Raw genomic sequence first — 144,179 nt, forward strand, 5'->3', positions numbered from 1 at the left:
CTAACGCCAATGGTGAACATACCCTAATGATGCGCTGCGTCATATTATGGGAAATATTGGACATATTTTGCACCTCACGTGTTTTTTCACCATAGATCATTTATTTCACTGTTTGCAAAGTTTACTATTAAAAACTGCTAAACCTACAGAGCGAAGAAGCAGCAAAATATCCTGTCCTAAGATATTAACGCAAATATAAAATGAAGGAAATAAAAAATGCCAGATAGGGAATACATAGAAAATATTAGAAAACTTTATTGAAAAACCATTAAAAAAAGGAATAAGAGACCCAAGCAGACAAAAAAATAAAACTAAACAGAAAGGATGGTATAGATGGCAATAATGGCTGCAATGATCCATGACTGCATATACAGGAGCTTCTCACAAAATTATAATATCATCAAAAAGTTCATTTATTTCAGTTCCTCAGTACAAAAAGTTAAACTCATATATTATATAGAGTCATTACAAACAGAATGATCTATTTCATGTGTTTATTTCTGTTAGTGTTGATGATTATGGCTTACAGCCAATGAAAACCCAAAAGTCATTATCTCAGTAAATTAGAATACTTTATAACACCAGCTTGAAAAATGATTTTAAAATCAAAAATGTTGGCCTACTGAAATGTATGTTCAGTAAATGCACTCAATACTTGGTCGGGGCTCCTTTTGCATCAATTACTGCATCAATGCGGCGTGGCATGGAAGCGATCAGCCTGTGGCACCGCTGAGGGGTTATGGAAGCCCAGGTTGCTTTGATAGCAGTACCAATACCTGGTTTATAAACAACAGTATCACTGTGCTTGGTTGGCCAGCAAACTCGCCTGACCTATGGGGTATTATCAAGAGGAAGATGAGAGACACCAGACCCAACAATGCAGATGAGCTGAAGGCTGCTATCAAAGCAACCTGGGCTTCCATAACACCTCAGCAGTGCCACAGGCTGATCACATCCATACCACGCCGCATTATTTATGACTTGTGTTTTGAAACTGTTAAGCTGCAAAGCGCTGCGGAATATGTTGACGCTATATAAATAAAGATTATTATTGTTATTGATGCAGTAATTGATGCCACAGGAGCCCCGACCAAGTATTCAGTGCATGTAGTATACATACAGTACATTTCAGTAGGCCAACATTTTGGATTTTAAAATAATTTTTTGAAGCTGGTGTTATAAAGTATTCTAATTTACTGAGATAATGACTTTTGGGTTTTCATTGGCTGAAAGCCATCATCATCAACATTAACAGAAATAAACACGTGAAATAGATCACTCTGTGTGTAATGACTCTATATAATATATGAGTTTCACTTTTTGTATTGAAGAACTGAAATAAATTAACTTTTTGATGATATTCTAATTTTGTGAGATGCACCTGTAAAGTAATAGATCAAGGGACATCGCCAAATTGATTTTGAATAAAGTGTATCACAAAGATCATTATACATGAAGCTCTATGGGCAGGAGCAAGTAACTTGTACATAGTTGGTAAAAGCCAAGTTAGCTGAAAGATGTGAGAAATATATAGGCAAATGGAATAAGATATCAGAAAGAAAAGGAGTCCACTGGCGCCAATACTCAAATGAATAGTGGTGTTAAGCAGCCTGCTGGGAGGACAGTAACCACCTATTGTGTAGTTACAATACACGTACAGAGATCTTTGGAAATATCCCCACGCGGTAACTCAATTTGTTTGCCGATATTTGATCACAGCAGCCATGAATCTGTTTTTATTCATGATTCAATCAAAATTTCTGGATTTTATCTCCTGGAGCTGGACCTTTCTTTTCTTTTCTGGACTTCCATATACGTCTTGGCAGAGACGTGTCCGTGCTCGGAGCTTTCAATCAGTTCTCATGAACTTACTAAAGGTGAGCTGAAATTTATCCTTCACAGTACTTACGCTCTGCCAATGTGACATGGCACCCTCAAACCATTCCAGCAAAATCTGAACTCCAATATGGCGCTTCTTCCCTTCTGAGCTTTGCACTGTGCCTCAAACATAGTATTCCCCCCCATTTGGGGTACGGGCGTACTCAGGAGCAATTACACAACAAATTGTATGGTGCAATCTCTCCTGTTACCCTTATGAAAATGCTAAATTTGTGGCCAAAATAACATTTTTGTGGGGAAAATGTGATTTTTTTTATTTTCATGGCTCAAGGTTATTAGCTTCTGTGAAGTACCTGGTCTTCAATATGCTCACCACACAGCTAAATACATTCCTTGAGGGGTCTACTTTCCAAAATGTGGTCAATTGTTGGGGGTTTCCACTGTTTAGGCACATCAGGGGCTTTCTAAATGAAACATGACGTCTGTTGATTCCAAGAATTTTTACTTTCAAAAAGTCAAATGACGCTCCTTCCCTTCCGATCTCTGCCATGCACGCAGAGAGTAGTTTTCTCCCTCATATGGGGTATCAGCATGTTCAGGAGGAATTACACAACAAATGTTGGGGTCCAGTTTTTCCTGCTACCCTTGTAAAAATAAAAAAGTTTCAAGCAATTTTTTTGTGAAAAAAGTTAAATGTTCATTTTTTTTCCACATTCCACAAATTCCTGTGAAGCATCTGAAGGGTTAATAAACTTCTTGAATGTGGCTTTAAGCACATTGAGGTATACAGTTTTTAGAATGATGTCACTTTTGGGTATCTTCTATCGTATAGACCCCTAAAGGGACTCCAAATGTGATGTGGTCCCTAAAAAAATGGTTTTGCAAATTTTGCTGTAAAAATGAGAAATCGCTGGTCAACTTTTAACCCTTATAACTTCTTAAGATAAAATTTTTTTGGCTCCAATATTGTGCTGATGTAAAGTAGACATGTGGGAAATGTTATCCGCTAACTATTTTGTGTGATATATCTCTGTGATCTAAGGGCATTAAAATTCAAAGTTTGAAAATTGCATTCTATAATGCTGTAGATAAGCCCCCGGTCCGACCTGCAAGATAAGAAAAATAAGTTTTATTATACTTACAGTGGGTCTGTCCGATGCGGTCTGGTCTTATGGGTGTCGCAGTCCGGGTCCGGCGCCTCCCATCTTCTTGTGACGCCGCCCTCCTGCTTGATTCTTAGCTCCCCGGCATTGAGCTCCAGCACAGGCATACTTCTCTGCCCTGCTAAGGGCAGAGCAAAGTACTGCAGTGCACAGGCACCGGGAAAGGTCAGAGAGGCCCAGCGCCTGCGCACTGCAGTACTTTGCTCTGCCCTCAACAGGGCAGAGAGTTACACCTGCGCAGGAGTGCGACACAAAGCAAGCAGGAGGACGACATCGCATGAAGATGGGAGGTGCCGGACCTAGACCTGCGACACCCATTAGACCGGCCTGCAACGGACCGCCTCCCCGGATGAGTATAGTAAAACTTATTTTTCTTATCTTTCAGGTCGGACTGAGAGCTTATCTACAGCATTATAGAATACTGTAGATAAGGCTAGGTTCACATTGCGTTAGGGCATCCATTTAACAAATCCGTTAAACGGATGCGCTAATGCTTATGTCATTTTTGGAATCTTTAGCGCCATAGCGCTAACTGTATGCATTAACGCATGGTAACGCTCCGGTACCTAGCGCTACCATGCGTTAGCCCATACATTCCTATGCACAGTGAAAGGGTCCATTCGCTGTGTGTTAATGCCAACGCACCCAAAAACGCTGCAAGCAGCGTTCGAGGGTGCGTTAGGAAATAACGCATACTTGCTAATGCAGGCCGATTTCGGCATGCGTTAGTATGCGTTATTAACATTGCGGTCAATGGCTGTGCTAACGGATGCGTTAGATAGTGTTTGCGACGCTAACGGAAAGCGCTAGCGGATTGACCCTAACGCAATGTGAACCCAGCCTAAGCCCTGAATGGCGGTGGCCACATTTTTATAGAGGCAAAAAGAGGTGACAGGTTCCCTTTAATTATCAAATCATAATAATTTTGTCTAAGGAGGTAATCACTATAAAATTAAAATGGCTGCCATCCTCTTAAACTGACAGAAACCTGTCCTAGAATGTGAGGACAGGTACCTGCGTGCATGTGCAGCAGGACGCTGCGCCCTCCTTCATGTATAGGAAGATGTGCTCCACTAATACTACTGGAGATCCCAGAGGTGCTGCGGTAAGAAAAGGCCACTAAAACTTGTGTGTGTCCTATCTATGTGATCTTACACTGGAGATACCAGGGTTCATTCAGAAAGAGGAGACTGCTCACACTGCTGTCCACCATGTCTATCTGATCTAATACTAGAGATACCGGAGTGCTAAGGTCAGAAGAGGCTGTCTATGGATTTAAATTTGACACAATCCAACATATCAATGAACATAATACTTTTTTCTATCTAGAAAAAAGAACGTTCAAGAATGGCTAAATAAGGAGGCAACTCCCATGGAAGTATATGAACCTATATAGAAATGGAGTGTAACGCCAAAAAATTCAAAAAGGCAGTTATATTATAGTATCAAAAATATTAACTCTTTATTAGTACAATAGCAAAACAAGTACATTAAAAAGTACAATCAAAAATGATCAGGGAAAGTGAATGACACAGAGGAATGGAATCGCCGCACATATATGGTGAGTACAATGGTACAAAGAATTGTCCAAAAACTGCCTAAAGACCCATGCCCATGCCGCAAAGTCTCACATATGGCCATCTATTAAAGCAAAGTTACTACCAAAAGGCATAGGGAATTCATACAGAGGCTTCCATCAACATGCTGTGTGCAAGGAAAATGGACAGAGAAAAAGTTAGTCACCAAACTTACCCATAAGGGAGGTATGTGTGCGGGGTGTCCAGTCCCCAGAGCCCCTACGCACGTTTCGCACTGGGCTTCATCGGGGGGCATATGTGGTGCTGTTGCGTGTGCGGGGGATAAAATATGTATGGCACAGGTGTCCGGAATTAGCATCGCCGCGGGAGGATGTGAGCGCATGAGAGGCCGGCCCCAATCGCGGAACGTCACTTCCGGCCGTCATAATCTGTGGGAGGGACAAGGAGAGGTGCCACTCTCCTGACGTCATTGTCCCAGCCCAGATATACTGACGCCTTCCAGGACGCCCGCTCAAGACAGGACAAGCCGCGCATGCGCAACCCCGCGGCGGCCATCTCTGATATTGGCAGAGGGAAGGGCAGAATAGAATAACACGGCCTACAAGGAGGCACAAAAGGGAAAAGGAAGGGAAACAGGAGAGAGGGAAGGAAGGAAAAAAGGAGGAGAGTTCAACACTGATACCAATGGCCATACAAAACCACAATCTTCCACAAACAAAATTAACGTGATTCACCGAACCCACGTAAAATATGTTTAACAGCCATTGTGATTTACGAAAGAAAAAAACAACAAAACAATATTAAACATATGACAGAAAAGTCTAGATATATGCAATTATAACTATTAATATAAAAAGCACCATACATTGATATCCAAATGTGACCAAAGCACATATTTACTCATAAATAGTATAACATCAATTAGGGCATAGCCCATAATCAATTTCATTACTGATCTTTATATCAAAAGAGTGCAACATGTCATCTCATCTAATCAAGATACCATTTAATATGCTATATATCCAAACATTAAATTAAAACACAAAAAATAATAAAGAACACACAAATGGCTCTGCAAGGTCTGCATGGAAAAAGGTCAGTATAAAACCTGAGAGAACTTTCTTCCCTCTTCTTAAACTCCATATCCAGCATACAAAAGGGTTCCACATAAGAGTTTCTCCACCCTCCACTCCACGATTCCGATTCGTGCACCCAGGATAAACCCCGCAATACGTACAAGGATTCATATTAATTGTACACTAAAAAAATTAAAATAAAAACAGCAATTAAAAACAAGAACGAAAAACACCTTATATATACATATATAAAAAGCCAGAAAGACATATTAACACTACAAAAAGGGGGCAAAGGATAATTTCTCATTGAGTCCATGAGGTGTCATGGACCCTAAAGTGACTATCCACCGACACTCCAGCTGGGCTAAGATCTTCTTATAATCTCCACCCCTAGTCCCAATATGTACTTTGTCAATCCCTTTCACTTTAAATGTCCGTGGATCGCAATTATGGACTTGCTTAAAGTGCCGAGGGATAGTCTTCAATATTGCAATATCTGAGATCTCCTTTGCCACCCTTATGTCCCTTACATGCTCCCTAACCCTCATGCGAAGCTCCCTAGAGGTGAGTCCCACATAGATCAAGTCACATGCACATGTGGCATAATATACCACATGTGTGGTACTGCAAGAGATATAATTTGTGATATGGTATTCCATACCACCATCGGCCGCCTTAAAGGTGGTTGCCCTAACAATATTTTGGCAGGCCAGACATGAGCCACATGGATAACATCCCCACCTCTGGGGCCTGGCACAAAAAGGGTTAGTGGATTTAGCCACATAGTGACTTCTCACGAGATGGTCTTTTAAATTTCTTCCCCTTCTAGAAGTCAAAAGGGGTCTATCAGGTAGGATTCCCTTTAGTGTAATGGATTTAATAGCATAAATTGATCCCATGGGATATTCTACCAAACGGGCAGGTGACAGGCATTCATAAGGATGGGTCTGTAGGTCTTATGGTAAGATTTTATCAATAGTATTTTTTCCATTTGAATAGTGACAGTATATCTAAAAAAAACTTTCTGATAACTATATGTTTATGTAAATTGTAGTTAAAATTAATTTGTATTAAAACTAATAATTTCTTAAATGAATCTTACAATCTCGACCATATAAAAAATATATGTATAAAACGTTCCCAGAGGGGCAGATTTGCACCAAGTCAGCGACCCCAATACAGTAGTGTTCAAAATAATAGCAGTGTGTTCAAAAACATGAGTTATGCACAAAATCTTCATACTAGTTTTTATTTCCAGCATAGGGAATATTGCACACTGTTTTCGAATTTAAAACATGAAGAGAAATGTAGATAATTTTAACAACTTTACTGAAAATAGCAAAAAAATGAACATTGTGCTGTTCTAAAAAATAGCAGCGTCTGCAATTGTCTTTACAAAGTCACAATATGTATTGTTTTTGTGGATTTAGCATTCCTGTGAATCAGTAACCTAATATTTAGTTGTATACTCACACTTTTATACACCTGCTTCACATCTATGTTGCATAGAGTCAACCAACTTCTGGCCCCTGACAGCTGTTATTCCAGCCCAGGATGCTTGGACTACGTCCCACAATTTTTTGGTATTTGTTGGCTTTGCCTCAGAAACGGCATTTTTGATGTCGCCCCACAAATGTTCTATCAGATTAAGGTCTGGGAATTGGGCTGGCCGCTCCAAAACCTCAATTTTGTTGGACTGGAACCAAGATTTTGCTTGTTTACTGGTGTGTTTACCGTCGTTGTCCTGGAAACATAATTGCCGGTAGGTCTAATACCTATTTTCCAGGACGTCCCTCCTGACAGCACCATGGAGAATACCAAAGTACCTCCTCAGGGTGGGATTACTGCCTGGAGAACTTTTCTCCCAAAAGCAGTCTGTTAGCTAGATAACATGTCTAATTTGTAATGACTGCAAAATGTATTAAGCCTAGCCCAGGTTGAAGCCTTAAAAATTTGGTCTACTGATGCCCCCAACCCTCTTGGCCCAGGAGGTTGATACCACTCTAGCCGAGTGGGCTCTTAAAGGGAACCTGTCACCCCCCCAGGCGTTTTTAAGTAAAAGAGCCACCTTGTGCAGCACTAATGCTGCATTATGTCAAGGTGGCTCTTTTATTTAGCATCCCTTCCACCGCCAAAATAAGAGTTTTTAAAATTAGTCAGACATACCAGAATTTTGACCAGGGGGCAGGTCTTTCCCCCTCTGACACCGATGCCTCGCATCCATCATTCATTTCCTCCTTATGTCTTTGCTCCGCCTCCTCTGTGTTAAATTCAAATGCTGGCGCCTGCGCTGTAATATATTTTCTTGGGCATGCGCAGTTAGCGCTGCCTGTTCTCTCACATCACTTCATGGCCTGGCTATCGCACCTGAGGTGGACGTGCTGCCAGAGATCCCGCCCCACAGTCGCTTATGATTTATTTACACTGCGGGGCTGAGTATCTTGGGCATGGGAGCCGCAGAGAACTACTGCACATGCCCAGTTTTTCTTCTCTCTATTCTTTCCCCCAAACAAGAGGAACAAGTTATAGTCCTGCCTCCAACTACAAGTGGCTTCTATGTAATCCTTTCATTTAATGGTACAATCTCTGCTCCTGCTACATTCCCTGTTTGCTGTCATCTAGTGCAACCTTTCATTTAATGGTATCTAACAGTGCCTACTGAATGTTTGCTAAATTCATTTGTTGCATTGAACTCAATACTTACTGCTGTCCAGCCATGTTGGGGCCAGTAGAGATGTTATCAGGTGTAAGGTGTTACTAGCATATGGATGTAGCCAGGCCCTGTGCCTTTGATTCTCACTCTCCCACCTGATCCTCTACTCAGTCCTATATATTCAGATGCCGCCTAGGGGGGCATGTGTGCGGGTCAGGCATGTGTGTCTCCCTGGAGCATAAGTATCTGAACATGCAGTTATTACTACGGCAGCTATTCTCGGCAGGAGTCAGGACCCCACACTACCTGTCCCTTTTGGGTATGTCTGCTGAGTAAGCCCTTCTTATTACTTGGACTTAGCTTTTCTTAACCTATCTTATTTCATCACCATGTTTACATATGCCCTCACATTGTTTGCTCCTTTAATCCTCACTCTCCTTCACTATCCCCAAACCCCAGCACCCTCTAACCAAATAATCATCTCCCCTTCCCTCTTCCCTCCCCACCTGACCTCCTCTGCTGAACTGCTACTCAATCTCAAATCTGTCTGAATGAAACATAAAACAAGCTGCCCACTCTCCTTCTCCCATCTGCTCTCCCTTTCTCTGCTTCTCCTCACTGCTGGTGACATATCTCCCAATCCTGGACCCCCACAGCTCATACCCCCCATTACTACCCCTTCCTATCACTCCCTATCTAATAAGAACTAACGCAATCTTTCCAACTTAAAACCTGTGCCATTGACACTCAACCCCCTGCTCCCTCTCTCGGGAGCACTTTGGAATGCCCGCTCCATCTGCAATAAGCTCCATGTGATTCATGACTTCTTTCTCTCTTGCAATCTTGCCTTCCTCGGCCTCACAGAAACATGGCTGACATCCTCTGACACCGCCTCCGCTGCTGCGCTGTGTTACGGCGGCCTCCACTTCACCCACACTCCTCGCCCTGCCAACAGACACGATGGAGGAGTGGGTCTTCTCCTTTCTTCCAACTGCACCTTCAACCCAATCCCACCTCTTCCCTCCCTAATCCTCCCCTCTTTTGAAGTCCACTCTGTCCGCATCTACTCTCCCTCCAACCTCCAAGTGACTGTCATATACCGACCTCCAGGCCCGACCACTGCCTTCATTGACCAATTCGCTACCTGGCTTCTTCATTTTCTTTCAACTGACACCCACACTATCATCATGGGTGACTTCAACATCCCCACTGATACCCTTCAGTCAGCAGCCTCCAAACTCCTGTCCCTTACTTCATCCTTTGGACTTACTAAGTGGTCCTTCTCAGCCACCCACACAGACGGACACACATTAGACCTGGTCTTCACCCATCTCTGCTCTCTTTCTAACTTCACCACCTCCCCTCTCCCTCTATCTGACCACCATCTTCTCACTTTCTCATCCCTGTCCTCCTCACCAGGCACCTAGGTCCAGCAACATGCGCACCCCCGCTGAAACCTTGCGCACCTAGATACCCACGTGCTGACTCTATTCTACCACTGGCATCTATATCCTCACTCCATGACACACAGTGCCACTGCTTTCTACAATGCCACTCTCGCATCAGCTATTGACGCGGTTGCCCCTCTCGTTCATGGCAGAATGCGACGTATCAACAGACAACCCTGGCATAACAACACCACTAAAAAGCTCCGGCAAGTGTCCAGGATTGCAGAGCGGCGCCGGAAGAAAACAAATTCGCAAGATGACTTCACCACATTCAAACAGGCAACACTCGATTTCAAATTTGCCCTCACCTCTGCTAAACAGGCCTACTTCACAACCCTCGTATCTTCCCTATCTTACAACCGCAAACAGCTATTCAAAACTTTTAACTCCCTCCTCCGCCCACCACTACCTCCTCCAACCTCCCTCATCTCTGCCGAGGACTTTGCCACACACTTCAAAAACAAGATTGACCAAACAAGGCAAGTCTTCATCACTCAACCACCACAACCCCTTTGTATACCAGACCAATGCCCAAACCCCATAACCTCACTCTCCAACATCACTGAACGGGAGCTTAGTCGTCTCTTCTCCAAATCGCACCTCACAACCTGTGCACTCGACCCCATCCCATCCCACCTCCTCTCCAACCTCACCACCACACTTATCCCATCCCTAACCCACCTCTTCAACCTATCACTAACGTCCGGTACCTTCCCTTCTGCTTTCAAACATGCCACAATCACGCATATCCTTAAAAAGCCAACCCTCGACCCAACCGCTATGTCCAGCTATCGCCCAATATCGTTGCTCCCATTCGCTTCCAAACTCCTGGAACAGCACGTCCATGCTGAACTTTCCTCCTACCTATCATCTAACTTGCTCTTTGACAATCTACAATCTGGTTTCCGCCCCCATCACTTCACTGAGACAGCCCTGACCAAAATTACTAACGAACTACTTACAGCCAAATCAAATGGACAATACTCTATACTCCTGCTTCTAGACCTGTCCTCTGCATTCGACACAGTTGACCACTGCCTCCTACTACAGATCCTCTCCTCCTTTGGCATCAAAGGCCTTTCCCTAAATCTGAACTCATCATCTTTCCTCCATCTCTCAGATCTTCCTTACCCGACCTAGCAATAAAAATTAATGACACCACACTTTCCCCAGTACCGGAAGTCCGCTGCCTCGGAGTAACCTTTGACTCTGCCCTGTCCTTCAAACCACACATCCAAGCTCTTTCTACCTCCTGTCGCCTCCAGCTCAAAAATATTTCCAGAATCTGTCCTTTCCTCAACCCTCAGTCTACTAAAATGCTTGTGCATGCCCTCATCATCTCCCTCCTCGACTACTGCAACATCCTTTTCTGTGGTCTCCCTGCTAACACCCTCGCACCTCTCCAGTCCATCCTTACCTCTGCCGCCCGACTAATTCATCTCTCTCCTCGCTACTCCTCCACTTCTCCCCTCTGCAAATCTCTTCACTGGCTCCCATTCCCTCAGCGTATCCAGTTCAAATTACGTATACTGACCTACAAGGCCATCTATAACCTGTCTCCCCCATATGTCTCTGAACTAATCTCCCAATACCTTCCCTCATGTAATCTCCGGTCCTCCAAAGACCTCCTTCTCTCCTCCACAGTTATTCGCTCCTCACCCAACTGCCTCCAAGACTTCTCCCGAATAGCCCCTATTTTCTGGAATTCTTTGCCCCAACAAATCCGACTATCAACCATATTTGGATCCTTCAGATGGAACCTGAAAACCCACCTCTTCAAGAAAGCCTACAGCCTGCAATGACCCCGCTACCTCCTTCTCTCTCACCACTACCGGTGATCTCACCTCAACCAACACCGAAACTGCTGCAATCCACCAACCTACTGTCTCCTTCCCCACCATCCTGTAGCATGTAAGCCCGAAAAGGCAGGGTCCTCTGTATCAGTCTATGATTGTTAGTTTGTTTACTGTAAGTGATATCTGTAATTTGTATGTAACCCCTTCTCATGTACAGCACCATGGAATCAATGGTGCTAAATAAATAAATAATAATGAAAAAAAAAATAATAATCAATGACAACCTGTTTGACATATAACTTGTGAAGGGCCGCTCCTTCTCATTTGAGGGGTTTTCGCAGAACGAGGGTAGAACAATTTCTTGGTAAATACAAAAGGCGCTCTAATTTTAGGATTATACGGTCATCCCAAATCTGAAGATATGGGTCCCGAATGGACAAGGCCTGAATCTCCCCTACATGTTTTCCTGTAGTACCAGCTACCAAAAATGCTGTTTTTATGGTATGCTGTGAAATGGACATCTTTTCCCCAGGGACATAAGGATTCGAACATGGGGACATAAGGACCAAATTAAGATCCCAGGAGAGAACTGACCACCTGATTGTGGGGCACAGACGCTGGATTGCCCTGACAAACCTTATTACCCATGGGTGAGTGGCCAGAGAGTAGGCAAAGAAAGTGCTTAAGGTCGGGGTCAGACTTGCGAGAAACTTGCATGAGTCTCACATCTCAATATCCGGCACTGCCACCAGTACTCGGGACCGGAGCACTCAGCTGCATGTATTTCCATGTAGCTGAGCACTCTGGTCCCACGTGCCGGTAGCAGTGTCGGGTATTGAGATGCGAGACTCGTGCGAGTTTCTCGCAAGTCTGACCCCGGCCTAACATCGCTATCTGGACTTTTAAAGTACTGGGTCTAAGCCCCTTATTAAAACGAGCCTGAAGGAAGTCTAAAACGCTTGGGATATCGGGCTTCCCCGCAATAAAGTCAGAACTGGCACTCTAAAAACAGATCTTCCAGATCTTATAATATATTGCAGAAGTAACTGGCTTTCTACTGGCCTGGATTGTGGTTATAACCTGGTCTGACAGCCTCCAAGCTCTCAGGATGTCCTGCTCAGGGTCCAAGCTGAAAAATGAAGCCTTTCCGGATCCTCATGGAAGACTGGGCTCTGATAGATGAGGTCTTTACTCCATGGAAGCAGAACCAAGTCTTCTAATGCCATAGTTAGCAGCAGCAAAAACCAACTTCTTTTTGGCCAGTACGTGGTGATCAGAAGTACCTTCGCCTGATCCTCCTGTATCTTCCGGAGGATGGCAGGAATGAGTGCTATGGGGGGGGGAAAGCGTAGGACAGGGACCGTCTCCATATCTGACTTAATGCGTCGACGGCTTCTGGATGGTATGATGAGTTCAGCGAGTATAATCCGTCTGTCTTTGCATTTTTCCTGGTCACGAACAGATCTATCTGAAGCCTTCCCCAGAGATGACAGAAGTACAGGAACACCTCGTTTAGCTCCCATTTCGTTGCCAGACCTTTCATCTGCTCAGGTAGTCCACCACAACATTTTGAGACCCCCTCGAGATGAACTGCTGTCGGACTGTCTTCTATGCCCATGAAAAAAATCTCTTTTGCCATATCCTGGAGCATTCAATGTCTGGGACCCCCTGGAGACACAGGAAGGACACCGCCGTCACATTGTCCGACAGAATCTTGACGTGCTGGCCCCTTAACAGTGCTCGATTAAATCTTAGGGATTCCGACACAGCGTAGAGTTCTCTGTAGTTGGAAGACCTGGAACGCATGTCCGATGGCCATTCTACCTGGAGAATACTTCCTACCAGGTGCTCTCCGCATCGCTACTTGCTGGAGTCCGTGGTAATTACCACCCATGAAGAGGCAATCCAATGAATTCCCACTTTTACGTTTCCTGGCTGAATCCACCAAAGTAGTGACCTCCTTTCTGCCGGGGATAAGGATGTTTTTCTGTCAAGGGTAGACTGTCGTCGATCCCAGGCTGACAAGACCTCTCTCTGCAGGGCACGAGTGAAACTGTGCCCAATGAACACAGGGGATACAAGCCATCATGAGGCCCAAAACTCTCATTGTGGATATGATGGAAACGTGACCTTTCAGGAGCTCTCTCATTCTGCTCCTCACCGATTTCTGTTTCTCTACTGGCAAGAAAGATGTTCTGTGACTGGAGTCCAGCAACACCCCTTAGAAAATCTTCCTTCTCTCTGGTGCGAAATCTGATTTCTGTCTTTTTCTGCGCAAAAGAGGGAACCAGTCAGGGGCTGTGATCAGAGGCAGCGGATTGCGCACAGCGCCCTTACCCCTTCCTGCTCAGTCCTGCCCGGATTCTCCATTGCACTGCTGTTATTCTGTCCCCCGCGAGATTCAGGGAAGGCACCACCTGTCTTGCCGAATTCCGTGTTCCTTTTTGGAACGCACACCGACCTTTTGCCCCGACGTCTTGCTCTGACGTCACTGGAATTGCGACGGCCTTCTCCACCGCGCAACTTCCGGTAGTAGCGATGACTTGCCGACCGGTATCGGAGCCGAGAGCCTCCCTGTGGGAGGAAGCGGCTCTTCTGAGGAGCCTCGTCCGCTCACTGATCTCCGAGGCTGAGGGACTCCCACCCAGGGAAGTGTCAGTCCCGGATTCCTTGACAGGGGGAAGGATTGGACAAGCTGCATGATCCCCCTGGGCCCATCCGGTAAGCAAACTTCCCCTTGTGCATTCCTCCATGCAGAGACAGGAAAAACACTGAGGGAATTGGGGTGAAGAGGGGCCTTTTATCCTCTTGTGTGCTTTCCTGTCCCTGTCAGGAGGAGGAAAACCTCCATGGTGCTGTCAGGAGGAACGTCCTGGAAAAGAACAATTTTACTTTCATCAGTCCATAAAATGTTTCTCCATTTCTCTTTAGGCCAATTGATGTGTTCTTTGGCAAACTGTATCCGCTTCAGTACATGTCTTTTTTAACAGTGGGACTTTGCAGAAACTTCTTGCTAAGATATTAGCTTCACTCAGGCGTCTTCTGTCACAGTGCTCACAGGTAACATGAGACTGTCTGTGATCATCTGGGAGTTGATCATTGGCTGAGTCTTTGCCTCCTAATAATAATAATAATAAATTTTATTTTTATAGCGCCGACATATTCCGCAGCACTTTACATTTCAGAGGGGATTTGTACAGACAATAGACATTACAGCATAACAATAATCACATACAGTAGATTATAACAAATACCAAGAGGAGTGAGGGCCCTGCTCGCAAGCTTACAGTCTATGAGGAAAGAGGTAGACACGAAAGGTGGGTGGTAACAGTTGCCCTGATTGTATGGACCAGCCATAATGTTAAGTGTGTAACAGTACAGACACAGAGGGCTAATGGATGCATAAAGCATGTGGGAACATGATGCTGGGAACCTGGTTATGGTAAAATTTTTGGCTCTGCCACACAGGGATAGGTTAGGTTAATGTGTTGAGGCGATAGGCCAGTCTGAATAAATGCGTTTTCAGGACACGCTTAAAATTGTGGGGACTGGGGACTAATCGTATTGACCTGGGAAGTGCATTCCAAAGAATTGGCGCGGCACGTGTAAAGTCTTGGAGACGGGAGTGGGAGGTTCTGACTATTGAGGATACTAACCTCAGGTCATCAGCAGAACGGAGGGCGCGGGTAGGGTGGTATACTGAAACAAGGGAGGAGATGTAGGGTGGTGCTGAGCCATGGAGGGCTTTGTGGGTGAGGGTAATAAGTTTATACTGAATTCTGGAGTGGATGGGTAGCCAGTGTAATGACTGGCACAAGGTAGAGGCATCGGTGTAACGATTGGTGAGGAATATGATCCTGGCTGCAGCATTCAAGACAGATTGGAGAGGGGAGAGTTTTGTAAGAGGGAGACCGATTAGAAGAGAGTTACAATAGTCGAGACGAGAATGAATAAGAGAAACAGTAAGAGTTTTTGCAGAGTCAAAAGTAAGAAAAGGTCGAATTCTAGAAATGTTTTTGAGGTGCAGATGACAAGAGCGAGCCAGTGATCGAATGTGGGGGGCAAAGGAAAGCTCGGAATCAAGTATGACCCCAAGACAGCGGGCATGTTGCTGGGGAGTAATAGTGGAACCACAGACGGAAATGGCAATGTCGGGTGTAGGTACATTAGTAGCGGGAGGAAACACAAGGAGTTCAGTCTTTGATAGGTTCAGTTTCAGATATAGTGAGGACATGATATTAGACACAGCGTTTAGACAATCGCCAGTGTTTTCTAGAAAGGCTGGCGTGATGTCAGGAGAAGAAGCGTATAATTGGGTGTCATCAGCATAGAGATGGTACTGGAAACCAAATCTACTGATTGTTTGACCAATAGGGGCAGTGTACAAGGAGAAGAGGAGGGGGCCTAGAACCGATCCTTGAGGAACCCCAACAGTAAGAGGAAGGTGAGAGGAGGAGGAACCGGCAAAAGAAACAGTAAAGGAGCGGTCGGAGAGATAGGAGGAGAACCAGGAGAGAACGGTGTCCTTGAGGCCAATGGAACGGAGCATAGTGAGGAGGAGCTGATGATCCACAGTGTCGAATGCTGCAGAGAGATCCAAGAGAATTAGCATGGAGTAATGACCATTTGATTTAGCTGTTAGCAGATCATTAGAGACTTTAGTGAGGGCAGTTTCAGTGGAGTGTAAAGAGCGGAAACCGGATTGGAGAGGGTCGAGAACAGAGTTTTCTGAGAGATAGCGGATAAGACGGGAGTGGACCAGGCGTTCCAGGAGTTTAGAGATGAAGGGAAGATTAGAGACAGGTCTATAGTTAGCGGCACAATTTTGGTCGAGGGATGGTTTTTTAAGTAGTGGATGTATGTTGGCATGCTTAAATGAGGAGGGAAAAATACCAGAAGAGAGAGAGAGGTTAAATATTTTAGTTAGGTGAGGGGTGACAGCAGGGGAAAGGGACTGGAGGAGATGTGACGGAAATGGGTCACTGGTGCAAGTAGTTGGGCGAGAAGATGCAAGGAGCCTGCTTACTTCTTCTTCTGTGACTGGTTCAAAATCAGAGAGTGAGTTAGATGCAGTGGGGGAGGGAGGACAGTGCATGGTATGAGGGGATTTGGAGATAATTTCCTGTCGGATCTGGTCAATTTTTTCTTTGAAGTAATTGGCCAGATCGTCAGCTCGGAGCTCAGTGGTTGGGGCCTGTACTCTTGGATTGAGTAGAGAATGAAAAGTGTCAAAGAGACGTTTCGGGTTATTGGACAGTGAGATGATGAGGGTGTTGAAATAGGTTTGTTTGGAGAGGTGAAGGGCAGTGTTGTATGTTCTAAGCATAAACTTAAAATGGATGAAATCTTCGTGTAGATTGGATTTTCTCCACAGACGTTCGGCGCACCTGGAGCACCGCTGCAGGAAACGTGTTTGCACCGTGTGCCAGGGTTGTCGCCGTCTGCGTTGTGGTGTTCTATTTATAGGGGGTGCAAATTCATCCAGGGCAGTTTGAAGTGTTTCATTGTAATGCTTCAAAGCAGAATCAGGACATGAGAGGGAGGAGATAGGGGCCAATGAAGACTGCAAGTTCTTCAGAAGTTTCTGGGTGTTAATGGCCTCCTGGCTTTTCTTCCGTTTCCTTTCACGTCTCTCTGGTTTGGCTTTCCATTTTAAAGCACTGGAGATCATTTTAGCTGAATGGCCTATTATTGCACTTTTTCATAAATTTAACCCTCTGCAATCAACTTATTAATCAAAGTATGCTGTTCTTCTGAGCAGTCCCATATTTCTTTGGCTTTCAAACAGAAATACATGTACAGTGCTGTGCAAATTAATTGGGACAAAGCATTTTTTTAAAGTAAAATCGTAAGTTGGCTACCAGTCAGTGATTCAAACCAGTTTTAACTGCTTTGAACTGGCACTCACACCTGCTCAAAGCAGTTAAAACTGGTTTGAATCACTGACTGGTAACCAACTTACGATTTTACTTAAAAAAATGCTTTGTCCCAATTAATTTTCACAGCACTGTACAACATGTCCTGGCTTGACCCTTAAATAAGGAAGAAAAGGGGGAAATAGGGGAAGGGGAGTTTTTAATAAAATTGTCCTTTATTATAAATCATAAATTAAAATTAAATTTAAATGAAATTATCATACATCATAAGATGTACATTGGATCATAGTATTTATTTTATAAGCACCACTATGATCACTAGTTCCCAAGTGACTGTCTCAGAATTATGATATGATATCCCAGCCACTGATCCTATAATAATAGGCTGGGTTTCAATTTAATATGGGCATTAAGAAGATCCAATGGCTTGATGTTGGATTGCCATCATTGATGTCACACCCTAAATGTTCCCGTTATTGTATTAAATTCAGAGGCTTGTATTATGCAGCACTTGGATAATTATTATTATGTATTACCTGCAGATACATAATTGTGGCACTGTAAAGCTGTGGGCAGAGAAGTACATCGGTGTCGGCTGGGGGTATCATCGGCACTGCAACTCAAACCACTCTGCTAGTTGCACAACTGCAAACTAAAGAAGATAGGCAATTGTGCCGCCGTCTGCCAATAGTGTAGTAAGTATGAATGCCGGTGATCCCCGATCCACCTGTCGGTGTTAACTACGGGGATCGTCTGCGCTGCAATTAAGATCGCTCTTCTTCATGTCTCGTGTCAGGAGACCATGTGAGGATTGATATCAGCCCGCCAGTCCCTAAATCTCATTACCCGTGTCTCAATCAGAGATCTGACGGGGAGTAGCGTGGCGGTGGATATACGAATAGTGCCTTCATTAGTCTGAGATAATATTCTACTTGGGATGAAGTCACTGACGTGCATTTCGCCGGGGTGGCCAGCTTTCTCTAAGGGCGGCGCTCATAGCAATACGGCAGTGACAATCATAGATATCTACCGGAGACCTATGGTAGTTATGCCAACCCATCGGTGACCCGCAATCACGTGACGAGGGTCACCGATAGGCGGATTTCCGGCTCGCTTGCCGAAAGTGCGTGTTAAATGCCGCTGTCAAGAGTTTGACAGTGGCATTTAACGGGTTAATAGCCGAGGGTGGATCGCGATTCCAACCGCGGCTGTTCTGGGCACATGTCAGCTGTTCAAAACAGCTGACGTGCTGGAAAAGAAGTGGGCTCACATCAAAAGGAGGTTGTCTGACATTGGCGTATTATTATGCCCAATGTCGGAAAGGGGTTAAGGACCAGGCAGATGTGCGGCAGCTTTGCACAACTCAGAGCCTGTGAGCACAAGCCTGGATTCGAATGCAGAAATTGTGTTCTCTCATTTCCAGATGGACAATTATAAGGATCTGTTGCAACTAAGACCGTTCTTTCTATTTCAACGGTAGCACCCTCTGGTCTGGGTGTCAGCTAGTTTGCCAACAGATCACAAGTTGGATTCATTTGATATATGTTCTATAGGAGTGTATAAAATCATGGGTATTCATCGTGTATATAGTCCAGCCTGATGAAGGGGCTAGACCGTCTCCGAAACACGAAGCAACGATGAAAGCTTTTATACAATGACCCCAGTGGTACATCACCTCATCATCCATGGCAGCACTGAACCAAACCCCGATTTTTCTCCCTTCCTTGGATTTCTGCCTGGATGTCAGAGTCCAGCAGGTGGAGCAACAGAAAATCAGAATCGCCTCATTATTCCTCAGCGCTGTGCCTGCTCTGACACAACAGGCTCAGGTAAAAAACAACCCAAACTCTGTTTTTTCTTACTACGATCTGCGCAAGGTACGCTTTCCTTTCTCTATCATGTACTCAGATGGACACTTCTATTATTTTTGCACCACCTCAGTTCTCTGCCCGTCATACATGTGACACTTACTGCGCAGGACAGAGTATTTTAGCTTTTTTGAATCTGACACTTGGAAACATTAAGAAACACTGAAATACACCAGTTTATAGAAGCATTTTTTAATTGACTCCCCTTTCCAAAATATAGTATAAAAAAAAACAAACAAAAATATTCTTTACAATTTGTCCTTCAGGTCACGTCTGCTTCATTGGCGCAGGGATATTGGCAGAGGCTTGCTCCAGGAATGCCAGAGGCCCTTGTGGCATTTCGCTTGGCTTCTTAGGCGGACCATTAATCTCCTCTAGGACTTGCTGCCAGCTCCGTAGCTTAGCCAGGTGCTTCTGAATGAGCGCTTCCTTCCTCTGCAGCTCGCTCCTCAGTTCTGTCACATCCTATCAGGAGCAAATGTAGAAAAAAAAAAAGGCAATTTATATTGTAGCAAGGGTTTGATGATGGCAAACAGCAAACAATGCTTCCTGGCAGGAGGAGGTTTGCTGTTATGTCTACCAGGGCTGTGGAGTCGGAGTCGTGGTCGGTGCTCATTTTGTTGGAGTCGGTATAAAATGGACCGACTCCGACTCCTAAAATATATAATAAATTGGGTACAGTAGTTCAATGCAGAATATTTTTTCATAGGAATTTGGGAAAGTTATGAAATGTCCTATAAATGGCTGTTCTATTCCTGATCTAAGGCTACATTCACACACAGCGTTTTTCCAGCGTTTTTTGAGGATACGTTTTTCAGTTGCAAAAGCAGATCAGCTTTTTAAAAAAACCGCATCACGAGCTCATAGATAATGTTTTCAATAGCAAAAGTAGATTAGAAATCTGCTCTATATATCCATTTATCCATATCACATCTGTACCAAAAAGAATGAACGCTGGATAGCACACAGACTAACACTCCTTTTTTTAGCACCAGTCAGGTACATCTCATAGCTGCCCAAAAGGACGCCCAGGACAGGCATTGCTCGTCTTCAGTAACATCAACTGATAGTTGGAATAAATAGACTGCATTTATCACCACATCTTCTTAAGATGCAGGCTTTATTTTCAAGTGTAGGGGTGTGAAGTATGAGGTTCTGCAGCAGCTGAGGTGTGCAGTATGAAATTCTGCGGAACAGTATGAGATTCTGCCTCCCCCGCTAGGTTTGATCCTGGCTACGCCCATAGTGTGAATGAAGCCTGAGGGTCTAGGGTTTCTCTTAGCCGAGATAAGTCATAGTGTGTGTGTTTATTATATACACACACACACAGTACAGGCCAAAAGTTTGGACACACCTTCTCAATCAAAGCGTTTTCTTTATTTTCATGACTATGAAAATTGTAGATTCACTCTGAAGGCATCAAAACTATGAATTAACACATGTGGAATTATATAATTAACAAAAGAGTGTGAAACTACTGAAAATACTGTATGTCTTATTTTCTAGGTTCTTCAAAGTAGCCACCTTTTGCTTTGATTTCTGCTTTGCACACTCTTGGCATTCTCTTGATGAGCTACAAGAGGTAGTTACTGGAAAAGGTTTTCACTTCCCAGGTGTGCCCTGTCAGGTTTAATAAGTTGGATTTCTTGCCTTATAAATGAGGTTGGGACCATCAGTTGTGTTGTGCAGAAGTCTGGTGGATACACAGCTGATAGTCCTACTGAATAGACTGCTAGAATTTGTATTATGGCAAGAAAAAAGCAGCTAAGTAAAGAAAAAGGAGTGGCCATCATTACTTTAAGAAATGAAGGTTAGCCAGTCTGAAAAATTTGGAAAACTTTGAAAGTGTCCCCAAGTGCATTGGCAAAAACCATTAAGCGCTACAAAGAAACTGGCTCACATGAGGACCGCCCCAGGAAAGGAAGACCAAGAGTCACCCCTGCTGCGGAGGATAAGTTCATCCGAGTCACCAGCCTCAGAAATCGCAGGTTAACAGCAGCTCAGATTAGAGACCAGGTCAATGCCACACAGAGTTCTAGCAGCAGACACATCTCTACAACAATTGTTAAGAGGAGACTTTGTGCAGCAGGCCTTCATGGTAAAATAGCTGCTAGGAAACCACTGCTAAGGACAGGCAACAAGCAGAAGAGACTTGTTTGGGCTAGAGAACACAAGGAATGGACATTAGACCAGTGGAAATCTGTGCTTTGGTCTGATGAGTCCAAATTTGAGATCTTTGGTTCCAACCACCGTGTCTTTGTGCGACGCAGAAAAGGTGAACGGATGGACTCTACATGCCTGGTTCCCACCGTGAAGCATGGAGGAGGAGGTGTGATGGTGTGGGGGTGCTTTGCTGGTGACACTCTTGGGGATTTATTCAAAATTGAAGGCATACTGAACCAGCATGGCTACCACAGCATCTTGCAGCGGCATGCTATTCCATCCAGTTTGTGTTTAGTTGGACCATCATTTATTTTTCAACAGGACAACGGCCTCAAACACACCTCCAGGCTGTGTAAGGGCTATTTGACCAAGAAGGAGAGTGATGGGGTGCTACACCAGATGACCTGGCCTCCACAGTCACCAGACCTGAACCCAATCGAGATGGTTTGGGGTGAGTGAAGGAAAAAGGGCCTACAAGTGCTAAGCATCTCTGGGAACTCCTTCAAGACTGTTGGAAGACCATTTCTGGTGACTACCACTTGAAGCTCATCAAGAGAATGCCAAGAGTGTGCAAAGCAGTAATCAAAGCAAAAGGTGGCTACTTTGAAGAATCTAGAATATAAGACATATTTTCAGTTCTTTCACACTTTATATAATTCCACATGTGTTAATTCATTGTTTTGATGCCTTCAGAATGAATCTACAATTTTCATAGTCATGAAAAGAAAACTCTGAATGAGGTGGTGTGTCCAAACGTTGGTCTGTACCGTATACATGTACATGTATACAGTGTATTACATATTTACAATTTATTACAGTTTTTTGTGTTCTAAAGTTGTATTCCAATAAATATTATGTTCTAAATATCTTGATTATTGGATCATAGAAATGATTAAATGTCTGATGTTCACATTGTACTACAATAAATTTTTCACTTAAATATAAGCAATATATGTGGGAGTCGGAGTCGTGGAGTTGGTGTAAGGGAAATTGAGGAGTCAGTCGCAGGTTTGGCTTACCGACTCCATAGCCCTGATGTCTACTATGGTTATATTTAAAGGGGTTTTCTAGGATCTAAAATACATGACTACTTTCTTCTAGAAAGTGTCATATCTGTCAGCCAGGAATGTCTGGTACTGCAGCTCAGCTTCGTGGAAATTAACGTGGACAGCTGTTTCTGGAATAAAGCAGCCATGGTTTTCTAATCCTTCTGGACAATCCCTGTAGGATATCTCCATGAATAGCAGATTTGCATTTGATTCTTCTGCATCTTATCAGTATGTAACATGAGCTGTTTTGCTGAGAAATTGAAAAAGATTTCAGACTATGCGTTGCAGAAAGTGAAATCTACAATTCCACAACACGGATTAACGCGTCAATTTCTGCACAAAAATGATCAGCAACGTACAGTTTGGTCCATATATATTTGGACAGAGACAACATTTTTCCAATTTTGGTTCTAGACATTACCACAATGAATTTTAAACAAAACAATTCAGCTGCAGTTGAAGTTCAGACTTTCAGCTTTCATTTGAGGGTATCCACATTAAAATTGGATGAAGGGTTTAGGAGTTTCAGCTCCTTAACATGTGCCACCCTGTTTTTAAAGGGACCAAAAGTAATTGGACAATTGACTCCAAGGCTATTTCATGGACATTTGTGGGCAATCCCTTCATTATGTCATTCTCAATTAATCAGATAAAAGGCCTGGAGTTGATTTGAGGTGTGGTGCTTGCATTTAGGATGTTTTGCTGTGAAGGAAACATGCGTCAAAGGAGCTCTCCATGCAGGTGAAACAAGCCATCCTTAAGCTGCAAAAACAGAAAAAACCCATCCGAGAAATTGCTACAACATTAGGAGTGGCAAAATCTACAGTTTGGTACATCCTGAGAAAGAAAGAAAGCACTGGTGAACTCATCAAAGCAAAAAGACCTGGGTGCCCACGGAAGACAACAGTGGTGGATGATCGCAGAATAGTCTCTATAGTGAAGAGAAACCCCTTCACAACGGCCAACCAAGTGACCAACACTCTCCAGGAGGTAGGCGTATCAATATCCAAATCTACCATAAAGAGAAGACTGCATGAAAGTAAATACAGAGGGTTCACTGCACGGTGCAAGCCACTCATAAGCATCAAGGATAAAAAGGCTAGACTGGACTTTGCTAAAAAAACATCTAAAAAAGCCAGCACAGTTCTGGAAGAACATTCTTTGGATAGATGAAACCAAGATCAACCTCTACCAGAATGATGGAAAGAGAAAAGTATGGCGAAGGCGTGGTACAGCTCATGATCCAAAGCATACCACATCATCTGTAAAACACGGCGGAGGCAGTGTGATGGCTTGGGCATGCATGGCTGCCAGTGGCACTGGGTCACTAGTGTTTATTGATGATGTGACACAGGACAGAAGCAGCCGAATGAATTCTGAGGTATTCAGAGCCATACTGTGTGCTCAGATCCAGCCAAATGCAGCCAAACTGATTGGTCGTCGTTTCATACTACAGATGGACAATGACCCAAAACATAAAGCCAAAGCAACCCAGGAGTTTATTAAAGCAAAGAAGTGGAATATTCTTGAATGTCCAAGTCAGTCACCTGATCTCAACCCAATTGAGCATGCATTTCACTTGTTAAAGACTAAACTTCAGACAGAAAGGCCCACAAACAAACAGCAACTGAAAACCACCGCAGTGAAGGCCTGGCAGAGCATCAAAGATGAAGAAACACAGCGTCTGGTGATGTCCATGAGTTCAAGACTTCAGGCAGTCATTGCCAACAAAGCGTTTTCAACCAAGTACTAGAAATGAACATTTTATTTACAATTATTTAATCTGTCCAATTACTTTTGGTCCCTTTAAAAACAGGGTGGCACATGTTAAGGAGCTGAAACTCCTAAACCCTTCATCCAATTTTAATGTGGATACCCTCAAATGAAAGCTGAAAGTCTGAACTTCAACTGCATCTGAATTGTTTTGTTTAAAATTCATTGTGGTAATGTCTAGAACCAAAATTAGAAAAATGTTGTCTCTGTCCAAATATATATGGACCTAACTGTATAAATGAGATTTATCATGTCAGTTAGCTGGTACTGTATTACGTTCTGGATTTCCACATGCAAATCCACACGGGACATCAGCCACAAACATGCAAAGTGTGGACATAACCTTTAGTTCCCCCACAGCGCTCCATCAGCCTTACAATGGATACTATTGCCACCTGAGCGACCATGTTGTCTTACAGTAAGGTCTGTTAGGGTACACAGGTAGATAGATAACCCTCCAGGTAAAGTGATATACGGTTTTATTTCTTGGGCAGGGCTGGATGGGGCCGCACATGTCTTATATAGCGTGTTATGCCTGTAAGGCTAAGTGCACACGTACCGGAACTCTCGTGGAAATTACCGCGAGAATTCCGGAATTCCAGTCCACGGGAAAATCGCATTTTAAATTCCCGCGATTTTCCCGCGGAAAAACTAGCATTTTGCAAGCGTAATTAGCTTGCAAAGTGCTAGCGTTCTCCAAGCGATCTGTAGCATCGCTTGGAGAACTGATTGACAGGTTGGGCACACTCATCAAACATAGTGTTTGACAAGTGTGACCAACTTTTTACTACTGAGGCCGCCTATGCAGCATCAGTAGTAAAAGATAAAATGTAAAAAAAAAAAATAAAAAATGGTGTTATTCTTACCCTCCGACGTCCCGCGCATCCGTTCCCAGTAATCCTTTGCGAAAATGCCCACGATGACGTCAGTTCTCGCGGGATCGTGACGTCTCGCGGTAATTCGCGATGACGTCGCGCGAATGACCGCGAGACTTCGCGATCCCGCGAGAGCGGACGCCATCGTGGGCATTTTCGCAAAGGATTACTGGGAACGAGAGCGTGAAGAGAAGCGGGAAGACTGCGCGGGACGCCGGAAGGTAAGAATAACAATATTTTTTATTTTTAAATTCTATTTTTTACAGGACAGTCTCCTCTCCTCTGGACCGTGGGTACCATCCGCAAATGCTCTGCTTACTTTCCGCATGGTGTGCACAGCCACATGCGGAAAGTAAACGGAACAATGCATTCCTATGGGTGCGGGATCGCCGCGATTCCGCAAATTAATGAGCATGCTGCGGTTTTTACCACGAAGCGATTCCGCCGCGGTAAAAACCGCAGCATTAGTACAGCATTGCGGAATCCCATAGGAATGCATGGGATGCTTATTTTTCGCGTTTTCGCGGCAAAATCGAGCGGTTAAAACCGCTGCGGAAACGCGAAAAAAACGCCACGTGTGAACTCAGACTTAGTGGCACAACTCCCTTATTGCAGCCCTGTACATACAAGTGTGGCCGTGAATGGGGCTGCAGCTTTGGCCCTTTCATAGCACTAATCAGTACGGGCCCCAAGGACAGGTCATGAATGTTTAAAGGGATTCTGTCAGCAGAGAATGACTATTCTGATGTGGCAAACAGTCCCGTGCAGTTTCCCACCTGCTTGTTTTCCCCCATCTTCACCCCCTCTATTTTGATTGACAGCTCTGGCTTTATAAAGTCAGTAAAAGGGCGCTGATAAAAGTGAAAACAAGTATGTGAAAAGGTGCACTGAACTGTTTGGCCACACCAATGGTGCACCAAGCGCCTGTTCATGGTTGGAACAGTCTTCAGCGCCAACAGTCTCTTTTTGAGCAATCATTCAGATGGCAGACATTCCAGCCGCCTCTCTCATACACAAGAGGCGCGCGTCCCGCGTTTTCTATGAGGGAGCCATCGCCTGGCACGTCTGGCTGCAGATTATCTCAGGGAGACAATGCGATCGGCAGGCCAAAAATCAGACCTTCCATTTCATTATGCCCCCCCCAACAAACTGTCAGAGGAATTCCAGACACAGACTGTGGGACAATCCTGGAGATATCAGTGGGCTCAGCTGACATTAATCAAATGTGTATGGGGTTTAAGTCCTGGAGACCTCTTTGAGATAAGCCAGTTTGCTATGGAGACATCATCCTTAGGAGTAGTGAGGAGATGACATGGTCCTCACAGTAGGATATTCACCTCCTTAATAACCTGCTCCGGCTTCTGGACAGACAGCTGCAATCTCTTCTGTAGGAAGAAACATTCTGTTTGTCTGGCCACATCCAGGAACTTCTGAATACACTGTTCAACACCTGAGGAGGAGAGAAGAAGACCGGGAACGTTTCAGACTGGTGCTACCACATAACAGACGCAGCATGGACCCCTGGGCTGGGGCTGTAGACAGACATTTGCAGTAAAGCGCTTTCAAAACATTTCAGCAGTAAGGGGACCGTCTGCTACGTCTCTGTGCCTATCTGGAATAACGGACACTTTCAGAAAAAAAAAAAAAAGTATAAATGGAGCTCACATGAGTTTATGGTGATTTATCTAAACTCTCTCACAAATGCAGTCACATTTCCACGCTCCTGGCATTTATTCCCTCCTTGTATTACGTCCAGTACGCTGTAATCTCCCCACCATCGAGTACAGGCCGTCACACATCATAAACCTCTCATTTCCACTGATCCCACATCTCTCCTCAGCCTCCATGTCTCTTAATGGATTGTGTTTCTCAAGCTGGGCAGCAGACTGAACAGTTTCAGTACCGGAGCTGTGTTATGTGAGTAATTACTTTTTAACTATAAGAAATGTCTGTGTGGTGGAAGAGGAATCATTGGATCTGTAGTTCTTCACATACAGTGAGGGAAAAAAAGTATTTAGTCAGCCACCAATTGTGCAAGTTCTCCCACTTAAAAAGATGAGAGAGGCCTGTAATTGACATCATAGGTAGACCACAACTATGAGAGTCAAAATGAGAAAACAAATCCAATTACGATTTCAGTAAGTCTTCACAAGGTTGGCGACACTGTTGGTGGTATGTTGGCCCATTCCTCCATGCAGATCTCCTCTAGAGCAGTGATGTTTTGGGCCTGTTGCTTGGCAACACAGACTTTCAAATCCCTCCAAAAGTTTTCTATGAGGTTGAGACCTGGATACTGACTAGGCCACTCCAGGACCTTCATGTGCTTCTTACGAAGCCACACCTTCGTTGCCCTGGTGGTGTGTGTTGGGATCATTATGCTGAAAGACCCATCCACGTTTCATCTGCAATGCCCTTGCTGATGGTAGGAGATTTGCACTCAAAGTCTCACGATACATGGGCCCCATTCATTCTTTCGTGTACACGGATCAGTCGTCCTGGTCCCTTGGCAGAGAAACAGCCCCAAAGCATGATGTTGCCATCCCCATGCTTCACAGTAGGTATGGTGTTCTTTGTATGCAACTCCGCATTCTGTCTCCTCCAAACACGACGAGTTTTGTTTCTACCAAACAGTTCTACTTTGGTTTCATCAGACCATATGACATTCTCCCAATACTCTTCTGGATAAACCAAATGCTCTTTAACAAACTTCAGACGGCCCCGGACATGTACTGGCTTAAGCAGGGGGACATGTCTGGCACTGGAGGATCTCAGTCCCTGGCGGTATAGTGCGTTACTGAAAGTAGCCTTTGTTACGGCAGTCCCATTTCTATGCAGGTCATTCACTAGGTCCCCCCTTGTGGTTCTGGGTTTTTGCTCACCGTTCTTGTGATCATTTTGACCCCATGGTGTGACATCTTGCGTGGAGCCCCAGATCGAGGGAGATCATCAGTGGTCTTTTATGACTTCCATTTTCTTATTATTGCTCCCACAGTTAATTTCATCACACCAAGCTGCTTGCCTATTGCAGATTCAGTCTTCCCAGCCTGGTGCAGGGCTACAATTGTGTTTCTGGTGTCCTTCGACAGCTCTTTGGTCTTCACCATAGTGGAGTTTGGAGTGTGACTGTTTGAGGTTGTGGACAGGTGACTTTTATACTGATAAGTTCAAACAGGTGCCATTACTACAGGTAATGAGTTGAGGACAGAGGAGCCTCTTAAAGAAGAAGTTACAGGTCTATGAGAGCCAGAAATCTTGCATGTTTTTAGATGACCAAATACTTATTTTCCTCCTTAATTTGAAAAATAATTCTTGCCAAATCAGACAAAGTGATTTTCTGGATTTGTTTTCTCATTTTGACTCTCATAGTTGTGGTCTACCTATTATGTCAATTACAGGCCTCTCATCATTTTAAGTGGGAGAACTTGAACAATTGGTGGCTGACTAAATACTTTTTTCCCCACTATGTAATTTAGACAACAAAAGCCAAAGCAGCATCAAAAAAGGTAATAATGAGTAATAACGACCTCTGAGCTATGGTGCCATCACCTGGTTTGTATGGAGAGCTATTTGGATAAATTTGGTAAAAGAAGTAAAATCCCTATAAACGACAGAGACTCAGCATCTCGGCGTATGTTACCTGTGCGGATCTCCTCCTGGTCTGTGCCGTTCACATAGTCCTGGCTCACGAGAGAAGCAAAGCAAGCCTGTAATAGAGAGGAAAACGAATTACATCTACAATGGATTATACCATTTCTGAGGCGGCCATGTTACAGCGTTGCCCCGACTAGAAGTCCTTCTCTGTGGAGCAAGTGTGAGTGACAGCTGCCATCTCCAACAAGCTGCGGAAAACCATGAAACTGACAGTGGGCAGGAACATGGCTGCCCTGCAAGCACCCAGAAGAGGACGGGACATGTCTGATCTCCATGCACGGCCGGGCAGTCAGGGAAGGATTGGGGTGAAACACCCCTAAAGTAGAAACATTGTAGTAAGGGATGCTGTGTATAGCTCAGGGCGCACAGACCAGACGTTGTCCCAATGCGCCGAGTACTGGAAACACTAACAATTTCTTCCGTATTTCAGTGATTTCCAGCTGTTACAAAACTACAACTCCCAGCACGCCCTAACACATTATTAATATACATTTATATAGCACCATTTATTCCAAGGCACTTTACATGTGAAATGAGAAATATAGACAAGTATAATAAACATTTGTAAGACAAGGGACACACAAGTACATAAGGAGAGGGGACCCTGCCCGCGATGGCTCACAGTCTACAGGGATGGGTGAGGATACAGTAGGAGAGGGTAGAGCAGGTCGTGCTGGTTGTGTGTCGGAACAGGTGGATCTTCAGGTTCTTCTTGAAGGTTTCCGTTATTGGTGAGAGTCTGATGTGTTGCGGCAGAGCGTTACAGAGTATGGGGGAAGCACAGGAGAAGTCTTGTATGTGGTTGTGGTGGGAAAAAGATACCGGGGGAGTAGAGGAGGAGATCTTGAGATGATCGAAGGTTGCGTGCGATTAGGTACCGGGAGACCATGTGACAGATGTATGGGGGAGACAGGTTGTGGGTGGCTTTGTATGTTATGGTTAAGGTTTTGAACTGGAGCCTCTGGGCAATAGGAAGCTATTGAAGGGCCTGGCATAGGGGGGAGGCTGGGGAATAACGGGGAGACAGGTGGATTAGTCGGGCAGCAGAGTGCAGGATGGATTGGAGTGGTGCCAGAGTGCTGGAGGGGAGGCCAGAGAGTAGGGGGTTGCAGTAGTCGAGGCAGGAGATAAGGGCATGCACTAGTGTTTTTGTGGTTTCATGGTTGAGGAATGCGCGGATCCGGGAAATAATTGAGTTTGAGGCGGCATGAGGAGGTAAGGGCTTAGATATGTGGTTTGAAAGAGAGGGCAGAGTTGAGGAAGACCCCAAGGCACAGAGCATGCGGGACTGGGGAAAGTGAGCAGCCATTGACAATGATGGATAGGTCTGGTGTAGGAGTAGAGTGAGATGGGGGAAAGATGATGAATTCTGTTTTGTCCATGTTCACTTTGAGAAAGCGAGCAGAAAAGAAGGCTGAAACAGCAGACAGACATTGTGGGATTTTGGTCAGTAAGGAGGTGAGGTCAGGTCCAGATAGGTAGATCTGCGTGTCATTGGCGTACAGGTGATACTGCAAACCGTGGGATTCTATGAGCTGTCCCAGGCTGAAGGTGTAGATGGAGAAGAGTAGGGGTCCTAGAACTGAGCCTTGAACACCAACAGACAGGGGGCGCGGTGAGGAGGTGGTGTGTGAGAGGGAGACACTAAATGTTCGGTCTGTTAGGTATGATGAGATCCAGGATAGGGCCAAGCCTGTGATGCCAAGAGATGAGAGAATTTGTAGCAGGAGAGAGTGGTCCACGGTGTCAAAGGAGAAAGACAGGTCCGGGAGAAGGAGGACAGAGTAGTGTCGCTTGCTCTTGGCGGTTAGTAGGTCCTTGGTGACTTTAGTTAGGGCAGTTTCAGTTGAGTGATGTGGTCGGAAGCCAGATTGTAACCGATCACATAGGGAACAGGAGGAGAGGTGGGAGGACAGTTCAAGATATACATGCTGTTCCAGTAGTTTTGAGGCATAAGGGAGAAGAGATATCGGGCGATAGTTAGACACAGAGGATGGGTCGAGGGAGGGCTTTTTGAGGATGGGTGTGATTGAGGCATGTTTAAAGGATAATAATCTTTATTTTTATATAGCGCTAACATATTACGCAGCGCTTTACAGTTTGTACACATTAAGAGGGAAAGACACCATTTGTAAGTGAAAGGTTGAAGAGGTGTGTTAGAGTTGGGATGAAGACTGTGGCAAGGTTAGGGATGAGGTGGGACGGGAGTGGGTCAAGCGTACAAGTGGTGAGGTGTGATCTTGACCAGGGGCGGACACTGACAGCTTGGGGCCCCTGTGCAAAAAATGTGTCTGGGCCCCCCTCCTTTTATGGCGTCAAAGCTACGTGTGTATATAGCCACACACACATACATGTATATATATTACATAATCTCCTTTATTATGTATATTGCTGTCCCTTACAGTGTGCCCTCTCGTTTATGTACAGTACGGTCCCTTGCATTTTGAATTATATAGAGCCCTGTTTTTTATTACTTACCGTCCTGTCTTGTTAGCTGTATAATGCAATGATGGCTGATGGAGCATGGGAAAGCTTCTTTTCTAATGGAGGAGCTGATGGACTGGTAGCCTGGTCACCGGCTCCTCGATCAGCAGTCATTTTATATCTAAAAAGAGAGGGGACTATGTAATAAAAGAGGGCAAGAATACACTATGTAAGAGACAGCACTGTACATAACAGCAGAGGAAGGTATATAATAAGGGACGGCACCATATATAACTAGAGAGGATGGTACGTAATAAGGGACGGTGTTATACATAATAAAAGAGGAAACTATGTAACTAAGGATGATGTTATACAGAATTAGTGAGTACACTATATAATTAGGGACTGTGTTAGACATAGTAAGTAATAATAATAATGTCTTCCTCCACCTCCCCCTGTTCCTAAGGCAATTATAAGTCCCCCTTCCTCCCATCCCAATCCCCCACACGCCTCATTGTTCTCCTCCCCTCACATCTCATTATTGTCCTCTCCCCCAAGCCATCATTGCCCTCTTCACCACCTCCATCATTTTCTTCTCCCCCACCACTATTTTGGCTTTCTCCCCCACCACTCCCATCATTGCCCATTCCACCACCTCCACCTCCCCCATTCATTGCCCTTTCCACCACCATCATTGCATTCTCCCCCACCACCCCATCATCATTTCATTTTTCCCCACCATCCCATAATTGCCCTCTCCCCATCACGGCCTTCTCCCCATCACCCCATCATATCATTGCCCCTCGGGCCCGGAGAAACCGGCCAAATTGCCCTCCTCATTAGCCGCCTTGCAGGGCCCCCTGGAGGCTCTGGGCCCCTGTGCAGTTGCACAGGTTGAACCGGCAGTATGTCCGCCCATGATTTTGACAGGAGGGTGGAGAGCTGATCTTCACATGCAGAGAGTTGTGATTTCCTAACAGGTTAGACACCATAGATGTAAATTGGCTGCACTTACATGTAAGTGCCCTGTTTCTCCTCCTGGAGAGCGACATGCCAGGGTAAGGAGGCTTATAGGCCATACAATGCTCCTCTGGGAAATTAAATATGCAAATTGTCTCTTCAGAGAGTAAGAGGACTTGAACTCTAGCGCCATCTACTGGAAGTAGCGATCCTAAAATTAAGTATCGACCCTTTAACGAGCCTTGCCATATGACTTTGGATAAAAGTCAAACCAAAATCTCAACTTGCAGACGTGTTTTGAGATATTACCCCTCCTCAGTGCAAAGCATGAGATCTAATTTTGCTGTATGGAGAGGCCTCTGACTGAGGTCTAAAGGGTGGCATCTCTCTTTGTGGAGAGTGACATACCTCCCAGGAGCATTGTATGGCCTTTAAGTCTCCTTACACTGGCATTCTAGACATGTCACTCTAAACATGGAGATTGTTACCCCGTAGACCCAAGTCAGATGCCTCTCATACACCAAATCAGATCTCATGCTTTGCACTGAGGAGGAGTTACACCTTCCAAACATGTGTCAGCAAACAGATTCTGGTTTGGCTTTTATCCTAAGTCAGTAACCGATCTCAGACTGCGCCAACTTGTGTGATGGAAAAAGTTTCTGTGTGGCCGCACCCAGCATCACCCTAACAAACCACTGGAAACCATTAGGACACGTTCACACAATACTTTCTTGAGTGGAAACAAGTCCAACAACTATGTTTTCAGAGAAATCTGATTTCTTCTCCTCCTGGACTGATCACTTTAAAAATAATCAATTCTTGGTTAAAATCGGAATTCATTGTTACATTAATGAGACGGAAGACAGTTGGTGCCGATAAGATTCTATGTAGATGAGGGAGGAGGAGCTAAAGGCAGAGCTCCTCCCCCTCCTCTCTACAGTGAACTGTCTTCTCCTGTCTCAGTAATGGGATTTTGAGAATAAGAAAGAAGCAGATTTCTCTGATGTATTACAACGTGTCTAATCTTCATGTGTCCTATCAATTCATGACATAGAAATGAAAACAGCAGCTACTCTAAAAGGAAAACCCTCATCATATGAACAGCACAGAGGATTTCCCATAGAAATGAATAGGAAGTTTTCCAATTGTTTTTCACTCAGTGTGAACATACCTTAGGGTGCCTTCACATTGCGTCTATCCCCCCGGTCAGCGGCGCTGTCGATGGTTACTTCACCGTCCCCCACAAAACAGGATTCGGACATATTCGCCAACAGGGCCATAGACTACAATGGTGCTGACAGAGCGAGCATGGGCTCGAACGTCCATCATTTTCGGGCGTGTACACCTACTAGACACAGTCTCCTCTGTCCGAGCGGCCGCCTCCAGTAGTCACATACACCTGAAAATGACGCACGTCAGAGCCCACGCTCGCCCTGTCACCACCATTATAGTCTATGGCCCCGTCAGCTCATGGGTCCGAAACCCGTTTTTCGGGGAGGTTCGGACATAAGCCCCAACAGGGACAAGGAACGGTGACAGAGCGAAATGTGAGCACACCCTTAGAACAGAGGGAATGCTGGTTATTGTGGTGCATAGACCCCGGTGTTCCCGACATGGCGGCATGCAGACCCCTCCATCTAACTCCCCGGTAATACACCGGAGCCGCCGTTACAGAAGTCAGCGGGGTCTGCCATAGAGGAGGCAAAATACAAATCATCTCTTCCCTCAGACCAAGATGTTAGGTATACAGCTCCAGAGCCGGGGGGGGCTGCAGTGCTCCAGAGCGGGGGGGGGGGGGGGGAGGCTGCAGTGCTCCAGAGCTGGGGGGAGGGGAGGCTGCAGTGCTCCAGAGCTGGGGGGAGGGGGGGAGGCTGCAGCAGAGCTCGGGGGGGGGGGGGGGGGGCTGCAGTGCTCCAGAGCTGGGGGGGGGGGGGGGGGGGGAGGCTGCAGTGCTCCAGAGCTGGGGGGAGGGGAGGCTGCAGTGCTCCAGAGCTGGGGGGAGGGGAGGCTGCAGTGCTCCAGAGCTGGGGGGAGGGGGGGAGGCTGCAGCAGAGCTCGGGGGGGGGGGGGGGGGGGGGCTGCAGTGCTCCAGAGCTGGGGGGGGGGGGGGGGAGGCTGCAGTGCTCCAGAGCTGGGGGGAGGGGAGGCTGCAGTGCTCCAGAGCTGGGGGGGGGGGGGGGGGCTGCAGTGCTCCAGAGCTGGGGGGGGGGCTGCAGTGCTCCAGAGCTGCTGGGGGGGGCTGCAGTGCTCCAGAGCTGGGGGGGGGGGGGGGGGGGGCTGTAGTGCTCCAGAGCTGGGGGGGGGGGGGGGGGGCTGCAGTGCTCCAGAGCTGCTGGGGGTGGGGGGGCTGCAGTGCTCCAGAGCTGGGGGAGAGAAGCACCAGTGTCCTGTGTGCATGCTGGGACTTGTAGTGAGGCTGCAGACTACTAATATACACCTGTCCCTCCTCCATCATCTGCAGTGCAGACTGTGCAGCTGCTGTGGAACTACAACTCCCAGCATGTTGACGTCATCAGGGAATGCTGGGAGTTGTAGTCGGACGGCCCCAGTTTCCAGTCTGCACGTTCCTACCTCGAACGAGGACTCCAGCTCGTCCACCAGGGTGCTGTTGGTGTTCTTCGCCCCGGGAGGAGTGGACATCAGGCCAGGCCCTGCTCCAGGCTGCATGGGCGGCGGAGGCCCGGGAGGCTGCCCGGAGAACATCCCGCTGAGAGAAGACGCCATGAGACAGAAGAACAGAACAGGGCTACTGACGTCACCGGACGTCTTCCTGCACAACCACTACTGGCATGCGCCCTACGCCGCCATCATTGATTTGGTAACTGATTTTTTTTAATGCTTTATTTTCGGAAGAGAATGTGCTTCCCAACAACAAAGTATGTCCGGAGCTGGGAATCGCCACACAGCGGCAAAGCGTGGAATAACAGCTACAGCCGTGTTTTTTTTCTAGCCACCAGATGGCGCCATAGCACAGGGAAACGAGAGCAGGGCCCGAGCGGCTCAGACTGGTGGGGAGTCATGGATACAGGGCTGGACCGTCCCGGCCTGCACTTGTGCGCATGAGCAGAAGATGACAGTCACTGCTCTACAGTCATAGATGTAACAGCCAGAACTTTTTTCCTTTCCTTTTTTTTAGGGGTCAAAGAACCAGGCTGGAGTCTATATTCTACAGTTGTGATAAGATACATATCACGTCGCCATTTTCCTGTAGAGTTCTCATTTTTCGGGGGCTGAGGGTTATTCTTTGCCCCCAGGGGTTTTTATTGATGCCACTTTCCGATGTTGCAGCGACCAAAAAACCCCATAATCCTGGCGGTTTGGTTCTTATCTCGTTCCGCTGCTTTCTGAGCGGATTAGTTTCTATTTTCATACATCGTATTTTTACGAATTATTATTATTTATATAGCACCATTGGTTCCATGGTGCTGTGCATGAGAAGGGCTGACATACAGATCACAGATGTCACTGACAGTAACAATGACGGACTGATCCAGAGGGAATGCAGCAATAGGGAGAAGTGGGGAGATCCGAACTTCTGTGGTTCCCCCATATTTTTACCCCCAAGGGTGGTTTGCTCGTTCATGACCGGCCAATATTTACAATTCTGACCACTGTCCCTTTATGAGGCCATAACTCTGGAACGCTTCCATGGATCCCGGTGATTCTGACATTGTTTTCTCGTGACATATTGTACTTCATGTCAGTGGTAAAATTTCAACGGAAATTTGGCAAAAATTTTGAAAATTTCACAATTTTCCAACTTTGAATTTTTATGCCCTTAAATCACAGAGACACAGCACACAAAAAACTTACTAAGTAACATTTCCCACGTGTTTACTTTACATCAGCACAATTTGGGAGCAGCAAATTTTTTTTGTTAGGAAGTTATAAGGGTTAAAAATTGACCAGCGATTTCTCCTTTTTACAACACCATTTTATTTTTACGGACCACATCACATATGAAGCCACTTTGAGGGGTCTATATGATAGAAAATACCCAAAAGTGACACCGTTCTAAAAACTGCACCCCTCACGGTGCTCAAAACCACATTCAAGAAGTTTATTAACCCTTCAGGTGCTTCACAGGAAGTTTTGGAATGTTCAAAAAAATGAACATTTAAATTTTTTCACAAAAAAATTACTTCAAATCCAATTTTTTTTTTTTACCAACGGTAAGACGAGAAACTGGACCCCAAAATGTGTTGTGCAATTTGTCCTGAGTACGGTGATACCTCATATGTGGGGGGGAACCACTGTTTTGGCGCATGGCAGAGCTCGGAAGGGAAGGAGCGCCGTTTTAGGCCATGTGCACACGGTGCGGATTCTGCTGCGGATCCGCAGCGTTTCTGGTCCTGTTGGTCCGCAGCAGATTTAGCTGCGTTGTACAGTACCATTGCTTTCAATGGTAAACTGGAAACCGCTGTGCACATGCTGCGGATTTTTCCGCGCGGTTTTGCTGCAGTTTACAATCCGCAGCATGTCAATTCTTTTCATCCATTATGAGGTGTAAAACCGCACATAAACCACAGGACTTTAATCCTGCAGATTTATCTGCAGTTTTCACTACAAAATCCGCAGAGGCAAAAAACTCCGTGTGCACATAGTCTTACTTTTCAATGCAAAGTTGGCTGGAATAGAGATCGGACGCCATGTCACGTTTAGAGAGCCCCTAATGTGCCTAAACAGTGGAAACCCCCACAAGTGACCCCATTTTGGAAACTAGACCCCTTACGGAACTTATCTAGATGTGGGGTGAGCACTCTGAACCCCCAAGTGCTTCACACACATTTATAACGTAGAGCCATAAAAATGTAAAAATCATTTTTTCCACAAAAATGATCTTTTCGACCCCAATTTTTTATTTTCCCAAGGGTAACAGAAGAATTTGGACCACAAGAATTATTGTGCAATGTGTCCTGAGTACGCTGATACCCCATATGTGGGGGTAAACCACTGTTTGGGCGCATGGCAGAGCTAAGAAGGGAAGCAGCGCCAGATTTTACTGTTATGGTTTGCAGGTGCCATGACTCACTGGGAGAGCCCATGAGGTGCCAAAACAGCAGAACCCCCCATAAGTGACCCCATTTTATGACTTACACCTCTCAGTGAATTCATCTAGGGGTGCAGTGATCATATTGACACCATGGGTATGTCACAGAATTTTATACCATTGGACAGCCATGCGAAGAGACTCAGGAGGAACGGAGCGCTATTTGCCTATTCAAGTGAATGGCTCTGTGCACATGTCAGTGTGTTCCACAGACCATGTGTCCATGGGCAAAACATGCTGACATGTCCGTTTTTCAATGTCGTCGCTGGCCACAAAACATCCATCACACGTGCATACGCATAACACACATGGATGTCATCCATGCGACACGCATCGGCGCCGGGGAAGAAGCATTACAGCAAGTGCTGTTCCCCGGCGCCGGGTGCTGATTATAGCTCTCATCAGTCTCCCCTTCTTGTGCTGATCGCCCGCAGAGCAGGGGAGAATGACAAGATCAGCATCCGGCGCCGGGGAACAGTGCTTACTGTAACGCTTCTTCCCTGGTGCCAGTCCATGTGGTACTGATGCTGCACACGCATGCCACACGTGTGCCATAAGTATTACACACATGGACACTGACATCTCCGGTACCGGAAATATCAGGAAGTGTGAAAGAGGCGTTATAGCGGGTTTTTATGTTTGGCAGCTGTCACACACTAAAAGACGCTTTTTATTGCAAAAAAATAATTTTTGCATCACCACATTTCGAGAGCTATGATTGTTCCATGTTTTGGCCCACAGAGTCATGTGGGGTCTTGTTTTTTGCGGGACCATTTTTTGGCACATGACGTTTTTTGAGAGACAGAATGAGCAAAAGCCAGCAATTCGTGAATTTCTTTTTTTTTTTTGGGGGGGGGGGGCGTTTACACCGTTCCACGTGTGGTAAAATTGATAAAGCAGTTTTATTCTTTGGGTCAGTGCGATTACAGCAATACCTCATTTATATCATTTTTTGTGTTTTGCTGCTTTTATACAATAAAAACTTTTATATAAAAAATTATTATTTTTGCATTGCTTTATTCTGAGAGCTATCACTTTTATTTTTCAGGTGATGGAGCTATATGGCGGCTTATTTTTTTTTGTGGGACAAGATGACGTTTTCAGCGGTACCATGTTTATTTATATCCGTCTTTTTGATCGCGTGTTATTACACTTTGTTTGGCAGTATGATGATAAAGCATTGTTTTTTGCTTATTTTTTTACTGGGTTCACTAAAGGGGTTAACTAGTGAGACAGTTTTATAGGAGAGGTCATTACAGACACAGCGATACCAAATATGTGTACTTTTATTGTTTAGATTTTTTTAATTCAAATATTTATTTAGTGATAGAATATTGATTTTTTTTTATTTTTTAAATATTTTTACAATTATAGAATATAGATTTTTTAAAAATATTTTTACAGTTATTTAAACTTTTTTTTTACTTCATTCTATCTCTTACATGTTGTCCCACCATGGGACAATCATTTTTTGCAGGCTGATCGCTTAGACTATAGCATGCAGATGAAGATCTGCATGCTATAGAAGCTGTCAGCGCTGCACTTTCTGCACACTGACCTGAGAGACTTCCTGATCATGCACTGCGCATGACAGGAAGTTTCTCAGCTCTGGTACCCGGGTGTTGTCGGATTGCCATAGCAGCGATCGTCACGCCGCGGGGGTCTCCGATCCAAAGGCAGAGGGGCTGTCAGCCCTCTGCTTGCTCCCAGGATGCTGTGATCGCATTCGATCACAGTATTCCGGGGGATAAAGTGCCGGGAGCGGTCTGTGACCAGTGGTGTGGGGGGGCCCACCAGCCCAGGGAAAATTGCCCCATTATAATCTGCCACCATAGCGCCACGCCCCCATGTATCAACCCTTTCCTCCCCCTCCCAGACCCACCGGCCACCGCAACGCCAGCCCCTCACTGATAAATCCCTGCTCTGTGCGCACACGACCTGTGATGAGGTCACAGGAGGGGAGGAGTCAGGGGTTTCAGTAGAGGCCCCTGATCATGTGACCCCTGACTCCTCCCCTCCTGTGACTTCATCACAGGTCCTGTGCACACAGCCATCATTGTATTGTATGCGGGACTCTGCTGTGCTGGTTGTCATGGTGCTGGATGAGGAAAGTATGTGTGGGGTCAGGAGGGGTTTACAGGATGGATGTAGCTGCGTGTGTGTGCGAGGTGTACGGAGCAGACCCGCGAATGTGCGAGGTGTACGGAGCGGAGCCGTGTGTGTACGAGGTGTACGGAGCGGAGCCGTGTGTGTACGAAGTGTACGGAGCGGAGACGTGTGTGTACGAAGTGTACGGAGCGGAGCCGTGTGTGTACGAGGTGTACGGAGCGGAGCCGTGTGTGTACGAAGTGTACGGAGCGGAGCCGTGTGTGTACGAGGTGTACGGAGCGGAGCCGTGTGTGTACGAGGTGTACGGAGCGGAGCCGTGTGTGTACGAAGTGTACGGAGCGGAGCCGTGTGTGTACGAAGTGTACGGAGCGGAGCCGTGTGTGTACGAGGTGTACGGAGTGGAGCCGTGTGTGTACGAAGTGTACGGAGCGGAGCCGTGTGTGTACGAAGTGTACGGAGCGGAGCCGTGTGTGTACGAAGTGTACGGAGCGGAGCCGTGTGTGTACGAAGTGTACGGAGCGGACACGTGTGTGTACGAGGTGTACGGAGCGGAGCCGTGTGTGTACGAGGTGTACGGAGCGGAGCCGTGTGTGTGCGAGGTGTACGGAGCGGAGCCGTGTGTGTACGAAGTGTACGGAGCGGAGCCGTGTGTGTACGAAGTGTACGGAGCGGAGCCGTGTGTGTGCGAGGTGTACGGAGCGGAGCCGTGTGTGTGCGAGGTGTACGGAGCGGAGCCGTGTGTGTGCGAGGTGTACGGAGCGGAGCCGTGTGTGTTCGAAGTGTACGGAGCGGAGCCGTGTGTGTACGAAGTGTACGGAGCGGAGCCGTGTGTGTACGAAGTGTACGGAGCGGAGCCGTGTGTGTACGAAGTGTACGGAGCGGAGCCGTGTGTGTACGAAGTGTACGGAGCGGAGCCGTGTGTGTACGAGGTGTGCGGAGCGGAGCCGCGCGCGATGTATGGAGCAGAGCTGCGCACGCGAGAGGTGTACGGAGGGGAGCCGCGCGTGTACGAGGCGTACAGAGCTGAGCCCTGTGTTTACAGAGCTGAGCTGCACGTGTGCAAGGTGTACGGAGCGGAGCCGCGTGTGTGTACGAGGTGTACGGAGCGGAGCCGCATGTGTGTACGAGGTGTACGGAACGGAGCCCTGTGTGTACAGAGCTGAGCTGCACGTGTGCGAGGTGTACGGAGCGGGGCTGCACGTGTGCGAGGTGTACGGAGCGGAGCCACGCGTGTACGGAGCGGAGCCGTGTGTGTGTACGAGGTGTACGGAGCGAAGCCGCATGTGTACCAGGTGTACGGAGAGGAGCCGCGTGTGTACGAGGTGTACGGAACGGATCCCTGTGTGTACAAAGTGTACAGACCTGAGCCATGTGTTTACGGAGCGGAGCCATGTGTGTATGAGGTGTATGGAGCAAAGCCGCATGTGTACAAGGTTTACAGAGCAGAGCCATGTGTGTACAAGGTGTACAGAGTGTGGCCGTGTGTGTATAAGGTGTACGGAGCAGAGCCGCATGTGCACGAGGTTTACGATGTGTGTACTGAATGGAGCTGTGTGTGCGAGGTGTACGGAGCGAAGCCTTGTGTACGAGGCATACAAAGCGGAACAGTGTGTGAATGAGGTGTGCGGAGCCATGTGTGTACAAGTTGTATGATGGGGAGCATTCATACCTCCCAACCGTACCAGATTTTGAGAGTCTGCCCCACTGCCCCGACCTGGAGCTTACTTTTCCCGTGGACACAGGAGTATATGGCGGAGCCCCAAGGAGCACTTGAAAACTCGCACATGACATTCTATCGGAAGTGACGTGATGGAAAATGACCAGAGGAGATTGTGACGGAACCATGGAGGCTCTTCAGGGAATGCTTCAGATCATCACCATGTCCTCCTTTGAGAGCGCGGACAGCGGGATCGCCTTGGACTCGGGGATGTCGGCCATGTGAGTGGATCTTGATATGTCCTGCACCAGGAGGCTCAGGTGGGCACTACAATGTGAGCTGGTATAGTATCTTTATAGAATCTTTCTTTCCCCTCTTTCCTTGTCTTTTTCTTTCTTTCTCTGTTCTTTCTTTCACTTTCTGTTCTTTCTTTCCCCTCTCTTTCTCCCTCTCTGTTCTTTCTTTCTTTTTTTCTCTCGTTATTCTTTCTTTCACCTTTCTCTTTCTTTCTTTCTCTCTTTGTTCCTTCTTTCCCCTCTTTCTTTCTCTCTCCCTCGCTGTTCTTTCTTTCCCCTCTTTCTTTCTCTTTCTTTTTTTCTCTCTGTTCTTTTTTTCTATCCCCTTTCTTTCTCTGTTCTTTTTTCCTTTCTCTCTGTTCTTTTTTTGTTTCTCTCTGTTCTTTCTTTCTCTTTTCCTCAGTACCAGTCAATGTGCCCACAGTACCAGCCACTGTGCCCTCAGTACCAGTCAGTGTGATCAGCAGTGCTAAATGGGTGTGGTTGGGGCATGGACATGGGTGTGACTAGTTGTGAAATGGGTGTGGTCGGGCGGCCGGTAGCCAATCATCATAGTGGAAGGCATCTGTTTCCATCAACTTTGTTATATGTGGGCAGTGGGCACCTCTAGTAAGGTGGGCACAAGATGGCGGGTTCTTGTCACCTGTGCCTCACACAAGTTACTATGAGATGTAAATGACCAGAGGAGATTGTGACGGAACCATGGAGGCTCTTCAGGGAATGCTTCAGATCATCACCATGTCCTCCTTTGAGAGCGCGGACAGCGGGATCGCCTTGGACTCGGGGATGTCGGCCATGTGAGTGGATCATGATATGTCCTGCACCAGGAGGCTCAGGTGGGCACTACAATGTGAGCTGGTATAGTATCTTTATAGAATCTTTCTTTCCCCTCTTTCCTTGTCTTTTTCTTTCTTTCTCTGTTCTTTCTTTCTTTCTTTCACTTTCTGTTCTTTCTTTCCCCTCTCTTTCTCCCTCTCTGTTCTTTCTTTCCCCTTTCTTTCTTTTTTTCTCTCGTTATTCTTTCTTTCACCTTTCTCTTTCTTTCTCTTTGTTCCTTCTTTCCCCTTTCTTTCTCTCTCCCTCGCTGTTCTTTCTTTCCCCTCTTTCTTTCTCTTTCTTTTTTTCTCTCTGTTCTTTTTTTCTATCCCCTCTTTCTTTCTCTGTTCTTTTTTCCTTTCTCTGTTCTTTTTTTGTTTCTCTGTTCTTTCTTTCTCTCTTTTCCTCAGTACCAGTCAATGTGCCCACAGTACCAGCCACTGTGCCCTCAGTACCAGTCAGTGTGATCAGCAGTGCTAAATGGGTGTGGTTGGGGCATGGACATGGGTGTGACTAGTTGTGAAATGGGTGTGGTCGGGCGGCCGGTAGCCAATCATCATAGTGGAAGGCATCTGTTTCCATCAACTTTGTTATATGTGGGCACCTCTAGTAAGGTGGGCACGAGATGGCGGGTTCTTGTCACCTGTGCCTCACACAAGTTACTATGAGATGTATTTTATTCCTGCTATATTTCTTGGCATACTGAAATGTTTTGACCAGTTGGAAGTTGTACAACCTGAGGATTGTGCATGTGTGCACTGCCCGCATGTAGTAATATGTGTCTGTGTGTATATATATATACTTACTCCGACCCCTATATAAACCCTGCCCCTCCAACCGCCGTCCACTTTCCCATGCTCCTGTTCCAATCCTGGGGTCTTTTTTGGTCCCCCTTGGTCCTCCACATGCTGAACATCTGGGACATGACTAACATTGCGCAATGTGCGCTTGTTCGTCGCCAGATGCAGCGTCGTGTTCAGTGTGTGAGGAGACGGCGACTTGTCTGTGGCGTTAACCCCTCTGCTGCCATGCTGGACACAGCCTGTGACGAGGAGCGTCTCTTCCTGTGTATCCGGCCACAGGCTGCACATCGGAGGCTGCTTCTTCTATCTGGGGAAGTTCATGAAGCAGAAGCCTCTGTGTGACTCATGTGAAGTAACTTGTCTGACAGGTCATGGGTCCAGGTCAGCAGGTGATTGCAGGCTATTAGCTGGTTTCGATGTTAGGTACAGGTGAGTCAGGACTAGATGTTGGGTGGAAGCCTTCCACTATTTGTAAGACCTCGTGCACACGCTGAGTATTTGGTGAGTTTTTCACTCAGTATTTGTAAGGCCTCATGGACACACTGAGCATTTGGGGTTTTTTACCTCAGTATTTGTGAGGCCTCGTGCACACGTTGCGTATTTGCAGAGTTTTTTTACCTCAGTATTTAACCCCTTCCCGCCACGTATGCGTCATGAAAACTAGTGACTTCCCGACCCCGTCACATGACCGGAGGGCCTATGGAGTCTGAACAGCCCGGGGCCCTGGCTACCCTTAATCCACCCCTGTGCATCAGCATTGCTGTGTGTAGCAGAGATCACAGTCTTCTATGAAAGCCAGCCATAAGCCGGTGCTCACAGTAGGATCGTAATGGCAGGTGCAGAGGTCTTCTGCCGACCCCCGGCTGTCACGACAATCCAATTGCGCCCCACGATCACGTGTCGGGTGCATTGATGGTCAAGATGCATGACGCACTTCTGGCCGGCACGTGTTAAATCCCACCGTTAGTAATGGACAGCGAGATGTAACCGGATAACAGCCACGGGCAGAGCACCACTACACTCAAGGCTGTTAAAGGCACATGGTGACTGATTAAATCTGCCATCATGTGCGGGGAAAAGTTGTGGGTCGGTGTGCAAGCCCGCATCAAAGACAGGCACAAACTTTGACGTAAATGTACGTCAAAGGTCATGAAGGGGTAAATGATCCAGCAGCTCTCAGGAGATTAATTTTCTCCCTATATCTGAATGTTCAATAAGGCGGACAGGGAACATTATATTGCTATTAAAGGGCAGATTATTCTTCTAGCACCATTACGTCCATGACACCTTACATGTTAAAAGAGTGTAAAAAAAAAAAAAGTACAATAATCATGAATACAAGTCATCGACTGGTACAGGAGGAGAGATAGGACCCTGCCCGTGAGGGATCACTGTTTACAAGGGATGTGTGAGGCTACAATAGGGAGGGTAGAGCTGTTTGTGCAGCAGTATGATGGAACAAGGGTTACTGCAGGTTGTCTGAAGAGGTGAGTCTTTAGGTTTCTTATGAAGGTTCCCATGGTGGGTGAGAATAGATGTTGGGAGACTAACTCACAGCTGTATGGAGGAGACAGGTTGTGGATGGCTTTGTATGCCATGATTGTGGTTTTGAACTGGAGTCTCTGGTCAATCAATGAGGAGCCAGTGAAGGGATTGACAGGGAGAAGAGGTGGGGGAATAGGTGTATTAGTCGGGCAGCAGAGTTTAGGATAGTATTGAGGGATGCAAGTGTGTTAGAAGGGAGGTCACAGAGCAGGAGATTGTAGTCTTTGAGATGGGAGATGATGGGGGCATGCACTATTGTTTTTGCAGATTCCTGAACCAAGAATGCATGAATCCAGGAAATATTTTTGAGTTGGAATTGGCAAGAAGTGGAAAGGGCTTGGATATGTTGTTTGAAAGAGAGATGAGAGTCAAGGATAACCCCAAGGCAGCGAGCAAGTGAGATTAGGGAGAGTGAACAGGCGTTGACTTTGATGGCCAGGTCGGTTGGGAGGCGGGTTGAGAGAGATGGGGGAAAGGTGACAAATTCTATTTTGTTCATGTTAAGTTTTAGAAATTTAGCTAAGAAGAAAGATGAAATAGACAGATGTTGGGATTCTGGTAAGCAAGAAGGTGACATCAGGTCCAAAGAGGTAGATCTGTGTGTCATCAGCATAGAGGTGATACTGAAAACCAAAGGTGTAGATTGAGAAGAGCAGGGGTCCTAGAACTGAACCTTTGGGGACATCTATAGATAGGGGGTGATGAGGTGGTGTGCAAAAGGGAGACAATGTCCGGTCTGTTAGGTATGACAAGATCCAAGATAGGGCCAAGTCTGTGATGCCAAGAGATGAGCGAATCTGTAGTAAGGGGGAGTGGTCCACTGTGTCGAAGGCAGAGGACAGGTCTAGGAGGAGGACAGTCGTGTCCCTTGGCTTAGGCAGTTAGTAGGTCATTGGTGACCTTAGTCAGGGCAGTTTCAGTGGAGTGATGCAGCTGGAAGCCAGATTATAAGTGGTCAAAGAGGGAGCAGGAAGAGAGGTGGGAGGACAGTTCAAGATGGACGTGTTGTTCCAGTAGTTTTGAGGCATAGGGGAGAAGTGATACGAGTCGATAGCTAGATACAGAGGATGGGTCAAGGGTGGGCGTGATCAAGGTACATATAAAGCATAAGGGGGAAGACCCCAGTTGTTAGTGAGAGGTTGAAGAGGTGGGATGAAGACTGGTGAGGTTTAGTATGAGGTGGGACAGGATCAGTCAAGTGCACAGGTGGCGAGATGTGATCTGGAGAGTAGAGAGGAAAGTTGGTCTTCTATAATGGCAGAGACACTGGTTTTGGAGGAGGAGGGCTGAGTTATGAGGAAGGGCTGTAGGCCTGAGCTTTCTCAGATGTTAATTTTCTGCTTGAAGAATTAAGCAAAGTCTGCAGCTGATATGAGAGGAGAGAGAGGGGGTGCTGGGGGATGGAAGAGACAACTGAAACTACTGAATAGCTGATTAGGGTTGCGAGACAGGGAGGATATAAGATATGAGAAGCAGATTTGTTTTGCTGCAGTGAGTGTGGACTTGAAGGTGGCGTTTTCCAAGGAGACAGGTCCCCATTAACTATACAAAAGGAATCTACTGAGAACAAATGCCAGGAAGATCCCTTCCACTAATATATTCAGTAAATCTACATCTACAGAGAAAACAGCATCCTGAGTGAGAAACTCCTCAACTGCTTTGTAGCGTGACCAGGAGCTGAGCAGATTGATATATAGAAGATTCAGGGAAACCCGTGACTTAATCATTTACACTTTGCGGCCCAGCTCCATACACATATGACTTGCACAGTACATGTACGGCAGATAGTAAAATATACCCAGCTCATGATAAATTGAACCCTTTAAGTCTTTCAACTTGTGGTTTTTGCTGACTTTGTTGCACTAGATTCATCAAAATGGCACATGAGACTCGAGTTTTGAGCATAACCTCAAGCTGTCTTTTTCCTAACTGGTTCTGCGAGTGCTTAAATGGGAAAAGTTGCAGCCAAATAACTGATATATTCACTCCAGGGAGGACTAGAAGAGTAGAATTGTGCCAAATTTTGCAACTTTTTTTTTTTTAAATAGTCGCATTTAATGAATCTGTTTAATTCATCTGGAAAGTCACACTGACATAAAAATCAGAAACCGCTTGGAGGAAAAAAAAAAAGTACAAATAGTTTGATTAATTTGTCACGTCCAAAATGCAATGATGAATCGTGCCTAAAGCGTTCAACACCTATAAAACAAATGTGTGAGATATGACTGGCAGATAAAATTTTTGATTTTTTCTTTATTTTCAGACATTTCTCCACTCAGCACGTAGATGTATTAAAATTGCAGAATCATCTGAAGATGGAGGCGCAGATTCTAGATTTGCTTTGGTCGTGTTAGTAAAAAAAATAAGTGCATAGCAAGGTCATTGCGCTTTAGTTCATTACGTCCACATAGGACGAAGCAGATCCGGTAACTGATGTCCGGATTATTTGGGCTTCTTGTCCTTACTCAGCCGATCGGCGAATTCTACCAGAGTCCTTGTGGGGCGGCCGGACATGCCCTTGCGCAGATAAGGGACCTCATCCTTGTTGGACATGACTCCGGCTATATCCAGGTGAGCCCAGTGCGGGGACGTGACAAACTCCTTCAAGAAAGCCGCGGCCGTACACGCACCCCCAGATCTGCGAGAAGAAAACCTTTCATTAGTTTCTGTGGAGCAAGATACATTACCTCATGTATACTACTGATGTGGAAATTGTAGGTTTATTTTTTAATAAAATCCACATAAAAAGGAAAAAAAAAAACCCAATAATAATAATAATATTCCCATGATAGAAATTGATGACATATCCTGTAGGGGTGCACCCATGTGGTTAGGATCTCACCAATCATTTCTATAGGAATTCCAACAGATGAGCAAATCTGGATCTCCGTTTTGGTGATGGATGGAGGTCTCAGAGGCGGGGGTCGCTCTATGAGATACTTTAGAAACCTACTACAACCACCATATTTACATCCATTACCTGCTGTACTTCCCGACATTATTAAGGTCTGCGAGGGCCGACTCAGTCACTTGTTTAGTGTAATGATCAAAGAGAGGCATTCTCCATACACGATCCCCAGTCACGACGCTGGCCTGGAAGGAACATGAAACATCAGCAGTAAATTCAGCAATGTGGAGGACATCCCACAGGTCTAGAATACATACTTGGTGCCTTCCCACAAAAGGTGCAGGTGTACGGAGTTCTCTCAGGAGCTGAGCCGCCCCCATACAGAACAGATGCTGGCAGTGTTACACAGCTGGCAACTGCCTCTAGTAGCAACAACTGGAGCTAGCTCAGATCGCTGTATGACAGCTGAAATAGTGCTGAATGGGAAGGTGCTGATGGTTTCGTTGGCAGCCAGACACCTTCTGAAGGCCCTCATTGCCTCCATCTTTGTGCTCCTACGCAGCCTTGCCCTATCTTAATAGGCGACTGGTAATTTTTACTATATATTGCTGCAGTATACAGAACAAGTTCAAGTAAAGAAAAACACACCCTGACAGTATGAATTGAATTCCTTTTCCTGATCTGAATCTATTTGGCATTGCTGCAAAATGAAGGAAAAACAATGAAAAATGTTAAGAATTACAATACTGGAAAAGTCAAAAAATAAAGTCAAACTGAACATTTTTTTGGTCAACATAACCTCCAAAAAATGCAGTGAAAAATCAAAACGTTGCATGGACCCCATAATTGGGTCAAGGAAAAGAAAGAGAAAAAAAAATCTCGCCATGTGAAAAACAAGCTCTTGCACAGCTATATGAATGGAAGAAATTTTTTTATTCTTTTTATTTATTACAAAAGTTCCAAATGTTTTCTTTAAGACCAAACAAAGGGGGGAGCCCAAACCTATGCAGCTTTGGCACTGTTGTAAATGCACTGACCTGAATAATTGTGTTCCAGGTCATTTACTGCACAATGAGCGCTATAAAAAAAAAAAATTAAAAAAAAAAAGACAAATATAGTACAAAAAGTGAATGGTGTCTTTCAAAACTAGAACACACCCTCCTCCCAACCCAAAAAAAAAAAAAAAAATCTCTCGTACAGTTATGTTAGTGGACAAATAAAGAGCTACTGGAATAAGGAAAGGGGGGGAATAAAGTGAAATGAACAATGATTCAGACAGAAGAGCATGTTATGACAAGAAGATAGAAAGTAAAATGTTTCCGACCTCTTGAAGGTGATTCCAAAGCCAAGAAGAATTGGTGAAGACTCCAGTGGCTGCAGATCCCAGGGCTACGTCCATTGCACCTACACAACAATTCCCGGTGAGCCGCGCTCCTCGTGAGAAGACACAGGCAGACATCTACATACAATAACTGCATACAGCTGCAGTACAATCCCACAAAGTGAAACGGATAAAGCCGGGCTCCATCTGCACCAATCACATCCTGGTAGCTGGTTGTGTCTACTGACACTTCTTCCACCATTCACATTCCACCCAATTGCAGCCGCCATAAAGCACAGACCACCAGACAGACAATGCAAAACTAATAAAATATACAGCTAAAGAAAAAACAAACATTATTTCTCTACGACATACATTATATTTTTTTGAAATCCAAATTAAAAGGGTTCTCCAGTTATTACCCATCCATAGGACTGGTGATTAGAGTTGAGCAAATTTGTTCGGGTTCCCTCTTATTCGGCAAGCTATAAGCGCTTACCAAATAAGCTGCAGAGGGAACCCGGCTTCCTGGATCACACCGGCTGAACGGCTCTGCAGCTGCATGTGTCGCGCCTGTGTCAGTCACAGCATGTGACATATGCAGCTGCGGCGGCGATCAGCTGATGGGCAGGCGTGATCCAGGAACCCGGGTTCCCTCTGCAAAGTCGCCCAAGTCTACTGGTGAAATCTTACTGATCGGTAACCGTATTGATCGGCAAAATTGGAACTTTTATCTCTGGTTAAATAGAGCGGCAATGCAGATACCTGACCGCTGCTCTGCTCATCCTATGGGGGGCTGCCCAGTGCTGCACTCGGCTTTTTCTGGCAGCCCTGTAAGAGGAGGTATGGAGCAGTAATCAAGTATCCAATCTGCCACTCAATTTTGTAACTTGAATTAAAAAAAAAAAAGCTCAATCAGGGACAGTTATTCCCTGGTCAGACCCTCACCGATCAGTAACGGATCATCTATTCTGAGCTGGTGAAGGGGGATGGGGCCTGGCTACACCCGCCCATTAAATTCATCAAAAGTGGGGGGTGATTCTTACTCTACAAGTGTTACTCCAGTCCTGTTTCTTGCGAGGTGCATGGATCCGCACAGCAGTGATAACGAGTTTGGGGCATCCTAAGTGGCGCGCGCCTCTCACGTTGAGACCCCACACTTAATGAATCGGAGCCCATGTGTACATTCTTCCAGCCCCTTCCATCATGTGTACGCAGCTCCCATACCTGTTAATGTCGCTGCATTTACGATCGCTCTTGCATTAAAGTTGTGTGCGTAACACAGAGCGTCCGCCAACAGCAGCCGTCCCTCCGCGTCAGTGTTATCTACCTGTGAGGAAACAGCAGCAGTCATGGATTTACTACTTTGCCATCTATAAAATAAAACAAACTAAATTGCTGTTCAGATCTGATCAGTACAGGGCAAGGGATCAATACTTATTAGAGGAGAACCCTTCATCTTGCGGTTAGATATCTGTATTCTATTGAATTATAGGACTCGCACTTTATCTATAATAGTCACAAAACTGGTGGCATTAGAGAACAATCCGGCTCTATCGTGGTCTATTCTAGAAAGATCCTGCACTGTAATAAATCTAAACCCTGAAGGACTGAATACAGCAATTTATCCACTATTGTGGGATGGGTTTATATTTTGCTTGTGTCCCCCTTCTGTGGAGGCTTCTTGCCTTGTCTTTTCAATTGTAATTTGTTTTTATATATCCATCGAAAAAGTCAATATTTTAATTATGAAGCTGGAATCTCTTCCTATCTGACAGCTACTGACTATTGCAGGAACAGATATAGGTGGTGTATTGAATAGTGAAGTGTCTACCATTATCCTCCTTGGATATATAGGATTAAGCAATACCAGTGTTGCTTTATATAGGAAAAAATCCCGCTCTCATTGGAGCACCACCATGACAGCCATAAGGAGTCTTCAGCAGACCCCCAGCTGTCATGACAACCCATTGTGAGACCGCGAGCACCTCGCATTGGAGCCAACAGCCAATTAGAACAGCGCGCTCCTCAGGACGTGAGCTGTGAATGCCGCTGTCAAAAGACTGGCAGCTAAGTTTAACAGGTTAACACCTGTGGACAGAGCTCCGCTCTACACGAGGATGTTAGAGGCAGATGATGGCTGAATAACACAGCCATCATCTGCTGGGAAAGATGCAATCTCAGTTCCTGAGCTCGCATCAAAGACAGGGTGCCGACAGATATCAGTAAGGGGTTAAAAAACAAAAACAATAATATGTTTGGGGGTTCAGTACTGGATTAGTGTAAGGGACTCTATACTAATACTACACAGCACAATGAAAACACTTGCCTTACCGGGGCCCCCAACACACGCTACGCCATTGACTATACATGACAAATGTATGGCCACTCCTCAGTGCCACTTTGAACTGGATAGCACTACTAACAATGGCTCAGGGTGGCGAGTTTTGAGCTGGTTCTCCATTGTTTGGTGGTGTTGGTACAGAACACTTTCCAGCTTCACACTGACCATGTACATCTAATGGTCCAACCCATCACAGGCCCCGCTACACATTGCCTTGGGTTACAATGAGATAAGAGCATAAACCCAGGGGCCAGATCTCCATTTATATCATGTTTACTAGGGAGCCAAAAGCTGAGGAAACCTAGGGCAAAGCTGATATTTGTATTCGTCACCCTACTAAACTCCTACTAGTCAGGATAATGGCCGTCACCACAGCCGGCAATGGGTGAAGATTACCTGGATGGTCTTCCCCGTTCTTGGCCTTCACCACATCCCCAGGCTTATTAGCTCTGCCGCTGGGCATATTTTCACACAGTGGAGCCAAACCTTACAGGACGAGATTAACACCATCATTAGTTTTACAGAAACATATTACATACAAGATAAAAAGTATCAGACAGGAGTAGAGATGCCATAGAAAACCTAGGACCAATGCTGAGTAACTACAATGGCCGCTGTTTGGGAGCCTCTTGGCAACAGGACCAAAGACTTGGCCGACTTCCTACTGTTCTGATAAGCCGCTGCGTGACGGGTGTTTTACTTTGTACCAAATTGATTTTTTTAAGTAATTTACTGCAGAATAATCAAATATAAAAAAAATGTCCTAAAAAGTGGTCCATGGGATGGGACAAGAAAGTAATCCATTATCGCATTTTGCCTGTTTTAAAGTTTATTTTTGTGTGTTTACGTGTCTATTTTTCTGTTTTTGCTGTCCCCGCCATTGTTGCCAGAGTTTGGGTGGTTTCGTGGAGTTTTTGTCCGATTCATCAATGGATTTAAAAAGAAAAAAATGCAGGTCAGCTATCTACTCCAATCTCCCTCTTCAGTTTTTTTTTTCTTTTAGAGAAACTTCACAAAAAAAAGTGCCACAATTCTGGGCAATTCTCCCCCCCTCCATGGAAGACAAAAAGCAATTTTAGAGAACTTTTTATATGTCACACTTAAACGCTTTAAGTTTTGATCAGTGAGGGTATGCGAGTTTAGCACCCCCCCACTGATCCATAAAACAAAAAGGTCAGGGGCACTATAATCAGAATTGTGCCCTTTTAGCTCATTTTTGGAGGGGCAGGGTTAGCATTGTATATGCTCACAAAAGTATATAAGTGGTCTGCGAAGGTTTCAGCACTCCGACACCATTAATCAAAACAGTTGATATGTCGGAAGTTACCGTACTTAAATTGGGAGGGGAAAACATTTACAGCCAGATTTTTAAAAATTGTTCCACTGCATTTAAAACAAAATTAATTTTCAAATATTCCACAAATTTGTGTACACAGCTCATACCACGGTATGTGGTTCAATTGGTGGCATAAAAGTAAAAGTGAATAAAACTGTCATTTTCATATAGCCTTTATATAACTAAAATTGAAAGATAAATACTGTATTATTTTGCACTACACTCTAGGTTTAGAGAGCACAAAATAGGAAAAACATTTTTCCTACTAACTAAAACTTCCCGGGTAAAATGGAGAGGTCATGATCACTAATTTTAATGCACTAGGGTAGAATAGGAATGTAATAGATCAATTGTTAATGTGTATTATACACACACAGATCTGCTACGTATAGACACAGCTCTGAAACATTTGCTCATTTATAGATGCACACAGCTCTGCTACATTTGCACATTTATAGATGCACACAGCTCTGCTACATTTCCACATTTATAGATGGAAAACAGCAAAAGAGCAAAAAGGTTTACCCGTACAGGCCTCCAGACAAATGCACCATCAGGATGCAGTGGACCCATACAATTAACCCCTTCATGACCCAGCCTATTTTGACCTTAGCGACCTGGCCATTTTTGACAATATTGACCAGTGTCCCTTTATGAGGTAATAACTCAGGAACGCTTCAACGGATCCTAGCGATTCTGAGAATGTTTTTTCGTGACATATTGGGCTTCATGTTAGTGGTAAACTTAGGTCGATAATGTTTGCATTTATTTGTGAAAAAAACGGAAATTTGGCGAAAACTTTGAAAATTTTGCAATTTTCACATTTTGAATTTTTATTCTGTTAAACCAGAGAGTTATGTGACACAAAATAGTTAATAAATAACATTTCCCACATGTCTACTTTACATCAGCACAATTTCGGAAACAAATTTTTTTTTTGTTGGGAAGTTATAAGGGTTAAAAGTTGACCAGCGATTTCTCATTTTTACAACAAAATTTACAAAACCATTTTTTTTAGGGACCACCTCACATTTGAAGTCACTTTGAGGGGTTTATATGGCAGAAAATACCCAAAAGTGACACCATTCTAAAAACTGCACCCCTCAAGCTACTCAAAACTACATTCAAGAAGATTATTAACCCTTCAGGTGCTTCACAGCAACTAAAGCAATGTGGAAGGAAAAAATGAACATTTTAATTTTTCCAACAAAAATTTTCTTTTAGCATCAATTTTTTCATTTTCACAAGGGCAACAGGATAAAATGGATCCTAAAATTTGTTGGGCAATTTCTCCTGAGTACACCGATACCTCATATGTGGTCATAAACCACTGTTTGGGCGCATGGCAGGGCTCATAAGGGAAGGAGCGCCATTTGACTTTTTGAATGGAAAATATACTGTAATATTTAGCGGTTGCCATGTCGCGTTTGGAGTGTCCCTGTGTGCCTAAACACTGGAGCTCCCCCACAAGTGACCCCATTTTGGAAACTAGACCCTCCAAGGAACTTATCTACAGTCATGGCCAAAAGTTTTGAGAATGACACAAATATTATATTTTCACATGATCTGCTGCCCTCTGGTTTTTATGTGTGTTTGTCAGATGTTTTTATCACATACAGAAATATAATTGCAGTCATATTATGAGTAGCAAAAGGTTATATTGACAGTTAGAATGAGTTAATGCAGCAAGTCAATATTTGCAGTGTTGACCCTTCTTCAGGACCTCAGCAATTCTCCCTGGCATGCTCTCAATCAACTTCTGGATCAAATCCTGACTGATAGCAGTCCATTCTTGCAAAATCAATGCTTTTATTTTGTCTGAATTTGAAGGTTTTTGTTTGTCCACCCGTCTCTTGATGATTGACCACAAGTTCTCAATGGGATTAAGATCTGGGGAGTTTCCAGGCCATGGTCCCAAAATCTCTATGTTTTGTTCTCTGAGTCATTTAGTTATCACCTTTGCTTTATGGCAAGGTACTCCATGTTGAAAAAGGCATTGTTGATCGCCAAACTGCTCTTGGACGGTTGGGAGAAGTTGCTCTTGGAGGACATTCTGGTACCATTCTTTATTCATGGCTGTGTTTTTAGGCAAGACTGAGAGAGAGCCCATTCCCTTGGCTGAGAAGCAACCCCACACATGAATGGTTTCAGGATGCTTGACAGTTGGCATGAGACAAGACTGGTGGTAGCGCTCACCTGGTCTTCTCCGAATAAGCCGTTTTCCAGACGTCCCAAACAATCGAAAAGGGGATTCATCAGAGAAAATGACTTTACCCCAGTCCTCAGCAGTCCACTCCCTGTACCTCTTATAAAGAAGCAACCGAAAAAACAGTGCATAAACATCCAAAATAGGTAGAAATAACATGAATCTTTATTAAGGACAAAGATAAAAATTGGCATGACAGAAGTGACACAAGCAGAACGCACAGAGGTACAGAGATTCCCTAAGGTATATCAATATGGTATAATGTATCTCCATTAGTGGTATATACAAGCCGACTAGTCATAGTGAAATAAAGGGTAAAATCCCCAGACCGTCAGGCAACCCCAAAGAAGGGGGTTATGAGAGATCAAAATACAAACATAATACTCATACCTAAGGGGGCACTGGACCACCGGCGCAAGGAAAACAGCCCAACGTACGTTTCGGAAGCTACACCGCTTCCTTCCTCAGGGGGTGTGTCATAAAAGGCCACCGGGTGTACTATAAATAGGGGTCCAAATAAACCTGAGCGCCAATCAGGGGAGCGACCAACCACCCACCCACCAACACGTCCGGGCTGGCGCTGACAATACACGGGGCCCCGTGACGTCAGACGCCAGACCACGGGCGGATGGGGGTGGAGTTAGGCGCGCGTCACCCGCGCATGCGCAGACGGCCACAAAATGGTCGCGGCCATCTTGACTGGGGGCATAATAGATGGCAAACAGAAAAATATGATATCTAACATAGTATTTGACCAAAAAAGAGCGCCAAATGTTTTACCAGTATCTAGTGCATCACATAGCGACTATATTAGGCACCATGGATAAGTATCCAATAGCATAGGTGGATAAGGTAACCGCACATGCGCAAATGACCATAAAAAATTTATATACGGCCATCAAAGATGGAAACACACCTAATAGTAAGCGTAAAAAATACCAATGTATTTATATGAAAATTTATAGATTGTTACAAAGCATCAAAAATGATTAAACACGAGGGTTATAAGGATATAGGGTAAACCAACGTATTCCAGTCCTATACAGGTTTATGACAACAATATATATACCCCATGCATTAGTTTAGTCAAAAATTATAGCCATAAAAATGTACATAGTCCTATTATAATCTAAATGGAATAAGTTAGCCCAAAAATAATGCCATTACAATGAAATATAAAGAATAATCTCTATCAGCCGCATTATTATGCATTGCCCCCATATATATAACTACATATGCTTGTAAATAGAGGTGTATACAGCCATATATCAATGATCACCACATAGAAGTCCACCCATAAAAAATGGAAAAAAAATGGGCAACAAAGAGAACACATCTTCATCTTCTTGTATAGGAGAATGTTGATATATTCATAGAAGAGACGATCATATTTATCCAAAGCCTCCAGAAGATATTTCGGACCCAGACAACCCAACCAAAAAGATGCCAAATCTAAAAGACTAAAATAAAACAAAGTTAAAAAAGTTAAAAAAGACACAACAAATGTCACTCCAGAAGTGTAACAGTACCACAACGGGGGAATAGGTGGAGGAGAAGAGGGAAAGATAAAAGGAAAACTCACAAAAATGGAACGAATGAAAGACATTCGTTAAGGCCATATGGATGGACTGTTTTCAATTTCCAAATCCATTTAGCTTCTAATTGACTCAATCTTTTAGAGAGACCCCCACCTCAAATATCAATTTTCAGGGCCTCAATGCCCCATACCATAAGTGAGGTGGAATCACAGCCATGGTGCTCCTTGAAATTTCTAGGTATAGTCCTCAGGGTGGAAGCATCCGTGTGGCCACGAGCCGCCTGAATCCCCAACACGTGCTCCCTGACTCGGACCTTGAATTGTCGCGTAGTAAGGCCTACATAAATAAGGCCACAGGGACACGTAGCATAGTATATGACATACCTAGTCGTACAGGTAATGCGTTGTCTAATACTGAAGACCTGATCTCCACTCGAATTGTTAAATTCAGTACACCGCATAATGTTGGGGCAGGCGACACAGTGGCCACACGGATAACAACCAACCCCGGGAATGTGACCATCCAGAAAGGTAGTTTTAGAGCCCACAGCGTAGTGGCTCATAACCAGATGATCCCTTAAGTTTCTAGACCGTCGGAACGCCATGGCTGGTCTCTCTGTTGTGATCCTGTTAATGACCGGGTCAATGCGGAGGATAGGCCATGCTTTATCAAGGGCAGAACGAACAGCCTCTGATCTAGAGCTAAAAGTAGTAATAAACCTAACAGTTTGGTTACCCCTAGATGTATTGGACATCCCTGATCTATATAATAAATCCTGCCTAGTAGCATGCTTAGCTCGATTGAAAGCAATTTTGATGGATCTCCGGCTATATCCACGTTCTAGAAATCGTTGACGAAGCTCATCCGCCCGATGAAAGAATGTCTCATCTGTAGAACAGATACGGCGCAGTCGTAAAAATTGACCGATGGGTACCGCCTTAATGACATGTCTCGGATGTGTGGATGAGGCGTGCAGCAAGGAATTTGTCGCGGTAATCTTTCTAAATATGTCTGTTTGCACCATCCCATAGGGGTCCCTCCTTACGGTAACGTCCAAAAAGTCCAATTCATTAGCATCAGATGTGAACGTAAGTATAATATTACGGTCATTGTTGTTCAATTTTGAGATAAGCTGCGCAAGGTCGACGGAGCTGCCTTGCCAGATGAAGAATATATCATCAATGTACCGCATCCAAAGGGGGACACGGCACATTGACGCATCCTCATCTGACAAAAAGAGGTCCCTCTCCTACAGCTCCAGGAATAGGCCAGCATAGGTGGGCGCAAAGGCCGCACCCATGGCGGTCCCCTGGAGCTGGAGGTAGACCTGTTATAGAAAATTGACCTATAACCCCCTCTCATACTTATCTCAGCTGGAAACAATTCTGAAAAGATCTCTACGGGATGGCGTTATCACCAAACCATTATTTTCAGCATTAATGGTTCCTGAACCCACGATCCCAACTCTGTATCTGCTCCCTAAGATACATAAGAGCTCCTCGGTGCCACCCGGACGACCTATAGTGTCGGGACGTGGCAACTTTCTGGAAAATATAAACAAATGGATAGATTACCACCTGCAACCTCTTGTTATGTGCCTCCCTTCCTTCCTCCGTGACACTGGGGATCTGCTGCGCAGGGTCAACAGACTCTGCCTTGAGGGTGACACTCTTCTAGTTTCAGCAGATGTGGAGTCCCTATATACTAACATCAGACATTCGGATGGCCTGAGAGCCGTGAAATTCTTTTTGGAGACTTCTCCTTTGGCTCCCAGGCTTAGGGACCTTCTGCTGGAACTATTAGAGTTCACCCTCACGCACAATTTTTTTGTGTTCAAGGGGTCCTTCTACCTCCAGCTCCAGGGGACCGCCATGGGTGCGGCCTTTGCGCCCACCTATGCTGGCCTATTCCTGGGGCTGTGGGAGAGGGACCTCTTTTTGTCAGATGAGGATGCGTCAATGTGCCGTGTCCCCCTTTGGACGCGGTACATTGATGATATATTCTTCATCTGGCAAGGCAGCTCCGTCGACCTTGCGCAGCTTATCTCAAAATTGAACAGCAATGACCGTAATATTATACTTACGTTCACATCTGATGCTAATGAATTGGACTTTTTGGACGTTACCGTAAGGAGGGACCCCTATGGGATGGTGCAAACAGACATATTTAGAAAGATTACCGCGACAAATTCCTTGCTGCACGCCTCATCCGCACATCCAAGACATGTCATTAAGGCGGTACCCATCGGTCAATTTTTACGACTGCGCCATATCTGTTCTACAGATGAGACATTCTTTCATCGGGCGGATGAGCTTCGTCAACGATTTCTAGAACGTGGATATAGCCGGAGATCCATCAAAATTGCTTTCAATCGAGCTAAGCATGCTACTAGGCAGGATTTATTATATAGATCAGGGATGTCCAATACATCTAGGGGTAACCAAACTGTTAGGTTTATTACTACTTTTAGCTCTAGATCAGAGGCTGTTCGTTCTGCCCTTGATAAAGCATGGCCTATCCTCCGCATTGACCCGGTCATTAACAGGATCACAACAGAGAGACCAGCCATGGCGTTCCGACGGTCTAGAAACTTAAGGGATCATCTGGTTATGAGCCACTACGCTGTGGGCTCTAAAACTACCTTTCTGGATGGTCACATTCCCGGGGTTGGTTGTTATCCGTGTGGCCACTGTGTCGCCTGCCCCAACATTATGCGGTGTACTGAATTTAACAATCCGAGTGGAGATCAGGTCTTCAGTATTAGACAACGCATTACCTGTACGACTAGGTATGTCGTATACTATGCTACGTGTCCCTGTGGCCTTATTTATGTAGGCCTTACTACGCGACAATTCAAGGTCCGAGTCAGGGAGCACGTGTTGGGGATTCAGGCGGCTCGTGGCCACACGGATGCTTCCACCCTGAGGACTATACCTAGACATTTCAAGGAGCACCATGGCTGTGATTCCACCTCACTTATGGTATGGGGCATTGAGGCCCTGAAAATTGATATTCGAGGTGGGGGTCTCTCTAAAAGATTGAGTCAATTAGAAGCTAAATGGATTTGGAAATTGAAAACAGTCCATCCATATGGCCTTAACGAATGTCTTTCATTCGTTCCATTTTTGTGAGTTTTCCATTTATCTTTCCCTCTTCTCCTCCACCTATTCCCCCGTTGTGGTACTGTTACACTTCTGGAGTGACATTTGTTGTGTCTTTTTTAACTTTGTTTTATTTTAGTCTTTTAGATTTGGCATCTTTTTGGTTGGGTTGTCTGGGTCCGAAATATCTTCTGGAGGCTTTGGATAAATATGATCGTCTCTTCTATGAATATATCAACATTCTCCTATACAAGAAGATGAAGATGTGTTCTCTTTGTTGCCCATTTTTTTTCCATTTTTTATGGGTGGACTTCTATGTGGTGATCATTGATATATGGCTGTATACACCTCTATTTACAAGCATATGTAGTTATATATATGGGGGCAATGCATAATAATGCGGCTGATAGAGATTATTCTTTATATTTCATTGTAATAGCATTATTTTTGGGCTAACTTATTCCATTTAGATTATAATAGGACTATGTACATTTTTATGGCTATAATTTTTGACTAAACTAATGCATGGGGTATATATATTGTTGTCATAAACCTGTATAGGACTGGAATACGTTGGGTTACCCTATATCCTTATAACCCTTGTGTTTAATCATTTTTTATGCTTTGTAACAATCTATAAATTTTCATATAAATACATTGGTATTTTTTACGCTTACTATTAGGTGTGTTTCCATCTTTGATGGCCGTATATAAATTTTTTATGGTCATTTGCGCATGTGCGGTTACCTTATCCACCTATGCTATTGGATACTTATCCATGGTGCCTAATATAGTCGCTATGTGATGCACTAGATACTGGTAAAACATTTGGCGCTCTTTTTTGGTCAAATACTATGTTAGATATCATATTTTTCTGTTTGCCATCTATTATGCCCCCAGTCAAGATGGCCATCTATTATGCCCCCTTTTGGAAACTAGACCCCCAAGGAGCTTATCTAGATGTGTAGTGAGCACTTTGAACCCCCAAGTGCTTCACAGAAGTTTATAAACGCAGAGCCATGAAAATAAAAAATCATTTTTTTTTCCTCAAAATGATTTTTTTAGCCCGATATTTTTTATTTTCACAAGGGTAACAGGATAAATTGGACCCCTAAAGTTGCTGTTCAGTTTGTCCTGAGTACGCTGGCACCCCATATGTGGGGGGGGGAACCACTGTTTGGGCGCACGGCAGGGCTCAGAAGGGAAGGAGCGCCATTTGACTTTTTGAATGGAAAATTAGCTCCAATCGTTAGCGGACACCATGTCGTGTTTGGAGAGGCCCTGTCTGCCTACACTTTGGAGCTCCCCCACAAATCACCCCATTTTGGAAACTAGACCCCCTAAGGAAGTTATCTAGATGCATAGTGAGCACTTTGAACCCCCCAGGTGCTTTACAGAAGTGTATAACGCAGAGCTGTGTAAATAAAAATATTTTTTTTTCCTCAAAAATTTTTTGATTTTTTGATTTGATTTTTTAGCCCGCTATTTTTTATTTTCACAATAGTAACAGGAGAAATTGGACACCAAAAGTTGTTGTCCGGTTTGTCCTGAGTACGCTGGTACCCAATATGTGGGGAGGGACCACTGTTTGGGCACATGTCGGGGCTTGGAAGGGAAGTAGTGACGTTTTGAAATACTGACTTGATGGAATAGTCTGCGGGCATCATGTTACGTTTGCAGAGCCTCTGATGTGCCTAAACAGTGGAAACCCCCCACAAGTGACCCCATTTTGGAAACTAGACCACCCAAGGAACTTATCTAGATGTGTGGTGAGCACTTTGAACCCCCAAATGCTTCACCGAAGTTTATAACTCAGAGCCGTGAAAATAAAAATCATTTTTTTAGCCCCCAATTTCTTATTTTCCCAAGGGTAACAGGAGAAATTAGACCCCGAAAGTTGTTGTGCAATTTTTCCTGAGTACGCTGATACCCATATGTGGGGGGTAAACAACTGTTTGGGCACACGTCGGGGCTCGGAATGGAGAGAGCGCTGTTTGACATTTTGAACGCAAAATTGGCTGGAATAAATCGTGGCGCCATGTCGCGTTCGGAGACCCCGTGATGTGCCTAAACAGTGGAAACCCCTCAATTCTAACTCCAACTCTAACCCCAACACACCCCTAACCCTAATCCCAACCATAACCCTAACCACAACCCTAACGCCAACACACCCCTAACCCTAATCCCAACTCTAACCCTAACTACAAGCCTAACCCTAATCCCAGCCCTAACCCTAATTCCAACCCTAATTTTAACCCTAATTCCAACCCTAACCCTAATTCTAGCCCTAACCATAACCCTAATTCCAACCCTAACCCTAATTCCAACCCTAACCCTAATTCTAACCCTAATTCTAGCCCTAACTATAACCCTAATTACAACCCTAACCCTAGTTCGAACCCTAAATGGAAAAAAAAAATATTTTTTTTATTTTATTATTTGCGCCTGGCTATGGGGGTGATAAAAGGGGGGTGTATTTACTTTTTTTTCATTTTGATCCCTGTGAGAGTGTATCACAGTGATCAAAATGAAAAATGAACGGGCAGCCGGCAAATTCATGGGCGCCGCCATCTTGAACAATGGCAGGCGCACTGCGCATGCGCCCACCATTTTCCAAGATGGCGGGCCGCTGGGAGCCACGGCGGGACACCGGGAGCACCATCGGAGGTCCCAGGGGGGATCGGAAGGTGGGAGGGAGCGATAGGAAGGGGAGGGGGAGCAGATGATGACGGCGGCGGCAACCGGTTGTTTCATCGGTATTCTTGCACCTGTGTTGCCATCTTAACCCCTTCACGACCCATGACGCCTACGTAGGCGTCATGAAAAGTCGTGCCCAAACGACCTATGACGCCTACGTAGGCGTCATGCTATAAATAGCCCCCCTGCGGGTCGGGTGACCGGGGTCAGTCGGTGTGGGGGGGGGTCGGGTGTCGGTGTCCAGCCATGTCCGATGCTATTGCAGCATCGGCCATGGCTGGATTGTAATATTTCACCAAATTTCATTGGTGAAATATTACAAATCGCTGATTGGCTGTTTCACTTTTAACAGCCAATCAGAGCGATCGTAGGCACGTGGGGGTTAAGCCACGCCCCCTGGGATTAACCGTAGAGTGTCCTCTGTGTGCGGGTCGGGTGACCTTTCAGTGACCCCGGTCACCCGACCCGCAGGGGGGCTATTTATAGCATGACGCATACGTAGGCGTCATAGGTCGTTTGGGCACGACTTTTCATGACGCCTACGTAGGCGTCATGGGTCGTGAAGGGGTTAAGATGGCAACACAGGTGCAAGAATACCGATGAAACAACCGGTTGCCGCCGCCGTCATCATCTGCTCCCCCTCCCCTTCCTATCGCTCCCTCCCACCTTCCGATCCCCCCTGGGACCTCCGATGGTGCTCCCGGTGTCCCGCCGTGGCTCCCAGCGGCCCGCCATCTTGGAAAATGGCGGGCGCATGCGCAGTGCGCCTGCCATTGTTCAAGATGGCGGCGCCCATGAATTTGCCGGCTGCCCGTTCATTTTTCATTTTGATCACTGTGATAAACTCTCACAGTGATCAAAATGAAAAAAAAGTAAATACACCCCCCTTTTATCACCCCCATAGCCAGGCGCAAATAATAAAATAAAAAAAATATTTTTTTTTTCCATTTAGGGTTCGAACTAGGGTTAGGGTTGTAATTAGGGTTATAGTTAGGGCTAGAATTAGGGTTAGAATTAGGGTTAGGGTTGGAATTAGGGTTAGGGTTGGAATTAGGGTTATGGTTAGGGCTAGAATTAGGGTTAGGGTTGGAATTAGGGTTAAAATTAGGGTTAGGGTTGGAATTAGGGTTAGGGCTGGGATTAGGGTTAGGCTTGTAGTTAGGGTTAGAGTTGGGATTAGGATTAGGGGTGTGTTGGCGTTAGGGTTGTGGTTAGGGTTATGGTTGGGATTAGGGTTAGGGGTGTGTTGGGGTTAGAGTTGGAGTTAGAATTGAGGGGTTTCCACTGTTTAGGCACATCACGGGGTCTCCGAACGACATGGCGCCACGATTTATTCCAGCCAATTTTGCGTTCAAAATGTCAAACAGCGCTCTCTCCATTCCGAGCCCCGACGTGTGCCCAAACAGTTGTTTACCCCCCACATATGGGTATCAGCGTACTCAGGAAAAATTGCACAACAACTTTCGGGGTCGTGAACGGGTTAAGATGGCAACACAGGTGCAAGAATACCGATGAAACAACCGCTCGCAGCCTACCAATACATGGAGGGGGCGGTTGCCTGGTATGTTAATGCACAACAAAACACTTGTATGCGGCGCTGTTCACACTATGGCCATGCACAGCATCCAGGCCAGCCTAGTAGAGACACCCTTCTATGAGCTCAGGCGGGCTGGCCCAGCGCTATCAAAATGCATGCCATGTGAACAGACACCGCAGTTTACAAGACCAAATGGGCCCAACTGCACCCTGAATAAAAAGTGCAAAAAACACATTAAAAAATGTGGAGCATTGGCTGACATTTTGGCCAAAATACGCAAGCCCGTAACCTGCGTCAAAAATCTCCACGTTTACGGGTACCCAACACTAAATCCTAAGCTGATATTTTGGCCATCTTAATTATATGGGTCCACTGCATCCTGACTGCATTTGTCTGGATGCCTGGACGGGTAAACCTTTTTGCTCTTTTGCTGTTTTCTATTATTGGTGGATTTTCAAGTCTGTGCCGTATCACATTTATAGATGCACACTGCTCGCTACATTTGCACATTTATAGTTGCACACAGCTCTGCTACATTTCCACATTTATAGTTGCACACAGCTCTGCTACATTTGCTCATTTATTGATGCACACAGCTCACTACATTTGCACATTTATAGTTGCACACAGTTCTGCTACATTTCCACATTTATAGATGCACACAGCTTGCTACATTTGCACATTTATAGTTGCACACAGCTCTGCTACATTTCCACATTTATAGTTGCACACAGCTCTGCTACATTTGCACATTTATAGATGCACACAGCTCACTACATTTGCACATTTATAGTTGCACACAGCTCTGCTACATTTCCACATTTATAGTTGCAGACAGCTCTGCTACATGGGCACATTTATAGATGCACACAGCTCTGCTACATTTGCACATTTATAGATGCACACAGCTCGGCTACATTTCCACATTTATAGATGCACACAGCTCTGCTACATTTCCACGTTTATAGATGCACACAGCTCTGCTACATTTGCACATTTATAGATGCACACTGCTCGCTACATTTGCACATTTATAGACACACAGTGATTGGAAAGGATGCGGTGTCTAGTAATGGGCAGTCTGACTCTTTCGGGTGACCTGGATAATTTGGCTTCGCTCAAAGAGAGCAGGCTCCTTTGGATCCCAATTAAATGTGAGATCACCCTAGAGGACACATACACACATTTAAAATGGACTTTATACTGCCGAAACCCCGCAAACGTGTAGCCAACCAATACAACTGCTGGCAGGGTTTCAGCCACCAAACACTGTAATTTTACCCCCCAGTGAGAGCCATTCAGAGACTTCAGGTGGCCCTCACTGGGATGCTGGCTCTCTTCGTTCACAGAGCCAGTTCTTTGTACGGGGTCGCTCGTGAACCACTAGAGTTTGCGTTCTCCTCCATCACAGGAAGCTTCCTCCGGAATTTAAGACACACACTTTTTAGTAGTAAGTTTTTCTTACTAAAAAGTGCATCTGATAATTTTTGGGGATAACCACACTTACTTACCAATGAGGTTAATGGGTAATTTGAGAGTCGCAGCAGTCAAGATGGCAGAACAGACCGTCGCTGCACCACCCATATCCGCTCTCATTGCATCCATTCCAGATGACGGCTTCAAGGAAATCCCACCACTTAGAAAAAGAGACATTTTGGGGTCAGTGGTACTTTCAACAAGGCACAAAATGCTCTGTAGTTTTAGTCTGCACATATTCATCAGGAGGATGTGCGCCCAGCTGATAGTTGCTGCCCGGGGCAGGGACTGTGCTAGTAGTAATACATTGCTTCCATCATCTAGGTACACACAAGTAAAAAAACCTCCATACTGTCCAATAGTAGTCAGCAAGTGTTTTCAAAGGTTGTGCAACCCAATGTCATACCGTACGTGATGTGTCTCTGACCTGTCAAAAGTAACTCCTTTCCCCACAAACACAAGAGGAGGCTCGTTAGGCTCACGGCTGCCAGTATAATGGATTTCCAGGAACACCGGCGGCTCATCAGATCCTTTGGCCACACTTAAAAACGCTCCCATTTGTTGCTCTTCTATCCAGGACTTTGATCTAGGAAACCAAAGTGGAAGCATATCACTGCATGGCATACAGTCGCTGTAACTATAGTCTACTGGTTAAAAAAAATGCAACATTGTATGTATTCAAATAACCAAAATTCAGTCCTAGTTACAAGAGTTCTAAATTGCACAAAAAAAGCCCAAAAAAGAAAAAACTCAAAACATGAAATACATACAAGAAAGGTATACTGCAGAGAATGATGGGGTGGTTGTATTAATACATTTAGAATATCCCCTGGAAGAAGCATTTCTTGCGAAACACTTCATCTCACATCTCATCCTTTCTGCAATATTTACAGAAGATATGTCCGCAGTCTTACCTAGTGAGCACCTTAACCCCGTCCCCCAATGCTCCAGTCTTCTGTTGAATTATCTCAGCAAACTTTGACGGAGTCACATAATTCGCTGGAGATTCCATCAAGTAACGAGCCAAGTTCTGCCCCTTCGCGTAGGAAACTCCTTTTTGCCAGGCATCTAGTTCTTCACTAAATAGAACAAATCATTCTGGGTAAACACACTGCAGGCTAGATACAAAGATGATTTTTTTTCCAACTTTATGGAAGCCGTCCACAGATTTTCTAATATGCAGCAAATACGCAAAAAAAGGGAAGAAAAAAAAAAAAGATACAATAACAAAAGATGTACCTGTGTAAGAGTAAGATTGCAACCGCATTCTCTACATCACCACTAATACTATACAACTGAAGTACTAATCTGCCACCAATATTTCCTTATTTTTACATTAGGACAATTTCCAATGTATACTTATTATATTGTTATCCCAATATTTGTGCCATATGTACAATAATGTGACAATTTTGCTGAATGTTATCACATTTGCGCACACACAAAAAACAAAAATACGGGAAAATAACCAAGGAGTATATACTTTTAGGCTATGTGCCCACGCTAGCGTTTTTAAACGCTCAGGAAAAGGATCCCCTTTCCCAGAAAACGCGCGTCTTTTTCCGCGATTTTTGACGCGTTTTTGACGTGTTTTTTGACACGCGATTTCTGGGATCATTGGGGATGGCTAAAAACGCTGAGCAATGCGGGAATTAATGAGCATGCTGCGTTTTTAGCCGCTAAGCGATTCCTGAGCGGTTAAAAACACATGCATTGGCACAAAAAGCCAAAAATGCATGCAAATGAATTAGAAGCATCTTGTAAGCATTTCTGCAGCGTCTGAGCCGGCACAAACACTGCGGAAACGCATACAAAAATGCAACGTGGGCACCCAGCCTTAAAATGTTTAATTATTATTATTATTATTATTATTAATGTTAAAATTGACACAACAAAAGAAGAACAAAGGAACTACTGGACAGTCAATAGTGGGGACGCTATAAAGTACCGGTGACATGAGGTAGTACGCTTATCATACAGTTAGGTCCATATATATTTGGACAGAGACAACATTTTTCTAGTTTTGGTTCTAGACATTACCACAATGAATTTTAAACAAAACAATTCAGATGCAGTTGAAGTTCAGACTTTCAGCTTTCATTTGAGGGTATCCACATTAAAATTGGATGAAGGGTTTAGGAGTTTCAGCTCCTTAACATGTGCCACCCTGTTTTCAAAGGGACCAAAAGTAATTGGACAATTGACTCCAAGGCTATTTCATGGACAGGTGTGGGTAATCCCTTCGTTATGTCATTCTCAATTAAGCAGATAAAAGGCCTGGAGTTGATTTGAGGTGTGGTGCTTGCATTTGGAAGGTTTTGCTGTGAAGGAAACAGCGGTCAAAGGAGCTCTCCATGCAGGTGAAACAAGCCATCCTTAAGCTGCAAAAACAGAAAAAACCCATCCGAGAAATTGCTACAACATTAGGAGTGGCAAAATCTACAGTTTGGTACATCCTGAAAGAAAGAAAGAAAGCACTGGTGAACTCATCAATGCAAAAAGACCTGGGCGCCATGGAAGACAACAGTGGTGGATGATCGCAGAATAATCTCCATGGTGAAGAGAAACCCCTTCACAACAGCCAACCAAGTGACCAACACTCTCCAGGAGGTAGGCGTATCAATATCCAAATCTACCATAAAGAGAAGACTGCATGAAAGTAAATACAGAGGGTTCACTGCACGGTGCAAGCCACTCATAAGCATCAAGAATAAAAAGGCTAGACTGGACTTTGCTAAAAAAACATCTAAAAAAGCCAGCACAGTTCTGGAAGAACATTCTTTGGACAGATGAAAACAAGATCAACCTCTACCAGAATGATGGAAAGAGAAAAGTATGGCGAAGGCGTGGTACAGCTCATGATCCAAAGCATGCCACATCATCTGTAAAACACGGCGGAGGCAGTGTGATGGCTTGGGCATGCATGGCTGCCAGTGGCACTGGGTCACTAGTGTTTATTGATGATGTGACACAGGACAGAAGCAGCCGAATGAATTCTGAGGTATTCAGAGCCATACTGTGTGCTCAGATCCAGCCAAATGCAGCCAAACTGATTGGTCGTCGTTTCATACTACAGATGGACAATGACCCAAAACATAAAGCCAAAGCAACCCAGGAGTTTATTAAAGCAAAGAAGTGGAATATTCTTGAATGGCCAAGTTAGTCACCTGATCTCAACCCAATTTCGCATGCATTTCACTTGTTAAAGACTAAACTTCAGACAGAAAGGCCCACAAACAAACAGCAACTGAAAACCACCGCAGTGAAGGCCTGGCAGAGCCTCAAAAAGGAGGAAACACAGCGTCTGGTGATGTCCATGAGTTCAAGACTTCAGGCAGTCATTGCCAACAAAGGGTTTTCAACCAAGTACTAGAAATGAACATTTTATTTACAATTATTTATTCTGTCCAATTACTTTTGGTCCCTTTAAAAACAGGGTGGCACATGTTAAGGAGCTGAAACTCCTAAACCCTTCATCCAATTTTAATGTGGATACCCTCAAATGAAAGCTGAAAGTCTGAACTTCAACTGCATCTGAATTGTTTTGTTTGAAATTCATTGTGGTAATGTCTAGAACCAAAATTAGAAAAATATTGTCTCTGTCCAAATATATATGGACCTAACTGTATCTTATAAAGCAGCATAGACAACGGTACAAGGGGCAAAACATCCAACAGTTCAAGCCAAATAGCTTACAGCATGGAAGCATTACTTACATAAAAGGTCCTACTTGTTAAAGCGTTCCCACCGCCCCAACGTACGTTTCATCCAGTACTTCATCAGGAGGCGTGTGAAGTACTAGATATCTTATTTATAAGATATGATAAGCATACTACCTCATAAAATCCCTGGTCTCTGCTGCAGATGTAATAGCGCTGTGAACCCTGAGCTGTGTATAATCCCACCCACATCCCTGACTGGCAACTTACTGTGTATAGGCAAAAAGCTGCCAATCAGTGGTGGAGATTACACAGATTAGCTGGACTGCCTGGCACGCTACATCCAGTCCCCCAATGATCATCTCTTTGCTGATAAAACAATGATTGTATTGAAACTACAGCAAGCAGCTGATCAAGTGACACATCGCCGGAATCAGTCCCTATAGTATGCTGCTCTCAGATTACATACCAAAGCCTGCTGATAGATTCCCTTTTAATACTGTGATAAATATATATAGATTTTCGACAATGCAGCTAATTCTGGAACACGTTTACTGCAAACGTCTTGTGAAACATTATGCAAAATGCTCTAAAAGTGTCATTCCATGTGGGGTACAGTTAATCCGGTGCTTTTCCTATAGCGGCACAGACGTTGCAGCACAATTATGATGTTCCTGCACTTGACTCGCAGTGTTGAGCGCCCAGAGAACATACAGTGCCTTGCGAAAGTATTCGACCCCCTGGAACTTTTCAGCCTTTTCCCACATATCATACTTCAAACATAAAGATACCAAATGTAAATTTTTGGTGAAGAAACAACAACAAGTGGGACACAATTGTGAAGTTGAATGAAATGTATTGGTTATTTTAAATTTTTGTGGAAATTCAAAAACTGAAAAGTGGGGCGTGCAATATTATTCGGCCCCTTTAATGTAACATTTTGTTGCGCCACCTTTTGCTGCGATTACAGCTGCAACTCGCTTGGGGTATGTCTCTATCAGTTTTATACATCGAAAGACTGAAATTCTTGCCCATTCTTCCTTGGCAAACAGCTCGAGCTCAGTGAGGTTTGATGGAGATCGTTTGTGAACAGCAGTTTTCAGCTCTTTCCACAGATTCTCGATTGGATTCAGGTCTGGACTGTGACTTGGCCATTCTAACACCTGGATACGATTATTTGTGAACCATTCCATTGTAGATTTTGCTTTATGTTTGGGATCATTGTCTTGTTGGAAGACAAATCTCCCATCCCAGTCTAAGGTCTTTTGCAGACTCAAACAGGTTTTCTTCAAGAATGGTCCTGTGTTTGGCTCCATCCATCTTCCCATCAATTTTAACCATCCTCCCTGTCCCTGCTGAAGAAAAGCAGGCCCAAACCATGATGCTGCCACCACTATGTTTGACAGTGGGGATGGTGTGTTCAGGGTGATGAGCTGTGTTGCCTTTACGCCAAACATATCGTTTGCCATTGTTGCAAAAAAGTTCGATTTTGGTTTCATCTGACCAGAGCACCTTCTTCCACATGTTTGGTGTGTCTCCCAGGTGGCTTGTTGCAAACTTTAAATGACACTCTTTATGGATATCTTTGATAAATGGCTTTCTTGCTACTCTTCCATAAAGGCCAGATTTATGCAGTGTACGACTGATTGTTGTCCTATGGACAGACTGTCCTACCTCAGCTGTAGATCTCTGCAGTTCATCCAGAGTGATCATGGGCCTCTTGGCTGCATCTCTGATCCGTCTTCTCCTTGTATGAGATGAAAGTCTAGAGAGACAGTCGGGTCTTGGTAGATTTGCAGTGGTATGATACTCCTTCCATTTCAATATGATCGCTTGCACAGGGCTCCTTGGGATGTTTAAAGTTTTTAAAATCATTTTGTATCCAAATCCGGCTTTAAACTTCTCCACAACAGTATCACGGACCTGCCTGTTGTGTTCCTTGGTCTTCATGATGCTCTCTGTGCTTCAAACAGAACCCTGAGACTATCACAGAGCAGGTGCATTTATACGGAGACTTGATTACACACAGGTGGATTATATTTATCATCATTAGTCATTTAGGACAACATTGGATCACTCAGAGATCCACAATGAACTTCTGGAGTGAGTTTGCTGCACTGAAAGTAAAGGGGCCGAATAATATTGCACGCCCCACTTTTCAGTTTTTGAATTTCCACAAATTCAAAATAACCAATAAATTTCATTCAACTTCATAATTGTGTTCCACTTGTTGTTGATTCTTCATCAAAAATTTACATTTGATATCTTTATGTTTGAAGCATGATATGTGGGAAAAGGTTGAAAAGTTCCAGGGGGCCGAATACTTTTGCAAGGCACTGTAGATGTGAAGAGCTTACTGAGCCTTTGCAGGAAAGGTTTCTGTGGCTCAGTGTGTAACACTTGCTTTGCAGCACTGGGGTCCTGGGTTGAATCCCGCCAATAACATCTGTAAGGAGCTTGCATGTTCTCCCAGTGTTTTTGTGGGTTTCCTCCCACACTCCAAAGACAGACTGATATGGAATCTAGATTGTGATCCCCATTGGGGACAGGGATGATGTCTGTAAAGTGCTGCGGAATTAATGGCGCTATATAGTGGAATAAAATAAACTCTACCTTCCATATGGCATTGTTGAGACTTTTTTCTTCTTTTTGGCCTTAAGCTCATCATATTCATATAACCCCAGAACGGCCCCTTCTGCCGCGGCCTGAGCGTCTCTGCAGGGGTCAACGTCAACATGTGCAATCTCCAAATCCTGCATGTGCCTACAGCCCGCTGGGTGGGAAAGCAACAAACAGTGAGAAGTCAGGGCAGGTAAAGCCCCCACACGCAATAGATGTCTGGCTGACTGCTAAGGCACCAGACCCCTCACTACATGGCCGAGTGTTCCTGTGTTCTCTATGGGGGGGCCGCTGTCGGACTCCTCCAGCGTCAGCTCATCTCCATGGAGAACAAAAGGGTTGATGCTTTTAAACAGGTGTCTGACCTGTCATAGACCCCCGTACACGGACTCACTGCTGACCTCTCACACATTGGCAGGGTCAGTCCACTTTATGCTGGTTTTACATTAGCATTTTTTGCGCAGCACAACGTGCGTGTCCATGGGCATGCCTACCTATGTTTAACATGGCGCGCGCATGGTCTTGCGTTTGCACGCGTTCATACGCATTTTTGTGCACACGCGTTTTTTCGCCGTGTGCGCCTAGGCGCGCCCGACGCAACCTGTTGCATTTTTTGGTCTGCCGAAAGGCGTAAAAACACGCATGCGCACAGAATGTGACAAAATAACGCATTACAGTCTATGGGAATGCAGGTGTGTGCATGGACATGCGTTCGTCTGTGTTTTCGTGCGCATGCGTTTTTGGGGTAAATATGTGTAGACACTGGTTTTAACCCCTAGAGAACGAATGCGCAAAAAAACCGCAAACGCATGCAAAAACACATCATGCGTTTTTTGTATGCGTTTGTATTGGGCACGATGCGCTGCACAAAAAAAACACTAAGGCCTCTTTCACACATCAGGTTTTCGCTGTCAGGCGCGATCCGGCGCTTTTGACAAAAACCGGATCCGGCGAAATGCAATGCCGGATCCGGTTTCCCCCATTGACTTGCATTTGCGCCGGATCGCGCCGGATGGCCATGCGTTTCATCCGGTTTTCGCCGGATTTGGCAATGTGTCTCAATCCGGCGTCTGGAAAAACGGCTACTGTAACGTTTTTTGTCTCCGGCGAAAAAGCCGGACACGCCGGATCCGGCGCGTCCGGCTTTTTCACACAATGAAAGCCTATGAGCGCCGCAATGCGCCGGATTCGGCGACAGCCGGATCCGGTGGCCGGATCCGTTTTTTTTGGTCTGAGCATGCTCAGTAGCTCTGCCCACAAGACAAATATATAAAAGCAAGACAGTGGGACCCTCAGCCACACCCAACATGCCACCCAAGACAGCAACCAGGCGCAGGAGAAGGCAGGAGACCACTGCAGCAGCACCATCAGCACCACCACCACGCCAAATGGAGCAGCAAATGGAACATGCTGAGGAGGGGAGTCCAGCAGCAGATGAGAGACGGTAATTATCAAATCCCCATTCCTCCAAACTAGGGCCATGGAATATCAAGATATTCATTGGCCCTTTGTTTCTCTTTATTCAACAGCCGCCCAAGAGATGCAGCAGCAGCACTGGCAGCAGCAACACCACCCACAGCCATGGAGTCTGGCCAGCAGGAAGACAGCACATCTTCTGGGAGCCCTCCCTCTCATCGTCAGCGTTTGACGGTAAGTTTTTATTTCCAAAATCCATCATCTCTGGAATATATGTGTATTCATTGCCTTTTATTTCAAAACAGGAATCACAAGCTGAAGAGGAGCTCCCAGAAGAAGAAGGAAGGGGTGGACAGACACCTGGAGTGGGCTCACAATTGGTAAGTTTTTGGCATCAAACGCAGAAACACAACATCACACTACACACAACACATAGAAAACAATGTTCTGCAGACCACACACAGCAAACAAATGCCTACATCCTAAGAAATAACATTTTTTGTTTTCTTCTCTAGTCTTCCCAATCTGGTGCTCGGTCAAGAGGTCCTCGCAGTGCCTCCCAGGGTCGTCGGCGACAGCAACGCGGCGGTCACCAGCGTGTAAGTATAAATATTTTTGCTTTGTTTTTTTGCACTTTTTATTTAATTTCTTTTGTGGAGGCCAATTATGTTATTTTTGTCTTTTTCTTTAACAGCCTTCACAGCGTGGTCCCGACTCTGACGGTGAGGATGGAGGAATCGATGTGGACCACCTCATCGATCTCGTCAGAGAAAGGGAGCCGCTCTGGAATATGGCTGACCGACGCCACGCTGACCTGATCGTTACCCGACGACTCTGGGAGGAAATCTGTTCGCTCCTTGTGGACCGCTGGGAGGACCTCGATGCTCGGGCCCAGATTAAAGAGCGTAAGTATATACAGTACCGGTTGCTTGATGTAAACCAGTGTTTCCCAAACAACAGTCCTCGTGGTCCCCACGGATCATGTGTTCAGGATTTCTATTTACTATGGAAATCCTGAAAACATGACCCCTGGGGACCATGAGGACTGGAGTTTGGGAAACATTGATGTTGTATACTAACCACTTTGTCCTTTCTCTTTTCAGGGGACAGAATTGTGAAGCGGTGGCGGTCTGTGAGGGATCGTTTCAAGAAGGAGTTCAATAAAGAGATGCGGGCCCCGAGTGGATCTGGAGGACGCAGGAGCAAGTACAAGTACGCACAAGCCCTGTCGTTCCTCCAGGATACAATGGTCACCAGAAGGTAAATATTACACACCACATGTGAAAAAAAAATGTTTAGATGTAACAATTTTTTTTCAGCCAGGGCCATACCATGTCACTATTTTAATTGTTTTTTTTTCTCTTTATTCCACAGCACGGTGAGCAGCACTCGGGAGCCTGCACGGTTGGACCCTTCTGAGGCGATCCCTGAGGAGACCGGCACCGAGGGATACTTCGACCGCCCCGGTACATCTGCACCTTCACAGCCTTCCAACACATTCGACCCCTCTGTCCCATCCACCAGCACAGGAGCATCGTGGCCGCCTACATTACATGAAGCTGCTGGTGAGGAGATCGCTTTCCCTTTACCCCACCCTTCTGCCCCTGCCACCTCTAGTACACCTGCGGGTACTGGGCGGCAGCGGCAGAGGGGTCAGGAAAAGACTTATGCGCCAGAGTTCTTGCATCTGAATGAATCTTTCCAGAACTGTCTAAAAGTCTTGTCAGAGCAAATCTCCTCAGGCTTTCAGCAGATCAACTCCAGCATTCTGGAGGTGAAGACACTTCTGCAAACCATGCATTCAGAAGCAAGATCTTCGCCAAACCACACCTTTTTCAGGTCTGTTGTGGAGCGCATGGAAACGCTATCTCCTACCCAGCAGATGCATGTAATGCATTCATGCCACGGTGCTCTCCAGCACGTTACCTCCCAACCTCCTCCTCCCACCCCAGTAGTTCCTCCACCTGCACCCCCTCCAGCCACTTTCCATCCTCCCCCTCCTATTACATACCATCCACCTCCCCAGTACCAGCAACCTCCCCAGTACCAGCAACCTCCCCACTTCCAGCAACCTGCCCCATACCAAACTCCTTCCCCATACAACTTGCCATCAACATCATCTGCTCCTACAGTCCCTGCCCAACCCTCCACTCCACCACCCACCACCTCTTCTGCCTCCCACATGTCCACCCATTCTGTAGCTTTTTCCACACCTTCACCTCTAACTGTTCCTTCCCCACCACGATCCCGGTCCTCTCTCCACACTCCCAGTGTCGAAGTGTCTCGCAGCCCCTCCAGCAGTATTTCCACCCCACACTACACAGATTTATATGTGTATTTTAATAAAAATGACCAGTTTTATGGTTTCAAAGCTTTATTAAAAAAGTTTATTAAAATTTAAAAACAGTTTACTATAAAAAACATTTTTCAATAAAAGTTAAATTATTTTACACTGGTTATCTGTCATTTCTTTCTGCGGCCAAAAAGGTTAAATACAGGGTATTTAAAAGGTAAAAAGGTATTCAAAACTAGGTATATAACTGTGGGTAAATTTTAGCTTTTTGCCACAGTTGTGTTCCTGGTTGTGTTTGAAGCAAAGTATTTCACCTAAAAAGTTGTGTTTATTGTTGGCGATTTCCTAACAATGTACACAACTTTTGTTAAAAGGTGAAATACTTTGCATAAAACACAACCAGGTACACACCTGTGGCCTAAAGCTAAAAATAGTAAGACCATGACAAGATAGCCAACTTTGGTTGGCAAAGGTATATACTGTTGGTACAGAAGGTACACAATTTTGGTTAAGGGCACAAATCTTTCACACTCTGTCATCCTGCCAGTGTACTCTGCCTTGAGGTGACATAAAGTATAGTGCAAAATTGTCTCTCATTACTGAAACCGTCACAGAACTTCTAGTGGTAATGTCATGGTAATCTTGCAAGGTGGTTTCTTCAGAGGTGTCCTCAATGGAAATGGGTTCCTTGCAGATAACAAAATTGTGGAGTACCACGCACGCTTTGATCACCTCGTCCACAGTTTCTGTCTTGAGGTTGATCGCAGTCAATAGGACCCGCCATTTGGCTGTCAGAATACCAAAGGTACATTCAACCATTCTTCTTGCTCTTGTTAGGCGGTAATTAAAAATGCGTTTTGTTCTTGACAATCCTCTGCTACCGTACGGTTTCAAAAGGTGTTCTTTCAGCTGGAAGGCTTCATCCCCTACACAGACAAATGGCATAGGTGGACCAGATGTTTGCGGCAGCGGTCTAGGGGGTGGGAACTGGAAGGTGTTTCCATACAGTTTACGCCTCATGGCAGACAGTTTGAAAACTTGAGAGTCATTGGAGCGGCCATAGGCCCCAATATCAACAGCAATAAATTTGTATTCCGCGTCAGCGATGGCCATGAGGACAATTGAAAAATATTTCTTGTAATTGAAATATTCCGATCCCGATCCGGCTGGCTTTACAATGCGGATATGTTTCCCGTCCACAGCGCCCAAGCAGTTGGGAAACTGACATATCTGTTGAAACTTTTCTGAAATTTCAATCCACCTCTCTGTTGTTGGCTCTGGTAAAAACTCTTCAGCTAAGGAGTCCCACAGTGCACGGCATGTGTACTTCACTATTCCAGATATGGTGGAAATCCCGAGTCTGTACTGGAAATGCAGTGACGAAAGGGATTCTCCAATTGCAAGAAATCTGTGGAGAATTAAAAAACAATCAATTAGTTTTAAATCACAGCATTACATACCAAAACTCAGCTATAACACTTGGAGATACAAACTACCACCAACAAGATTGCAGTGAAAGTGTGCTCTGATGCGATCACATCCAATAAATGTGGCTTACCTTAAAGTCACCATCAGACGCTCTGCGGGTGAAACAGAGAAGCGGCAATAGGTGTCTGCTTTTCTTATGAGGTGTGCAATGCGCTCCACCAAGTAATCAAAATTCTCCATTTTCATCCGAACATATCCAAAAAATTTATCCGGGTTTCGTCGAAGGTCCATGCAGAGTGTAGAATAGACCCCACGCGTCATTCTCTTGGCTGTGATGGGGTGGATCCACAAACGTCGTCTACGATGCCTGATGCGCTGCTGTCTCGCTCTCTCCTTCTCCAGAACAATCACCCTCAAACGATTCGCCTCCGCTATAAAATCCGCCAAATTCTTCAAAATATTTCCAATGACAACATCCATCTTCGCCAGTAACTTGCTCTTCTCTCCAACCTGCACTTTCTCCTCTACAACCTGTCAAAGAAGGGCTGTAGGAACACGCTATATATAGTTTTCCAGTATCCAATCCCGTTCGGAAGGCCACAAGGGGTGTTTTTAAAAACCGGATCCGGCGTAATCCGTCGAAAAACGGATCGAAAAACGGATGAACCGGATGAGACGGATCTGGTTTTGTCTGTCAAGAACAAGATGGATCCGGCAGAAAAACGGATCCGTCACATCCGGTTTTATGAAATATTTGCCGGATCCGGCGCTCCGGCACAACGCCGGATCGCGCCTGACGCCGAAAACCTGATGTGTGAAAGTAGCCTAATGTGAAATTAGCCTTAGAGTAATGTGTAATGGGGTTTTATTCACATTTGTAGTTATTTGCCATAATTAATCACAATAACACAGAAAAATAAAGCAGCAGGATGAGAAATGGGTCCATTTACAGCATCAACAATAGTCAATTCTGGCTGCTTACACCGGCAACAGATATAGGATTTTTTTTTTTTTGCTTAGAAACATGTATTTGGAGCAGAAAATAGGTATTAGACCTACCGGTAATGATGTTTCCAGGAGTCCATCCTGACAGCACTATGGAGGACGTCCTCCTCCTCCTTACAGGGACAGGAAAGCACACGAGAGGTTAAAAGGCCATGTCCCACCCCCTTTCCCTCAGTGATTTGACAAGTACCACAAGGTGGATGATGCTAGTAACGGTTTAATGAAACAGTCATATTACAGCATATGACATAACATAATACAACATAGTATAACATAACAGGGAGGGAACTACCCGTGCTGTCAGGATGGACTCCTGGAAACATCATTACCGGTAGGTCTAATACCTATTTTCCAGGACGTCCACCTGACAGCACTATGGAGAGTACCAAAGCACCTCCTCAGGGTGGGATTACTGCTTGGAGAACTTTTCTCCCGAATGCGGTTTGTTGGCCAGCTAACACATCTAGTTTGTAGTGTTTGCAGAATGTATTAAGACTAGCCCAGGTTGCCGCTCAACAAATTTGATCAACTGACGCCCCTGCCCGCTCGGCCCATGAGGCCAATACCGCCCTTGTAGAGTGGGCTTTTAAGGAATCAGGCGGGCTGGCGCCTTCAGCCTGGTAGGCGTCCGAGATTACTGAGGTAATCCAACGCGCTATGGACGCCTTAGAGGCCTTCTTCCCTTTATTCCTACCACCAAAGAGAACGAACAGGTTCGGGTTGATACGCCAACTATTGGTGGCCTCTAGGTATTCTATAACTGCGCGCCTCACGTCTAGCGAGTGGAGCCGCCGCTCCTTCTCATTTCGGGGATTATCACAGAAAGAGGGTAACACTACCTCCTGGTTCAGGTTTCTTGTGGAGGCTACCTTCGGGGTAAATGCCGGGTCTAACCTAAGGATTATACTATCCTCTCTTATCTGGAGGTATGGATCCTTAGTGGATAGGGCCTGGATCTCCCCTATTCTTTTGGCCGTGGTAATGGCTACTAGAAAGGCCGTTTTACGAGTGAGAGCACGGATGGGTATCTTCTCACTAAGGGCGAAAGTGTCCGAGCAGAGGAACCGAAGTACCAGGCCCAGGTCCCATGGCGGGGTGAGCTGCCTAATCGTGGGACGCAGGCGTTGTGTGGCTTTTATAAACCTTATCACCCACGGATGTGCAGCTAACTGATAATCAAAGAAGGCGCTCAAAGCTGAAACCTGGACTTTTAGAGTGCTGGGCTTGAGGCCTTTATTAAAGCCTGCCTGCAGGAACCCTAGTATGTTAGGGAGATCCGGGGTACCTGCCACGAGCTCGGACCTGCCACCCTCCAGACAGAATCTCCTCCATATCTTCCGATAGATTGCCGACGTCACCGGCTTCCTGCTGGCCTGTAGGGTGGATATGACCTGCTCCGACAATCCTTTTGCCTTCAGGATGTCCCTCTCAGGATCCAAGCCGATAGATGGAGTCTTGCTGGGTCCGGGTGGTGGATCGGGCCCTGGTGGATGATGTTCTTCCACAAGGGCAGCTCGACTGGATCTTCTACTGCCATGGCTCCCAGAAGGGAAAACCAGCTTCTCCTCGGCCAGTATGGCACTATCAATATCACTCTTGCGTGGTCCTCGCGTATCTTTCTGAGCACTGCCGGTATGAGGGCCAGTGGTGGGAACGCATAAGAGAGGGATTCTCCCCAAGTCTGACTCAGGGCGTCTACGCCCTCTGGATGGTCCATCGGATTTAAGGAGTAGAATCTGGGAACCTTCGCGTTCTTGCGGCTTGCGAAGAGATCTATACTGGGGTTCCCCCAGCGCTGACAAAGCTGGTTGAAGATCTCTATGTTCAGTTCCCACTCTGTCGGGTGGATCTGTTGTCTGCTCAGGTAGTCCGCCACTTCGTTTTGGGAACCTTCTAGATGTACCGCGGTCACGGATCGAACTGTCCGTTCTGCCCACGTGAATATCTTTTCCGCCAGTGCCTGAAGTGGTTGATGTCTGGTTCCTCCTTGGTGTTTCAGGAATGCCACTGTCGTCGTATTGTCGGATAAAATGCGGACATGACGACTCTTTAATACCGACCGGTTTCTCCGCAACGCTTCCCAGACCGCGAAGAGTTCCTTGAAATTGGAGGATCTGGCCTTGATGCTTGCTGGCCACTTCCCCTGGAAGATCTTCCCTTCTATGTGGGCTCCCCATCCCCACGCACTTGCGTCTGTGGTGACTACCACGTATGGAGAGGTTGTCCAATGCACGCCCACCTGAAGATTCCTGGCCTGTAACCACCAGCGAAGGGACTCCTTTACTCGTCCTGAGAGTCTTAGGGGTTTGTCTAGCGACGCCTGACTCCTGTCCCACCTCGCGAGAATTTCTCTTTGTAACAACCGCGAGTGGAATTGGGCCCAACGGACACACTGGATGCAGGCTGTCATAAGGCCCAGGACCTCCATTGCTTCCCTTATGGAGCATTGACGCTTCAACAGACCTCTGGTTCTGGCCTGAATGGACTTCTGCTTCTGCTCGGGTAGCCAGGATATTCTGTCGGCTGAGTCTAGGAGGACTCCCAGGAATACCTTTCTGGTGTTTGGAGTGAGGTCCGACTTCTCCCAGTTGATCACCCAGCCCAGGAACTCCAACACAGTAGTTGTTCGGATCCTGTCTCGGATGAGCGCTTCCTTGGATCTTGCCACCAGTAAGAAGTCGTCCAGGTACGGCACAATCACAATACCCTGATCTCTCAGGTAGGCCACCACCTCTACCACCAGCTTTGTAAAGATCCTGGGAGCTGAGGCCAGCCCGAATGGAAGACCCTGAAACTGAAAATGGCAGGACCGGGCTGGTGAACTGATCGCAAACCTTAGTAGGCTTTGGGATGAGGGATGAATAGGAACCTGATAATATGCCTTTTTTAGGTCTAGGGTGCACATAACTGCGTCCCTGTCTATCAGAGGAATTGCGGATCGGATTGACTCCATCCGGAACCTCCTGTATCTGACCCAAGCATTTAGTGGCTTCAGGTTTATGATGGTGCGGGCCTCTCCGGATTTTTTTGTAATTACAAACAGGGAAGAGTAGTGACCTTTCCCTCTTTCTGATGGTGAAACTGGTATTATGACCCCTGAGTCTAGCATGTCCTGAAGATCCGACCACATTGCGGAGTCCTCCTGGACGACAGTGGGGGCAATATATCTGTCGGGGGGAGGAGAATAGAGCTCTATCCTGTAACCCTCTCTGATGGTTCTGAGAACCCACTGATTGTTGGTGACTCGCGACCAGTTTGCTGCAAAGTGGCGAAGTCTCCCCCCAATGCCTATGGCGTCATTGTCTCCTCGACCTAGATGTCGATGCAAATGGGGGATCTCTGCTCTTCCCACTTTGGCTGAAGGAGCCTCTGTAGGAGCTTCTATTAGACCTCGCCCGGCCCCTAAACTCTGACTGTCCTCTGAAGAAGGAGCCTCTCCGAAAGGACTGGGACCGTCTGGGCTTTTCTTCCGGGAATCCCTTATTCTTATCAGACACCAGCTCAAGGATATTATCCAGGGCTGGACCAAACACCCTCAGACCCGAGAAAGGGATGGCACATAACTTGGCCTTAGAAGGGTTATCTCCCGACCAGGATCTAAGCCAGACTGCTCGCCGGGCCGCATTAGAGAGGGAGCTGTTTCTGGCCGCAAACCTAACTGATTCCGCCGACGTATCCGACAGGAACGCCGTGGCTGATTTCAAAAGAGGAGGAGATGCTAGAATCTCTGACCTCGGGGTCTTGTTGGTTAGGTTTTCCTCCAACTGCCCCAACCACAGGAACATAGACCTGGCCACCGAGGTGGCTGCTATGTTGGCTCTAATCAGGGCCGCCGACGTCTCCCATGTTCTTTTTAACAAGACGTCCGCCTTTCTATCCATTGGGTCTCGAAGACCGGACGAGTCCTCGGCTGGGATAGCCGATTTCTTCGTAACCTTGGCAACCGGGACGTCGATCTTAGGGACCTCTTCCCACGCCCGAGTTTCCTCGGGATCGAAGGGCAGTCTATTTTTAAAGTTTCGGGAGAGTGTCAACCGACGCTCTGCTTCCTTCCACTCCTCCTGGATCATTGCTTTGATGTGCTCGCTCACAGGGAACACCACCTGTTTGCGGGACACCAGTCCTCCAAACATTAAGTCCTGTCTGGACTGTGGCTTAGGGACTTCTTCCATCTGCATGGTATTTCTGACCGCGTGTACCAGCTCGTCCGTATCCTCCAGTCTGAACAGGTACTTTCTGTTCTGTTCCTGACTATCCCCCAGGATCTCGCCTCCTTCCTCCTGATCTGAGTTCCGGAAATCGGATTCCTCGCTAGGGCTCGCCTCTGATACTGGGACTGGTTCCCACCTCGGACGCTTGCGACCTGGCCCAGGGCTGGGGGATCGACGGGACGTAGAGGCCTGAATCTCTTCCCTTATCAGCGACCTCATTTCGGAAAGCAGAGATGGCTGTTCCTCGCCTATGACCCTGGAGGTACAGGGACCGCATAGGGTCTTGCTATAGGTGTCTGGCAGCTTTACTCTGCACACCGGACATCTGACTGATTTGGCGGTAGCTTTCGCCGGGTCCTTTCCCGAGGGGGACTCAGCCGGGGTTCCCTTTTCCTAATAATATAAGGGGCACCTCATCAGATCTGGGCTGTGGGGACGAGTGGGGAGGGTGGTCTGCGCTATGCGCACTTACCCCTCCACCAGATGCAGTGTTGCCTTCCATCCCCTGGCGTCCGATGCAGTCACACAGCCTGGAACCGCCTGTGACGACCCTGGAGAAGGCTTTGGTCCAGGAGCGCGCGCGCCCTGGATTTGAAACCGGCGTCTGACGTCACCGGATGTGACGCTGGTAAGCCGCGCCTCCACTTCCTGCCGGGCATCTGCGCGCGACCGCGCTCGGCGCGAGCCCCCGGCTTCCACTGCCCAGCGTCAGCGTCGTTCTGCGGGCTCGGCCCGCCGCCCCGCTTCTGTCGGTGCCCGCATGGCCAGCCGCCTGCGGGGAGCCGACCCGTCCTGGAGCCGAGAGCCCCCCCACCGGGAGGAACGGCTCCCTCCAGGAGCGCCGTCCTGCTCCTGGCCTTTGGAACCGAGGGACTCCCCACCGGGAAGTTTCGGCTCCGGGACCTCTTGACAGGGGAAGGATTGGACCGGCCGCACGATCCCCTGGGTCCCTCCGGTAAGCTCTCGCGTGTCCCTCCGTGCAGGGACAGGAAAAACACTGAGGGAAAGGGGGTGGGACATGGCCTTTTAACCTCTCGTGTGCTTTCCTGTCCCTGTAAGGAGGAGGAGGACGTCCTCCATAGTGCTGTCAGGTGGACGTCCTGGAAAATATAATTTTTTACATTGCGTTTTTTTAATTAAACATTGTGCACAGTTTAGCTTTTCCAGGCTCTTAGGTTTTCTCACATTTCGATGTGGTCTGTGGTTATAGATCAGATGAGTGAAACTCAGAAAAGTTACGAATTCATAGAATCATAGATTCGTAGTGTTGGAAGGGACCTCCTGGGCCATCTGGTCCAACCCCCTGCTCAAAGCAGGATTCGCTAAATCATCCGAGTCAGATGTCTGTCCAGCCTCTGTTTGAAGACTTCCATTGAAGGAGAACTCAGCACTTCTCGTGGCAGCCTGTTCCACTCATTGATCACTCTGTCAAAAAGTTTTTTCTAATATCTAATCTGTGTCTCCTCCCATTCAGTTTCATCCCATTGCTTCTAGTCTTTCCTTGTGCAAATGAGGATAAAGTTGATCCTTCTACAATGTGACAGCCCTTGAGATATTTGTAGACAGCTATTAAGTCTCCTCTCCGTCTTCTCTTTTGCAAACTAAACATTCCCAAATCCTGCAACCTTTCCTCATAAGACAGGGTTTGCAGACCGGTCACCATTCTGGTTGCTCTTTTCTGAACTTGCTCCAGTTTGTTGATGTCTTTTTTAAAATGTGGTGCCCAAAACTGGACACAATATTCCAGATTAGGTCTGACCAAAGAGGAGTAGAGGGCAATAATGACTTCACGTGATCTAGACTGTATGCTTCTGTTAATACATCCTAGAATTGCATTTGCCTTTTTTGCTGCTGCATCACACTGTTGACTCATATTCAGTCTGTGATCTATTAGTATACCCAAGTCTTTTTCACATGTGCAGTTGCTTAGCCCTATTCCTCCCATTCTGTATATGCTTTTTTCATTTTTATTGCCCAGATGTAGTACTTTGCATTTTTCCCTGTTAAAAACCATTCTGTTAGTTGCTGCCCACTGTTCCAGTTTATTTATATCTTTTTGAATCCTCTCTCTTCTCTAGTATTACCTATCCCTCCTAGCTTTGTGTCATCAGCAAATTTAATCAGTTTACCCTCAATTCCTTCATCTAAATCGTTGATAAAGATGTTGAACAATACAGGACCCAGGACAGAGCCCTGTGGTACCCCACTTGAGACATTCTTCCAACTGGATGTGCAGCCATTTACGACCACTCTTTGGGTCCGATCACTAAGCCAGTTATGAATCCACCTAACAGTTGCCTTGTCCATTCCATACTTAGTCATTTTTTCAATAAGGATTGTATGAGATACTTTGTCAAATGCTTTGCTGAAGTCAAGATATACTATATCTACAGCATTTCCTTGATCCACCCAATCAGTGATTCCATCATAGAAGGAAATTAAGTTAGTCTGACATGACTTATTAGTTACAAACCCATGCTGACTCTGTTTAATCACTTCATTCTTTTCCAGGTACTGACATACATGTTGTTTAATAATTTGTTCAAAGATCTTTCCTGGTATAGAAGTCAGACTCACCGGCCTATAGTTGCCTGGGTCCACCTTCTTCCCCTTTTTGAAGATAGGAACAACATTTGCTCTTCTCCAGTCTTCTGGGACTTCTCCTGTTCTCCAAGAATTTTCAAAGAATTCATTCAGACCAAGCTCACTGATAGATTCTCAGTTAACTCATCCGGCTGCAAGCAATAGGCCTTGCAACTCCGAGGCTTCAGAAGTCAAAGGGTGAAAAACTTTTAATGAAACCTATTTCAAAATGATTTTTTAGCCCCAGATATTTTCACGTGAGAGGGGAAAAAAAAGTTCCCAAAAGGTGAATAGCCCTTAATTAGAAAAGGAGGACCAAGCAGAATATTTGCTGGGTGTCAGATGTAACATAGTAATTAAGGTTGAAGGGAGACTTTAAGTCCATCTAGTTCAATCCATATCCTATCCTAACTTGCCCTAACATGTTGATCCAGAGGAAGGCAAAAAAACCCCATGTGGCAAACAGTGAGCTTCATATTGGGGAAAAAAATTCCTTCCCGACTCCACATACGGCAATCAGACTAGCTCCCTGGATCAACGCAACACTAAGGAAACTAGTGTATATACCCTGTAATATTATACTTTTCAAGAAAGGCATCCAGTCCCCTCTTAAATTTTAGTAGGGAATCACTCATTACAACATCATATGGCAGAGAGTTCCACAGTCTCACTGCTCGTACAGTAAAGAATCCGCGTCTGTGAGTATGCTTAAACCTTCTTTCCTCCAGACGTAGAGGATGCCCCCTTGTCCCCGTCACAGGTCTAAGAGTAAAAAGATCATTAGAAAGGTCTTTGTATTGTCCCCGCATATATTTATACATTGTAATAAGATCACCCCTAAGCCTTCGATTCTCCAAACTAAATAACCCCAAGTGTAATAACCTGTCTTGGTATTGCAGACCCCCCAGTTCCCTAATAACCTTGGTCGCTCTTCTCTGCACCCGCTCCAGTTCAGCTATGTCTTTCTTATACACCGGAGACCAGAACTGTACACAGTATTCTAAGTGTGGTCGCACTAGTGACTTATATAGAGGTACAATTATGTTCTCCTCATGAGCATCTATGCCTCTTTTAGTGCATCCCATTATTTTATTTGCCTTTGCAGCAGCTGCATGACACTGGCCACTAAATGTGAGTTTGTCGTCCACCCATACACCCAGGTCTTTTTCAGTGACTGTTTTACCCAGTGTTTTACAATTAAGCACATAATTATACATCTTGTTCGTTCTACCCAATTGCATGACCTTACATTAATCCCCATTAAAGCTCATTTGCCATTTATCAGCCCAAGCTTCTAGTTTACATAAATCCTCCTGTAATATAAAATTGTCCTCCTCTGTATTGATTACCCTGCAGAGTTTAGTGTCATCTGCAAATATTGAAATTCTACTCTCTATGCCCCTTACAAGGTCATTAATAAATATGTTAAAAAGAAGCGGGCCCAAAACTGACCCCTGTGGTACCCCACTGCTAACCGTGACCCAGTCCAAGTGTGCTCCATTAATAACCACCCTTTGTTTCCTATCCCTGAGCCAGCTCTTAACCCACCTACACATATTTTCCCCTATCCCCATTGTTCTCATTTTATGTATCAACCTTTTGTGTGGCACCGTATCAAAAGCTTTTGAAAAGTCCATGTACACCACGTCCACTGCATTCCCTTGGTCCAGTCCGGAACTTACCTCTTCATAAAAGCTTATCAGATTAGTCTGACAGGAACGGTCCCTTGTAAACCCATGTTGATATTGGGTCATAAGTTTATTCTTCTCCAGATACTCCAGTATATTATCTCTTAGAAAACCCTCCAGGATTTTACCCACAGTTGAGGTTAAACTTACTGGCCTATAATTTCCAAGTTCAGTTTTTGTCCCCTTTTTGAATATTGGCACCACATTTGCTATACGCCAGTCCTGTGGTACAGACCCTGTTATTATGGAATCTTTAAAGATTAAAAATAATGGTCTGTCTATGACTGTGCTTAATTCCTGCAGTACTGGTGTATGGTGTATCCCATCCGGGCCCAGGGATTTGTCAATTTTAGTGATTTTTAGACGCCGCCGTACTTCCTGCTGGGTTAAGCAGGTGACATTTAATGGAGAATTTTTATCCCTGATCATGTTATCCGTCATGGGATTTTCTTGTGTAAACACTGTCAAAAAAAAGTTATTTAGCATATTGGCTTTTTCCTCATCCTCCTCCACCATTTCACCCAGACTATTTTTAAGGGGACCAACACTATCATTTTTTAGCTTCTTACTATTTATGTAGTTAAAGAATATTTTGGGATTATTTATACTTTCTCTGGCAATGAGTCTCTCTGTCTCAATCTTTGCTGTTTTGATTTGCTTTTTACAGAATTTTTTTAATCTTCTGTATTTAGTTAATGCCTCATCACTACCTATTTGCTTTAATTCTTTAAATGCTTTATTTTTATCTCTTATTGCGCCCCTTACAGCTCTATTTAGCCATAGTGGTTTCCTCCTATTTCTAGCATGTTTATTCCCATACGGTATATATTGTGCACAGGTCCTATTCAGGATGCTAATAAACGTCTCCCATTTTCTTGGTGTATTTTTATGTCTCAGGATATCGTCCCAGTTAATTGCACCAAGATCATCTCTCATCCGTTGGAAATTTGCCTTCCTGAAGTTTAGTGTCCTTGTAACCCCTCTACTACACATCTTATTAAAGGATACATGAAAACTTATTAATTTGTGATCACTATTACCCAAGTGACCCCCAACCCTTACATTTGATATGCGGTCTGGCCTGTTGGATAATATTAGGTCTAGCAGTGCCCCCCCTCTTGTTGGGTCCTGAACCAGCTGTGAAAGGTAATTGTCTCTCATAGTTGTCAGAAACCTATTACCTTTGCCGGAACTGCAGGTTTCGGTTCCCCAATGTATTTCAGGGTAGTTGAAGTCCCCCATAATAATGACTTCTCCTTGAGTCGCAGCTTCATCTATTTGCTTTATGAGGATATTCTCTGTTGCTTCCATTATTTTTGGAGATTTATAACAAATCCCTATCAGTAATTTATTATTTTTCCCCCCTCCCCTTATCTCTACCCACAGGGACTCTACATTTTCATTAGATTCATATATATTATCACGCAGGATGGGTTTTAAGGATGATTTTACATATAAACACACGCCTCCCCCTCGTTTATTAGTACGGTCATTTCTGAACAGACTATAGCCCTGTACATTAACCGCCCAGTCATGGCTCTCGTCCAGCCATGTCTCAGATATCCCCACCATGTCATAATTATGCTCCAACAACATTAACTCCAATTCCTCCATCTTGTTGGCGAGGCTTCTGGCATTAGTATACATGCACTTTATGTATCTCTCTGTACCTCTATTCTTTCTTAAATTATTAACTGTTCTAACCCCACCCCCCATGCCACCCCCACCTTCATTATTTGTGCCCAGGTGTCTATCTGCACTGTCTTCCCCTCCTATAAAAGGAATACCCTCCCCCCCGTCCATAGTTTAAACACTCCTCCAACCTTCTAGCCATTTTCTCCCCCAGCACAGCTGCACCCTCCCCATTGAGGTGCAGCCCGTCCCTAGCATAGAACCTGTAGCCAACGGAGAAGTCGGCCCAGTTCTGCAGGAACCCAAACCCCTCCTTCCTACACCAATTCCTGAGCCACTTATTAACCTCCCTAATCTCCCGTTGCCTCTCTGGTGTGGCACGTGGTACAGGAAGTATTTCCGAAAATACCACCTTGGAGGTCCTTGCTTTAAGCTTACAGCCTAATTCCCTGAAATCATCTTTAAGGACCTTCCACCTACCTCTAACTTTGTCATTTGTGCCAATGTGCACCATGACCGCTGGATCCTCACCAGCCCCTCCCAGTAATCTGTCAACCCGATCAGCGATGTGTCGGACTCGAGCGCCAGGTAGGCAGCACACCGTTCGACGATCCCTGTCTTTGTGACAGATTGCCCTATCTGTTCCCCTAATAATTGAGTCTCCCACTACCAGAACCTGTCTGGCCTGCCCTGCTCTCCTATTTCCCCCCTTACTGGAGCAGACACTCCTCCGGCTTTCAGAGGACATGCCTTGCTGCAGCAGTGCTACTCCTGCACTAACACTCCCCTCATCTGCCAACTTAGCAAACTTATTGGGGTGTGCCAGATCAGGACTAGCCTCCCTGGTGCTCTTCCCTCTACCCCGCCTTCTAACTGTCACCCAGCTAGCTGCTTCATTGTCCTGCAGCTCCAACCTAGCATCCCCCCTCATCTATCCCATTGAGCGTCTGCTCAGTGAGCAGAAGACTCCTTTCCATATTGTCTATGGATCTCAGTGTTGCCAGCTGCACATTTAGATCCAGAATCTGGGCTTCCAAATGCACAACGTGCTCACATCTCGCACAGCAGTATGCACCCTCGACCGGCTGTTCAAGGATTTCATACATGCGGCAAGACGTGCACTGGATGGCATTGGCAATAGTGGAGCACATCCTAATGGGGATTGCAAAAGACAATACGATAAGCAAAAATAAATAAAAAGTATTAATAAAATATAACAGCAATTCAGTAATACCTCCCTTGGAAACTCCCTGAATCCAAAGTCACTGAATCTCAAGTCACACACTTACCACAGTTCGCACTTACGCTCATGTCACACTCAGCTCGTTCACACTCGCTCAGGCAGAAGATTTAAAAGAATTTTTTTTTTTCCCCCCTTTTACCAGAACACCACCTTGCTGCTCAATGTACTTCCAAAAGGAGTTAAGCCCCAACCAGCTGCCCCTTATAAACCCTTAATTACTGTATGAACTCCCACCCTTAATTAACCCCTTGTGAATATAGTTACACATCAAGATTTAAATTCAATATAGTTAACCCTTAAAAACACAGATAGTAAAATAAGAGATTAAAGATTAGAGAGAGAAAAAAAAAAAATAGGTTAAACAAGCCCCCAAGCCCCCCAAAAATTGGACAGGTAGAAAGCACTCAGCAACCTACAATTCAGCAACTCACACAGGTATTTGTTATAGGTTTTCCAAACACCTCTTCACTGAATCTCAAGTCACACACATACCACAGTTCGCACATATGCTCAGGTCACACTCTGCTCGTTCACACTCGCTCAGGCAGAAGATTTAAAAGATTTTTTTTTTTTTTTTTCCCCCTTTTACCAGCACACCACCTTGCTGCTCAATGCACTTCCAAAAAAAAAAAAAAACGTGTCAAGAATGTGACAAGACTAAGTCTAGCCATTCCCTTTAACTAATAAGCTGATGTACATTTTCCTTTTAGTTCACTACTGAAGTATTAAGAGAATCACTGCCAAAAATACAAAGGTCAGCGGTAACCACAGCCACGACCGGTCACACTAAGTTACCTGATACCGCAGCCCTAATGTTCTCCTTGCTTTCATTCCAGAGCTCCTGCTGGTGGACACCTGGCGACTGCTTCCCCAACCCCACCGTCACCACACTGGGGAAATCCTGCCATTGAAAGAGACCTGTTAATGACGGGGTGAAATTCTGTTCACAGCTCATGGGTACAATTGTACGTAGAAATAGGTCAGACCCATCAAATGCCGAGATAAAATGTGGTCAGGACACCGCCATAGTGTACATTCACTTAGGACAAACTGTGGCCGGCCTGTGGGTCACATGCAGCCCTTTGGCGGTTTCGTGTGGACTGGAACAGTCAAAGGCATGGAATCAGCGGAGTACCGCCCAGGAGTTGGGGGTGGCGGGGTGAGGGGCCTGGTATGGCATAGCATCACAAGTACAGTATAACACTATATGCATCCTCAGAGTGTAGATACTGCTGAACACAACGGTCGAACAGGCAAGAGTCAGCTCCCTCCTCCACCAGTCAGAATGAGACAGCGCAGCGGGCAAGATGACATTACTAGATGTCTGTTACTGAGCCTCAGTACTTACAGCAAAGCACATCGGAGAAACAAGGCGAGGCGAGTAGTCATTCACTTGTGAGTGAGGGAAGTCTGGGAGGCATCATACTTTGTGTGGGGGAGGGTTGGGGGATCCATCATGCTGTACTATGAGGAAGCCATCACTCGGTGTTTGGAGGACAGTGCTTTAGGGTCCCTCTCGCTGTGTGTTGAAAAGGTTTGTGGGATCCCCCATGCTGTGGGAGGGAGGGCTCCATCATGCTGTGTGAGGCCATCAAACTGCTTGTGGGGGGAAGGGCTGTGGGGTCCCATATGCTCTGCGTCGGGGAGAGCTATGAGGGGCACATCATACTGTGCGTGTTGGAGAGGGGCATGGTGGCGAGGGGCACATCATACTGAGCGTGTCGGGCATGGTGGCGAGGGGCACATCATACTGAGCGTCGTGGCGAGGGGCACATCATACTGAGCGTCGTGGCGAGGGGCACATCATACTGAGCGTCGTGGCGAGGGGCACATTATACTGAGCGTCGTGGCGAGGGGCACATCATACTGAGCGTCGTGGCGAGGGGCACATCATACTGAGCGTCGTGGCGAGGGGCACATCATACTGAGCGTCGTGGCGAGGGGCACATCATACTGAGCGTCGTGGCGAGGGGCACATCATACTGAGCGTCGTGGCGAGGGGCACATCATACTGAGCGTCGTGGCGAGGGGCACATCATACTGAGCGTCGTGGCGAGGGGCACATCATACTGAGCGTCGTGGCGAGGGGCACATCATACTGAGCGTCGTGGCGAGGGGCACATCATACTGAGCGTCGTGGCGAGGGGCACATCATACTGAGCGTCGTGGCGAGGGGCACATCATACTGAGCGTCGGGCATGGTGGCGAGGGGCACATCATACTGAGCGTCGGGCATGGTGGCGAGGGGCACATCATACTGAGCGTCGGGCATGGTGGCGAGGGGCACATCATACTGAGCGTCGGGCATGGTGGCGAGGGGCACATCATACTGAGCGTCGGGCATGGTGGCGAGGGGCACATCATACTGAGCGTCGGGCATGGTGGCGAGGGGCACATCATACTGAGCGTCGGGCATGGTGGCGAGGGGCACATCATACTGAGCGTCGGGCATGGTGGCGAGGGGCACATCATACTGAGCGTCGGGCATGGTGGCGAGGGGCACATCATACTGAGCGTCGGGCATGGTGGCGAGGGGCACATCATACTGAGCGTCGGGCATGGTGGCGAGGGGCACATCATACTGAGCGTTGGGCATGGTGGCGAGGGGCACATCATACTGAGCGTCGGGGGTTGCTATTGATCATGGCACAAAAGCTGAATCGGATATGTATGATTATAGAAAACAGTGATGTATATGGTTTTGATTAGTGGTTACTGATAAGCGTAAACCTTACAGTAATCCCAATCCTAACATGTAATAGCAGTAACAGCCAGACATACTTAATTCTGCTCAATATTAAATGATAAAATTAACAAAAATATATTAACATTGAACAGAATTAGTTTTAGTCTATTGGTTCGGCCCTACTCAGCCAGTCTCATGTCACCGCTTGGGATAAGTTACTCAACCCCAGGGTGGATAAAAATCAATGTTTTTTTAAAAAAAAAATTAAAAAAAATCAAAAAAAAAATCGGATTTTTTTTTTATTTAAATCGGATTTTTTTCAATAAACTGCTTTTTGAGGAAAATATTTTACCATCCAAAGGTTCTTCCATCATGAGATAAAGCTGAATTGTTTAACTCAGTAGAATAAAGGCTGTATATGTGTAACATTCACAATGCCATGCTCTTCCAGAGGTTTCTGTAGGATTAGTGGGCAGTTTCTCTCCTATATTATCACAGACGCTCGCTTTACTTACGCAGTTTTCAAAACTGAATTTGACTCCGCAGAGGTCCCAGCCTCTTCTTCACGGCAAAAATGTTACAACATGAACAGAGTTGAGAAAAAGACCTTAATCCTATTGTTCTACAAACCTATGAATACAGAATCAACCCCTTCAGTGCCAAGTCCAAGAAGTTAGACAATATGTTTCTGATTGTTTGGAGTGGAATAGATCTGCACAACACAAGAAGAATGTGAATCTAAGTGTGAGGAGGAGGAAGGGCAAGCAGACAAGAAAATGAAAGTGAAACTTTGAGCACAATACTGCAGCATAGCCACAGACAGACAAGTCTGGATCTGTTTGTGTGTACGATCTGAGGTTTATTACATTCTTTCCTTATAATGGCAGCAGGCCGTAAAAGAGACCCAGTTTGGGAATATTTTAATGAAGCTCCTTCGCCTATCGGTAAGGCAGGCATGCGTGCAAAATGCAAACGATGCAACAAAGAGATGCAAGGCCTGGTGGCGCGAATGAGGCAACATCATGAGAAGTGCGGTGATGAAGATGACCAAAGAAACACTTCTGAACAGGCAGGATCTTCAGGTTGGTAAACATTTTTATTGAATCCTATTTCTAAAGACTGAACTGTCATGTGTGAGAAAAATATTTCTTATTATTACTGCATGTTACTGTCATTTGGTACAGTTATGAAGAAAAACAAATATTCCTTTTGGGGCAGGGGCAGTGATGTGTTGTGTACAATAAGCAGAAATTGTATAAACAATAAAATAACAGCATTGACTTTTTTTGTTTAGGGGAATTCATGGATTCTGGAAACTATCCACCTCCAAGATCACCATCATCCTGTTCTACAGTTTCAGAGTTATCCATCCAGGATAGTGCTTCATTAGCAGCATCATCATCAGACACCCACAGCCACATATCACCATCACCCAAAAGGAAGACAAAACCTTTACCTCCTGGAACCACCATAGATAGGTTTGTGATAAGAACTAGCAGATTAGAAAAAGAGTTGAAAAAATTGTCCAGTTTATTTATGCAACGAACTCTTCTTTCCGTCTGACTGAGAACCCACATTTCATTAATATGGTTCAGTCACTGAGACCAGGATACAGTCCACCCAGCAGAGCTGATGTTGCAGGGAAACTGCTGGATCAAGTGCATGACAGAGAAATGGAGCAATGTGCAACAGCTCTGGAGGGTAAAATTGTTAACCTAAGTATTGATGGGTGGAGTAATGTCCACAATGATCCTATTGTATGTGCTTGTATAACAACAGAAGAAGGTAAAGTCTTCCTTGCACAAACAACTGATAAGTCAGGAAATGCACACACAGCAGAATACTTACACGAAGTGGCAGTAAAAGCTATAACGACATGTGAACAAAAATTCAAATGTCTAGTACGCAGTTTGGTCACTGACAATGCTGCAAACGTATCCAAGATGAGAAGAGATTTAGAAGAGCAGGGAGGGAATACAAAGCTGCTAATAACATATGGTTGCAGTGCTCATTTGCTGCACCTCTTAGCCAAAGACTTAAGTGTTGCAGAAATAAAGGCTAATGTTGTTGAAATTGCTAAATACTTCCGTAATAATCATTTTGCTGCAGCAGCTCTGAAAAGGATGGGTGGAACCAAGCTAACGCTCCCACAAGATGTTAGATGGAACTCTGTGGTGGACTGTTTTGAGCAGTATATCAAAAACTGGCCTATTCTGATGACACTTTGTGAAGAAAATCGAGATAAAATAGATGGCACTGTCACGGCCAAAATCCTCAACATTGGGCTTAAGAGAAATGTTGAACATATGCTGAGCTTCCTGAAACCCATCTCTCAAGCTTTAAACAAAATACAGAAAAATAGCTGTTTTATTGCGGATGCTGTTGAAATTTGGAAGGAACTGAGTGAACACTTAAAAACAGAACTACACATGGACAGAATTAAATTACAAGCAGTAAACAAACGAATGGGACAAGCACTGACTCCAGCTCATTTTTTGGCAAATATTGTCAATATCCAATATCAGGGTCAAAACCTAAGTGCTGAGGAAGAGGAGTTAGCTATGACATGGGTATCCAGCAATCATCCATCTTTAATGCCAACTATAATAAACTTCAGAGCTAAGGGGGAACCATTCAAGAAATATATGTTTGCTGAAGATATTTTAAGGAAGGTCACACCAGTAAACTGGTGGAAGTCACTTAAGCGCTTGGATTTAGAGACTGTTCAAGTAATGATTTCACTTTTAACAGCAGTAGCTTCTTCTGCAGGCGTTGAAAGAATATTCTCTTCCTTTGGACTCATTCATTCTAAATTGAGAAATCAGTTGGGACCCAATAAAGCAGGAAAGCTTGTTTTTCTTTTCCAGATTATGAATAGGAACAAAGAAGAAGATGATGATGAAGATGACGACAAGTGAGCTACAGAGGACAGCAGGGACAGTAGTATTTAAGTTTTTCATGTGTCGGCTGGGCTGACAGTCTAAGTTTCTTAAAATATATATATATTTTGTTTAGCCAAATTAGTTAACAAACATGGATGTTTGTGTAAGCAAATAACTTATGCTGTAATGTTGTTATTGTTTCAGTTGAATAAATCTATTTAAATTGTTATTAAGGTCAGGATTATTTTTCTCCTTCCTAAGTACAACAGAACAGTGGTGTCCAAATATGGATGATTAACCCATTAAACTGGGGAGAAAAAAGTAATATAAAAAGTGATTCTAAAAATCTTCATCTACTTGCATGTTAAAGTAGCAAGAACTAGTTTAGGTAGAAACTTTGATTTAAATCACTGATTTAAATCAAGCATTACTGACTAGTGATTTAAATCGTGATTTAAATCGTGATTTAAATCAGTTAGATTTAAATCAAATCCACCCTGCTCAACCCTGACATAGTAATGATACGGCAGAATGTAAACCCACATATAAGTGCTGTCTACACCCCGTCCTTCCCCTGACCTATATACAAAAAATGGCAGCAGATGGACAGGGGTAATACACAACTATAGGACAGGGTGTAGCCATGGCGACACATAGGGCTGCATAAAGGCTTTATACACAAAACAGCGGGACCCTCATAATACTCATTCATCTTTCCCGCTATATTACCAGATAATTACACATCACATAGTAATAATGAGAACGTGCCTCATGCAAACCATAAAACACTCGCGTCTTCCCCTTCTTCAGTGCAGGCCCGGACCTGTAAAGGAAGACCATGGATTACTATGGGGGCGATGGGGTGGGAACAGTCTGCGTTATACACGGATAACATTGGATTTCTACCTTGTCAGCTGAAGTCGCAGTTTTCCTGAAACAGCATTGTCGAACCTGTCTGCGGCCCGGCTCAGGGGGAGACTTTCATCCTCATTCTTATCATATACACCGAGAACAAGGCCCTAAAGCAGAAAGATGGAAATAGCTGAGGCCGCAGTACGGCTCCTCGATGTGTAATATGGCGCCATAATGGCCCCCATACCACTCCGAGGCTTCTTCATGCTCCCCCACCACCACGGCTTCTGGGAGGGAAAGGAAACATCTATATCACAGAGGTAACAAATGGTGGAAGGTGCGGTGGGCCATGCACACGGCTTCAGAACATGACGCTAGCAGCAAATCCGGGGAGCCAAAAATGTAACCAGTGTATTGGATCCAATTCTCAGCCATTTATGAGCCATGGGAAATAAATTCTGTTGCCATTATTACCTATGGTCGGGGGGCAGCCGAGAGGTTTTTCGTGTTTTTATAACAGACCCACGGTTGAGTTTGATCAGTCAGATCAAGAGGGCAAAAAAAAAAGCTGCCGGAAGTCGGAGCGCCCTAATACGCCAGCCGCAGCGCCATCCTCCACCATATACTGCACAGAGGAACAGCACAGATACAGCCAGGGCATGACACAGATGTGTGCAGACGTGAACAGGTTAAAGGAACCGATAGCAAGGGGCGAGATGAGGGCGGCTCGCGTTATAGCGGGGTTTTACCTTGCGCCCAGAGTTGTAGGAACGTGCAGACACGGAGAACGCTCTGCAGCAGCTTTTGTGCACACTGCTGTGGAGCGCCGCTCTGAGGGGCTGCAGCATGATCTCCGCTCTGGAGTGGCAGTAGCTGTCACTGAGGCTCAGCTGGTGCCCCGCACATGTGCACAGAGACCCAGGATGATGACGTCATCACACGGAGCCACGACGCCCGGCCTCCCTGCATTGACGTCAGCCACAGGCAGCAGAAACCTATCACAGCTCATGGGTGCCACCTTGTGGCGGTACATCATACTGCAAGGCTCTAAGAAGATCTACAAACTGTTCTGAGGTCTCAGTCTCACGTCTGTTTCCTTTCTCATATGTGAAGAATAAAAAACAATAAAAGCAGACCGCTCTCCATCACTGTACTGGGTCAGAGCTTACCCATCAATGTTAAGCCACCCTGCTGTTCAAATCTTGTTTTTGAGCATTTTCTTCCTCTTCGGCTACATGTCACCACTCTGAGGCGAATATCTTCTGGAATCCACTCCGAATTTTACACATCAAGTAAAACAGCTGAAAAAAAACATTTCATATTATAATATATATATATATACACACACTATACTGGATAATAAAAACCTCCCCAAAAAAGGAGTTTTTCCTGAAGCGGTTCCACTTGAAAAATTTGTTGTTTTTAACGTCCTTAAAAAGCTCCATCAGAATTTAGATTTGATGATATGTAAAAAACAAAAAAACTGGCAACTGGCGGTGTTGGAGCCCAGGATCAATCATGGAGTAGGCTGAGGCCTACTTGGAGCAAGTGTAAAATCTGATGTAGTGTGAATGTGGAGGGAGCAGGAGACATTGCCGGACACACAGCAGGGGAGCAGCTGGCGTTACTGAACCCCACTAACACTGGAGCGTGTGTTTTTCTCTGTGCAGACGGCACTTCTGAGCAGCAACTGGTGGTGTTGGAGCCCAGGGATTACAGTTCAGGTGGCAGAAATATGAACACAACAGCAGACCTGGATACTGTTGCCAACCAATTATTTATTCTGGAAGAGGACTGGCAAATTCCGGCGAGATCCAGGCCTTGTTCATTTTCAGAAAAGTAAGCCGGTCAATGTTATCGGAGGATAGTCGCGTGCGACGGTCTGTTAGTACACCACCTGCTGCACTAAAGACTAGAGTTGAGCGAAACGGGTCGAAAAAATTCAAAAGTCGCCGACTTTTGGCAAAGTCGGGTTTCATGAAACGAAACCCGACCCTAGGATGAGGTCGGCCACGAGGTCGGCGACTTACGCGCCAAAGTCGCGTTTCAAAAGTTTGTTTTGCGCTCTTTTTCAGCCAATCAGGATCCACGGACACTGTGGGTAACGTGATGACATAGGCACGGGTCACCACCATCTTTCAGAAGGGCATGCAAGTGATTGGCTTGCTTTGGTGGGCGTCACAGGGGGTATAAAAGGGCGTGCACACCGACCGCCATCTTACTTCTGCCGATCTTAGTATAGGGAGAGGTTGCTGCTGATTCTGTAGGGAGAGCGTTAGGCAGGGAAGAAGACAAAAAAACTGCTTCTGCTGCTAGCGATTTGGCCTGCACAACACACCAGTCACTGTGTGTGCAGTGCAAGGGGAGGCTATATAGTGGTGTATCAGTGGTGTTGGTTGTTGGGCTGCCTTTTAAGGTTTCCTGACAGGCTGGCATTGCTGTTTACCCACTGCTCCGCAAACTGCTTTTTTAAAAGCAATCCCAATTTTTTTTTTTGTCCTGCTGAGAAGAAAAAAAAACTGCTTCTGCTGCTAGCGATTTGGCCTGCACAACACACCAGTCACTGTGTGTGCAGTGCAAGGGGAGGCTATATAGTGGTGTATCAGTGGTGTTGGTTGTTGGGCTGCCTTCTAAGGCTTCCTGACATTCCTGCATTGCTGTTTACCCACTGCTCCGCAAACTGCTTTTTTAAAAGCAATCCAATCTCCCTTATCCTCTAGTCACTTTTGTCACAGCTGTGCCATCGAGCCTGTCACATAGCGCTCAGATATTCATTGGGCCTCACACAATCCAAAAGTGTCCAGTGTCCAAAAGTGTGTGCAGAGATTCAAAATCTCCCTTATCCTCTAGTCACTTTTGTCACAGCTGTGCCATCGAGCCTGTCACATAGCGCTCAGATATCAGTGGGCCTCACACAATCCAAAAGTGTCCACTGTCCACAAGTGTGTGCAGAAATTCAAAATCTCCCTTATCCTCTAGTCACTTTTGTCACAGCAGTGCCATCGAGCCTGTCACATAGCGCTCAGATATCAGTGGGCCTCACACAATCCAAAAGTGTCCAGTGTCCAAAAGTGTGTGCAGATATTCAAAATCTCCCTTATCCTCTAGTCACTTTTGTCACAGCAGTGCCATCGAGCCTGTCACATAGCGCTCAGATATCAGTGGGCCTCACACAATCCAAAAGTGTCCAGTGTCCAAAAGTGTGTGCAGATATTCAAAATCTCCCTTATCCTCTAGTCACTTTTGTCACAGCAGTGCCATCGAGCCTGTCACATAGCGCTCAGATATCAGTGGGCCTCACACAATCCAAAAGTGTCCACTGTCCACAAGTGTGTGCAGAAATTCAAAATCTCCCTTATCCTCTAGTCACTTTTGTCACAGCAGTGCCATCGAGCCTGTCACATAGCGCTCAGATATCAGTGGGCCTCACACAATCCAAAAGTGTCCAGTGTCCAAAAGTGTGTGCAGATATTCAAAATCTCCCTTATCCTCTAGTCACTTTTGTCACAGCAGTGCCTTCGAGCCTGTCACATAGCGCTCAGATATCAGTGGGCCTCACACAATCCAAAAGTGTCCACTGTCCACAAGTGTGTGCAGAAATTCAAAATCTCCCTTATCCTCTAGTCACTTTTGTCACAGCAGTGCCATCGAGCCTGTCACATAGCGCTCAGATATCAGTGGGCCTCACACAATCCAAAAGTGTCCAGTGTCCAAAAGTGTGTGCAGATATTCAAAATCTCCCTTATCATCTAGTCACTTTTGTCACAGCAGTGCCATCGAGCCTGTCACATAGCGCTCAGATATCAGTGGGCCTCACACAATCCAAAAGTGTCCAGTGTCCAAAAGTGTGTGCAGATATTCAAAATCTCCCTTATCCTCTAGTCACTTTTGTCACAGCAGTGCCATCGAGCCTGTCACATAGCGCTCAGATATCAGTGGGCCTCACACAATCCAAAAGTGTCCAGTGTCCAAAAGTGTGTGCAGATATTCAAAATCTCCCTTATCCTCTAGTCACTTTTGTCACAGCAGTGCCATCGAGCCTGTCACATAGCGCTCAGATATCAGTGGGCCTCACACAATCCAAAAGTGTCCAGTGTCCAAAAGTGTGTGCAGATATTCAAAATCTCCCTTATCCTCTAGTCACTTTTGTCACAGCAGTGCCATCGAGCCTGTCACATAGCGCTCAGATATCAGTGGGCCTCACACAATCCAAAAGTGTCCAGTGTCCAAAAGTGTGTGCAGATATTCAAAATCTCCCTTATCCTCTAGTCACTTTTGTCACAGCAGTGCCATCGAGCCTGTCACATAGCGCTCAGATATCAGTGGGCCTCATACAATCCAAAAGTGTCCAGTGTCCAAAAGTGTGTGCAGATATTCAAAATCTTCCTTATCCTCTAGTCACTTTTGTCACAGCAGTGCCATCGAGCCTGTCACATAGCGCTCAGATATCAGTGGGCCTCACACAATCCAAAAGTGTCCAGTGTCCAAAAGTGTGTGCAGATATTCAAAATCTCCCTTATCCTCTAGTCACTTTTGTCACAGCAGTGCCATCGAGCCTGTCACATAGCGCTCAGATATCAGTGGGCCTCACACAATCCAAAAGTGTCCAGTGTCCAAAAGTGTGTGCAGAGATTCAAAATCTCACTTATTCTCTAGTCACTTAGGTCACAGCTGTGCCATCGAGCTTGTCACATAGCGCTCAGATATTCATTGGGCCTCACACAATCCAAAAGTGTCCAGTGTCCAAAAGTGTGTGCAGAGATTCAAAATCTCACTTATTCTCTAGTCACTTAGGTCACAGCTGTGCCATCGAGCTTGTCACATAGCGCTCAGATATTCATTGGGCCTCACACAATCCAAAAGTGTCCAGTGTCCAAAAGTGTGTGCAGAGATTCAAACTCTCACTTATCCTCTAGTCACTTAGGTCACAGCTGTGCCATCGAGCTTGTCACATAGCACTCAGATATTCATTGGGCCTCACACAATCCAAAAGTGTCCAGTGTCCAAAAGTGTGTGCAGAGATTCAAACTCTCACTTATCCTCTAGTCACTTTGGTCACAGCTGTGCCATCGAGCTTGTCACATATCGCTCAGATATTCATTGGGCCTCACACAATCCAAAAGTGTCCAGTGTCCAAAAGTGTGTGCAGAGATTCAAAATCTCACTTATTCTCTAGTCACTTAGGTCACAGCTGTGCCATCGAGCCTGTCACATAGCGCTCAGATATCAGTGGGCCTCACACAATCCAAAAGTGTCCAGTGTCCAAAAGTGTGTGCAGAGATTCAAAATCTCACTTATTCTCTAGTCACTTAGGTCACAGCTGTGCCATCGAGCTTGTCACATAGCGCTCAGATATTCATTGGGCCTCACACAATCCAAAAGTGTCCAGTGTCCAAAAGTGTGTGCAGAGATTCAAAATCTCACTTATTCTCTAGTCACTTAGGTCACAGCTGTGCCATCGAGCTTGTCACATAGCGCTCAGATATTCATTGGGCCTCACACAATCCAAAAGTGTCCAGTGTCCAAAAGTGTGTGCAGAGATTCAAACTCTCACTTATCCTCTAGTCACTTAGGTCACAGCTGTGCCATCGAGCTTGTCACATAGCGCTCAGATATTCATTGGGCCTCACACAATCCAAAAGTGTCCAGTGTCCAAAAGTGTGTGCAGAGATTCAAACTCTCACTTATCCTCTAGTCACTTAGGTCACAGCTGTGCCATCGAGCTTGTCACATAGCGCTCAGATATTCATTGGGCCTCACACAATCCAAAAGTGTCCAGTGTCCAAAAGTGTGTGCAGAGATTCAAAATCTCACTTATTCTCTAGTCACTTAGGTCACAGCTGTGCCATCGAGCCTGTCACATAGCGCTCAGATATCAGTGGGCCTCACACAATCCAAAAGTGTCCAGTGTCCAAAAGTGTGTGCAGAGATTCAAAATCTCACTTATTCTCTAGTCACTTAGGTCACAGCTGTGCCATCGAGCCTGTCACATAGCGCTCAGATATCAGTGGGCCTCACACAATCCAAAAGTGTCCAGTGTCCAAAAGTGTGTGCAGAAATTCAAAATCTCCCCTGTCATATAGACACCTTGTTTTACATACTATATAGTTTGTTGGATTTTGTCTACATTTCTACCAAAAATGAGGAAGGCTGGTGGAAGAGGCCGTGGAATTGGGCGGGGGTTGGCAGCTGGTAATGATGGTGTTGGTGGTGGATCTGATGGTAGTGGCAAGAGCAAAATAGGACCGAATGCAGGAGGTGTTGAGCCTGCGTCATCGTCTGGCTACATAAGGCCTCGAACGCTTAGTTTTCTAGGAGTTGGCAAACCGCTTTTAAAGCCAGAGCATCAGGAAAAAGTTTTGTCTTACATTGCTGACTCAGCCTCCAGCTCTATCGCCTCCTCTTCTTCAGTTGTAAAAAGTAAAAGCACTGAGTCGTCATTGGAGGCTCATGTTCATGAACCACACCTTTCCTTGTGTCCTTCACCCCAACCAAGATTGAAGGATGACGCAGGCCATACTACTGATTACTCCATGGAGCTGTTTTCACATACCATGCCTGGATTATCAAGTGAAATGGTGAATTACCCAGGCCAAGATGAATCTGACATGGAGTGCACTGATGCACAGCCGCTGATGGATGATTCTGCTGGTACATTCACTCAGAGCACTACATTGTCCTCGCAGTGTACAGAGCCAGATTCTGACCCTGATGAGACTCAGGTGCCCCTTCCCGCACACTATACCACCATACACGGTGACACAGAGGAAGGTGCACATGACATAGAAGAGGAGGTGATGGATGACCCAGTAGTTGACCCAGATTGGCATCCATTGGGGGAAGAGGGTGCTGCTTCCAATAGCTCAGATGAGGAGCATCCACAGCAGACATCGACATCGCAACAGCTGTTATCTGGCAGGCCCGGAGCACTCCAAAGACAGGTTCCAAACATCAAAAGAGTTGCTGGACAGCTTGTCCAGAGGGTCAAAAGATCACAGCGTGCTAGGCCGCAAAATGTCTGCCAAAGTAGGAAGAGTGCAGTGTGGCACTTTTTTGAACAAAATCCTCATGATCAGGCCAAGGTTATCTGTAAGAAGTGCGCAAAGACCTTTAGCCGAGGGAAAAATCTGAAAAATTTGAATACCAGTTGCATGCTTAGACATTTAACCAGCATGCACTTGCAAGCGTGGACACAACAACAAACCTCAAGTGCCACATGTGCAACTGATCACAACGAAGGTAGTCAGCAACGCTACATTGTTTCCCCCACTGTAAGCCCACCGGTTAGCACAGCAGCAAATGTTGAGGTGTCGTTGCAAGGCCACAGCAGTCAGGGAATCCCACTGTTATATCAACGAAAGACTGATTCTAGGCCATCAGAAAGAACACCAACTCCATCACCATCATCAACCCTCTCTCAGTCCGCCCTGTCCACCGCTACTTCCACCATATGCAGCTCTCAAGTCCAGCTCACCCTCCCAGACACTATGAGTAGGTCAAGAAAGTACTCAGTCTCTCATCCGCGTACACTGGGTTTGAACGCCCACATTGCCAAACTAATCTCGTTTGAGATGATGCCCTTTCGGTTGGTGGAAAGCAGAGCTTTCCGCGAACTCATGGCCTATGCAGTACCACGCTATGACCTACCCAGTCGCCACTTCTTCTCTCGCAAAGCCATCCCAGCCCTCCACCATCATGTGAAAGACCGCATTGTCCATGCACTCAAGCAGTCAGTGAGCGGAAAGGTGCACCTCACAACTGATGCATGGTCCAGTCGGCATGGCCAGGGCCGTTACGTGTCCATCACTGCGCACTGGGTTAATGTGGTGGATGCAGGGTCCACAGGGGACAGCGGTGGTGGGACAGTGCTGCCTAGCCCACGGTATAGGAAACAGTTGGCTGTAGGCGTTCGACCCTCCTCCTCCTCCTCCTCCTCCAGAAGCGAAAGCTCGTCCACAGAGCGCAGTCGTACGAGCACTCCATCTGCAGCTGCCACTGTTGCACACGATGTGTCCCCCTATCGAGCAGCTAGTGGAAAGCGTCAGCAGGCTGTGTTGCAGATGATGTGTTTGGGCGACAGACACACCGCCGAGGTGCTGGCCGAGTACTTGAAGCGACAAACTGAGTCATGGCTGGGCAGTGTACATCTTGAGGCAGGCAAGGTAGTTAGTGATAACGGCCGTAATTTTGTGGCAGCCATAGCCCTTTCAAAACTCAGGCACATACCTTGCTTGGCTCACACCTTGAACCTGGTGGTGCAGTGCTTCCTCAAAAATTATCCAGAGTTAACAGCCCTGCTCCAGAAGGTGCGAAGACTGTGCGCGCACATCCGCCGGTCGCCTGTACACTCCGTTCGTATGCAGAAGCTGCAGCGATTGCTCCACCTTCCCAACCACCGCCTCATTATCGACATTGCAACAAGGTGGAACTCCACCCTGCACATGGTGGAGCGGCTGTGCGAGCAGAGGCAGGCCATAATGCATTTGTGGGAGGATACACAGCCAGGCACTTTGAGAGCAGACATGGAGTTGACAGGTGTGCAGTGGTCGAAGCTGAAAGACCTTTGTAAAGTCCTTCAGTGTTTTGAGGAATGCACACGGCTGGTAAGCGCAGACAACGCCATCCTAAGCATGAGCATCCCACTTATGCGTCTGCTCATGCAAACTTTGACGCACCTTAAGGAGCAGGCGTCTGCAGCCAATGTTGATGAGGAGGAAGAGGAGGAGGGAATCCTTGATGACATTCAGCCATTGTCTGCTCAGGGACCTCTCCTGGACGAGGTGGAGGAAGAAGAGGAGGAGGAGGAGGATGATGGGGATGATTACTTAGGGGAGGAGGATGCATCTCGTGGGGCAAGTGAAAATGTTGGCGTGGCAAGGTCTGGTACAGGGTTTGTGCGTGACTGGAGGGATGTGGATTTGCCAGAAAGTGCTCCTCCACCCAGCACTCGCAGTGCATCATTGACACCGGGAACATTGGCCCACATGTCAGATTATGCCTTGCAGATCCTAAAAAGGGACCCCCGCATTGCCAAAATGATGAACGATGACGACTACTGGTTGGCCAGCATCCTGGATCCACGCTATAAAGGCAAATTACAAAACATCATGCCACAGGAGAACCTTGACCTAATATTGGCTAATAAACAAGCAACTCTGGTAAATCGGTTGCTTGAGGCATTCCCAGCACACAGCAGCGGTGATGGTTCTCACACGAGCCGTACGGGCCGGGGGCAGCTTGGCAGAGGTGTTCGTGGTGCACACAGCAGAAGTGGCGTTGGAGACAGGGGTTTCATGACAATGTTGTGGACTGATTTTTCAAATACCGCTCACACAACTGGTAATACTGCATCGATGGAAAGTGACAGGAGACAGCAGTTGTCAACTATGGTAACAAACTACTTTTCCTCCCATATCGATGTTCTCCCACACAGGTCATTCCCCTTTGACTATTGGGCCGCTAAACTGGACACCTGGCCTGAATTGGCACAATATGCCTTACAGGAGCTCGCTTGCCCAGCTGCAAGTGTGCTATCGGAAAGAGTCTTCAGTGCAGCTGGATCAATCCTGACAGAAAAAAGGACCCGTCTGTCAACCCAAAATGTGGATGATCTAACCTTCATTAAAATGAACCACGCATGGGTTTCCAAGGATTTTGTCCCACCTTCCCCTGATGACACATAGGGTGACAGAAAAATGGCTTGCTTTGGTCCACCTCTTCCTGGTACTTCACCTATTTCGCCTTTTGCATCAGCTGAATGTCCAACATCAATATATGCCACTTTCTAAAACTCCCTAACTATGCTGCCTCCCCCCCCATGGCCAGGGTCACCACCTACCGCACGACACCGTGCGAGTGCCGTTGCCCTGGACAGGTGGGTAGGCCAACTCTTGGGCGCGGGCACTGGCACAGGGTCCCTCATAGTGCAATCAAGTGTCTCTGACGGTGGTGGTGCACACCCGCCGTCAGACACACCGCTGTACTATGAGGGGCCCAGTGCCAGAACCGACGCCCACGAGTGGGCCCCCCTTGCTTGGGCAGGGCCCCAGCATTTGCAATCTTTACCTCTCCCTGCTCCTCCGCTGTGTAATCTGGGCCGTCAAATCCATACTGTGCCTGACACCGTCTGAGCCTGCCTCCTGAGACATATATTTTGAATGTGTACGCTATCCATACATGTTATCCAGGGATACGGTACCCTTTCTAACCTTTGTGCAATCACGTGCAATCCATACTGGGCCTAACACCGTCTGAGCCTGCCTCATGCTGTATAGACATATATTTTGAATGTGTACGCTATCCATACATGTTATCCAGGGATACGGTACCCTTTCTAACCTTTGTGCAATCACGTGCAATCCATACTGGGCCTAACACTGTCTGAGCCTGCCTCATGCTGTATAGACATATATTTTGAATGTGTACGCTATCCATACATGTTATCCGGGGATACGGTACCCTTTCTAACCTTTGTGCAATCACGTGCAATCCATACTGGGCCTAACACCGTCTGAGCCTGCCTCCTGAGACATATATTTTGAATGTGTATGCTATCCATACATGTTATCTGGGGATACGGTACCCTTTCTCACCTTTGTGCAATCACGTGTAATCCATACTGGGCGTGAGAACGGCTGGCGAGCTGTTAAGCAAGCTACAGCACCTGTCCAGACAAGTACAGGGATTCCCTAGCGAGGAGACTTATTTGATTGTTTTCAATGTTGGGACAGCAATTTTTGGGGAGCACTATACTCTGGAGAATGATAGATGGGGCCCACCATACACTGGAACATTCCAAAGGTGGACATCAGACACTGGAGCAGCATTTACAGGGCCCATTATACACTAGAGCATTAGAAATGGGGCCCATTATGTTTGGAGCATTATTTGGGCCCATAAGACAGTGGAGCTTCATCCATGGGGACCAACATATACTGTAGCATTATGAGGAGCTCATCATATACTGTTTCAAACATTATATGGGACCAATGATTCTGTATGGAGAAATAGATGGGCCTCGTCATGAGATGTAAAAAGTGAGGTATTTTTCATTGTACTATACCGCTATTTCTCTGCCGTATCGGAGCATGATGAGTTGTGGTATGTGTTAAAGAGGCGCTCTTTCGCCCAGGGCACATGAAAACCTGGAGCCAGCCCTCCCCCCCCCCAGTTTGTAGCCAAATAACCCCCATTTTTCAGTGCGTAACTTGTATTATGAAGTTAATTAAGGTTGACAAGCTTAAGAAAGAAGAATTGATGCTTTTGGCATTCAAATGGGCACTGTAGGTGTGTTTCCTGTCCTCCTCTCACTGCCGACTTTTATTCCCCATTGACTTACATTGGGTTTCGTGTTTCGGGACGACCCCGACTTTTCCCTATAATCGGACGATCTTGCTCGACCCGACTTTTGGAAAAGTCGGGTTTCACGAAACGAAACGCGACCCTAAAAAACCAAAAGTCGCTCAACTCTAGTTATTAGTAATCGTATTAACAATATTGATCTTGAAACTGATTTGTCTTCTACGGATACTGACTTCTCTGATACTGAGGGAAGGGGTAGAAGCAATAGGGGGAGGAATAGAGGTAGAGTTAGAGGCCGTGGTCATCGTGGTCCCCTGGATAGATCCGACACTACTGCGGGATCGCATTTTTTAGATCAGAGTTATCCTCTAAGGAACGGTCAACATCCGGTACGGAAATAAGAATCATTCCTGAGGATAACTATTCTAATATTACTTTACCTATCAGTCGTGTCCCTAATTCAGCATCCTCATCGGTCGCTAACGGTATACAAGTAGTTAATCTGTCCTCCAGGGTGCTCAACCGTGAAGAACTACAGGTCTTGCAAAAGGGTCTTACATTTGTCCCCAGTACAGACTTTGATCTGTTTTGGTCTATAAAAGATCTTAATTTGTTTTTACGTAAGGTACGTTGGAGAAAGTTTTTTCTTCAACAGGATAACCGTACCTGTATAGATATGGGGATTCCTGTTGATTTGTTGCCAGACGTACGCCTGTTATCTAGTATTGGTGTAGTGAACCCCAACGATCTTGGAAGGGGTCCCTTTACTGATTTAAAAAACAGGAGCACCAAAATGCCCCCTCCCATTGGAGATGTGTCTGCTATAGATATTTTTGAAAACTTGGTTACAGAAGATTTGAAATCCTTACAAGGAAAGAAGATCTTTTCCAGGTATAATTGTACGAAAACAGAAATGGCAGTTATCAATAAGCTTGAGCAGGATGACCGCATTGTCATTAAACCCTCAGATAAGGGTGGCAATGTGGTCATCCTTGACTCTACACAATATTCCAAAATGTGTGAGACCCTCCTTGAGGACAGAGTGAGCTATGAGATTTTAGATCATAACCCTACCTCTGATTATTTGTTTGAACTTAAAAGCATCTTGGATGAAGGTCTATCCATGAGAGTTATTGACAAATCTGAATTTGATTTTTTAATGCCTAAAGATTCAATAGTTGCTACCTTTTACTGCCTACCGAAATTACACAAGGGTCTTTCCCCTTTAAAGGGGAGACCTATTGTGTCAGGAATGGGCAGTATTAGCCACAACATTGGCATTTATTTAGATCGTGTCCTGAAACCCTTCGTCGCCTCTTTACGATCCTTCGTGCAGGATACCCCTGATCTTCTTCGGAGAATAGAGGGATTATGTGTTGATCCTGAGGTTAATCTGGGTAGTATTGATGTGGAGGCGCTTTACACTTCCATACCGCACGATAAGGGGCTTGAAGCTGTGTTATATTTCCTGAACACCAGAGGATGTCAATACCGTGCCCACAGCGAGTTTGTCATCAAACTACTTCGTTTCTGTCTCACTAAGAATTTCTTCTTGTTTGATCATAAGATCTACCACCAGCTCAGGGGCACCGCTATGGGGAGTCCATGTGCCCCGGCATATGCAAATTTGTTCCTGGGCTGGTGGGAGGAGACCCAGGTCTTCAGGAGTGGCTTGGATGTCATGGGACGAATCGAGCTGTGGGTTCGATATATTGATGACATCCTGATTTTGTGGAAGGGTTCTAAGGATAGTTTTTCTGTATTTGTAGATACACTGAATCACAATGAGTGTGGTCTATTTTTTACTTCTGTGATTGACCCGTTTTCGTTGTCCTTTCTTGATATATTGATTGAGAGGAAAAATGATGGCACTATTACCACCTGCACTTACAGGAAACCCACGGCTACTAACTCTTTGTTGAGGTGGGACAGCAGTCACCCTATACATCTTAAACGTGGAGTACCCAAGGGTCAATACCTCAGGATACGTAGAAATTGCTCTACAGATGAATCTTTTGAGAGACAGGCGAGAGAACTCAGAGACAGATTTTTGGATAGGGGTTATCCTCTTGATGTTTTGAAACGTGCCTACAAACATGCTAAGGGTAAAAACAGAATGGAACTCCTTAAACCCAGACCCAGAGTTGAAAATAAAGGTGAAATGAGGTTGATTACCACTTTTGATAATGGAGCAAGTGATGTACGTGCTTTCCTGGCCAAACATTGGCCTGTGTTATTAATGGATAAGGATGTTGGAGGAGAACTTTCGATACGACCTCTAATAACGTACAAGAAAGGCCGTTCATTGAAGGATCGGCTGGTCAACAGTCATTTCACCAGACCTTCCCGTACAACTTGGTTGCCCACCAATGTGAATGGTTGCTTTAGATGTGGCCACTGCGTTGCTTGTTCCCACATTTCCCCTGGTGCTGGCTTTGTCAGTAATGTTACTGGACAGGCATATCAAATTAGGGAATTTATTAACTGTAGCAGCAAGGGAGTCATTTATAAGGCCTCATGTACATGTGGCAAAGAATATGTGGGTAAAACCATTAGGGAATTCAAACGTAGGATTGGGGAACATATTGGAGACATTATCCATAAGAGAGATACCCCTATTTCACGCCACATTAATCAGTGTCAAGGAGGGAATGTTAATTCCATCCAATTTCTGGGGATTGAAAGGGTAAAAAAACCACCAAGGGGTGGTAATTGGGATCGCATCATTCTACAAAAAGAGACTAAGTGGATCTTTTGTTTGAACACCATGACCCCAAGAGGGCTTAATGACCAACTCAATTTTGGCTGCTATATCTAGGGTTTGATATGTGTGCTGTTTATTATTTCCTTTGTATATACTGTAAAATACCCCCTTTTTTATATATGTGTTTGCTACCTTTATATTCTGAGTTTGAATTTTTGTTATTTTCCACCTTTTTATTTATTTTGATTCTGGCAATGCTCTCTTGAGGCCTTCTGATTGGGACAATATCCATCCCATGTTTTAGGTTGTTGGGTACTATTTTTCGCAATCATTTTGGTGGTTGAGGCCTTTTAGAGATGCATGATCTGTCTATCCGCTTGTTTAATATCGGCTCACGGACTGATTAAAGCGCGTATGACGATATTGCCTTCTAGCAGTATTGCGACCTTTGTCGCATGCTTTACTTCCGCCCTGCTGGCACTGCTTAAACATGAGTGCGCATGACCGGAAGTGTGGCGGCCATTTTTCTTGCTGGCACCGATGAGTGCGCATGACCGGAAGTGCGGCGGCCATTTTGCTTTTGGGCAGTATGACGCAACCGGAAATAGGGCGGCCTTTGCCGCGGGATACGCCGGCGTTTACACACTATTGCTTGGTATAGGAGATGGGCGTTTCTTATTAACACACTCATCATGTGCCTGCGTCCCACAAGGGGTAATGGTGGACGGCGTGCGTTCCAAGTCATCTCAGGTGGATGTGTTCTATTTGATTGGCAGTTCATTTAAGTGCCCTCCTCATCAGTCTGCCTCACTCCATTGTCATCTTAGGAGGCAGCCTGTATACTCTGTGATGATGCCCAATTTGTGCTAATAGGTCCCCTGAAGAGTCATTAAGTGATGAAACGCGTCGGGATGCACAGGGACTTTGTAGGGCTATGGTTTATAGGGATTAGATGTGGACTGCCCTTGTTAGGGCGGGAGTCATGGGTGTCAGTATTTGTAGCTCAAACAGGGCTTGTATAGGGTGAACCCCCTTTTCTTCCTGACCTGATATGACTCTGATGGGACATCTGATCCTGGACATCCTCCATCTTCATGTGGTGAGATCTTTCCTTTTCACATTATGTTGATGGCCTTATTATTATGATGTCTTTGTTATATACATGAATAGGCATATTCCTTGATAACCTTTACAGGGTAGAGGTCTCTTTAGTTCCTCTGATAAGGAAACTGTTCATTTTTTACTTGGACTTTTTTGCACTGGTTTAGTGCAAGTACCTTTTTGGTCCAATCTCTCAAAATTTTGGACTTGGAATAGCCACATGTATATATTGGTAGTAATCTGTTACAGAGACTTATACAGTTACCTCCATTATGATTTGTGGCATTTGATTTAGTGATTTACTTGCACTACTATCTTTGGTAGCTTTTACATCTATTATTAAAAGTTATGTTTTATGTTATTTCTCTATTGCTGATTTGCTACTTTGTATCGTGAGAATTTGTGGGTATTTAATCCACTTTTGTGCTGTATTTCTACCCCCTCTTTCCAAGCCAACAGATTCAGAGAACAGAAGTAGAGAATGAGATGGCTCCTGTCCAGGGCTCTCTGACTGCCTGGGCAATTTGGCAGGTGGTGAAGAGACAGATGGTTGTGTGGCACCCTCAGGAGTATGGCCGCCACACTGGCTTTGCCTTCTTCCAGGGGAGGGTAATGCCAGGCTTGGAGGCAATGACGGCAATCTATGCATGCAACACATTTCCACTCTAGGCCAGCAGGGGGGACTCTGAACCGGAATTAAGGGGAGGAGTGCTCTCTGAGGGCCAAGAGGAAGGAGGAGTCAGTTAGTCTGTGGAGGGTGAAGTGTGCAGACGTGTGGAAGGAGCGCTGAGATAGAGCTGAGAGGAAGAGCTCATCTCGAGTGAGCGCATGAACTGGAGCCTGGTCTCCACGGTTGTATGGATACTAACAGTCCTGTAACAGACACCAGAGGAGTAGGAGGCTGTAAATGCCCTATACCCATCTAAGACTTGAGGGCACAACAGCAGCTTGGATAGTGAGCCGGGACTCAGGAGAAAGGAGTCCCCGAGATAGGCTACAGCTGTCTGCCATGCAAGTAAGGTTCTTGAGAACATCTGACAGGAGGAACTTCAGTGTAACTCAGTACTGGAGATCCCTTAAGTAAGCGCTAGGAAAGGAGACTGCACAGCCCTCCTGCTGAGAGAGAATCCTTGAGTTGCTTCCAGGCTAGCCTGCTCCGTTACCATCTGTAATCAGGACCCTGGACTGCAGTTATCAAGTAAAGGTACAGAAAATGCACCCCGCTGTGTCTTGTCTGCTTCCTACCTTTCGGGCACCGCTACATCCCCGTGCCAACCACATCTACACTGCCCTGGGACTACAGCTTCACCTGTGAGGAGCTTTTACATCTTTGCTGCACCATACCATCAGTCCCAGCGGATCTGCATGCAGCGTCAGCTCAACACCTCCCTTGCTGAGTACCACAGGTGGCGTCACGAACTATTCATCTAACTACATTCCACCATTCAATCTCCCCTGTTACATGGGAGCCCAGGGCCACGGACCGGGTCACCGCTGCTGTGACTCATCCCGCTGACACCAGCCCGGTACCGAGTACACCACAGCCCTGGGAGGGCGACCCATTTTGGCTTCATGAACAGGATTACGGAGCCCGGTACCCCCCGGGTCCTGTGTGCCATAGAAAAAGACTGTGTGTGAAATTGGCGCCAATTGCCGCCATTGCCACGCTGCTTGGTGCGCGCGGGAAGAAAAAGGAGCAGGCCTTCGTGGGCGGAGCCTGCCACAGAGTGCAAAGAAGTGAAGTGCCGCGCGGAAAGAGAGGACAGGGTGCAAGAAGAGGAGGAGCTGAGGCCTACAGCCCGGAGCGTCGGGCCTGCGAAGTGGCCGCCGGTGAGCTCACACAACCCTCGGCCCTGGCTAATGTTAACTAGGGGGGGAAGAGAATGTCCGCACCAGATGGCAATGCAGCGGTGGACGCCGTTGCCAACCCCGCAGCACCGCAAGGAGGAGCGCCTGCCGCAGCGGTCCCCATAATGCCGCTGTCAATGCCCTACATACCGGGAGCGGACTGGCTACCGCAGTACTCGGGTGAGTTACATACCCTGAGTGAATTTAAAGAGAGACTGTGCAGTTTGTTTAACCCCTTCACCCCCAAGGGTGGTTTGCACGTTCATGACCGGGCCAATTTTTACAATTCTGACCACTGTACCTTTATGAGGTCATAACTCTGGAACGCTTCCATGGATCCCGGTGATTCTGACATTGTTTTCTCGTGACATATTGTACTTCATGTTAGGGGTAAAATTTCATTCAAATAACTTGTGTTTATTTGTGAGAAAAACGGAAATTTGGCGAACATTTTGAAAATTTTGCAATTTTCCAACTTTGAATTTTTATGCCCTTAAATGACAGAGATACGGCACACAAAAAACTTGATAAGTAACATTTCCCACATGTTTACTTTACATCAGCACAATTTTGGAACCAAAATTTTTTTTTGTTAAGAAGTTATAAGGGTTAAAAGTTGACCAGCGATTTCTCATTTTTACAACGCCATTTTATTTTTAGGACCACATCACATTTGAAGCCACTTTGAGGGGTCTATATGATAGAAAATACCCAAAAGTGACACCATTCTAAAAACTGCACCCCTAAAGGTGCTCAAAACCACATTCAAGAAGTTTATTAACCCTTTAGGTGCGTCACAGGAATTTTTTGAATATTTAAAAAAAAATGAACATTTAACTTTTTTTCACAGAAAAAATACTTCAGGTTCAATTTTTTTTATTTTACCAAGGGTAACAGGAGAAATTGGGCTGCAAAAGCTATTGTGAAATTTGTCCTGAGTACGCTGATACCTGATATGTGGAGGGGAACCACTGTTTCGGCGCATGGCAGACCTCAGAATGGAAGGAGCGCCATTTGACTTTTTCAATGCAAAATTGGCTGGAATTCAGATCGGATGCCATGTCGCGTTTGGAGAGCCCCTGATGTACCTAAACTATTGAAACTCCCCACAAGTGACCCCATTTTGGAAACTAGACCCCCCACGGAACTTATCTAGATTTGTGGTGAGCACTTTGAACCCCCAAGTGCTTCACAGAAGTTTATAACGCCTGGTCGTGAAAATAAAAAAATCATTTTTTTCCGCAAAAATGATATTTTTGCCCCCAATTTTTTATTTTCCTAAGGGTAACAGGAGAAATTGGACCCCAAAAGTTGTTTTGCAATTTGTCCTGAGTATGCTGATACCCTCTATGTGGGGGTAAAACACTGTTTGGGTGCATGGCAGAGCTTGGAAGGGTAGGAGCACTATTTGACTTTTTCAACGCAGAATTGGCAGGAATCAGACGCCATGTTGCATTTTGAGAGCCCCTGATGTGCCCAAACAGTGGAAACCCCCCAATTATAACTCCAACCCTAACACCAACACACCCCTAACCCTAATCTCAGCCCTAGCCCTAACCCTAGCCCTAACCCTAGCCCTAACCCTAGCCCTAACCCTAACCCTAGCACTAACCCTAACCCTAATGGGAAAATGGAAATAAATACATTTTTTTTATTTTATTATTTTTCCCTTACTAAGGGGGTGATAACGGGGGGTTTGATTTACTATTTATGGTGGTTTTTATGTTTGGCAGCTGTCACACGCTAAAAGACGCTTTTTATTGTAAAAATAGTTTTTGCATCACCATATATTGAGAGCTATAATTTTTCCGTATTTTGACCCACCGAGTCATGTGAGGTCATATTCTTTGCGGGACGAGTTGACGTTTTTATTGGTACCATTTTCGGGAATGTGACATTTTTTGATCGCTTTTTATTCCGATTTTTGGGACGCAGAATGAACAAAAACCAGCGTTTCATGAATTTCTTTTGGGGGGGTGCGTTTACACCGTTCCGCGTGCGGTAAAATTGATAAAGCAGTTTTATTCTTCGGGACAGTACGATTACAGCGATACCTCATTTAGGTCTTATTTCATGTTTTGGCGGTTTTATGCAATGAAAACAATTTTATATAAAAAATAATTATTTTTGCATCGCTTTATTCTGCGAGCTATAACTTTTTTATTTTTTCGCTAATGATGCTGTATGGTGGCTCGTTTTTTGTGGGACAAGATAACGTTTTCAGCGGTACCATGGATATTTATATGCATCATTTTGATCGTGCGTTATTGCACTTTTTGTTTGGCGGTATGATAATAAATCATTATTTTTTTTTTTTATTTTTTAAGGGGTTCACTAAAGGGGTTAAATAATGGGACAGTTTTATAGGGCGGGTCGTTACGGACGCGGCGATACCAAATATGTATACTTTTATTGTTTTTTTTTTTATTTTCAAAAAATGAATTTATTGGGGAATATTTTTTTTTACTAATTTATTTAGCGATTTTTTTAAAATTATTTTTACACTTTTTTTTTAACTTTATTACATTGTCCCAGGTGGGACATCACTGTCGTGTGACAGATCGCTGATCTGTCACATCACAGATCACTGTGACAGATCAGCGATCTGTCACAGGCACTGCTGCAGACTTCCTCATGCCTGCGCTTTGCAGGCAGTGAGGAAGTCAGCTCCCTACAGGCCCCCGAAGGTCCCCGTCGCCATCTTGGATCCGGGGACCTGTAGGGAAAGAGCCCCCCGCAGCAGCGCTGCACATTGTGCTGCCGTGGGGGGCTCAGGGAAGCACGGAGGGAGCCCCCTCCCTGCCGATGCTTCCCTTTAACCCCCGGTACACCGCGATCGTGTTTGATCGCGGTGTACAAGGGGTTAACGTGTTGGGGGCGGTCCGTGGCTGCCCCTGACACATTGTGCCGGGTGTCAGCTGTGATAATCAGCTGACACCCGGCCGCGATCAGCGGCGCTCACCACGTGGGCGCTGCTGATCGCGCTAGACGTACTATCCCGTCCCTGGGAATAAAGTCACAGGGCACATGGATGGGATAGTACGTCTTATGGCAGAAAGGGGTTAAAAAGCCAACCCTATACCCAACCGCTATGTCCAGCTATCGCCCAATATCGTTGCTCCCATTCGCTTCCAAATTCCTGGAGCAGCACGTCCATGCTGAACTTTCCTCCCACCTATCATCTAACTTGCTCTTTGACAATCTACAATCTGGTTTCCGCCCCATCACTGCACTGAGACAGCCCTGACCAAAATTACTAACGACCTTCTTACAGCCAAATCAAATGGACAATACTCTATACTCCTGCTTCTAGACCTGTCCTCTGCATTTGACACAGTTGACCACTGCCTCCTAATACAGATCCTCTCCTCCTTTGGCATCAAAGGCCTTTCCCTATCCTGGATCTCCTCATACCTTTCCAATCGCACATTCAGCGTCTCCCACTCCCACACCACCTCCTCATCCCATCCTCTCTCTGTTGGAGTCCCCCAAGGCTCTGTTTTAGGACCCCTACTCTTCTCAGTCTATACACTTGGTCTGGGGCAACTCATAAAGTCCCACAGATTCCACTACCATCTTTATGCTGATGACACCCAGATTTACCTCTCTGGCCCAGACGTCACCTCTCTGCTGTCCAGAATCCCAGAGTGTCTATCAGCCATATCCTCCTTCTTCTCCTCTCGCTTCCTCAAGCTCAATGTGGACAAATCTGAACTCATCATCTTTCCTCCATCTCTCAGATCTTCCTTACCTGACCTAGCTATAAAAATTAATGACATCACACTTTCCCCAATACCAGAAGTCCGCTGCCTCGGAGTAACCTTTGACTCTGCCCTGTCCTTCAAACCGCACATCCAAGCTCTTTCTACCTCCTGTCGCCTCCAGCTCAAAAATATTTCCAGAATCCGTCCTTTCCTCAACCCTCAGTCTCCTAAAATGCTTGTGCATGCCCTCATCATCTCCCTCCTTGACTACTGCAACATCCTTTTCTGTGGTCTCCCTGCTAACACCCTCGCACCTCTCCAGTCTATCCTTAACTCTGCCGCCCGACTAATTGATCTCTCTCCTCACTACTCCTCCGCTTCTCCCCTCTGCAAATCTCTTCACTGGCTCCCATTCCCTCAGCGTATCCAGTTCAAATTACTAATACTGACCTACAAGGCCATCTATAACCTGTCTCCCCCATATGTCTCTGAACTAATCTCCCAATACCTTCCCTCATGTAATCTCCAGTCCTCCCAAGACCTCCGTCTCTCCTCCACAGTTATTCGCTCCTCACCCAACCGCCTCCAAGACTTCTCCCGAATAGCCCCTATTCTCTGGAATTCTTTGCCCCAACAAGTCCGACTATCAACCACATTTGGATCCTTCAGACGGAACCTGAAAACCCACCTCTTGAAGAAAGCCTACAGCCTGCAATGACCCCGCTACCTCCTTCTCTCTCACCACTACCAGTGATCTCACCTCAACCAACACCGAAACTGCTGCAACCCACCAACCTACTGTCTCCTTCCCCACCATCCTGTAGCATGTAAGCCCGAAAGGGCAGGGTCCTCTGTATCAGTCTGTCATTGTTAGTTTGTTTACTGTAAGTGATATCTCTAATTTGTATGTAACCCCTTCTCATGTACAGCACCATGGAATCAATGGTGCTATATAAATAAATAATAATAATAAAAAAATAATAATAATCGATGACAACCTGTTTGACATATAACTTGTGAAGGGCCCGCTCCTTCTCATTTGAGGGGTTTTCGCAGAATGAGGGTAGAAGAATTTCTTGGTTGGTACAAAAGGCGTTCTAATTTTAGGATTATACGGTCATCCCAAATCTGAAGATATGGGTCCCGGAATGGACAAGGCCTGAATCTCCCCTACATGTTTTCCTGTAGTACCAGCTACCAAAAATGCTGTTTTTACGGTATGCTGTGAAATGGACATCTTTTCCCCAGGGACATAAGGCTTTGAACATGGGGACCTAAGGACCAAATCAAGATCCCAGGAGGGAACTGACCACCTGATTGTGGGGCACAGACACTGGATTGCCCTGACAAACCTTTTTACCCATGGGTGAGTGGCCAGAGAGTAGGCAAAGAAAGTGCTTAAGGTCGGGGTCAGACTTGCGAGAAACTTGCATGAGTCTCACATCTCAATATCCGGCACTGCCACCAGTACTCGGGACCGGAGCGCTCAGCTGCATGTATTTCCATGCAACTGAGCACTCTGGTCCCACGTGCCGGTAGCAGTGCCGGGTATTGAGATGCGAGACTCGTGCGAGTTTCTCGCAAGTCTGACCCTGGCCTAACATCGCTATCTCGACTTTTAAGGTACTGGGTCTAAGCCCCTTATTAAAACCAGCCTGAAGGAAGTCTAAGACGCTTGGGATATCGGGCTTCCCGCAATAAAGTCAGAACTGCCACTCTAAAAACAGATCTTCTTCCAGATCTTCTAATATATTGCAGAAGTAACTGGCTTCCTACTGGCCTGGATTGTGGTTATAACCTGGTCTGACAGCCTCCAAGCTCTCAGGATGTCCTGCTCAGGATCCAAGCTGAAAAATGAAGCCTTTCCGGATCCTGATGGAAGACTGGGCTCGGATGGATGATGTCTTTACTCCATGGAAGCAGAACCAAGTCTTCTAATGCCATAGTTAGCAGCAGCAAAAACCAACTTCTTTTTGGCCAGTACTTAGTGATCAGAAGTATCTTCGCCTGATCCTCCTGTATCTTCTTGAGGATGGCTGGAATGAGTGCTATGGGGGGGAAAGCGTAGGACAGGTACCGTCTCCATCTCTGACTTAATGAGCCGACGGCTTCTGGATTGTATGATGAGTTCAGCGAGTATAATCCGTCTGTCTTTGCATTTTTCCTGGTCACGAACAGATCTCTCTGAAGCCTTCCCCAGAGATGACAGAAGTACTGGAACACCTCATTTAGCTCCCATTTCGTTGCCAAACCTTTCGTCTGCTCAGGTAGTCCGCCACAACATTTTGAGACCCTTCGAGATGAACTGCTGTCAGACTGTCTTCTATGCCCATGAAAACAATCTCTTTTGCCAGATCCTGGAGCATTCAATGTCTGGGACCCCCTTGGAGACACAGGAAGGACACCGCCGTCACATTGTCCGACAGAATCTTGACGTGCCGGCCCCTTAACAGTGCTCGATTAAATCTTAGGGCTTCCGACACAGCGTAGAGTTCTCTGTAGTTGGAAGACCTGGAACGCATGTCCGATGGCCATTCTACCTGGAGAATACTTCCTACCAGGTGCGCTCCGCATCGCTACTTGCTGGAGTCCGTGGTAATTACCACCTATGAAGAGGCAATCCAATGAATGCCCACTTTTAGGTTTCCTGGCTGAATCCACCAAAGTAGTGACCTCCTTTCTGCCGGGGATAAGGATATTCTTCTGTCAAGGGTAGACTGTCGTCGATCCCAGGCTGACAGGACCTCCCTCTGCAGGGCTCGAGTGAAACTATGCCCAAAGAACACAGGGGATACAAGTCATCATGAGGTCCAAAACTCTCATTGCGGATCTGATGGAAACGTGACCTTTCAGGAGCTCTCTCATTCTGCTCCTCAACGATTTCTGTTTCTCTACTGGCAAGAAAGATGTTCTGTGACTGGAGTCCATTTGGAAGGTGAAGCCTTCCAAATGCCACCTCCTGAAGCCCAAGGTGCAGTACCTCGGTCATGTGGTCAGTGCAGAAGGTGTGGCACCAGATCCTGACAAGGTCACAGTCATCCGGGACTGGCCAAAGCCCAGCAGCCTCCATGAAGTACGCCAATTCCTTGGACTGGTAGGTTACTACCGAAGATTCATCAAAGGCTTTACTGAAATAGCCACCCCTATGCAAAATCTCCTGGTGGGGCAGTTCAAGAAAACCAAACAGAAGAATTCCACCTTTGAAAGGTCGGAGGAGTTGGAGAGGTACTTCACCAGATTGAAGATGCCTCTCACAGGTGACGAAGTTCTGGCCTACCCAGATTATGACAAACCCTGTGTGCTGTACATTGATGCCAGCAATGTGGGAGTAGGAGCAGTACTGTCGCAGGTACAGAACGGAAAAGAAAGAGTGATCTCCTACGCCAGCAAGAAGCTGCGTCCCACCGAGAGGAACCCTGACAGCTACAGTTCAGTTCTTCCCACCAAGGACAACATCTGCAAGGAGTTTGTATGTTCTCCCCGTGTTTGCATGGGTTTCCTCCGGGCACTCCGGTTTCCTCCCACATTCTAAAGACATACTGATAGGGAATTTAGATTGTGAGCCCCATCGGGGACAGTGATGAAAATGTGTGCAAACTGTAAAGCGCTGCGGAATATGTTAGCGCTATATAAAAATAAAGATTATTATTAAGATTATTATTTCAAGCTGGAGTTCCTTGCCATAGTCTGGGCTGTCACCGAAAGGTTCAAACATTACCTAGCCTCCGCCAAGTTTACCATCTTCACGGACAACAACCAGTTGACACACTTGGACACTGCAAAACTAGATGCACTGGAACAGCGATGGATGGCTCGGCTATCTAACTATGAGTTTACCATCAAGTACCGGGCAGGGCACAAGAATGCCAACGCTGATGCGCTGTCCAGGATTCCTAATCTGCCAGATGCAGGAGAAGACCCTGAGGCTCTAGAAGAAATAGAGCTACCTCCTTTCCACCGGCCAATTGCGGCTCAACGTACTCAAGGAGTAAGAAACAGACGGTCTGGCTTGAAGGAGGTCACCCTGAATCCATTGCCCCATCATGACTGGGCAGAAATGCAAGATAGTGACCCTGCAGTCCACCTGGTGAAAGAGCTGCTGGCACAAGCTGACTCACGCCCAGAGTCGGATGCCCCTGAAGAAACCCAGCAGTTGTGGAAGGAGAGAGGCCGGCTGTTTATCTATGAAGGAAAGCTGTGTCGGAGGAGTATCAATGCCTGCACTCATGAGCTGGTCTGGCAGGTGATAGTCCCAAAGAGAGAGGCATCAATGGTCCTGGAAGCATACCACAACGGAGCTGGACACTTCGGAAGGAAGAAGTTGGAAGCATTGCTCCGGGAGAGGTTCTATTGGGCTGGTATGAGGAAAGTCATTAAGAGGTGGTGCCGGGAGTGTGGACATTGCAACCTGCGCAGAAAGGATCGAAACAGCCAGAGAGCTCCTCTACAGCCAATCATCACCAAACAGCCCCTTGAGTTGGTGGCCCTGGACCATGTGAAGCTGGTTCCAAGCCAGTCTGGCTACATCTATGCTCTTACCATTGTGGACCACTACTCAAGATTCCTGGTAGTTGTGCCTGTCAAAGATCAATGGCCAGGACAGCAGCCAGAGCATTCCAACAGCACTTCTGTAGACCACATGGGTATCCTGAAAGAGTGCTTACAAATCAAGGTCCAGCTTTCGAGGCAGAAGTGTTCCAAGAATTCTGTAACCTGTATGGTTGTAAGAAGATCCGGACAACTCCGTACCACCCACAGACCAATGGCATGTGCGAGAACATGAACCAGGTAGTGATTGACCTCCTGAAGACTTTGCCCTTGGAGGAGAGAAATCTGTGGCCAGAGAAGTTGCCAGATCTGGTAGATCTTTACAATCATATTCCAGTGAACTCCACCAACTGTACCCCAGCATACCTGATGAGAGCGAGACCTGGCAAATTGCCTATAGATTTGGACATGGGAGTCCTTACGCCTGAGGTGCCATCCCCAGATGCTGAATGGGATACAGAAAGACAACAGTAGTACAGAAGAGTACAAGAATGTTTGGAAAAGAGTTTGGCCCAGGCTAGACAAAAGCAGGAGAAGTTTTACAATCAGAATGCACCTGCAGTTCCCTTGTCACCGGGAGAGCAAGTTCTCAAGAGAAAAAGAAGACTGCATAAGCTGGATGATCAATGAGAAGCTGAACCTTATACCATTCTGCCCTCAAACTTTGATAATACCAAGGTATGCCTTATTAGCAAAGATGGAGGAGAAACCTCTGCAGCAATATCAAGAGATCATCTGTAGCTGTGTCCTGACTTGTTAAGGGAAAGAGTGGAAGAACCAGATAACATCCAACCCATAGAGGGAGAAGAGAAGGTCAGCACAATACTTGGAGAATTCCCTGCGAATTGGACTAAAGTAAACGATGCTATAGTGGTGCCAGTGTTGACATTTCCTCAATTGGCAGTACAGGAGACGTAACTCCAGAAAACCCTGAGGATCAGGAAAATAAGGCAGCAGATGCCACACCAGCAGTGGAGCCAGAGAACCCTCGCCCTGCCAGTGGTGAACCTGTTATGCCCGTGGTGAGTCTAAGAGTCCATAGGAGAATACTACCTAGTTTACCCAGTTTACCCTCAACAGAGTTACGCAGGTCTACCCACACCACACAAGGTATACCACCCATCAGATATCGTATATAGCAAAGTGAATGTAAATGTTGAAATTGTATGTATATATGTAACTATTCTCAAGTTTTTTGTGCCTACAGGTAACCTGTAAGACTTTCCTTTAAAAATTTTCCCGTTCTGTTTTATGGACATTGTACCACAGGACTTGTGTGGTCAAAAACTTTACTTGTATATAATTCACCATTTGCCAGGAATGGACCATGGACATTGATGCTTGAACTTATCATCATAGGACCATTTTTGAAGCACTTGGTTTTTGTAACTTTTTCATTTTTTAAATCTTGTGCAATTATTATTGTTTAACTGTTTGTATGTTTTCATATTTTGTTCACTAGGGGGAATGTGGCGCCCCCAGGAGTATGGCCGCCACACTGGCTTTGCCTTCCTCCAGGGGAGGGTAATGCCAGGCTTGGAGGCAATGACGGGTCTCTCTCACAGTCAATCTATGCATGCAACACGGTTCAACTCCAGGCCAGCAGGGTGGACTCTGAACCAGAATTAAGGGGAGGAGTGCTCTCTGAGGGCCAAGAGGAAGAAGGAGTCAGTTAGTCTGCGGAGGGTGAAGTGTGCAGACGTGTGGAAGGAGCACTGAGATAGAGCTGAGAGGAAGAGCTCATCTCGAGTGAGAGCGCATGAACTGGAGCCTGGTCTCCACGGTTGTATGGATACTAACCGTCCAGCAACAGACACCAGAGGAGTAGGAGGCTGTAAATGCCCTATTCCCATCTAAGACTTGAGGGCACAACATCAGCTTGGATAGCGAGCCGGGACACAGGAGAAAGGAGTTCCCGAGATAGGCTACAGCTGTCTGCCGTGCAAGTAAGGTTCTTGAGAACATCTGACAGGAGGAACTTCAGTGTAACTCAGTACTGGAGATCCCTTAAGTAAGGGCTAGGAAAGGAGACTGCACAGCCCTCCTGCTGAGAGAGAATCCCTGAATTGCTTCCAGGCTAGCCTGCTCCGTTACCATCTGTAATCAGGACCCTGGACTGCAGTTATCAAGTAAAAGTACAGAAATTGCACCCCTCTGTGTCTTGTCTGCTTCCTACCTTTCCGGCACCGCTACATCCCCATGCCAACCACATCTACACTGCCCTGGGACTACAGCTTCACCTGTGGGGAGCTTTTACATCTTTACTGCACCATACCATCAGTCCCAGCGGATCTGCATGCAGCGTCGGCTCAACACCTCCCTTGCCGAGCACCACAGGTGGCGTCATGAACTATTCATCTAACTACATTCCACCATTCAATCTCCCCTGTTACATGGGTGCCCAGGGCCACGGACTGGGTCACCACTGCTGTGACACATCCCGCTGACACTGGCCCGGTACCGAGTACCCCACAGCCCTGGGAGGGCAACCCAGTTGCTCTTCAGTGCTCTGGCCCTGAGAGGATGTGGAAGTCATTGAAGTCGATGCGTTAGCTGCCATCCATCCGACAATGGCTTCAATTTGTTCGTCCCGCAGCAGTGGGGTACGGCGAGGTCCTACAAAGCTGCGCATAAAGGACTGTTGCCAGGTAAAACTGGGGGATGCTGAGTCACTGGTGCCCGCAGCAGGCACAGAATCCCCATGTCCTCTCCCTGCTGAAACTCCACGCCCACGCCCACGACCACGTGCCTTATTCCCTGCCTTCTTCATCTTGGTAGACTGATAAAGATAGGCAGAAAAGTACAAAGGGGGGGCTTAGTGTGCTTATTCCTGAACAGCTGCTAACAGGTATAATAAACACTAATTTTATAAAGTGTGTGGACTACACTTTAATATGAGCTAATGTGGCCTACACAACTGTAAAGTGGAGTGTTTGGTGAACTTTATTTACGTGTTTTTTTTAAAAAAAAACAAAAAGGATGTGACCAAAGATTTGAAAGCGATAGTATCACAAACTTTTTGGAGCTATTACAATGTAGGAAGGTAACCTACAATGCAATAGATCAGGCTCCAAAAAATAGGCTAATACTAATCTGGCTGCGGCTGCAGGGCACAAGCCAGCAAAAAGGCTCCTCTATCTACTCCTATATAGTGTTTGCAACCAACCAATGTAGATGGATATGAATGGAAGCACACTAATAGGAGAAAAAAATCAGGAAAAATTAGCTGCAATAAAACAAAAAAAGGATTATGTATGAGGCAGTGACGCACGCTGAGCGGACTACAACCAGAGGTGGCTGCAGAACACACTACAACGTGAGCTGCACTCACACACAGAGACCTCACAGACAGCCGTGAACAGTGCAGAGAACTGGGCACTAGCACTGAAAGGCTGCAGAAAGGCTCCGCTGTCTACTCCTAAAGTGTTTGCAACCAATGTATATGGATACGGATGGATGCACACTAATAGGAGAATTAATGAAAAATGAGCAGCAATAAAACAAAAATATGTATGAGGCAGTGACAAACCATGAGCGGCCTACAACCAGAGATGGCTGCAGGACACACTACAGCATGAGCTGCACTCACACAGACCTTGCAGACAGCTGTGAACAGCACTGCAAGGCAAAAGAAAGCTACAGTGATTGATAATGTAGCCTGGGTAAAGCACAATATTATTTAGCAAATCGCTATTTCTAACTGTCCCTCAGAGTCTTGAACAGCAGCCTGTCCCTAACTGAATTCACAGCAGAGTGAACCCTAAATGGCGGCGGCGGCTTTTATAGTGCATCATGACATCATTTCAGCAGCCAATCACAGCCATGACATTAGTTAACATGCCTACATGCCTAACAGGATGTGCCCACACTTCTGAGGATTCCTCATTGGCTGAATCAAATCAAACTGGCTCATAGCATTATGGGAACTTCCGATTCCGGTATTCAATATGCAAAAAGTTTGGGAACTCAGTATCGGAATTCCGATACCGCAAATATCGGCCGATACCCGATATTTGTGGTATCGGAATGCTCAACACTATCCATAACGTGTTTCATAAATCTCTGTTGAAGAGGTTTGTTGAGCCAGTAGTTCCCATGGCGGCGCCTTCTGACCCTATATTGGTTAAAGGCAATGTGGAATATGAGGTAGAGAAAATATTGGATTCTTGTTTGGCTAGACGGAGACTCCAGTACTTGGTCAAATGGAGGGGATATGGCCAGGAGGATAATTCTTGTGTCTCTGCTTCTGACATTCATGCCGATAGATTGGTTTGTGCTTTTTACTGTGCCCATCATGATCGGCCTGGTGGCGTGGATGAGGGTTTGGTGACCCCTCCTCAAAGGGGGGTACTGTTGTGAATTCACTTTCTGGTCTACCTCTGGTTGCTGGTGAGGGTGGTGGAGCTGATTGTATTGACAGAGGAGTCGTGAGTTCTCTTTCCGGGCTACCTCTGGTGGTTGCAGGAGGTAATGAAGCTGATCTAATTAACAGAGACCAGCCACCTGATAATGAGGACGACGATTGGACATCTGGAGTCTCTGACTGGATTTAAGACAGCCGACTCCCTCTATCCATGCTGGTGATTTTACCTGCCTCCTGAGGTCTTACTTTCCAGTTCAGTCCCTGCATTCTCAAGCTAAGTATTCTTTGCTATTGTTCACATTTGATTTGGTTTTGTCTATTCAGTTTTGTGTGCTCAGCCAGGCCCGGCTGGGGCTGTGCTGAATTTCCATTCTTATGTTACTGTTTGTGCCAGGTTGCTTTTTGGCCCTTATTAGATTGGCCTCTTTTGCTCTGTTTTCAGAATATGCCAGAGTGCTGATATAGTGGGTGAAGTCTAGTGACTTCAGGGTTTTTTTGCTATCAGATGTGTTGGACATTTTTGCAGGGTTTTTTGGCATGATTGCAGACAGCATCTTTCCTTTCCTGTCCTTTCTAGTTAGTGTGGGCCTCATCGTTTGCTCAGCCTATTTTCCTACCTGTGTTTGTGTTTTCATCTTGTCTCACTAACAGGTCAAGGAAATTCTTATCCTCTCTTGCTGACAACTTTATCTTCCAAAAGGTAAGGGAGGAAACAAGGGGAACTGCTACTTTGGATCTAATCCTTATAAACAGGGAGGAAATGGTTGAGGAGGTAAAAGTGGCTGGGACCCTAGGAGGTAGCGACCATGCTATTTTAGAATTTTGGATAACTAGAGGCGGAAGACCTGTGAAGACTCAGACGTCAAGGTTAGATTTCAGAAAGGCAGATTTTAAGGGATTCAGAAAGAGAATTGGAGGGATCCAATGGCTGGATATCCTTAAAGACAAAAATGTCCAGGAAGGATGGGAAATCTTGAAAAATGAAATTCTCAAAGCACAGTTGTTAACAATTCCGAAAAGAGGGAAGAATAGGAAGCAGTTAAGGAAACCAGGATGGATGAACACAGAACTTAAGCACATGCTAAAAAGGAAGAAAAAAATGTTTATAAAATGGAAAGAGGGAGGCATATCTAAAGAAGAATATAATGCTGTCTGCAGAACCTGCAGGGCACAAATCAGATTAGCAAAAGCTGAAAATGAATTGAGGCTTGCAAGAGATGTCAAAAGCAATAATAAAGGATTTTGGGGATATGTCAAAAGTAAAAGAAAAGTCAAAGATGCCACAGGATTTTTACAGGATGAAAATGATGAAATGGTAAGACAGGATGTTGAGAAGGCTGAACTTTTAAATTCCTATTTTGCATCTGTTTTCTCTCAGAAAGGAAATGTAACATCAACTGTTATTCACTGTCCTATTAAGGGAATAGAAGAATCCAGGATATCTATAAACAGAAAGATAGTGAGGAAACACTTAGCTAGCCTAAATGAATTCAAGTCTCCAGGTCCAGATGAATTACACCCCAGAGTACTGAAGGAGATAGCAGAAGAAATTTTTGAACCCCTCTCTATAATCTTTGAAAATTCTTGGAGAACAGGAGAAGTGCCAGAAGACTGGAGAAGAGCAAATGTTGTTCCTATCTTCAAAAAGGGGAAGAAGGTGGACCCAGGTAACTATAGGCCGGTGAGTCTGACTTCTATACCAGGAAAGATCTTTGAACAAATTATTAAACAACATGTATGTCAATACCTGGATAAGAATGAAGTGATTAAACAGAGTCAGCATGGGTTTGTAACTAATAAGTCATGTCAGACTAACTTAATTTCCTTCTATGACGGTATCACTGATTGGGTGGATCAAGGAAATGCTGTAGATATAGTATATCTTGACTTCAGCAAAGCATTTGACAAAGTCTCTCATACAATCCTTATTGAAAAAATGATTAAGTATGGAATGGACAAGGCAACTGTTAGGTGGATTCATAACTGGCTTAGTGATCGGACCCAAAGAGTGGTCGTAAATGGCTGCACATCCAGTTGGAAGAATGTCTCAAGTGGGGTACCACAGGGCTCTGTCCTGGGCCCTGTATTGTTCAACATCTTTATCAACGATTTAGATGAAGGAATTGAGGGTAAACTGATTAAATTTGCTGATGACACAAAGCTAGGAGGGATAGCTAATACTAGAGAAGAGAGAGAGGATTCAAAAAGATTTAAATAAACTGGAGAAGTGGGCAGCAACTAACAGAATGATTTTTAACAGGGAGAAATGCAAAGTACTACATCTGGGCAATAAAAATGGAAAAAGCATATATAGAATGGGAGGAATAGGGCTAAGTGACAGCACATGTGAAAAAGACTTGGGTATACTAATAGATCACAGACTGAATATGAGTCAACAGTGTGATGCAGCAGCAAAAAAGGCAAATGCAATTCTAGGATGTATTAACAGAAGCATACAGTCTAGATCACGTGAAGTCATTATTTCCCTCTACTCCTCTTTGGTCAGACCTCATCTGGAATATTGTGTCCAGTTTTGGGCACCACATTTTAAAAAAGACATCAACAAACTGGAGCAAGTTCAGAAAAGAGCGACCAGAATGGTGACCGGTCTGCAAACCCTGTCTTATGAGGAAAGGTTGCAGGATTTGGGAATGTTTAGTTTGCAAAAGAGAAGACTGAGAGGAGACTTAATAGCTGTCTACAAATATCTAAAGGGCTGTCACATTGTAGAAGGATCAACTTTATTCTCATTTGCACAAGGAAAGACTAGAAGCAATGGGATGAAACTGAATGGGAGGAGACACAGATTAGATATTAGAAAAAACTTTTTGACAGTTAGAGTGATCAATGAGTGGAACAGGCTGCCACGAGAAGTGGTGAGTTCTCCTTCAATGGAAGTCTTCAAACAGAGGCTGGACAGACATCTGACTGAGATGATTTAGCGAATCCTGCTTTGAGCAGGGGGTTGGACCAGATGGCCCAGGAGGTCCCTTCCAACTCTACGATTCTATGATTCTATGATTCTATGATTCACCGGCAATATATGTTTGGGGGCTGTCTATTCCTTTGGGGTCTGCTCTGGGGCAGTTTAAATTTCCCTTTTTCTTGCTTTAGGCTTATTTAGTCCTCCGGCTGTGTCAAGGCATCTAGAATCATCGTAGGTACGCTCCACGGCTACTGTTAGTTGTGTGGATAGGATCAGGGGTCTGCAATCCACTTAGTTACCAACCTCTCTGGTTTTCTGTGGCTTACCTTGGTCTTGTTTTCCTCCTCGATGACCCAATCATAACAGCCACTGCTGTAAGGATGGAGCACGCTACTCAGCATCCGATGCGCTGCTTGTCCACGCCAAAAATCTTTGATGTCTTGCCCGATTTATCTTAAGCTGGCCCCATGCCACTAGGTCAATAGGTCTGTCTGCTGCATTTTGACACAGTGTTGGCGCATTAGGTGCATAGTGCACTGCCCCCCTTCGTCTCCTCTTCAGCCTCCAGCTCAAAAAGGTAGCACATCAATCTCATGCTGGAACACTGCAGCACTGCCTAATCAAAGTGGGAACAGGCTGTGCTGAAGCTAATATGCTTCTGTGGAAAACACCACAATGCTGTAAAGTTGTGGACAGCTATGAAACAGCAGGCATATTTGTGGATGAGACTGGTGAACCCACAGTCAGGCATGTTTGTGTGTGACAATGGGTGGAACCTGGTGGCTGGTCTTTGGCGAGGCGAGCTCACACACTTGCCATGCCTGGTTCATGCACTTAACCAAATTGGTCAATGTTTTTTGAAAAGCGACATGGAGCTGGCAGATCTGCTGGTAAAAATACAACGCTCTAAATACCCATTTTAGAAAGTCAGCTACAGCTTCATCCGCCATTGCCGTGATTTCAGCAGCACTTGCTACTTCTGGCTCACTGACTGGTGTGTGATGACCCCAGGTCTTGGAACTCAACACTGCAGATGTAGGAAAGGATTTCTGAGCAGAAAAGGGCAGTTCGTGACTAATCTACCAGCATCAACAAGGTTGTCGGTATTCTATTCTGTCTTCACACATAACATATGAGGTGTGGACATGGATGTCTGACATGTGTGCCATCCTCCAAAACTTTGAGAAATCCACCAAGATGGTGAGCTTCAAAGACAACATGACTAATGTCTCCATCCTGCTTTTCTGTGTTCTAATTTGAATCTTGAAAGTTATTATAGAGCGAAAACATACTTACAGCTTAACAGTTTCAAACACAACAGTCCTAAATAACAAGGCTAACAATAATCAAATAATTAAACCCAAATAAAACTACCCTGCTTATGACAGCTTACAAGCTACAGTAAGCAACAACGATGATAATAATTCAACCCAAACAAAACAATCCTGCTCGTGACAAATTACAATCTAAAATTAGGTGGGGGGATCTTAAAACTACAGTGGTGTAGTTACAAGAAGGTATTTACAGCAATGTTTGTGCTCTGATCTTACTGAGGTTCGTTGTAAGTGTTGTAGGCCTGAGGACAAGGAGGAGGAGGACAGCATGATCAGTCATCCTCTGATCAACACGGAAGTGTTGCCTGTTAAGAGTCTGGGACTCATTGGGCTGACTTTATGTTGCACTGCGTTTCCCTTGACCCTCGCATTATAAACATTTTCAGTGACACTCATTACTGGTTGGTGACACTACTAGATCCACGCTACAAGGAGAACTTTCAATCTCTTCTTCCAGAGGCAGAGAAGTGTACAAAAATGTTGCTGTACCAGAGGGCCCTTGTAGCAGAATTACTGAAAATATTCTCATGTGAGAACGCTGGCAGCAGACGTCAGAGTTTGTTGTACAACCAAGGAGTCCAAGCGACAGAGACAGAAGTACTATTAAGCTCAGGCAGGGGAACAATGGCAAAGTTCTGGGCCACTTTTCTCAGACCCTCCCATCGTGCCGGCACAGAGGCAAGGGGTGCTGGCACAAGAAGTGCAATGTTTGGGAAGATGCTGAGGGAGGACCTTGCAGATTGTATAAACATCCTCCGAGGTTCCTCTGTGCCTTTTAATTATTGGGTATCCAAGCTGAACATGTGGCATGAACAGGCTCTTTACGCCTTAGAGGTCCTGGCCTGCCCTGCTGCTAGCGTTCTGTCAGAGGGGTTTTTAGTGCCGCTGGTGGAATTATAACAGATAAGCCCATCCGCCTGTCAACTGACTATGCTGACAGGCTGACTTTTATAAAAATGAGCAAGGCCTGGATTGGGAAAGACTTCTGTACACCACCGAATGAAAACAGCGAAACATAACCTCAAATACATTGTCTTTTTTGTGGAGGTGTATTCTCATGCACCTCTTCACAACCACACATCCGCTTCATGATTTGGTCTCCTTGGTGTTATCCTCCTCCTTATCCTCATTCTCATCATTCACAACCAGTAGAACACCCGGGTGAACGTATTCCGTGATGCAAAAGTCACTCAATTTTTGAGGAAGGGTGTTTGTATGATGCCCGTTACTAATTTGAAACCAAAACAAATGTTACTCCCCCAGTGGGGACTGTCATAAAAATGAGATGTACGTTTATTCTTCCCACTTATTCTTATATTTTCCAGTTTTACTATGTCTGGACCATCCTCTAAGGACCTAGTGTATATCTCTACAATATAAAAATATTAAAATACTATTATATTATATTTTAATTTATATCCCTGTCTCTGAGCTGTTGCTAGGGACAAACATATCTCATTGGGCACATTCTGGCTTCATATCTATGAACCTGTGTTCGCCCCTCCCTTTGTTTTTGCTTTCATAGGTGGATTCACATTTTTTATTTGTTTGATTTCAGTATGATTTATCATTATGTCTCCTCATTCTCTGCCACTAAATCACCAGGGTTAACGTTTTCTGTGCTGCTACAGGCAGTCCAATTTTTGGCAATGGTGTCTATGATGCCCATAGTATATTTTTAAAAACTGTAGCCCCCATGGGGAAATGTTTGTCAGCCCAGGCACTGCATGTATATAACGAGAGTGACAGACTGGCCAAAAAAGGGAATTTAGGCCTAAAATGCCTCAATTTTTGGCTCACGGATGTTTGAGGCATGTCAGAGATAGACCCCACTGTAAAATGTGGCCTGTTTTTCAAAATAATGCAACATAGTGCTATATATAACTTGAGTACCAGACAGGATATCACTGGAGCACCGGCCAAAATTCCACAAATTTTTATCACACGGACGTATGAGGCGTGTCACAGATATACCACACTGTCAAATATGTTTCTTTGTTTTTTGGTGGATGCAAAAGACTGCTAGATATAACGAGAGTGACAGACTGCCAAAAAAGGGAATTTAGGTCTAAAATGCCTCAATTTTTGGCACACGGATGTATGAGGCGTGTCAGAGATAGACTGGAAAAACTTTGAGCACACACAGATATGAGCTGCCAAGGAGATACCACTACGACAAATGTATGCCCTGTTTTTTTTTGGCCTAACTACTGCTGTATATAAGTACAGCTTAACCCAGGAAAAATAAAAAAAAGCGCCCTACACTGGCAAATTATTGAGCACGCAAATATATGAGCTGACACGGAGATACCACTACAATAAATGTGAGGCCTGGTTTTTTTTTGGCTAAATACTGCTGTATTTAACCAAAAGTGACAGGCAGCCCAAAAAAAGATAACAGCCTTAAACTGGCCAAACTTCGAGCACGCACAGATATGAGCCGGAACGGAGATGCCACACCAAAAAATGTGTGGCCTGTATTCTAATTACACCTGGGGCTAGCTATATACGGCTAAGATATCCCACAGGTAGCAGTAGCAGAACCAGAACACAGGAAGGGAATGGACCCTCTTGATATATGCAATGCTCTATATACACACATAAAGTGCCTGCAGGCCTGGCACTGATGCGTATACAGCGACGTACACTACCCTGCCTGCCTAACACTGGAACCTATGTTCTCCGGAATCAATTCTTAGAAGGACTGTTGGTTTACCTGGATGTGATTAGTTAGGATGGTAGACCCCACACTCACTAAGAAATCCCCAATTCTGACCCTATCAAGGCAGCCGCTCTCCCTACACTCTCTCAATCCGGAGCTGAATGCGCTGAGCAAGACGGCATCCGGTCTTTTATAACCCCTGATGATGCTGTGTGGCCAGCTAATCACTGCACGACCATAACAAAGATGGCTGCGGCGCTTCATTGCCTGGCAGACAATCCCTTCAGCGTGAGTGGGTCTCTAAAGTCCGCCAAAAGTGCTGGGTGGAGACCCGAGTTCCCGCCGAGTAATCCCAGAAATGCTCGGTGCTCACCGTGTAAAGTGATACTCGGGCGAAAACCGAGTAGTGGCAAGCACATTCGCTCAACACTTGTTACTATATGTCCTGTACACACTTTGCTGCATTATACATGTTTTTATCACTTCCCTGGAATATGCAGCACACATTCTTCTATTGATTGATACTCGTCTATATAAGATTTGATAATTATCAAGAGGTTGATAGTTTATATGTAGGATTATTATTCCACTATATATATATATAACCATCATATTGATGTGATATGAATTACCTATTAGATTAGATTCTCACCTTCATATTGGGATACATTTTGAGTGCACCATTTTAGCTCTACATTTGGAGGCTTCATGTATGGTTATTGTATGTATGTTTATGTCTGACAATCTTTTAAATTTGATTTTGATATTTGTGTAATAAAGAAAATCTTTCCAGTCCCCTTGGCTAGTGATCCTGTATCTGTCTTTATAGGTTTTCTGTATTTAGTGGGAGAGCTCATTCAGGTGCTCCAAAAAATACCGTGTTGTATATTTTATATTATTGGGCTATGTAGTTTGGGTTATGTGCTAATAAATGAGGGTCCGTGCCATATCCAGAAGTCATTTAATATGATGTTTTATTTCATTGCTGTAAATGATGGTTTGCAATGTCAAAGATGTTAAATTATAATTTCTGGCATAAATAAAGAATAAAAGAAGAAAATTAGGATAGAAGGATGAGAGTCAGTGGTCACAGGTAGCTGGTGAAGGTCCTTCTATACAACTCCAGCGCTGATGGTGGATCTGCTGGTCTTCAGGGAGCTGGATGCTTAGGATTCCTGTGCTTTAGATGGTTCTAGGGCAACAGTAACAGCAAGCAAATATGCGAGCAGCCCTGGATAATCCGCGCCGGCAGGATGCTAATGTCCGGCGGAAGATGGAACCTATGAGAAGAGAAGTAAATATAATATAAGTGATGGGACTCCATATGACATGATACTACTGTGCGGTCACTGGGGCCAGATGGCAGAGGAATATTATCACACAGAGGTCAGGGGTCATTGTCAGCCATCATACATGTGACAATCCCATCACTGACAGATGACATCTGCTCCACACGAATGATTCTCACAGACATCACATAACATGGAGCTGATTCTCACACTTACCTCGTCTCTTTTTCCCCTTTTCTGGTTTTTCTGTATCATTACTCAGATTTGTTGCAGATTTTCTTTCTTCCTGAGCTGGAAATTCTGATCAGAAAATAAAAAAAAGTCAGTAACGATTTGTCCTTATAGGATCTGCTTTGTCATAACATGGATGACATAGGAAACCTATAGTATTCTATAAAAAACATCTGGAAATATTTGAGCCTTGAAGTCAACATTCCCATTGTTGGTGCTGCAGACATGGACATACCTGACAGTGTGGACGAGGATGGCAAGATGGTAGTAACGTTGTCTCTATCAGGTTCGGGGACAGATTCTTTCTGCCTGTTTGGAAGAAGAAAAGCACGTAAATCACAGGTAAACCCAGTATAAGGGGTTGTCTCACTATAAGAACACCGACTATAAGGCCTAGTAGGACATATGACTGTCATAGTGGGGAAGGTCTAATGCTCAAAACTAACTTTTATAGAGCAGAGAGGAAAACAGCTACCAAGAATGTCTGACATGTAATACTACATCTCTCCCACAGTGTGGGGGGCAGCACGAAAAATGCATGACCGGCTACAATAATGATGGGCTGTTATCACAAGCACTTTGTAAGGGCAATAGCACAATGACCGCTAACCATGGGGCTGTGGATGCTGCATGTGAGATTATGGTATTTCTGTCCTATATTTGGTGTTGTGCACATATATCTGCCCGGAGCTCCCAGTAATGACCCCATAATCTACTCACATTTCTGAGCTGTCGGTGTTGGATGTTGGGGTACACTCTGGAGGGGATTTTGGATCCTCATCGCTCATCGTCCCGTTACTCTCTGGAGGGGACTTGGGATCCTCATCGTTCTTCGTCCCGTTAGTGGTGGTAGAGTGCTAAATGTGGATAACAAAAAGTTATTAAATATTTTTTTTTACTCTTAGAGGTCCTTTATTTTAGAGGTTTTTTTTTATATATTTTGGATTTACTGATCACATACTTACTTTAGAAAGACTTTCAGAAGATGTTATTTTTAGGAAGAAAATATTCTCCTCATTCTTACTTTTGCCCTCCTCATCCTCTGAGACCAGATGGTTGCTCTTATCAGAGTGATCTACAAGATATAGGTAAGGAAGTATTGTTAGAGGTTGTCAGTATAACACAGTCGCTATTTATCTCTAGGTTCCTGGATGCTACAAAGTCATTCAAGGAAAACATAAAAAGTCCTGTACAAATTAGAGAAATAGGGATTCAGTATGGGCCCATGGTCAACACAATTGGGATCCATGAAATATAGATACCATAGGAGAACAATCGCAGAAAAACCATGTGGAAATATTTGAATCTTGAAGTCAACATTCACATTGTTGGTGCTGCAAACATGGACATACCTGATAGTGAGGACGAGGATGGCAAGATGGTAATATCATCGCCTCTATCATATACAGAAACAGATTCTTTCTGCCTGTTTGGAAGAAGAAAAATGTGTAAATCACAAGTAAACTACGTTTTATAAAGCAGAGCGTTAAACAACTACCAAGAATGTCTGGCATGTAATACTACATCTCTCCTACAGTGTGGGGGACAGCACTAAAAATGCTTGACTGGCCGCAATCATGGGCTGTTATCACCAGTGGCTTCTACAGCCAAAAGCTCAATGATGCTAACAATGGGGTGGTGGATGCTGCATGTGATATTACGGTATTTATGTCCTATATTTGGTGTTGTGCACATATATCAGCCTGGAGCTCCCAGTAATGACCCCATAATCTACTCACATTTCTGAGATGTCAGTGTTGGATGTTGAGGTACACTCTGGAGGGGACTTGGGATCCTCATCATTCTTCATCCCGATATCGGTGGTAGAGAGCTAAATGAGGACAACAATAAGATATGAAATATTGTTTTTACTCAAATATTTTTTTACCTAACTTGGATTTATTGATCCCACACTTACTTTAGCATGCCTTTCAGAAGATGACATAAAATTTAGAAAGTCAAGACTCTCATTGTCCACACTAGTGTCCTCCTCATCCTGTGAGACCAGCTGGTTGTTTATATCAGAGTTATCTACAAGACATAAGTAATGAAGTGTTATTAGAGGTTGTCAGTATAACACAGTCTCCATTTATCACTAATATTGAAGGGAACCAATGGTTACATATTAGGGAATAGGAGACAATCAGACACGTAGTCTATATGACGTCTCATTCTACTTACTGATGAAGCAGCTGGTGTCCATGTCTGATAAAAGCTGAGGGACATACTCCGGCTTCTGACTTAGGAGGTTGTCAAAGTCTATGTCATTAAGGAATGGATGATCCTTGATCTGAAATGCTCCTCCTGGAAATTGAAAAACAAAAGTGATGCCGATATTGTCAGCCACTGCTCCATATCTGAGCAGTATATCATAATCTGAACTAATGATATAACTGAGCCGACATGAAGGAAAATGACTGAAAGTCTTAGTGCGGAGATCAAGAATTGGAAGAGCAGATAGAGAAGAGCTGATCCTCATAGACATGAGCGATATGTCCTTGGTGTAACAACTAAATATTAACTCTATTATTTCTGTTACCTGTCCCAAGTCTATGCTCAGGATTTGTTCTGAGCAGCTCAGTGATGATGTTCTGAGCATCCAGGGGAGGAGCGCCGTCACAATCCCAAACTATGTCTCCTGTTGTATGGAAAATTATAGAAAATAAAACCTCTTTAATGAACTGCAATATAAAGCAAAAGAAATAACTAAACCAATATAAACAGTCAAAAATTATTACATTATTCTACTTACCAAGAAGACCATTTTTATATAGCTTATTCAGGGAATCTTCATCAAATGGTACACATCCCAGAAGAAATTCATGAAGGATGATCCCCATTGCCCACCAGTCAACAGGTCTTCCATAGCCTTGTTTCAGGATGACCTCGGGGGCTGTGTAATATAGGGTGCCACAGACCTGGAAACCAACGGAAAAAAAGATCAGATTGATGAAACTATACTGTAGTTATTACAAGTTCTCTCCATGAAAACACAAAGAAAGAAGATAGCATCAATGGAAAAGTTCTCTAGAAATGAAGAACGTAGAGAAGAGACAGTACTGTGATGAGATTTATAAAGAACTAGCTGAGTTCTTGTAAGTAACGCCAACCTCACGGTCCTGGAACTCTCTGCTGATGTCCTCTGCTGATTCCTTGTAGATGTTGGTGTTTGATATCATTAGACCAAATTTTGACAGCCCGAAATCGGTGATTTTTATGTGTCCAGAAGACGTTATCAGGAGGCTGTGAAAGAGAAGATGGGTTTAGTCTCACAGACTGTGAGATAATAAATGATAACTCTCCCTCTTTACTACACTACAGGTATTCACTTACTTATCCGGCTTCAGGTCTCTGTGCACCACACCGCAACTATGCAGGTATTCCACACCAAGGACCGCTTCTGCAAAGTACAAGCGGGCCAACGGGACAGATAAAGGACCTCTGGTGCTTAGAAGGGTCCCACAGTCTCCACCTATAGAAGAAAGGAAATATGACCGGTGAGGGGTTTATACAGCAGATCACCACGATGTATGATGAGAAGTGAGTAAATGCTGTGTGGGGATGTAACCGTCCACCAGGACAAGTCTTAATGATATGAGAGGTGATAAGATGTCAGCAGACTGGGCTGAATATAATACAATGTACGTGTCCTACCTCCTACATACTCCATGACCATACACAGGTGAGATTTAGTGGGGAAGGAGCAGAGCATGGAGACCACGAAGGGACAATCTGCGATTGCTAAGATGTCCCTCTCCAGATAGGCCCATTCCACTTTCTGTGGAGTATTCAGGTTCCTCTTGGCCATTTTCTTCATAGCGAAGATCTGTTGTGATTCTTTATGGCGCACTAAGTGGACGGACCTGGAGAGAAGGAGAATCCATGGTTTATAATGAACCCTTATTAACAGTCTGTATATACAAGTCATTATATGATCTTTTGTAGTAATGTTTGATACCAGCAGTCCGGCCATCACTAGAAATCCATGAAATAACACTACATAGATCACCTATGGGGGTCTGCACAATGCCGCGTCTGCCGGACCCTCACCCAGGTCACATTATAGATGAGAGAATCTACCGAAACTCATCTTGGGCAGATTCACTATAACCGACCAGTAGATACGATTCAGTCCAAATATGCTGTAAATTGGTGTAAATTGAAAGTTCTCTATTTGCTGGAAGAAGACGCTTATTATGTTCTCCACACCCTAAGGCAGAATAAATGGGAGTGAAGGAGTCAAGTCCTCCGTCCTCTGTGCCAGTCTTTGGTTGTCCTCCCTTCTGCTGCTGAGGCCAGTGATCGGACTCACATGGTCATGGTGGAGGGTGGGGGTGCAGATGTCATTGGCGTCAGTATCGTGTCACCCCTCACGTGACCGTGTGCAGCCAATCACTATTCTAAGCTTCATAATGGGACCCAAAAAACTCAGAAGATCGGTGCAGAGGACGGGGAAGCTGAGGTGGAGGCGGCAGCATTAGAGCAGATGGGGTCTAGGACCGGTGGGTGTAATGTATTATATCATCCCTTTCCTTACAGGCTGATTTGTTACAGATCTGGTCGCTCAGCTGTGTATAACTGAGCTGAATAGTGACATTGAGATGTGGACAGTGATGTGGACTCTGATCGTTTCCCTATGATAACACTGAATGGCAGAGCACAGAGGCAGCAGCATTGTCATAGGGAACCCTGAGAAATGGGGATTATGGGAACAGAAATCTCACCCAAAAGCTCCAGTGCCGATCAGTATAGATGTCTCATAGTCGCTCATACGCGGCTCTCCTGCCGGGATCAATGATCTGATCACGTCCTAAAAAAGAATAAGAAATTATATTAAGATATAGAAGCTGCAGGAAAACAGCTCAGACTGTAAAATCTTCTCCTATATTATGTCCCAGCCTATTTACACTGATGCAATGTAGGGGACGATACAAGCCGGACGTTCCTCATGGATGTAATATAAGGGAGATCCTCTATACACCGGTATTATTGTAAAGTGCTGGATAATACGAAAGATCACACAGGCAAGAACTTAATAGAAATCTGTCAGCAGGTTTTTCTATGTAATGTAAGAGCAGCATGTTGTAGGAGTAGAGACCCTGATTCCAGCTACGTTACTTAATATGCCATGTGCTGGTATTTCAATAAAATCAGTGTTTTATCAGCAGAAGAATGTCACAAAAGGACTAGCTATATTGTGTCATGTAGTCCCATTGCTCTCTGTAACCCTGCCCCCATCAATGATTTGCAGCTTTCTGTCTATACACAGTATACACAGAAAGCTGCCAATCAGTGGTGTGTGCGGTGTTATGCAAAGATCAGCATTCAGAGCACGGCTAGATCTGCAGCATAGAAGACTCACAATTTTTGCACCCAATAAAGTAAGTGATACATCGCTGGAATCAGGGTCTCTGCCCCAATACATACTAATGCTCTTAGATTGGGTAGCAAAGCCCAGGGACTGACAGGGAGTCCTGTAAAATGTAACACCAGATCTTGCCATATGTAACTGGTGATCCGTAGAAGATAGAGAGGATGAAGGTGCAGTGGCGTACCAGTCCAGTGGCGTACCAGTAAATGTGGCAGACTACGCATCCTGGATTCGGATACAGTTGAAAGCAATGATGGAAGTGGGAGCTGTCAATTGACAGTGGGGGCCCTGTTTCGGGGCCCTAAAAGAGTTTACGGGGCGATACGTTGGCCATTATACTATTTAGAGGTCTATGATGAGGCCATTATACAATATGGAGGGTTATGTTGGGGCTATCATACTGTGTATTAGGGTTCTGCAGGGGCCATTATACTGTGTGGAGAGGAGTAAGGGCCATTATACTGTGCTGGGGTCACTGTGGGGTATTATACTTTGTGGAATGGGGGGTAATGTAGGGTCATCAAACTATGCGTCTGGATGTTGGTATCTTAGAAATCCCCGGGGTATCATACTGTGTTTAGAGGGCAACTTTGTCGACTTCTGCTATGGGGCCCATGATTTCTATGCATGACCCTGGATGGGTCCTTACCGGTTGATCCAATGGGCGGGTCGGACATTCTATTACTGACAGGACTTCTTCTGCCAGTTCTTTAAGAAAAGCCAAATCTCCATTTTGATATTTTATTTCAGCCTATAAAGAAGAAAAAATAAAATCCTGAGATTATGAGAAGGGACATAATGGGGGCGGCCATTGTATGTGACATCTGCTCCTCTCTGCAGATACAACGACTCCATATCTGGGGACTCGTCGTGTTTTATATAGGAGGAAAGAAGAAGCTTCTCTCCCACCATTATTCTCTGTGATTATGGAGAAGTTTTGTGCTGAGCGTCCGCCATTTACCTGGAGAAGTAATGTCCTGATGTTGTGACATAAATCCGTCAGATACTCTGACGTTAGACGACGTTGTCGGTGTTTCCTCAGGCAATCCCTTACTAGCTCCAGCACCAGCTGGTGAGTGAAGCTGAGGACGCCATCGGGTGGTAGAAGCACAATGTCCGGGCGATTATTGATAACAATCTCCCACAGTGCTTGTACCTGATGATTTTCCAAAAGTAATTCAGCCATAGTGAAAAATTGCAAATGCTCTCAGTCACTATAGAACCAAAAATGGCGCCGGTGACCCAGTGTACATTCTAGAAGTAGTGACTGAGCTGTGATGTCACAATGGCCAAGAATCACCAGTGATGTCATAATGGAATCTTGTGATAGAATCTTCGTGCTCAATGGTGAACATACCCTAATGATGCGCTGCGTCATATTATGGGAAATATTGGACATATTTTGCACCTCACGTGTTTTTTTCACCATAGATCATTTATTTCACTGTTTGCAAAGTTTACTATTAAAAACTGCTAAACCTACAGAGCGAAAAAGCAGCAAAATATCCTGTCCTAAGATATTAACGCAAATAGAAAATGACGGAAATAAAAAATGCCAGATAGGGAATACATATAAAATATTAGAAAGCTTTATTGAAAAACCATTAAAAAAAGGAATAAGAGACCCAAGCCGACAAAAAAATAAAACTAAACAGAAAGGATGGTATAGATGGCAATAATGGCTGCAATGATCCATGACTGCATATACAGGAGCTTCTCACAAAATTAGAATATCATCAAAAAGTTCATTTATTTCAGTTCTTCAGTACAAAAAGTGAAACTCCTATATTATATAGAGTCAATACACACAGAGTGATCTGTTTCATGTGTTTATTTTCTGTTAATGTTTATGATTATGGCTTACAGCCAATGAAAACCCAAAAGTCATTATCTCAGTAAATTAGAATACTTTATAACACCAGCTTGAAAAATGATTTTAAAATCCAAAATGTTGGCCTACTGAAATGTATGTTCAGTGAATGCAGTCAATACTTGGTCGGAGCTCCTTTTTCATCAATTACTGCATCAATGCGGCGTGGCATGGAAGCGATCAGCCTGTGGCACTGCTGAGGGGTTATGGAAGTCCAGGTTGCTTTGATAACAGTACCAATACCTGGTTTATAAACAACAGTATCACTGTGCTTGGTTGGCCAGCAAACTCGCCTGACCTATGGGGTATTATCAAGAGGAAGATGAGAGACACCAGACCCAACAATGCAGATGAGCTGAAGGCTGCTATCAAAGCAACCTGGGCTTCCATAACACCTCAGCAGTGCCACAGGCTGATCACATCCATACCACGCCGCATTATTTATGACTTGTGTTTTGAAACTGTTAAAATGCAAAGCGCTGCGGAATATGTTGGCGCTATATAAATAAAGATTATTATTGTTATTGATGCAGTAATTGATGCCACAGGAGCCCCGACCAAATATTCAGTGCATGTAGTATACATACAGTACATTTCAGTAGGCCAACATTTTGGATTTTAAAATAATTTTTTGAAGCTGGTGTTATAAAGTATTCTAATTTCCTGAGATAATGACTTTTGGGTTTTCATTGGCTGTAAGCCATCATCATCAACATTAACAGAAATAAACACGTGAAATAGATCACTCTGCGTGTAATGACTCTATATAATATATGAGTTTCACTTTTTGTATTGAAGAACTGAAATAAATTAACTTTTTGATGATATTCTAATTTTGTGAGATGCACCTGTAAAGTAATAGATCAAGGGACATCGCCAAATTGATTTTGAATAAAGTGTATCACAAAGATCATTATACATGAAGCTCTATGGGCAGGAGCAAGTAACTTGTACATAGTTGGTAAAAGCCAAGTTAGCTGAAAGATGTGAGAAATATATAGGCAAATGGAATAAGATATCAGAAAGAAAAGGAGTCCACTGGCGCCAATACTCAAATGAATAGTGGTGTTAAGCAGCCTGCTGGGAGGACAATAACCACCTATTGTATAGTTACAATACACGTACAGAGATCTTTGGAAATATAACTCAATTTGTTTGCCGATATTTGATCACAGCAGCCATGAATCTGTTTTTATTCATGATTCAATCAAAATTTCTGGATTTTATCTCCTGGAGCTGGACCTTTCTTTTCTTTTCTTTTCTTCCATATACGTCTTGGCAGAGACGTGTCCGTGCTCGGAGCTTTCAATCAGTTCTCATGAACTTACTAAAGGTGAGCTGAAATTTATCCTTCACAGTACTTACGCTCTGCCAATGTGACATGGCACCCTCAAACCATTCCAGCAAAATCTGAACTCCAATATGGCGCTTCTTCCCTTCTGAGCTTTGCACTGTGCCTCAAACATAGTATTCCCCCACATTTGGGGTACGGGCGTACTCAGGAGCAATTACACAACAAATTGTATGGTGCAATCTCTCCTCTTACCCTTATGAAAATGCTAAATTTGTGGCCAAAATGGAAAATGTGATTTTTTTTTATTTTCATGGCTCAAGGTTATAAGCTTCTGTGAAGTACCTGGTCTTCAATATGCTCACCACACAGTTAAATACATTCCCTGAGGGGTCTACTTTCCAAAATGTGGTCAACTGTGGGGGGTTTCCACTGTTTAGGCTCATCAGGGGCTTTCTAAATGAAACATGATGTCTGTTAAGGATTCCAAGAAATTTTACTTTCAAAAAGTCAAATGACGCTCCTTCCCTTCCAATCTCTGCCGTGCACGCAAAGAGTAGTTTTCTCCCTCATATGGGGTATCAGCATGTTCAGGAGGAATTACACAACAAATGTTGGGGTCCAGTTTTTCCTGCTACCCTTGTAAAAATAAAAAAGTTTCAAGCAATTTTTTTGTGAAAAAAGTTAAATGTTCATTTTTTTTCCACATTCCAAAAATTCCTGTGAAGCATCTGAAGGGTTAATAAACTTCTTGAATGTGGCTTTAAGCACATTGAGGTATACAGTTTTTAGAATGATGTCACTTTTGGGCATCTTCTATCATATAGACCCCTAAAGGGACTTCAAATCAGATATGGTCCCTAAAAAAATGGTTTTGCAAATTTTGTTGTAAAAATGAGAAATCGCTGGTCAACTTTTAACCCTTATAACTTCCTAAGATGAAAAATTTTTGGCTCCAAGATTGTGCTGATGTAAAGTAGACATGTGGGAAATGTTATCCGTTAACTATTTTGTGTGATATAGCTCTGTGATCTAAGGGCATGAAAATTCAAAGTTTGAAAATTGCATTCTATAATGCTGTAGATAAGCCCCCGGTCCGACCTGCAAGATAAGAAAAATAAGTTTTATTATACTCACAGGGGGGCGGTCCGATGCGGTCTGGTCTTATGGGTGTCGCAGTCCGGGTCCGGCACCTCCCATCTTCTTGTGACGCCGCTCTCCTGCTTGATTCATAGCTCCCCGGCATTGAGCTCCAGCACAGGCGTACTTCTCTGCCCTGCTAAGGGCAGAGCAAAGTACTGCAGTGCACAGGCACCGGGAAAGGTCAGAGAGGCCCAGCGCCTGCGCACTGCAGTACTTTGTTCTGCCCTCAAGAGGGCAGAGAGTTACACCTGCGCAGGAGTGCGACACAAAGCAAGTAGGAGGACGACATCGCATGAAGATGGGAGGTGCCGGACCTAGACCTGCGACACCCATTAGACCGGCCTGCAACGGACCGCCTCCCCGGATGAGTATAGTAAAACTTATTTTTCTTATCTTTCAGGTCGGACCGGGAGCTTATCTACAGCATTATAGAATACTGTAGATAAGGCTAGGTTCACAGTGCCTAACGTTAATGTCATTTTTGGAATCTTTAGCGCCATAGCACTAACTGTATGCGTTAACGCATGGTAGCGCTCCAGTACCTAGTGCTACCATGCGTTAGCCCATACATTCCTATGCACAGCGAATGGGTCTGTTCGCAGTGCATTAATACCAACGCACCCAAAAACGCTGCAAGCAGCGTTCGAGGGTGCGTTAGGAAATAACGGCATGCGTTAGTATGCGTTATTAACATTGCAGTCAATGGCTGTGCTAACGGATCCGTTAGATAGTGTTTGCGCCGCTATCTAACGGATAGCACTAGCGGATTGACCCTAACGCAATGTGATCCCAGCCTAAGCCCTGAAAGGCGGTGGCCACATTTTTATAGAGGGAAAAAGAGGTGACAGGTTCCCTTTAATTATCAAATCATAATAATTTTGTCTAAGGAGGTAATCACTACAAAATTAAAATGGCTGCCATCCTCTTAAACTGACAGAAACCTGTCCTAGAATGTGAGGACAGGTACCTGCGAGCATGTGCAGCAGGACGCTGCGCCCTCCTTCATGTATAGGAAGATGTGCTCCACTAATACTACTGGAGATCCCAGAGGTGCTGCGGTAAGAAAAGGCCACTAAAACTTGTGTGTGTCCTATCTATGTGATCTTACACTGGAGATACCAGGGTTGATTCAGAAAGAGGAGACTGCTCACACTGCTGTCCACCATGTCTATCTGATCTAATACTGAAGATACCGGAGTGCTAAGGTCAGAAGAGGCTGTCTATGGATTTAATAGCATAAATTCATCCCATGGGATATTCTACCAAACGGGCAGGTGACAGGCATTCATAAGGATGGGTCTGTAGGTCTTATGGTAAGATTTTATCAATAGTATTTTTTCCATTTGAATAGTGACAGTATATCTAAAAAAAACTTTCTGATTACTATATGTTTATGTAAATTGTAGTTAAAATTAATTTGGATTAAAACTAATAATTTCTTAAATGAATCTTACAATCTCGACC

General features: G+C 45.3%; 1 protein-coding gene and 1 pseudogene across 2 annotated transcripts; both read right to left on the bottom strand.

Annotated features, from left to right (window-relative positions):
* Nucleotides 1–19,433: 19,433 nt before the first annotated feature.
* On the bottom strand, nt 19,434–35,063 carry LOC141074995 (mediator of RNA polymerase II transcription subunit 28). 2 transcript variants are annotated; one of them, XM_073562319.1, is made up of 4 exons: nt 34,724–35,063; nt 28,755–28,821; nt 26,455–26,567; nt 19,434–19,722 (listed from the first exon to the last, which is right to left on the bottom strand). In XM_073562319.1, exons 1-4 carry the CDS (start codon nt 34,874–34,876, stop codon nt 19,525–19,527), a joined length of 531 nt encoding a protein of 176 aa, XP_073418420.1. In that variant the 5' UTR covers nt 34,877–35,063; the 3' UTR covers nt 19,434–19,524. The 2 variants fall into 2 exon arrangements, 1 of the variants encoding a protein (XP_073418420.1); XR_012227253.1 differs by lacking the exon at nt 19,434–19,722 and adding an exon at nt 31,247–31,373 and having other exon boundaries at nt 26,547–26,567; nt 34,724–34,861.
* An 11,598-nt stretch (nt 35,064–46,661) lies between these two features.
* Nucleotides 46,662–95,985, bottom strand: LOC141074996 (cytosol aminopeptidase-like; annotated as a pseudogene).
* Nucleotides 95,986–144,179: the final 48,194 nt, after the last annotated feature.

This window comes from Dendrobates tinctorius, unplaced genomic scaffold, assembly GCF_039654945.1.
Source record: "Dendrobates tinctorius isolate UK_male_01 unplaced genomic scaffold, ASM3965494v1 ptg000347l, whole genome shotgun sequence".
Classification (NCBI taxonomy): Eukaryota; Metazoa; Chordata; class Amphibia; order Anura; family Dendrobatidae; genus Dendrobates; species Dendrobates tinctorius.

What these genes read in the sequence shown, in the direction of transcription:
- LOC141074995 (XM_073562319.1), bottom strand. Translation starts at nt 34,876, where the DNA reads ATGGCGTCTTCTCTCAGCGGGATGTTCTCCGGGCAGCCTCCCGGGCCT. An exon ending in CCAGGAGGAGATCCGCACAG is followed by an intron (nt 26,568 to 28,754) that starts GTAACATACGCC and finishes TCTCCTCCTCAG; the next exon opens with GTGTTGAACAGTGTATTCAG. An exon ending in CGGAGCAGGTTATTAAGGAG is followed by an intron (nt 19,723 to 26,454) that starts GTGAATATCCTA and finishes TGCTCCTGATAG; the next exon opens with GATGTGACAGAACTGAGGAG.